At 40.8% G+C, this 125,066-nt stretch overlaps 1 protein-coding gene across 1 annotated transcript; it reads right to left on the bottom strand.

Annotated features, from left to right (window-relative positions):
* Window positions 1–3,800: 3,800 nt before the first annotated feature.
* Window positions 3,801–58,477, bottom strand: LOC126419132 (protein odr-4 homolog). The gene is made up of 9 exons (XM_050086239.1): window positions 58,278–58,477; window positions 58,034–58,201; window positions 48,743–48,948; window positions 33,575–33,752; window positions 22,711–22,887; window positions 19,665–19,784; window positions 16,274–16,364; window positions 11,421–11,603; window positions 3,801–4,070 (listed from the first exon to the last, which is right to left on the bottom strand). The coding sequence occupies exons 1-9, from the start codon at window positions 58,371–58,373 to the stop codon at window positions 3,862–3,864; spliced, it is 1,428 nt and encodes a 475-aa protein (XP_049942196.1). The 5' UTR covers window positions 58,374–58,477; the 3' UTR covers window positions 3,801–3,861.
* Between the last annotated feature and the right edge of the window lie 66,589 nt (window positions 58,478–125,066).

The following is a 125,066-nucleotide window of genomic DNA, read 5'->3' as shown; positions in this document are numbered from 1 at the left end:
CTTACTCTTTCGCCATTTCTGAACAAAAACAGTCTTAGTTACAAAATTATTAATGTAAATGACGCATTTCACCCTTTTTGGGGGATCATCAGATTGTCCCCAAGAAAAAGAAACCAGTCAGTTAGATTCAAATGAAGGAAAAGGTCATGGTCCTGTCTTGCACAGCTACACAGACAACGTGAACTAAAATACGTGACCCATCGGTCATAAAACCATGTGCAATGTATAATAGCCACCAAGGAAACTGGACGTATAATCCATCTGTCATGGAACACCTAAACCATGAAGTGGACTTGGTGAAGGGAGAGAAATAGCTGAGAAAGTACAAATATGTACTTCACGCAATTTAGGAAATTCACCCCCCCCCCTCACACACACCCACACACACGCGCGCGCGCACACACACGCACACAGAGCAATTGTTGCCTGGATGGTTTAGGTCATATTCACACAGAATTAATGCTTCGAGCAACTGAGATACTCTGCAACCAAGAGACCCGGCACGTATAATTAGGTGGAATTGTTCACACAGGGATACTACATTGGTTGTGTCCCATGTAGCCGCAACTTGGATACTATGTGACCCGACATGCTAGTTACTGAGTCTCCCAGTTGCATTCCTATTACTGAGTTGCACAACTTGCGAACAAATGTTTAATTTGAAATTCGTAGGAGAAGTGGAGAAATATCTGGAACTATAAAATTGCAAATTTGAAAGCGTATTGAAAGAAGGTGACAAAGCATGGCACGAAGTAACCAAGGAGGTTAATCTATCATAAGTTCATTATCAGTAATTAAAATATTTAACATAAAATAAATACTCCCTACACACTATGCTTTAAGATACATTTTATTGAAAAACTAAGCAATTTATAAGCACCCACCATACAATAAATGTAATAAATATGTAACAAAACTTTAATTACTTATTAATACATAAATAGAAACATACAGAAACTCATAATTTTTGCTGAAATGCACATCTCGCACCAAAAAAGATTGTAGAGAAAGATAATTGTAGTAGATCCTGATTATTGTTGATACAGTACTTCCACTGCGATTGAAGGAAGCACTAGGTGTCAGAAAATAGTTGGCTAAATAACTCCTTACTTCATTAGCAGTAGAATGGGGACGCAGTGCAATGTCTTTCCTTGGCTGTACTCTGACTGTTGGCATTTTGGAGTTGTTCACCGCAATTGTATTGGATACCTTCATGTTTTCGAATGAAAATATGTAGTATGCACGGCACACCACTCTTTCTGTAGTTCGAGAACGAATAGGACTGATCAGGACTTGGAACTTCTGTGTCAGCATTCCCCCAGATTTTCTCCCTCTGCTTAATCTATGATAGTAAATTCTCTTCACATTATGAAGTATTCTTTGTGGGTACGGTCGCATCAAGTAGAGTGATAAAGGAAACACTTCATCTACAAAGTTATAAGGGAAATCATATTCATTTTCATTATCTAGTTATCTCAAAGGCAATGCAAGTTTAATCTTAAATTTGTAATCCACTGTTTGATTGCTGAAGCATGAAATATTCCTCCATCACTATTTCTACCTGCATAATCAGTTTAAATGATGATAAATAAGCCATCAGCCTCTCTGCATGCCAACAATACTATGGAGTGATTCTGTTTAGTTGGTTGAGCCTGTCCCAGGTAATTTTTCAATGCGGATATGTTTCCCGTGCAAATGCTCCCAAGTAATTAGGCAACTGGTAACCTACAATTTATATTATTCTCAGTGTAATGATGAACCCACAACTTTCTCACTCTTCTCCTTCTGTACCAGTGGTAATAATAATACTGTATTATAATATCATCATCACTAATAGTCACTAGACATTTTACTACTAGGGCCACACAATACAAAAATGCACACTGTATGTCCTTTGCCCACAGCCAATGAAACTGATTTAATTTTCTATTCACACTGCAAGTGACTTCGCAGTACAGTTGGTTTGCAGCTATGAGCGAGTTTTCGATTACTACCACAGGTCCCAAGCAAAGTGCAGGAGAATATCTCCAATAGCATAATACTGCTCCCACTAGCCTTCATCCATGGCACGCTGCATGTTTCGAGCCACCATTCACCTGGATGATGGCGTTTGTGATGACCAGCAACATAGTGAAGCAAAAATGCGATTCGCCTGAAGAGCCGACATTTCCATTGATCGATGGTTGAATCTCAATGGTTCCATGCACAGTGGAATCATAGTAGATGATGATGATGGGTCAACATGTGAACACATAGGGGTGGTCTGCTTCAGAGCTCCATGTTCAACAATTTACAATGAATGGTGTGCTCCGAAACACTTGTGCGTGTACCGGCATGGTGCTCTTTCAGCTGAGATGCCACATATCACATTATATCCTGCCTTATAGAGAAAACAACCCTCTGAACCCCACATTCTGTGAAGAGTTGCGGGCATCCAACCATTGGTAGTTTCACTGTCCTACCTTTTTCCATAGATGTTCACAAAAGAAGTACATGAACATTCAACCTGCTTCATCATTTTTGACATACTCCTTCACAGCTTTGTGTAATAATAATCTGCCCTTTGTCAAAGTCGCATGGATTTTCCAATCTGCAACCCATATCTTTGCTAGGGTGATCCCTCGTCTGCGTTTGCTCCACTTACATACTTTTTTTTACCACATCACGTGCCTCAATGCAACCAGGTGGCATCCAACATCGCAGTGGGCAGAAGCCATAATGTTTTGGCTTATCAGTGTATGCTACAAGACAAGTAGCAGTTGAAGCTGTACGAACTAGCTGACTCAATACGCATATAAGAAGAAAGAGTAACATACTGTATATTTCACATGAATAATTAACTATGAGTCAACTAAGACTGTAAAAAGATATCAGTGATGTACCTCATGTGGAAACAGATATATGGTCAGTAATAATTGTCTCTGAATGGCCCTTTTTTCACTTTGTCATATCTTATATGGGGACATTCTTTTCATATTAGTAACAGTTAAAAAGTAAAGAAAAAAAACTGTCTAGATCATGTGCACAGCTTGTCGTATAGAGCACTGCAACCTTCTTTTTAGCAGGCTCATGTCTGAGTCTTCTCTGTCACGAACAACATTAAAGAATGTGTTATCAGGGAATGGTTCATAAACAATACAAGAAATGCAAACACTGATATTCCAAGGTACAGGATAACAATAACAGTAAAGTTAGTGCCCTTAAATTTTTTTGATGTTTCCTTTCCTTCTAAAAAAATCAGATAAAATTCTGACTGGATGATCAAAAATCCATGTTACAATAGAAGAGTTCTGTGATAGGGCCAGTGTTGATATCAGTATTTAAGATAATAGTTGTAAGATACTTACACTATACAAGTAAATTAACATTTTAGTACATTGATTGCAATTCTAACTTTATCACTGAGGAAGCCTGTTCTACTGTGTGTGGTCAATTGCAAAAAAAAATCTGAATCATATTAAACAAAGAGGGGAGGGAAGGGAATGTGAAGGTACAATGTTGAATGGCTCAGTACGTATTTTTTTTTTTCTCTTTCTTTTTTTTTCTTCCATTAGCATACGGCTGGATTGTTTATTCTGTCTAGTAAGAAACTCACCCAATTTTTCAGTTTATTCCCTGAATAGTCATGAACACACAGGAGAAATTTCAAAAAGACAATAGAAGTTTTGAGTCATTCCCTGGAAAATTTATGGATGGCACAGAAATATTTATCTGAGATTGGTGTTCCACATCTTGCCTGGACTGTACAAAGGAGAAGGAATTTGAGTAGCTACACTTAAATAAGAAATAGCCACAATGAATACTGGAAAGGTATAACAAACTTTATTAGTCAGTTTCTACAAATATATCTTCAGACTTTTCTTATGTTCTGTCAAACCATCCAGTCAGCTGTGCAGTCACAGATAGAATTAAAACAACTGCTGCTACAATTAGTCCAGCAAGAAGAACGTTTGTCTGCTGTTGGTGTTGTTGTGAAGATGAAGCCTTTCCTCGATTTTTGGATAAAGGTGCTGATGAGGCCACATCTGAAGATTCTCGCTCCACTTCTGGGGGACAGAAATCCTCTGGATCTAAACACATACATAAGGTTTGCAGTTATTTGATTCAACTGTTGACCTATATATAATTTATAGAACATTTTACTTGAGAGATACTATAGGCCATGGTATTAATACAAATTTCTCATGCACATAATCAGTGACTTAAGAGATAGGAAGGTACTAACTGCACCAGCTCAGGTGAGAGCATTTATGATTTTTATATATATATATATAAACAAAGATGATGTGACTTACCAAACAAAAGTGCTGGCAGGTCAATAGACACACAAACAAACAAACACGAACATACACACAAAATTCAAGCTTTCGCAACAAACGGTTGCTTCATCAGGAAAGAGGGAAGGAGAGGGAAAGACGAAAGGATGTGGGTTTTAAGGGAGAGGGTAAGGAGTCATTCCAATCCCGGGAGCAGAAAGACTTACCTTAGGGGGAAAAAAAGGACAGGTATACACTCGCACGCACACACACACATATCCATCCGCACATACACAGACACAAGCAAATGTCTGCTTGTGTCTGTGTATGTGCGGATGGATACGTGTGTGTGTGTGTGTGTGTGTGTGTGTGTGTGTGTGTGTGTGTGTGTGTGCGCGCGCGCGCGCGCGCGCGTGCGCGCGAGTGAGTGTATACCTGTCCTTTTTCCCCCTCTAAGGTAAGTCTTTCCGCTCTCGGGATTGGAATGACTCCTTACCCTCTCCCTTAAAACCCACATCCTTTCGTCTTTCCCTCTCCTTCCCTCTTTCCTGATGAGGCAACAGTTTGTTGCGAAAGCTTGAATTTCATGTGTATGTTTGTGTGTCTATCGACCTGCCAGCACTTTCGTTCGGTAAGTCACATCATCTGTGTTTTTATATATATATATTTTTTTTTTTTTCAAAAAGTGCTTAGCACCCAATGCAAGTTGGTCTATCAGTTATTTATAGTTGGTCTATCAGTTATTTATATGATTTTGAAATGCATCGCTGTTGGTTTTTGAATACGTGCATAGTGTACATGATGTCTCTTGTCAGGTGAATCCCCCGATGCATCTAGAAATAAAAACCTTTCCCGCAGACAAAATGGAACGGGGCTACATGAGCTGTGCCGAATAAACCCGCACGGGCAAATGCCAATTGCTGCTTATGTGATTTATTGGGTGTGCAAATGATGAGCATTGTTATAATTATTAGCAAAATCCATAGAATCGGACTACCAGAGTGGAAATAAATTACTAACACTAATAACAGGTAAGAAAGGTTATGCACCAATCTTTTCCGTCTATCCATGAAAATTAAATTTTGACCATTTTATTTGCCAGGTTGCTACACCACTAAGGGCCAGGTGTACAGTCCACAGTTAGCAGCCACTTCAGTTTTATTCTCTGAACAGCACGGGAAACACCTTGTATGGACACACAGTAACGCCCAACCAAAGAATAAATGCTGGATAACTAAACTGGTGATTCTGGCAGTGTTAACTTATTTTCTGAAGTTAACCAGAGAATAAGTTTTGACAAAGGCAGCTGTAGTTACAGAGTTAGTGATGGACATAATTGTTTGCTAGAATGAGGAAGGAGAAGAAATGGGGACATCACACAAATTATATAGAAGAATATGATTATTCCAAAGTTTACTAAAAATTTCATACTATACTATTTTTCAGCCTCGTGCTCAAGAAACTTGAGTGTCTGAATGAAATGTGAAACTATTTCCTAACATAAAACATCTTGCTTATAGTAGACCTAATGCGCATTTCATATTTGTACTTTGTGAATTATATTCTGTGGTGTTATTTATATAAATGAAGTAGATAAAAATGACAATTTGTGCCTAAACAATCTCGTTTATTTGGCGTGTGTTACAACTACTGAAATGCTTATTTCATTTTATTCACCAGACAGTGACAATATAGATGTCATATCTAGAAACCACACCAGCTTGGGTTCTATCTGTATTTTCCAGTATTAGACAAAGACATTTGTTTTTTTCGTCTAGCAAAATGTCTGACAAACTTTGATGAGCTAATAGATTCTTTCACAGAGAGGAAAGCTGTAGTAAGATTAGAGAGAGAGAAAAAAAAAAAAAATGCTGCAGCCTAAGGACTGAAGAAATGCGTACTGTCTTGCTTGTCTCTTGTCTTTATGGTTTCTATATATGAGAGAAACTTATTAGCTAAGAACAGGCAATAAAGAGTGCAAATTTCTGAAGAGTTCTTATTCTCTGATTGCAAATAACCCCACCCAGTATTAATTATGAGTCTTTTTTTAAAGGGTGGTTGGATGTCACACTGGCTGACTGGGAGCAGGAAAGGCACTACATTTTACTCTCCACTGTCACGAATATAGTGTTTGAATTCCACAGAGCAAAATACAGTGATGCTTTGTGAAAAGCTGTGGCGCTGCACTTTGGCACACTAAGACCAAATAACATGCCTTGCATTTCCTCAAATATATATCGAACTCTTCAGAAAGAGAGATGCTACCGAATGAACATATTTTTCAAAAATTAATTTTTTAAATCTTGTTTCTTCATTTTTCATTCTGAAAACCCTTTACAAGGATTTGTCTCAAAGTCCTCAAAACATTCCTTTATATTTGTCTCGAGAATGGACTTTTCTGTTGGCAGGGAGTGAATATTGATGGTGAGATTACCTCCTAGCAATCATTTCACATTTATCTGTCACAGCTGGAGAGTCTATCTTGAAATAGAAGTCCGAAATAACAAGTGCTCTCCATCTTCCATTACTGTGTCAAAGATATTTTCAAGAATTCCCATACTTTTTTGTGTTCAAGTAAACATTTTATATTTAGCAAAACACCTTAAACAGAATATACAGTTTCAAAGAAGTCTTTTTAAAGTGAACAAATGTGTGTACCATCTTATGGTTTCTCATTATTCGTAATACAGTAAAACTTACTCAATTCAGCATCTGTATAATTCAGAAATCTGCCCAAACCATACAGGTATTTAAGTCCTGACGTATGCAGTGCACTTTTATATGCTGATTGTTTGTGTAAAGCGGAACATGCCTAACATGGAAACGGAAAGCAAATCTTAAAACATACTTAATAATTGACTGTATAATATGGAAAAGAGCATATACAGTCCTACTGTATTACAGTTCATTAGTTATTCATGACTCTACAAGGATGTTACTGTTAATACACTGCTACGCAGCACAAAATCAAGAAAAGAGGTCCAGCGCGGTGCTGCTGGTGTGGATCTAAAACTGCGCCTCTCTGTGCAACAATGAATAAGTTAACCTCAGTGTTGGTACAGTACAGCAAATGAAATGGTTCGTTCATCAGCACTGTTTATCAGCTTTCTCGTTTCCCTCATTACTGACACATGCCGGCACACATAGGAACACCGTTGCACATCTACCAATGCACTGCTCCATCATGCACAGTGAAAGAGGTGGGTATCGTTCCACTAAACTGGTTTTACCCAGCAAGGTCATTACTTCCTGCCAGTTACAATTGACTAGTAGCACTTTGAGAGATACAGTAACATGTCAAACAAATGGTATGTGTTGTTAATACTTAACGAAAAGAGTAATGTAATCGAGCCTAATAAGAAAGACAAACACACTGTGTGCAAAATTGTTGCATTGTAAATGTGGTAAAACACAAATTTATAAGATGATAAGATTTGGGATGAATGGATGAAAGGGAATGGTCAGAAAGGCGGAGAAGACCGGAAATGAAGAAATAAAAGAAATAGTGTGGGAATGGTTTGTAAGTGCACGGGCAAAAAACTTACCTTTATCTGGACCCATGTTGCAGAGTGAAGCTCTGACAGTCCCTAAAGATCTTGGAATTTTGGTATTTAAGGCATCCACAGGATGCTGGACAGTTTCAAAGCTAGGCACAACATCATGTGGAATGAAGTGTGTGGGGAAGCTAAGGATGTGCAGGAAAGTGTAGTAACAGAATAGAAGACAATACTGTCCAACTTTATTGTGAATTATGACCTGAAAGACATGTTCAGTGCTGATGAAACGGGACTCTTATCGCACGTTACCTTCAAAATCACTAACACGAGGTGAAAAGTGCACCGGTGGAAAAATGTCCAAGGAAACAACCACTGTAGTGCTGTGTGTAAAGGCAAAAAAACCACATTGTTTCACAAACAAGACACCAGTAAGCTTCCTGACACATGGCGAAGCAATAAAAAGGCATGGATGGTGAATGGTCTTATGGAAGAATGGCTGGACTCTCAATGACAAAATGAAAAAAAGGAAATCGCAAAGTTCTCCTTTTCCTAGACAATGTAACTTGCCACCTGAAAGTAACATTATCAAATGTTAAATTGACTTGGTTCCCTCCAGATTCAACCAACCTCACACACCCACAGACTGGGGGGTTATTTACACCTTTAAGTGTCATTATAGACGATTACGGATGCAATCTCTTATTATTAGTGTTGAAGAAGCTGAAAGTGTGTTTGCTCTTGCATGGTCAGTTTCTGTCCTGGATGCACTATACTGGATAGGCTTGACAGTAAAGGAAATAACACCTGAAACTGACACGAAATGCTTCAGTAAAGCAGGGTTTGAAAATGCGAAACATTGCATCTAGTGTAGACGATTATATTTGAAGTAATGTCTTTCCAACAACTCACTCCACTTTCACTTCAGCAACAGATTTAATAGAAATCTGCAACACAGAGAGGATAAGGAAGAAGAAGATGAGCAAAATGATGTCCCTAGAAAAATTAATATGCCTGAAGAAGCCATTGCATGCATTAACAATGTTATGCAATTTGCAGCACACACAAATTGTCAACTTGTTGGAACTATTTTATGGTGCAAAAAGTTGCATAGAAAAAAACAATTTTGAACAGGAAATTAAAACGAGTTTCCCTCCTTGATATGTGGCAAAAACAGTGAAATGTAAAGCAAATAACCATGGGAATAATATGTATGTACAAACAATAATAAATGAATTTAAAGTTAAGAGTAAAAATATAGAAATGCCGTGTTATTTATCAGTTAGAGTAATAGTCTAGTGTTCTATTGTCCAATATACAGTAAATGAACATCTACTGTGCTGGAGTGAAGGTATGTAAATACAGTGTATGCATAATTAAAATATTTCTCTGTACTTTTGCGAATGATAACTGACAAATTTTACGTAGCCCAGTGAGTTTTGTGTAATCTAGAAACTTGTCCAATTTGGAAAATTATTTTAGTTCCAGATGATTCCTTTTTGAGCAAGTTTACTTTATCTCCTTTCTTGTTTGGGAAGTGGATTATGGATGAGATCCAATCACATAGTGAGTTCTGTTTTACAGATGTTCTGAGCAATTTCAATTAGTACGCTTTGTATTCAGTTAATATATATGTTCTACAATTGTAAGAAAATCTGATTACTTCCACTGTAGGCAGCACTGAACCTTTGTCGAACTCAAGAGAGTGAGTGTGTGTGTGTGCGCGTGTGTGTGTGTGTGTGTGTGTGTGTGTGTGTGTGTGTGTGTGTGTGGTTTTTTTTTTAAAAAAAGGTATCCTGTTAGTAGAGAATATTTTCCCCTTCTAAACAATTTTATTCCGATTCTCTTCAGCAAGAGGAACCTTGGGCCAAGGGCACTTTATGAGATTCTGTATAACTTCTAATAGTTGCTTTGATGAAAGCTTTTTACAAGCTAAGTTCTTATGTCTGTTGTTTGATCCCTCAGATTATTCTGACTACACCAAGAACTTTACCCAATTTTTGTCAGTTTTATGGAAGTCTATCTCTCCGATGCTATCTACTCTGAACTATTGTGCACTAACAGTCTAAGTCCAACATGAGTGCTTCCTTCCTATGAGAGATATCAGTTAATTGGTTGTTTTAATTATGATATTCTTCAGTTGGCACCATTTATTATTTCAGTATTTTCTTACTTTTTATAAGACATTCTGTGTCAAATTTAATTGTGTAGAGGGTCCTAAGAAGGATCATTTTAATTTCCAAGGAATTATTGTTCAGTCTACCTGTAACTATCAGGTATGGGTAGGGAGGTATCCATGCTTTCGGTTTCCTAAAAAGGTGCTTAAAAACAGTGAACTTTATGACTAAGCCAAAACTTCTATACAGTTCCTCCAATCTTCTGTGATAGAGGTTTGCACAAACATCAAAAAGCTGCCAAGGAATTAGTAACCTTAAAGCTGTTCAAAATGGCAATTGCCAGTATTCAGGGGGAATCTTTCAGATATGTTGTTACAAAAAATTACGACCTTTATGTATTCAGTTATAGAAAAGGAACAGCAGTTGACTAAGATTTTCACAAGCAGTCAACAAAGAAATGAAATTTGTCTGATCAAATCTCCAAATAATGTAATTAACAATATATCTAAAATGACATAGGATTCCAAACTCACAAGAATTTTTCACGAGAAGCTTGATACTCTAGTAGAACCATAATTACCTTTTTTTAAACATTTGAACTATATAAATCAATGGAAAACCTTGGACAGAATACAATTATGTATAATGGTAGATTATTACTCATCACATAGGAAAGGCATTGAGAATTAGACATGCACATAAAATGTTGAGCTTTTGGACAAAACTCACTTCAGAATATACACACTAAACAGTTGGTACACACTGCAGCTATGATTAAGGGATCTTAAATACAGTGGGTGATAGCTACATGAGAGTGTGGAGAGGTCAAGAAAGACAGTGCAAATGTGCTGAGTGCATTGGAAAATTTCAGTCTTGGAGGCCCTGTTTCAGGTCTACTACAGTTTTTGACTACTGCAGTCTCACCGACCTTCATGAGTCACTGCAAAAGAGGTGTTCTTGAGTAATAAAGACTGTATGGGATAGACTTCTTTTCATGTATAATGTTCCTGTCGTTGTTGAAATTGTAGTACTGTTGAAGTAAATTTTACGTGAACTGATTTCTAAGGAACATTCAGTGAAGTGAAGGTAGGCATCTAGTACGGTGGCTCACTGAGGAACAAAGATCAGGATAGGGAGTTTTCATCCTATGACCACATCAGAAGGATTTTGTCAATGAATCTTCATTAGGTCAGGGGCTTAAGATTCCGTGTGGCCCTCAACAGGGTGGCACAGGACAGTGCCATCAGAGGACCACTCCAGTGCGACAGATTCATTTTTTACCAAATACTATGTCCTCATACATAACTGTCTCATTGCATGTTAGTTCGTAACATGTCATCAAGAATGAGATTGTAAATTTGAAATAAATAATGCATTGGTAGGAAGAGTTTGATAGCAGTAAGACCATTGAGGTACCACACAAGGTAGGTGTGTGTTGAGAGACTATTGTTAGCAGTTTTTACATAATTCAATATTCAATAGGTAGGACCATGATGAAGTAATCAGCTCATTCAGAAAGATTGCCACTTATTTTAAGCAAAGGAATAAATTACCTGCTTGAAGTTCCAAATCCTTCTGAACATCATCCTCACTCATATCAAGATCTAGCAGCTCCTGAAGTGATACAAGAGCCTCACTAGGACCTTCACCAGGGAATAAATAGTCAGAAAGTGCCACTCGACAATGAGGTAACGGCACTAATACTCTTCGTGGAGGCTCATGTAAGGTGACTCTTTCTGTAAACAATGGGAAAGTAAACCTGTAGATGGAACTATAACATGCTCACTGATGCTATGATATCTAAGATGATATGTTTTACAAGCAACAAAAAGTCTTTCCTTCTCATCCCGTGCAGTAAGTCTCCACTGACCAGCGGTTCTGGGTGACTTCCTTGAAATCTACCCTTTTCCTATGCCTCTGCCTCTTCAATCCTTTTCCTTACCCCTCTTCCTTCCCCTTCAACCCTTCTGCCTGAAGGAGGAGCAACTGGCTCCAGAAGCTTGCCTGTTACAACCGTCTTCTGTGTGTGTTCTGGCACAGCTTGGCGAGTAGATTTTTTATCTTTCCAGTTAAATTATTTTGTCAAATTCGGGTAGGAAACATACAGATCAAATACACCAAGATAACAGGTATCACAAAAATATTTGAAACATTTCTATATAAATGACTTTGGTTTCAAAGCTAAATTACTTTGCCTCAACTAGCTACACAATGACTAATCATTGTCAGGCATTTGACATCCATTATAAAATTAAGTCCTCCTCTAGGATTTTAAGGGATTGTTTGTTATCTTTGGCTTCATGCTCCTGCATATTTTCTAATTTCATCTGCCCACCTCCTATTACATCATTGTCTGAGCCTTTGCATATCTTTCCAAATCCAACAGAAAAACTTCCTTTGTCCATCTATCACCCAACCAGGCTACTACATCCCAAGGTTGACATAATTTTCATTATAATTATGTCTTCAACTCCAGTCAGTTCCCTGATCCTCTTGTTTCTTTTCATGTTTCTCAGAACTTGCCAGGATCCATCTCTCCACTGCTGCTGAACAATCCTCAGCTTTTGAATGGCTTTCACATGAACATTTCTGATATCACTGCTGTAACCCACAATAACACACAATGAGTTATTGTGAACTTTCACTTTATGACCCATCAGAAGCTTTTAGTGTACCAAAAGCACTATCTACACTCCTGGAAATGGAAAAAAGAACACATTGACACCGGTGTGTCAGACCCACCATACTTGCTCCGGACACTGCGAGAGGGCTGTACAAGCAATGATCACACGCACGGCACAGCGGACACACCAGGAACCGCGATGTTGGCCGTCGAATGGCGCTAGCTGCGCAGCATTTGTGCACCGCCGCCGTCAGTGTCAGCCAGTTTGCCGTGGCATACGGAGCTCCATCGCAGTCTTTAACACTGGTAGCATGCCGCGACAGCGTGGACGTGAACCGTATGTGCAGTTGACGGACTTTGAGCGAGGGCGTATAGTGGGCATGCGGGAGGCCGGGTGGACGTACCGCCGAATTGCTCAACACGTGGGGCGTGAGGTCTCCACAGTACATCGATGTTGTCGCCAGTGGTCGGCGGAAGGTGCACGTGCCCGTCGACCTGGGACCGGACCGCAGCGACGCACGGATGCACGCCAAGACCGTAGGATCCTACGCAGTGCCGTAGGGGACCTCACCGCCTCTTCCCAGCAAATTAGGGACACTGTTGCTCCTGGGGTATCGGCGAGGACCATTCGCAACCATCTCCATGAAGCTGGGCTACGGTCCCGCACACCGTTAGGCCGTCTTCCGCTCACGCCCCAACATCGTGCAGCCCACCTCCAGTGGTGTCGCGACAGGCGTGAATGGAGGGACGAATGGAGACGTGTCGTCTTCAGCGATGAGAGTCGCTTCTGCCTTGGTGCCAATGATGGTCGTATGCGTGTTTGGCGCCGTGCAGGTTAGCGCCACAATCAGGACTGCATACGACCGAGGCACACAGGGCCAACACCCGGCATCATGGTGTGGGGAGCGATCTCCTACACTGGCCGTACACCACTGGTGATCGTCGAGGGGACACTGAATAGTGCACGGTACATCCAAACCGTCATCGAACCCATCGTTCTACCATTCCTAGACCGGCACGGGAACTTGCTGTTCCAACAGGACAATGCACGTCCGCATGTATCCCGTGCCACCCAACGTGCTCTAGAAGGTGTAAGTCAACTACCCTGGCCAGCAAGATCTCCGGATCTGTCCCCCATTGAGCATGTTTGGGACTGGATGAAGCGTCATCTCACGCGGTCTGCACGTCCAGCACGAACGCTGGTCCAACTGAGGCGCCAGGTGGAAATGGCATGGCAAGCCGTTCCACAGGACTACATCCAGCATCTCTACGATCGTCTCCATGGGAGAATAGCAGCCTGCATTGCTGCGAAAGATGGATATACACTGTACTAGTGCCGACATTGTGCATGCTCTGTTGCCTGTGTCTATGTGCCTGTGGTTCTGTCAGTGTGATCATGTGATGTATCTTACCCCAGGAATGTGTCAATAAAGTTTCCCCTTCCTGGGACAATGAATTCACGGTGTTCTTATTTCAATTTCCAGGAGTGTATTTTTACTGTTGCTTGCAGAGGCCCTAATTACGAAGTTTTGTTAGTACATTTGTAACTTCATTGCTAATGTGTAGTTTTTGTTTTTTTTTGTTTTTTTTTTACTGTTATTGCAATTCATTTTTAGGCCTAACTTCAGACCAGCTCTTTAGTAAGCAGTGCTTTCTATATGTTTATTTACACTAGTAGCAAACAGTAAAATGTCATCAACAAATCAAAGGTTGTTGGAAACATGTTACATTAAGTCACTGCCAAGTTTCTTAAGAACAGTTACTACACATTTCACTGAAATTTAGTCGAACACTTTCCAAAGAATCTATGAATGTATTACAAATAGAGTTCACACAAATTGCTTCAGTTTATAATTTTGTTTACTAGTTGCAAATGTTACACTGAGCTATACCCACTTCTAAAGAAAGTTCACTGCTTTGCCTTGGTAAGCATTACTTTTTCAGTACGCAAGAGAGGAAGTTAATTGGCCTATGGTTGTTTCTTTTTTTTTTTTTTTTTTTTTTTGCCTTGTCTATCTCGTTACAAATTTTTTCTGGATTCTTCAGACATTCTGCAAATAATTTTGCAATTGCCTTTCATTTTACTTTGCTTCTAGATTTACCCTCTGCTTTCTTCATAAGCATAGTCTGGCAGTACTTCCAAAATATCATTTTTATTATTAACTATCTGTGCTTCTTGGACTATACAAAACTTAAGGAAATTTATGATATTTATCTAACTTGTTATTTTTCCAAATAAAAGAGTCTCTGCTGTAATGTTTATCAAATAACATATTCTGCACTCTTAAGACATTATCAAATTAATTCAAAAAGGCAGAATTAAAAGCTATGGCAACCATCAATGTACGAGTAAATATATGTAACATATTATGAATATGCAGACAGAAACTTTACTGAATTATTACACAATTGTAGAACCATCAATGCAAACAGTTACTTCCTTAAAATATTCATGAGCATGCGTATGGAGTGACTAAGGGCAACAACCATATAAAATTAGTTGTGCATAAGGCAGACGCCAGACTGATATTCATTGGAAGAATCCTCAGGAAATGTTGTCTTTCAACAAATCATGTCTCTTAAAAAACAATCAATTGACCAATAGGATCCAAAGAACACAAACTTTCATTACAGGTTCATTTAGTAAGCACGAAGTGCCATGGAGGTGCTCAGCCAACTCCAGGGGTAAATACTGCAAGAGGTGTTCTGTATTACGGTGTGGTCTACTGTTAAAAGTTATGAAAGTGTACATTGCTTGACAAGTCAACCAGCTTACTGCTTCATCCAACGTGTATCTTGTGAAAAGAATCCAACGTGTATCTTGTGAAAAGAATCCAACGTGTATCTTGTGAAAAGAATCCAACGTGTATCTTGTGAAAAGAGCATGGAGATAAAATTAGATTTGAGCCTATATGGAGAGTTACCAGCAACTATTCTTCCCACTAGCCATATGTGAATGGAACAAAGACAGGAGGAAGTGACACAAAGTATCCCCTGCCACACATCAAAAGGTGGCTTGTGGAGTATAAGTGTAGATGTAAATCATCATCTCACCAGCTGTACATTGCATGCCTTGCATTTGCACCTGCCAACTCTCCCTCCCACGTTCCTATCCTGCACACCTGCTGCCTCCGAAACTGCTAGCCCCTCATCCCCAACCTCCCCTCTGTATTCCCACCTTCCCCCCCTTCTATCCACCCCATCTGATAACCTCCATCCCAGTCAACCTTCTGAACTGCAGTTCCAACATTGTTTCCAGTCAGCACAATGTAGGTGCCTAGGTGTGTGTGTGTGTGTGTGTGTGTGTGTGTGTGTGTGTGTGTGTGTGTGTGTGTGTGTGTGTGTGTGCGGTGATTGGGGGGTGGGGGGGTGGGGGTGGGGGGTGGGGGGGAGAGAGCAGGAGCAGGCATGAGCACCACTCTATCTAATCAAAAGATTTATTTGAAAAGGTAGTGAAGTTTTGATTCTTTTCGTGAATGCGTTGATGTCTCAACACTTCTGCTGTTTGGTGAGTGGTATCCTTTACTTTTTAATTATTTACATTCTGCCAAAACTTTCCTCACTACATTTGTGAGGAGTATATTCCAATCAACAGTGAAATGCTATAAAAAGACTGGATTAGTCCTCCACTGTTTGTTAAGTCCTTGTTCTTGCCTATTCTCTCCCCCATTTACCCGGGTTGTGTTATTTCAATCCTTTAATACAATCATTTTTTACTCGCTCCTCTATTTTGCATGTATTCATACAAGTCATTGCTGGAGATATCTAACAAACATGTTATACCTTCAGGAGACCCTTGCTCCTCTTCTATTAGGCTGTCCCAATGCAGTTCAAGTCTAGCAGCCAGTGACCGTATTATATCTTCTTTAAGTGCCTAGAAGTATTAAAATCAAAATCAACATTTGTTCATTCATTTAGATATGTACCATATTTTAAAAATTTCAAATTCTATGTGACGTGGAGCTATGCTGGATAACAAAGACTTATCTTCATCATAAATACACAAATATTACAAAAAGCACTTTCAAGCAATTTACAAAGTTTTTCCAGGGTGGTAGATAGTTGTGGTATAGACAGCGTAATTCAGATTACTACTCAACTCCTAACAAAGACAACTAGGTTAGTTGCCAAAATATAGCACATAATAATCAACTCAACCATACATTAAAAAATGCTTTCAGCCAGTTCCATTGTAAACTACATATTTCGTCTGAACACAGAACAATGCAGAACTCACTTTTTACAATTCTAGTACTGCGGCGAAAAGCATTTTACGATGACACCCCGCATATGCATCTCAACATCATGAGTGCTGTTCAAAACCAAAGGTATGATACAACATTGTGGGTATAACTGAAGTATGTTCAAAAGAAATCAACGAATGTCCCAGTGTTTCATGAACTGGGGATTCCCCGTTTCCAGAAAGAGCCAGTTTTTATCCAAGTTGAAGCACTTCCCTTTCAGATGTGGTGTTTTTTTTTTTTTATGAACCAAACACATGGAATTTGTAGATTGGCACGTCCAGGCTGTAGAGCTGATGCTCAAGCCACTCTCACTTCAACTTGGCCATTACACTGTGATCAGCCCATGCTGTCTGCTCTTGATGGACTAGCATAGACTATGGAGTGACTCACAGTTCACACCACTGTTAATCATTTTTCCGTGCTCAAGGAATTCGATGAGTAACAGACCTCTGACATCAAAAAAGATGGTAAGCATCACCTTGCATGATGAGGGCACAGCCTGGATTTTTAGTGGGAGATGATGATGCTACATTCGTGTCTCTATGTTATCCCAAAGCTGCATATGCAAATTTCAAATGGTTTAGTTGTTACATTTTTTATCTTTTCATTTGGATATTCCTTAAATATACACAGACAGCCTGAATATTACCTGATATATGTTTAAACGTGCTGAAATTCATTGCACCAGTTTAAAGTGGAAATGAACTCAGCACAAAAATGAAGTCAATTCTCTGTAAATATTGCCTGGTGTCCATATAATACGAAGCCTTAAATATGAGAAATTTAATGTCTAATATACATAGCAGTTTTAATTAAGCAATGTGACTACTAAAAACTGCTGCTATGACAATAATGATTCCATTATATTATTATCTTCAAATCCAAGTGATGGAAAACAGTGACAGATTTCTCTTTCCTCTCACTATGCCTAGTTGTTATTTGGCTTATGTAACATCTAGCATATAATGGCTTATGAGTCTTTAGATCATTACTAACACACTCAACTGATATTTATTGCATTTATAAAATGAAAATACACTGAAAAAACATAACTTGTCACAAAAAAAACAATGATTTAAAATGCTGAATGATTTACAAGGAGTCAAATTACCGTTTCTGAGCCTGTGAAGATATTTTATAAATGCTTCATAATGATAATAATGATGTAAGTAATTGTAGAAAGTAGTAAGTAAATAAAGTGTTATCACCTTTATTAGAAGATTTCTGAACTCGCATGACCTACATTGAACAGAATTTCATTTTCAGGAAGCTGCAGATGTTTTTAGTCACTTATTTAAAATTCAATATCTGTCACAAATGTTATTGATCACAACATGATGTAATGCTAGAAATAAGGAATGTAGTGACACAGCATGTGTTCAAAATTTTTGGTTGTCAGAAATAACAGCAAAAGCACATTTTGTGCTTTGATTGCTACAAGACCAAGCAGCAGCAGCAAATTCACCACTCATTGCATTGTACGTAGTACATCACTGCATTATAATCTAATACAGTAAAATTCTTCTTTTAAACTTTTCATGGGACTTTGAGAAAATGGTATAAATTGTGGGAAAATGTAAATAGTGCCAAATTTTCCAAGCATATAATACATTTTACATTTCATGAGCACACCAATAGTTTATACTTTTTGATTAATAAAGCCAGAATTATAGTTTCTTCAATTTCTTCTACTGCATTTTTTCTATCAACAGCAAATATTTAGCATCATCACAAAATCTGGAAATATGTTACAAACATACATACATAAAGTCAACCTGTAGACAATAAGTGTATTTAACTTCAAAATATAAAAGTTGCTACATTGTATGTTAAAAAGGATATTTTGAAAAAAAAAAAAATATATATATATATATATATATGAAATACATGATAGCAGTTGGTAATGGGTGATGGTTTGCATAAAAAATGGTGGATACAATGACAGAATTACATTCTATAAGTTGTATTTATATTGTGTAACCTTTGCTATATGAAATAAAGGATAACATTTGGCGATTTGGCATAATAGGGTGGACCCAGTAATAGAATTACGTTCTATATATATTTTTTTTTCTTTCCTTTTTTTGAGGGTGGGGTGGGGGTGGCTGATATTCATTCCCAACACTTCAAAAATCATTACAAACTCTGGGAACTGGTGGTGGGGGCAGGAGGTGGGGAAGGGAGAAGCATATACTGTAGAGCACTTGATGATGTCTCCCTGAAGATCAAACTTAATATATTAAAATCTCCACATAGTATGTACTTTTTTAACCTTATGTGTCACATCTGGGACAGTTGGGAGGAGGGCAGAATATTATATGAAAGAAGTGCTACCACAGCTCTTGTTTATTGTTGACAACTCTTGTTTATTGTTGACAAGTTTTGTACTGATTGGGCTAATTCTGAAGTTGCAGCCCAGTCCCACTACACACAGTAAAGGTATTCTAAGGTTGGCAGTGTTCAGAGACAAAATTCTAGCGTCACCGACTGTTCCAACTTCTACCGATTTACAACTATGGAGACCACAACTCAAAAAGTTTTCTGTGGGATGTCTGGAAACACTACATGAAGGACAATGCCTTGCAAACTTAAATTACATTTCAATTACATGTTTCTGTTTTATTTTTTGTTTCTGTTTTATTTTTTGTTTCTCTCCTTTAATATTGTTTCATTAGGTGTCATTGTGGGAAATTTATAATTATGATAATGCAAAAGTGTCTGCAAATTAACACTTTGAAGGGACCAATAAAAAGTGTCAACAAAAATGAGAAAAATGTTAAGTCCAGGAATGTAAACACCAGGTTATACTGAAGTATAATCACAATACAATTTCACTTTTGACACTGGTGAAGATTTATTAACAGCATCTTTTGATAGGAATTCAATGCACCACAACAAAGTTAAAAGGTATGAAAAACTGTCCTACCAACCTGTACTGCATCGCCAACTGTAGCCTTCTCATTAACAAAAACACGACTTGCCAAGGTACCGTAAACTTCCATACTGGCTCCACATGGTAAAAGTTGCATTTCTTCTTCATCACCAGTTCCCTGTAATGATAGAATAAAGAAATTCAGGAGTAGTAAAATTACCAAACTTTGTACAGTATAAGCCTGTCACTGTACTCAATTCAAAGTTAGTCTTTCTTCAGTCTGGGTCAAAAGCACGTACTGTCTCATAGCCTACTGTTCTCACAAAACATCAAGGAGTCTGCTAAACTCAAGTGTCCCATAAAGTGGACACTCATCAACTGTGTCTTCTAGTCTTTTTACATGGGGGACTACAGATATTCTATATGTTATACCAAAGGCATCTTTGTGCCCTCAATGGCACAAAGCTACTGGTAGAATTTTCTTCTGCTCCAGGATCCAATGGGATTACATCTGTGATTTAAATTTAATATGATATAATATCAAGATATAAACCAGCCACTTTGATACTTCCAGTCTCTTTCTTTGTGCCATTGCAGTTTCTATAGATGTGGAAGTTTCACATTGCACCCATCAACATCCATGCAAATGAAAGATATAGGACTATGTAAACATGAAAGGATACCTATGTGATTAAATTCAAAAGAAGAATTATTAAGCTTAATAACATTTAGAATTGATTTACAATTTTTTTTTTCTCTCAAGGAGAACACTGGTTTGCACTTCTTGTACATTGGAATTTCCTCCCTGCTAGTAAACCTTTAGTATGGTGCTCATTCATATATTTACCAGTATTATCCCTCACTTCACAGAACAGCATTTGACAAATCTTTTGGCATTTAATTACATCATCCTTTCTGCACATGAGTAGTGGAAGGCAGGAAGTACGTTTAAACTATGAAGCGGTACCAAATAGTAATGAGAAATCTTTTCACACTTAACAAGGGGCCAAGTGGTGGGGGCTATCCCTATAACTATATCTACTATTCACTGATCTGAATCTTAATGAACTGTTCACTAAACTTCCATAAAAAAAAATCATTTGTTGTTACACAAATTTTTATAAGACTCAAAAAGACAACGAGAAAATCTAACTTACAAAAGTGGATAATCCACCATGAATTTCTTTCCCAAGGTGTAACAGTCAACTGTAATATCAGTTCCAACAGCTAAAATGACTGCACCGTCCACTGTAGAAGAAAATTATCCTGCATTATAGTGATCAGAAGATTGGCTCTTCTACCACAAAAATACTCCTGGTCGCACAGCAATAAGCTCAGGTAGTTTTTTGTCAAACGCAGAATGACAATAATTATACTGCACATAACTCATTGGGTCCGATCCCTTTTGAATTTTTTTCCCAATTCCTAGAATGAAGAGAGGCTTTAGGGTAAGCGTATTTATTATCTACAGGCAAAATAAAATTGCCTGAAACATGAAAGAGCATTTATTAAAACAGGAACTCTGACGTAACTTATGCTTTTCGATGGAAGACAGTTGGTAGTTTTTTCGTAACAGATCAGCCAGCTAGAGAATACGAGGGTCACTCCAAAAGAAATAAACACTTTTTTTTAATCCATCTTTTATTCTACATGTTTGAATGTTTTACAATGGGTAGATACTTCCTTTAGGAACAACATTTTCATTTCTTCACAAAATTTCCATCCCTCTCAACTGCATTACCCCATCTTGGAACCAGCACCTGTATACCCCAAAGAGATGATAGTCACATGGATCCAGGTCAGGACTGTAAGGCGGGTGTTTCAGTGTTGTCCATCTCAGTTTTGTGATCGCTTCCATGGTTTTTTGACTGACATGTGGCCGTGCATTGTTGTGCAACAGCAGAACATCCTGCGTTTGCTGATGTGGTCGAACATGACTCAGTCAAGTTTGAAGTTTCTTCAGTGTCATCACATATGCATCAGAATTTATGGTGGTTCCACTTGGCGTGATGTCCACAAGCAAGAGTCCTTTGGAATCGAAAAACACCATAGCCATAACTTTTCCAGCAGAAGGTGTGGTTTTGAATTTTTTTTTTCTTTCTTGGGTGAACTTGCATGATGCCACTCCACTGATTGCCTCTTTGTCTCTGGTGAAAAATGATGGAGCCATGTTTCATCATCATGTCACAATCCTTCCAAGAAATTCATCTCCACCATTCTCGTACCATCCCAAAAGTTCGCTGCATACCATTTTTCTTGTTTCTTTGTGCACCACTGTCAACATCCTGGGAACCCACCTGGCACAAACCTTTTTTAATGCCAATATTTTCAGTATTCTGCAAACACTTCCTTCCCCTATCCCAACGTAGCATGACAATTTGTTCACTGTGATGCGTCTGTCAGCAGTCACCAATTCGTTGACTCTCTGCACATTGTTTGGAGTGTGTGTGTGCAGTACGAGGCATGCGGCTGCGAGGACAATCCTCAATATTGCCGTGCCTGCTTTCATCACGTAACCTGCTCGCCCACCGACTAACTGTACTGCGATCGACAGCAGCATCTCCATGCACCTTTTTCAACCTCTTGTGGATGTTTTCCAGTGTCTCGTTTTCATAGCACAGGAATTCTATGACAGCACATTGCTTCTGATGAATGTTAAGTGTAGCAGCCATCTTTAAGGCATGCTGTGACGGCGCCACTCTCAGGAACAGGATGAACTAAGTTTGAAAACAAGCGGGAAGGATGTATCTACACACTGTAAAACTTTCACACATGCAGAATGAAAACTGTATTTTTAAAAAAGTTGTGTGCATTTTTTTGGAGTGACCCTCATACATCATTATCACCACTACAGCAACAGTAAAAAGTTCTCATCACTTTTGGGTGCCCCTAATATTACAGAAATGCTGGATAAGTTCTCTAAATTGTTCTCTCTTCTGCCCTCCCCCCTCCCCCTCCCACCACACACACAAATGAGAGTGAGCTAGAGAAAGTAGAGACAGACTTCCACCATCATCAACCCACAGGAAAGAGATCAGTTCTTAGTATTACCTCATTCATAACAAAAATCTGGAAATTTACCAATCTGACATATGGAAACTTACCAATTTGCATGGTTGATACAAAACTGCAGACAGTGTCAATGGTTCTTTCTTTCCTTTTGCCTTGTGGCCTGTGCCAGTCCAGTCCACAGCTTCAATACCATCAGACAGATCTGGTGCCTGACCTTCTATGATGCAGGCTGAGGCCTGAACAGATTCTTCCACGGTTTGTAAAATTTCCTGCAAAAATATTAAACAATAATTTGATTAAACAATGGAAAATCCAGGATGGAATAATTTGACTGTCATTTCTACTTCAATAACACAGTTTCTCAGGGTTACCCAATACAACATAAGAATTAACAAAATAATTTTAATTCAAGAAATTACATGTTGGTTGGTGGGTGGTAATATGAGAATGAACAGTGAGGTCATCAATCCCTCATTCATGGACTAGTCCATCTAGATTTAGTGACATCTGACATCAGTCAGAAATATGATTGATTCGTGATAGTATAAGGTAGTGGTAAAACAGTGGTACTGAAAGCAACATTGATGCCAGAGATGAGAAATAAATGCATGAGACATGAAACTATATGGGTCAGGTGTGTGTGCGTGTGTGTGTGTGTGTGTGTGTGTGTGTGTGTGTGTGTGCGCGTGCGTGTGCGTGTACGTGTGCGTGCGCGCAGACTAGGGAGCAGGCAAGGGCCCCAAGGGTTCACCTATAGTGAGAGGCACCTCCCCATCTCAATCCCCATTGACCCAATGCAGGAGTAAGACAGTAATGGAGTAAATAATTCCTTCTCATTAGGTGGAAAGGAGGTGCTTAACATTTGCATGTGGCTGCTGCAATCTTAAGGTGACTGTGGGAAATAGGAATGTGCAGCAGATGCAATATTATGCCACAACAGTTACGATTATTTCCTGCTGTGACTGCTAGATGACAGTAGCAGCGTCATTGTAAGTATTCATTTTTGAAACGTGATATTGTCACTTGCTTCATAGGCATTAGCTGACATGGAAGTTCTCTCTGTTAGGTGCATTTTATTTGCTCTTATGTTAATTTTTTGTTCAGAATATAGGGTGAAGATGAGAAGTGTTCAGAGTAAATTATTTATGAAGTCCTTGAGGAGTCTACAGATAATGAAAATGAAGTATCTGATGAAAATTCATTTTACAATTTATCTGAAAAAAGTGATAGGCTACTATATTTAAAACTGAACTGCTGCATATGTTTAATGTATTACTTTCACAGATTGTGTGTTATCACTGATTCTTCTATAGGAACATTACAAAAGGAACTCAAGCATACTTCAGCTTTTACACTTATGCCTATTCAAAGTAGGAAAAAGGCATAAAAATGACGAATTTTAGGCATAACTGCATACACAGACCTTTGTTGATTGAAACAGAATGGAGCAGTTGATGAATTAAGCGAACCTTCAAATTTGTTCTTTTTATTTCTTCGACAGTGCACTAATAACAGACATGAATGGACAAAAGAATCATTATATAATGCAAAACCTTTGAAGGTGAAATAAGATCATGCCTATTACTAGGTTCAAACAATGGAAAACTGTAACAGCAGCAGACGTGTAAGAAAAATATCCTTGCTATTTTGCTGCATATAGCATTAAGTGAGAGTCCTGACCTGAAGAATCACCTTGTCAGTTGTAATTTTTGCCCTGGTTTTTTGTCAAAGGACAGATTTACAAACATATTATCCAAGTTTCAGTTGAAAAACACCGGCAAAAATGAAAGGTTAACAAGGATTTGATGCACTTTTTAAAGTTACACCTCTCTTCAATACACAGAAAAATTCCAAAATATTTATTACACAAAAGAAGCTGTAACAGTCTAAGGAAGCTGACCCTTCTGGTACAAGCATCATGTTACCTGCTGCTCGGCAGTCAATGGAGAGCTTTCCTCAAGAATTAGGAAAAGTGGCTCAACTGTCAGAAAAATACTTCCATCATCATGTAACCATTGCAGATGGGAAAAGGGGACGAATATGTGTGGTATGCTGAGAAAAGAAGAAAAAAAACAGGGAAGGCAGGTGGAAAGGACACCTCATATGAGTGCGGCAAAGTCCATGTATATTCATTGTTTCAAGTTTATCACACCATACTCCATTATGAAGCTAAGTTTTATTTTTATGATGTGTTCTGTGTGCGTATTTGTTTGTGATGTACGTGGCTAATTAAATTTAAGGAGAAATATCACGTGTTTGCTTACGTATTTGAATACTAGGGCACTTTTTCAATTTTTTCTGCAATAAATGTTACTAAATTGAAGCTTCATCTGTGTAATCAGTTTCAGCACTAGGAATGCCAAAATGAGTGTGTGTGAAGTTGAAAATCCAATAACATAATGTTTTGAAATTACAACTACTGATTTCTACTCACATGACAACCACCAGAGAGGGGTGGAGGGGGGGGGGGGGGAGGACCAATTTAAGCCGGTCTGCAAATAATGGCATGTACCTATGAGACAAGCTCCATTAGCATAGCAGTAGGTCCAACTACAGTGAAAGAAAATGTGAGAGCTAACAGGTTGATTAGAGTGTAGGCACACTCTAGCGTGTCCTGGGCAGAGCATGTCATGCAGGCATCCCACCCCTAATCTGATACAGCCAAATTGTTAACTACAGCAATAGAAAAAACCTATTCAACAGTTCTTTCATCATTGGCTAGTATCAAGGAAAAGGAATCTTAAAGGTCTGCTTCACCAGAGTGCTTTACCAAAGGGAGTCCTAAAATAGTACAATACACAGCAGCAGAAAAAAAATAGCTAACTGCATTGAAAGCAATTAAAAACTTAGTAAAAGATAGATTATAATAGAAACTGTCAGAGGAGGTAGTGTCGAGGATGCAGAATGCATTACAGAAGAATGGCACGTAGCTGTGGTCTCCTTGATAGAGCACAGTTTATTAAAGAAGGCAGCAGTCCACCAGATGTTCCAACTCCAAATGAGTAGAGGTCTTATTTGCACCTGCAAATCCACACCTAGGATTGACAAAGTGAATATTGGGCGAGTAATCGCTTCTTTAGCCAAATGAGCTGTCGCTCGATGCCCACATGAGTGAAGACCCTGGTAGTATGATTAAGGTAACAGAGAGGCGCTCTATTGTTCCTGATCTATATTAATGACATAGGATACAATCTGAGTAGCCATCTTAGATTGTTTGCAGATGATGCTGTCATTTACCGTCTTGTGAAGTCATCAGATGATCAAAATGACTTGAAAAATGGTTTAGATAAGATATCTGTATGGTGCGAAAAGTGGCAATTGACCATGAATAAGGAAAAGTGTGAAGTTATTCACATGAGTACTAAAAGAAATCAAATAAATTTCGATTACGCGATAAGTCACACAAATCTGAAGGCTGTAAATTCAACTAAATACTTAGGGATTACAATTACAAATAACCTAAATTGGAATGATCACATAGATAATATTGTGGGTAGAGCAAACCAAAGACTGTGATTCATTGGCAGAACACTTAGAAGGTGCAACAGGCCTACTAAAGAGCCTGCTTACACAATGCTTGTCCGCCCTATTCTGGAGTATTGCTGTGTGGTGTGGGATCCGCATCAGGTGGGACTGACGGATGACATCGAAAAAATTCAAAGAAGGGCAGCTCCTTTTGTATTATTGTGAAATAGGGGGGATAGTGCCACAGACATGATACGTGAATTGGATTGGCAATCATTAAAACAAAGGCGTTTTTCATTGCGATGTGATCTTCTTATGAAATTTCAATAACCAGTTTTCTCCTCTGATTGTGGAAACATTCTGTTGGCACCCACCTACATAGGGAGAAATGATCATCATGATAAAATAAGAGAAATCAGGGCTCACACAGAAAAATTTAAGTGCACGTTTTCCCCGCGTGCTGTTCGAGAGTGGAACGGTAGAGAGACAGCTTGAAGGTGGTTCACTGAACCCTCTGCCAGGCACTTTATTGTGAATAGCAGAGTAATGATGTAGATTGTGAGTAAGAGGTATCAGAGGACGACAAGAGTAACATCAATCAGTTCAGGGGGGAAGGGGGGGGGGGGGGACAAACTTCTGGTGTTTGAAATAAATTGGTCCTAATTTATGGTCAGGATACTAACCAGGAAGGAGTGTACAGAAACACACAGGGAGCACACTATTATGGTCCCAGAAAAGGGACTTGATGCACATTCCAACTGGGACATGCATCCAAGTTCGGGGGAGCTGGTATCAAGTTGTGTCTGTGTGCCTAAGGAAGTAGGCCATTCTGGTCCCAGACAAGAAAATAATTCCCAGACATCCCTGCGCGCCTTGAAGTCACATTGAGGACTGTGGTGGCTGTGCATAGAGCAAAACACATAAATGCTATTACTGAGATCAACACCTTCAGAAAATCTCTTAGGTCATATTTACAGCATCACTGCTTTCACTCCATTGAAGAACATTTAAATTTATGAAGTGTGTTATATAAATACTTATACATAAGTGTATTTATTGTAACCTTAAATATGTATGTCTAGAAACGACTGTCAGCTGTATATTTATAACTTGACTTGTCCCATGTCTTATGCATAAGCTGCTTTGTAGACAACAGGACCAATAAATAAAACAACAACAACAACAACAACAAGGCATGGGCTCTAGTAATGTCTGAAGTAGTGCTGGAGGGAATTTACACCATAAATCCTGCAGGGCTGTCCATAAACGCACATGAGTACGATGGGGTGGAGATCTCTTCTGAACAGCATGTTGCAAGGCACCCCAGATATGCTCAATAATTTTCTTGTCTAGAAAGTTTGCTGGCCAGCAGAAATGTTCTTGGAGCCACTCTGTAGCAATTCTGGATGTGTGGGGTGTCACATTGTCCTGCTGGAATTGCTCAAGTCCATCAGAATGCACAATGGACATGAATGGATATAGGTGATCAGACAGAATGCTTACGTATATGCCACCTGTCTACATTTATCAGCGGTCCCATATCACTCCAACTTCACACACCCCACATGTCGGGTCCATATATTCATGAATACCCGTACACGTCCATCTGCTTGGCACAATTAGGAACGATACTCATCCGACCAGGCAACATGTTTCCAGCCATCAACAGTCCAATTTCAGTGTTGACGGGTCCAGGTGAGGCGTAAAGCTTTGTGTTGTGCAGTCATCAAGGGTACACAAGGGGGCCTTTGGCTCCAAAAACCCATATCAATGATGTTTTGTTGAATGGCTTTCACATTGACATTTGTTGATGGCTCAGCATTGAAAAAGCCTGCACTTCTGTCACGTTGAGTGATTCTCTTCACTCATCGTTGGTCCTGTTCTTGCAGGATCTTTTTCCGGCCGCAGAAATGTCGGAGATTTGATGTTTTACTGGGTTCCTGATATTCGCGGTACACCTGTGAAATGGCTGTACGGCAAAATCCCCACTTCATTACTTCCTCGAAGATGCTGTGACCCATTGCTCGTGCACCAACTATAATACAAAGTTCAGACTCACTTAACTCTTGATAACCTGCCATTGTAGCAGCAGTAACCAATCTAACAACTGCGCCAGATACTTGTTGTCTTACACGTATACACACATTGCCGACCCCAGTGCCATATTCTGCCTTTTTACAAAGCTCAGTATTTGAACATGCATGCCAATACCAGTTTCTTTGGTGCTTCAGTGTCTTTAACTTACTCTGAACTATTATTATTATTATTATTATTATTATTATTATTTCTTTCTTGTCTCAGACGTTATGTCTGGTTAAAAATGGAAGGTGACGGAGACCTTGATCAAGTGTGACTTCCTTTACGGTATATGTTACATTGCATTTAGGAACTTTCGGGTAATTGAACAAGTGTCAATAATTACAGATTTCTGTAGTTGTATATATAAGTTTGGATGTAGCTGTATTGCATTGATGTACTGGTGGATATTGTGTGATATGACTCCTGTAGTTGATAGGATAATTGGTATAATGTCAACTATATCCTGATGCCACATGTCCTTGACTTCCTCAGCCAGTTGGATGAATTTTTCAATTTTTTCTCCTGCTTTCTTTTGTATATTTGTTGTATTGGGTATGGATATTTCGATTAGTTGTGTTAATTTCTTCTTTTTATTGGTGAGTATGATGTCAGGTTTGTTATGTGGTGTTGTTTTATCTGTTACAATGGTTCTGTTCCAGTATAATTTGTATTGATTGTTCTCCAGTACATTTTGTGGTGCATACTTGTATGTGGGAACATGTTGTTTTATAAGTTTATGTTGTAAGGCAAGCTGTTGATGTATTATTTTTGCTACATTGTCATGTCTTCTGGGGTATTCTGTATTTGCTAGTATTGTACATCCGCTTGTGATGTGATCTACTGTTTCTATTTGTTGTTTGCAAAGTCTGCATTTATCTGTTGTGGTATTGGGATCTTTAATAATATGCTTGCTGTAATATCTGGTGTTTATTGTTTGATCTTGTACTGCAATCATGAATCCTTCCGTCTCACTGTATATATTGCCTTTTCTTAGCCATGTGTTGGATGCGTCTTGATCGATGTGTGGCTGTGTTAGATGATACGGGTGCTTGCCATGTAGTGTTTTCTTTTTCCAATTTACTTTCTTCGTATCTGTTGATGTTATGTGATCTAAAGGGTTGTAGAAGTGGTTATGAAATTGCAGTGGTGTAGCCGATGTATTTATATGAGTGATTGCTTTGTGTATTTTGCTAGTTTCTGCTCGTTCTATAAAGAAGTTTCTTAAATTGCCTACCTGTCCATTATGTAGGTTTTTTTTATGTCGATAAATCCCCTTCCTCCTTCCTTTCTGCTTAATGTGAATCTTTCAGTTGCTGAATGTATGTGATGTATTCTATATTTGTGGCATTGTGATCGTGTAAGTGTATTGAGTGCTTCTAGGCTTGTGTTACTCCATTTCACTACTCCAAATGAGTAGGTCAATATTGATATAGCATAAGTATTTATAGCTTTTGTCTTGTTTCTTGCTGTCAATTCTGTTTTCAGTATTTTTGTTAGTCTTTGTCTGTATTTTTCTTTTAGTTCTTCTTTAATATTTGGATTATCTATTCCTATTTTTTGTCTGTATCCTAGATATTTATAGGCATCTGTTTTTTCCATTGCTTCTATGCAGTCGCTGTGGTTATCCAATATGTAATCTTGTTTAGTGTGTTTTCCCTTGACTATGCTATTTTTCTTACATTTGTCTGTTCCAAAAGCCATATTTATATCATTGCTGAATACTTCTGTTATCTTTAGTAATTGGTTGAGTTGTTGCTGCCAGTAGTTTTAGATCATCCATGTATAGCAGATGTGTGATTTTGTGTGGGTATGTTCCAGTAATATTGTATCCATAATTTGTATTATTTAGCACGTTGGATAGTGGGTTCAGAGCAAGGCAGAACCAGAAAGGACTTAATGAGTCTCCTTGGTATATTCCACACTTAATCTGTATTGGCTGTGATGTGATGTTATTTGAATTTGTTTGGATATTAAGTGTGGTTTTCCAATTTTTCATTACTATGTTTAGGAACTGTATCAATTTAGGATCTACTTTGTATATTTCCAATATTTGTAGTAACCATGAGTGGGGTACACTATCAAAAGCTATTTGGTAATCAATGTATGCATAGTGTAGCGACCTTTGTTTAGTTTTAGCTTGATTTGTCACCTCTGCATCTATTATCAGTTGCTCTTTACATCCTCGTGCTCCTTTGCAACAGCCATTTTGTTCTTCATTTATAATTTTGTTCTGTATTGTATGTGTCATTAATTTCTATGTAATGACTGAAGTTAATATTTTGTATATTGTTGGTAGGCATGTTATGGGGCAATATTTTGCTGGGTTTGCTGTGTCTGCTTGGTCTTTAGGTTTCAGATAAGTTATTCCATGTGTAAGTGTATCAGGGAATGTGTGTAGGTCTGCAATGTAACTGTTAAATAATTTATATCTAAAAACAAAGATGATGTGACTTACCAAACGAAAGTGCTGGCACGTCGATAGACACACAAACAAACACAAACATACACACAAAATTCTAGCTTTCGCAACCAACGGTTGCCTCGTCAGGAAAGAGGGAAGGAGAGGGAAAGATGAAAGGATTTGGGTTTTAAGGGAGAGGGTAAGGAGTCATTCCAATCCCGGGAGCGGAAAGACTTACCTTAGGGGGAAAAAAGGACAGGTATACACTCGCGCGCGCACACACACACACATATATATCCATTCACACATATACAGACACAAGCAGACATATACAGAGGCAAAGAGTTTGGGCAGAGATGTCAGTCGAGGCGGAAGTGCAGAGGCAAAGATGTTGAATGACAGGTGAGGTATGAGTGGCGGCAACTTGAAATTAGTGGAGATTGAGGCCTGGTGGATAATGGGAAGAGAGGATATATTGAAGAGCAAGTTCCCATCTCCGGAGTTCGGATAGGTTGGTGTTAGTGGGAAGTATCCAGATAACCCGGACGGTGTAACACTGTGCCAAGATGTGCTGGCCATGCACCAAGGCATGTTTAGCCACAGGGTGATCCTCATTACCAACAAACACTGTCTGCCTGTGTCCATTCATGCGAATGGACAGTTTGTTGCTGGTAATTCCCACATAGAATGCGTCACAGTGTAGGCAGGTCAGTTGGTAGATCACATGGGTGCTTTCACACGTGGCTCTGCCTTTGATCGTGTACACCTTCCGGGTTACAGGACTGGAGTAAGTGGTGGTGGGACAGGTTTTACACTGGGGGCGGTTACAAGGGTAGGAGCCAGAGGGTAGGGAAGGTGGTTTGGGGATTTCATAGGGATGAACTAAGAGGTTACGAAGGTTAGGTGGACGGCGGAAAGACACTCTTGGTGGAGTGGGGAAGATTTCATGAAGGATGGAATAATTTAGTTAGATGTGAATGTGTTGAGGTGAATTTCTTTAGCCAGAAATTTGCTATTTTATCTTTTCCAGGGGCTTTCCAATTGTGAGTAGAATTAATTGCTTGGGTGACTTCATATTGCAAAATTATCACTTCAGGCATTTGTGGTATCATCTTGTGTGTATCTGTTTCTGCTTGTATCCACCGTGCATGCCTGTTATGTTGTACTGGGTTTGACCATATGTTGCTCCAGAAGTGTTCCATGTCTTATGTTTGGTGGATTGTCTATTTTAACGTGTGTGTTATCTATTGTCTGGTAAAATTTCTTTTGGCTTGTGTTGAATGTCTGGTTTTGTTTCCTTCTATTTTCACTTTTTTTGTATCTTCTAAGTCGTTTGGCCAATGCTTGTAATTTCTGCTTCTTTTCATCTAATTGCTCTATCACTTCTTGTTCTGAGATTTTACCTAACCTTTTTCGTTTTTTTTTCTGACATTTCATTTCTTATAAATTGTGTTAGCTGTCCGATGTCTTTTCTCAGTTTTTCTATTCTGATCTGTAGCCTGTGTTGCCATGCTGGTTTTGTGGGTTTCTTCTGTGTGTTGGTTGGTTCTGATCTCTGCCTAGTGTGTATATTTAGTGTAGTGAGTGCTCCTGTAGTTGTAACTCTTCCATAGTTGTGTTTTCATTTATTTTGTTGTGTATGATTGTGTTGATAGTTTTTATTGTTGTTTCGACTTGTGGGTTATTTGGCGGTCTATGCAAGAATGGTCTAATGTCTGTATTTGTGTCTTTATGTTCTATATATGTCAGCTGAAATTTTTCTTCTATATCTAACATGTGTGTCACTTCGTGTTCTATTTGTGCTTGTTCTGGTGGCTGTCTTAAGATTTTGTTTTCCTCTGACTGTTTAATTGATGCGTGTTGTTCTTTGTTTGTTTTCTCTGGGATGTTTGAGTCTATTACTGTATTTTCTTCTTCTTCTGATTGCACATTATTTTGTTCCAGTATTTGTTGTACTTGTTGTTTGATGTTTTCTAATTCTGACTGGGGTATCCTGTTATTTTTTATTACTACACGGATCTGGTCAGCTAGTTGTTGTTCTGTTAAAAATTTTAATTCGGGGTATCTGATAATAAATGTTGTGTATACTTGTCATCTGTATCCAGCTGTGTTGGTTCCTAGGTTTGTTGCTTGGTAATAACAGAACATGAGGTGTCGATTAACTTCATCTGACCATCTCATCCTCTGTCTGTTTTCCTTCTAGGGTGGTTGCAGGAAGCATATCTTGCAAAACACCTCTATTTGGATTTAAATCATTTTCCAGTTGGCTAGCAGTGTCGTTACCATTGTGGGCGGGCATAGGGTTCAAGCGTCGTCCCCGACCATGACAGCGCTTGTCCGAGGCTTCTTTTGTTCTGTCCTGAACCAACTAATCACACTAAAAGGGGGGTTAGCCCTATTAGTGGTTTGTTCTTTTTGTCGCCTTTTACGACTGGCAGAACGTACCAGAGGCCTATTCTTTTCCCGGGCCTCAACGGGAATTATTATTATTATTATTATTATTATTATTATTATTATTATTATTATTATTATTATTATTCCATGTTCCTGCCTGTAACATTATTTTCATTCTTTGTTGCTGAACATGACATTTTTTGAAGTCTACATCTGAAACTCAATTTAAAGGTGATCCTGCCATAACCCTTTTTTTTTCCTTTGCTAACAGAACCTTTTTCTTTTTTTCCTCTTCAAATCTTTAATCAAATTTTTATCATCCATTTTTGATGGATTTTCAGATATTGAGAAAATGCTGTTTGACTGTCTAAATTTTTAAGCAAATTTGGAGATACATGTAAGCTTCATTATAGATCACTTACCAGCAGAATTATTTATATCATCTTACAGTGGGTACAGGCTAGACTGAAAGCTTGTAGCCATAAACCAGAGGAACAAGAATGGTATTAAAAACACAGGTGAAAATGGTAACATATAATTTTTGCATCTTAGAAAGTAAAATTGAAGTTTTGCAACTAGCAAATCTAAAAAACATAGAATACCATCAAAATACAAACCTGCAATGATTTTTTGATAGGTTGTGCAACTTTGCCTTCAGTGACTGGGAAAAACTGATCTAACTCATACTGGCATTCAATTTGGTGCCATCTAGCAGGTGCTGTTTGAAATTTCCAGTCTACTGAAGTGCCAGAAGATGGTGTGGTGCTGTCGGCACTAAACAGTCGGCATGTATGCCTGAGGATGGGAAAGATCAAAATAGCTACATTTTTATGTGTAACAAAATACACATGCACACGAAATACTGAATATGAATATGAACTGTTACAGTCTTAGGTTTCATTTCTATTACTGTCACACCCTGATTGAATATTAACAGCTAAGAATGCTCCAAATGTTTCATAAAAACAGTACACTTCTGAGATTATTATTCACAATAATAAAAATGTGTGCATAACCCTAAATTCCAGATGTCTTTGAGATTAATCATCAAGCAAATGTAGGGAAGTGTGACAGAACATAGTTTGAACTGAATATGTTTGAAATGTTTGTAATTATTGTGTCCTAATCAAATAAGGTAAATACACAGTATCTTTAAATAAGAAGTGACATTGTATGTTCAGTAACACTGGCTGTACAGTGAGTTGTCAACTCACTCTTTACATTATTTTTATTCCCAGTATTTTCCATCATCATATTAAAATGACTATGTGGCTCCCTTCATCAAATTACCTAGTGCCTTCTGCCCTTTGCTGCTGTCCTGCATTCTGTCTTATTCTCTATCCCATCTGTATTTTCTCTCCTTGCCTTTCTTTACATATATGTATTATCTCTCACTAGCAGAATTACACTGAACCTTTTGGCACCCTGTAGCATCAGTAATAGCCACCACCTGCACAGCACAGTGTCAGGTGCCTATTTTACAGGACCTCAGTTAAATGTCATTTTATTACTAAACTGAACCCCCATGAACCATGGACCTTGCCGTTGGTGGGGAGGCTTGCGTGCCTCAGCGATACAGATAGCCGTACCGTAGGTGCAACCACAACGGAGGGGTATCTGTTGAGAGGCCAGACAAACGTGTGGTTCCTGAAGAGGGGCAGCAGCCTTTTCAGTAGTTGCAAGGGCAACAGTCTGGATGATTGACTGATCTGGCCTTGTAACAATAACCAAAACGGCCTTGCTGTGCTGGTACTGCGAACGGCTGAAAGCAAGGGGAAACTACAGCCGTAATTTTTCCCGAGGGCATGCAGCTTTACTGTATGATATCATGATGATGGCGTCCTCTTGGGTAAAATATTCCGGAGGTAAAATAGTCCCCCATTCGGATCTCCGGGCGGGGACTACTCAAGAGGATGTCGTTATCAGGAGAAAGAAAACTGGCGTTCTACGGATCGGAGCGTGGAATGTCAGATCCCTTAATCGGGCAGGTAGGTTAGAAAATTTAAAAAGGGAAATGGATAGGTTGAAGTTAGATATAGTGGGAATTAGTGAAGTTCGGTGGCAGGAGGAACAAGACTTCTGGTCAGGTGACTACAGGGTTATAAACACAAAATCAAATAGGGGTAATGCAGGAGTAGGTTTAATAATGAATAGGAAAATAGGAATGCAGGTAAGCTACTACAAACAGCATAGTGAACGCATTATTGTGGCCAAGATAGATACGAAGCCCACGCCTACTACAGTAGTACAAGTTTATATGCCAACTAGCTCTGCAGATGACGAAGAAATTGAAGAAATGTATGATGAAATAAAAGAAATTATTCAGATTGTGGAGGGAGACGAAAATTTAACAGTCATGGGTGACTGGAATTCGACAGTAGGAAATGGGAGAGAAGGAAACATAGTAGGTGAATATGGATTGGGGGACAGAAATGAAAGAGGAAGCCGCCTGGTCGAATTTTGCACAGAGCACAACATAATCATAACTAACACTTGGTTTAAGAATCATGAAAGAAGGTTGTATACATGGAAGAACCCTGGAGATACTAAAAGGTATCAGATAGATTATATAATGGTAAGACAGAGATTTAGGAACCAGGTTTTAAATTGTAAGACATTTCCAGGGGCAGATGTGGACTCTGACCACAATCTATTGGTTGTAACCTGTAGATTAAAACTGAAGAAACTACAAAAAGGTGGGAATTTAAGGAGATGGGACCTGGATAAACTAGAAGAACCAGAGGTTGTACAGAGATTCAGGGAGAGCATAAGGGAGCAATTGACAGGGATGGGGGAAATAAATACAGTAGAAGAAGAATGGGTAGCTTTGAGGGATGAAGTAGTGAAGGCAGCAGAGGATCAAGTAGGTAAAAAGACGAGGGCTAGTAGAAATCCTTGGGTAACAGAAGAAATATTGAATTTACTTGATGAAAGGAGAAAATATAAAAATGCAGTAAGTGAAACAGGCAAAAAGGAATACAAACGTCTCAAAAATGAGATCGACAGGAAGTGCAAAATGGCTAAGCAGGGATGGCTAGAGGACAAATGTAAGGATGTAGAGGCCTATCTCACTAGGGGTAAGATAGATACCGCCTATAGGAAAATTAAAGAGACCTTTGGAGATAAGAGAACGACTTGTATGAATATCAAGAGCTCAGATGGAAACCCAGTTGTAAGCAAAGAAGGGAAAGCAGAAAGGTGGAAGGAGTATATAGAGGGTCTATACAAGGGCGATGTACTTGAGGACAATATTATGGAAATGGAAGAGGATGTAGATGAAGATGAAATGGGAGATATGATACTGCGTGAAGAGTTTGACAGAGCACTGAAAGACCTGAGTCGAAACAAGGCCCCCGGAGTAGACAATATTCCATTGGAACTACTGACGGCCGTGGGAGAGCCAGTCCTGACAAAACTCTACCATCTGGTGAGCAAGATGTATGAAACAGGTGAAATAACCTCGGACTTCAAGAAGAATATAATAATTTAAATCCCAAAGAAAGCAGGTGTTGACAGATGTGAAAATTACCGAACTATCAGCTTAATAAGTCACAGCTGCAAAATACTAACACGAATTCTTTACAGACGAATGGAAAAAGTAGTAGAAGCCAACCTCGGGGAAGATCAGTTTGGATTCCGTAGAAACACTGGAACACGTGAGGCAATACTGACCTTACGACTTATCTTAGAAGAAAGATTAAGGAAAGGCAAACCTACGTTTCTAGCATTTGTAGACTTGGAGAAAGCTTTTGACAATGTTGACTGGAATACTCTCTTTCAAATTCTAAAGGTGGCAGGGGTAAAATACAGGGAGCGAAAGGCTATTTACAATTTGTACAGAAACCAGATGGCAGTTATAAGAGTCGAGGGACATGAAAGGGAAGCAGTGGTTGGGAAGGGAGTAAGACAGGGTTGTAGCCTCTCCCCGATGTTGTTCAATCTGTATATTGAGCAAGCAGTAAAGGAAACAAAAGAAAAATTCGGAGTAGGTATTAAAATTCATGGAGAAGAAATAAAAACTTTGAGGTTCGCCGATGACATTGTAATTCTGTCAGAGACAGCAAAGGACTTGGAAGAGCAGTTGAATGGAATGGACAGTGTCTTGAAAGGAGGATATAAGATGAACATCAACAAAAGCAAAACAAGGATAATGGAATGTAGTCTAATTAAGTCGGGTGATGCTGAGGGAATTAGATTAGGAAATGAGACACTTAAAGTACTAAAGGAGTTCTGCTATTTGGGGAGCAAAATAACTGATGATGGTCGAAGTAGAGAGGATATAAAATGTAGGCTGGCAATGGCAAGGAAAGCGTTTCTGAAGAAGAGAAATTTGTTAACATCCAGTATTGATTTAAGTGTCAGGAAGTCATTTCTGAAAGTATTCGTATGGAGTGTAGCCATGTATGGAAGTGAAACATGGACGATAAATAGTTTGGACAAGAAGAGAATAGAAGCTTTCGAAATGTGGTGCTACAGAAGAATGCTGAAGATTAGATGGGTAGATCACATAACTAATGAGGAAGTATTGAATAGGATTGGGGAGAAGAGAAGTTTGTGGCACAACTTGACAAGAAGAAGGGATCGGTTGGTAGGACATGTTCTGAGGCATCAAGGGATCACCAATTTAGTACTGGAGGGCAGCGTGGAGGGTAAAAATCGTAGAGGGAGACCAAGAGATGAATACACTAAGCAGATTCAGAAGGATGTAGGTTGCAATAGGTACTGGGAGATGAAAAAGCTTGCACAGGATAGAGTAGCATGGAGAGCTGCATCAAACCAGTCTCAGGACTGAAGACCACAACAACAACATTACTAAACTGCTTCCTTTTATCCTTTAACCTGTCCAGCTCTAACACACATTGTTCTCATAATTATCCACATTCTACATATGACTAGATTAATATGGCCAACCAAGCATTGTTTTCTTTGCATATGCTAGTCAAAGATATGCAACATAATATTCTCTTTCTACCGAACTATCTTACAGCTCACAGTATAAATTCTTTTTGCAGCATCATATCTCAATCCCCTGAAATAGTTCTCCAGTGAACTATATACAGTCATTTCATATGTTTTCATATTTCCTATCCTTATTTCACATTTTTCATTTTACCACCAGTATCAACTACCCAGTGTCATTTACTTCATGTCTATGGCTACATAACATTCCTAAGGAACCGTTCTGCATTTACTCATGTCAACTCAACAAATAGTCAAACACACTACTACAAAAATATCCATGCACATGCATCCCTTAATTACATCTCTTCCTTCTCAAGTTACTATTAATATGCAACCCAGTTTCCTACAACTTATTCCTCAAATTGAAATCCTTGATCTCCAATAACTGCAAAAGCATTCCAAACACCATTTCCAGAAGTCATCCAATCGACTGGCTTTCTTTTCCCACTTCTGAATATCACTGGCCCCAGGAACCCTTCCCCTCTAAAAACTGTGCCAGATACTTTTGGCACGACATCCTGCCTTGTTGAACTTTTCTACTGCTGCAGTCCCCAGTCTCCAGAATTTCACAAAAACCAGAACCTGAACATGTCCAGTACATCTATCAACCTATCTAACAAGAAGTTCAATCACATACAGAAGTTTCAGTATATTCCAGAGTTCTCTATTTCAGCATTACACATGAATCTAGTCATGTGCACTGGTCAAAGTTTGCTCTCATTCATCTGATAACTAGAGGGAACACTTTTGCTATAATACCTCTGAAACGTTGCCTCTCCCAATTCATAGCAGGTTTGAACCATAACCCTTCCCCCTCCACCATTCAGCCACTCTCTTGTTACTTTCCAGGAACTCCTTGTCTCCAACCTTCCCTAGGTTTATTCACAAGACCACAAGTGTATTACAGTGGTAAGATAAGCCATAATTTTAAAACATATTAATTTGATCATGCTCACTGGACACATAGGCACCAGCACCTTTGTGAATATTGGACAGAAGGTACAGGGTGACAATCTCTAACAGTATGACAAAAATAAAAGTTAGTTACATCCATGGCATGGCCATGTGCACCCATATGAAATCATCAAATGACATGCCACTTGTGGCCAATCCAGAGAAACGTCCCTAACCACACCAGGTAGTTAACTACCAGGAGGTTTAAGTTCATTCGTATCTTCACAATATGGAGCCAGGACCAAAATCCTATAATCATTCCTCAACAGGCCTCGGAGTGAGAAACATCGTTCCCTCCATTTCAGTATGGCATGCTTCCACCCTATCTACAAAGCATTTGGTCCATCCTAATGTCATGTCTACCCCTAATCCCTTGGTGCATGGACCATAACCCCGTAACATATCCAGGTGCAAGAAATATGTACAACAACTCAGCATATCAAAGGCATATATTATCCTAAGTGAGACAGGGCCATCTGCGAAAGAAGTTACCTTATGCTCAATCGGCACTTTTGCACAGCCTTTTCTGTGGACTGGACTGCCAAGTAACTGTCCACCTAAACAAATAGCCAAGACCAAACTGTGGCTAAGAGCAGAGATGATTATTCAATGACGTAACATTATGATGGGCACAAGATTCTCTACTTCACTGGCTGCTTCACAATGTAAGTCATGTATAGCCCCCCCCCCCCCCCCCCCTACAATGCCAGACTGTCCAATTCATATAGATGAGAACTGTCCTTACAACATATTCTTTGATCTCTTAATCCTCCTGGTCCCAACACCCACTAGCCCCTACCTGTCACTTATTTCCACCTCTGTCCCCACACTTTCCACTTCTCTCCATTAACCTACACTGCCCATCCAAAAAGTTCTGAGACTGATTTTATCCCTGACATATAAGTGAAATTAGCATATTAACTATGGTGGCAGCTTGAACTAACAATTGTAATGAATGGATGTGCATTCAACCACTCCATTCTGAGCAGGTAGTGTTAAGTAGCAAATGTTCAGCTGTTGTGTGTTGAAGTTTTAGCAGTACAAACCTACCACAAAATGTTGAAATGCAGAAATTCATGAAGGGTCAATGGTTTGATGACATAATTGACATCCAAACCACTGAGACACAAGAGTTGAACAGCAGCCCAAAGAAGGAATTTTCTTACAGTTTCACATGGTTCAGAAAGTTCTATGCAAAAGGGGGGAGACTTTGTGGTACTCCTGAAACATTAAAATCATCAAATTAACTTTTCTCTACTTCTTATTAATCCAAACTCTGAACATTTTGGACTGGTTGAGTACACAAACGCTATTCTTTCTGTAGTCTCGCCCATCAACATTTCGTTGCGTACCACAGGCAGTTTCTCTGGCCTGTGATAGGATGGCTTCACCTGTGCCATGCCTACCCCACTGTGTTGCTTTCTTTCCCTCCCAGTTCTTACCCTTTTGTTCCCTCCTCCATTCTGTATCCCTTATTTTACTCTTGTTGCCCTCAGTTACTTCAACTGGATACCCAACGTCAGTTTGCTGGTATAGTGTAGCTGGCCAGGACAATTTAGTCGAGCAACCGTATGTTCTTATTAGTCCGTCAGCTCTGAGCAAAAACACAGTCCAAAAGCTTTGTGAATATTTCCATCTTGTTTATGTATTTATTGTCCCTCACATCTTGTGGTAGACATGTACAAACATATAGGACCTGATTTACAGTAATTGTATGGTGACTATTTAATACTGTTGGTATTATGTCTTATAAAAAAATGAAATACTGATGGTATTATGTCTTATAAAGAACGACTGTTAAATATTTCCAAATGCATAAGCTTACATGTATGATTGAATTAAAGATTGTCAAAAAGATAAACACACATGCTGTTCAGTGTCTCAATAATATGGCGATTGGATACACATACCCCTTCGACTACTTGACGTTCAAGAGAGAAACAATTGTGCAGGGTACTAATTACCCATATGCACAAAAAAAAATATTTTGGCACAAGTAATGCGCTCAGTTCAAATATGTTTAAAAACTGAAGTTTTGGCATTTAGGGGAAAAATACCTCACTTATTTTGCGGCTGTGGTAGATATAGTCTTGGGCCTAATTACACAAATTTAAAACTGTGTTATTAAAAAAAAAATTCAAGAGAAAATCTTTCGAAACCACGTAAAAATTAACTTTTTCTGTTATTTTATTTACCTACATCTGTTTACACACAAATCTGCATCAAAGTTGTGTGGTTTTGTTGCATTCCACAATTGCTTGGTTCCAGTTGAACTTTCAATAACAAAAGCTTACAAGCAATAAATATTGCTTCCTGATATGACAGACATCTTTGATCAATAAATTATTACTAGAATTCCAATACTGTTTCTTAACAGTTAAAGGTATTCCAGTTAATAAAACATGAGAAGATTTTTTTTTTTTATCTGATGGAATATATTTGTAATGGAAGAAATAGTTATCATATCTTTGAGATAATTACCAAATCATTTTCTGCAAATGGTAGCTCACTCACTATTTCCATTACTGAATGCCAAAGGGTACATGGACTTTAATAAATTTGGTACTTGGTCTAAGTTTATAAATAAGTAAGGAAGCATCTAAAAAAATAAACTGGCTCAACTAACTATAACAATTTTGAAAAGAAGAGAGAAAAAAACATTTTTCTGACCATCTTAAGTAATACAGCATGACCAATTTTGGGCTTCAAGTTTTCTGCTTATTATCATTTAATACTATCCAAGGTTTTTACATTCAAGCAACTCATCTTTCAGAAAGGAAGTCATCACTGCATAAAGGTGTGCAGCAAAAACACTTACTAAGCAGCAGGAAGATGGGTAGGCATCTGTAATTTGCTTGGTAGTCTAATAAAAAGAGTGTGTGCCATGATAGTAATCTGAGAAAACTGGATGTATGATTGCAAATAATCTAAAGCTTTTTAGATGTGCAGGTCCATATTTCATAAGGCATAAAAAAATTCATATAGGCTATGCATCCCTTTCTATGGCTCAGAAGAGTGTTTTATACTCTAGTGCAGAAGTTTATGACAACATGTAACCACCAGAAAGGAGACAAGAAATTTAAAATACCTAGATATCAAGAAAAAGTAAAAGAATACTGCATTAGCCCCTCCTCTTATAATGTTTCAAATATCTGTTCTGAGATATGTGAACTCTAATCTTTAATACAAACAGATCCTGACTACGCTGATATGCAAACTGCTGACAGCTGTCGGTGTAAAGTTACCTAAACACTTCGTTTAAAACATTAGATAAAACAGGTTGAGTAGAATAAGAGAAACAACAGTAGCTCATTTTCTCATAATATACACACAAAAATTTCCATAATTCATAGTGTGGTTACATTAGCGCTAATCATAATTCCTTATCAGTATATTACAGAAGTAGAATTCCCTGGCAGCTTCTGCCCCTTTAATGTACAGCTCGACTCATTCTACATCCCTGAATGCTCCCCATCTTGACGGGATTCATGAAAGACACTGTATGAATGAATAAAAAAAGTTTTCACAACAGAAATACTCAAACTGAAACTATCTTTCAAGCATGCACTGATCTAAATAATTCCACTGGTTTTCATAGATGACTGCCTTATACATATTTGAAATTAGAATTATGAAAATAATAAGTGTCAGCAAAACTGATTTATTTACGTGCTGAGAAGGATTCCATTCCTAAATTGACAAATTTTTTATTTACTGTTAATATTCTTAGTGTTTGAGGTGATATGAAACCAATTGCTACTCCTGGCAGTACAGCAATGGGATATTTCCTGCATTTAGTAGCATATAAATAAATCTGATTATATACACAACATAAAAATTTGACAGCTGACATGAGTAGTAGTTGTTTCTACAGTTAAATTAACAGCTGGGGCCAGGTTCATTGGTAGATATGAGATATATAAATCGGTTATCACAATTATGTTTTAGAGACAAACCAATTATGAATATTGCACTTGAACAGGTTTGCATATGATGGTCTCATGGCCATGCACAAATTTATTTGTAAATCTTTTAAATCTACATCTACACCCTGCATGCTACCTTACAGTGTGTGGCAGACGGCACATCTGATACCACTATCAGTTCCCCTCTAACATGAAGTAGTTACGGGTTAGCATATACATAGCATAGCATATAGCTGCATGTATGAATGAGGTGATAAATTTGGAGTCAGTAGTACAGCAGAATATTTAGTGTGTGACAGTGGTAGACCATGGTCTACAGGGTGTTCAGAAACAGTGCAAAAAGCTTGTAAGAGTGTTGGTGGTGAGGTTGTGCTGAGAAATAAATTATGCCTGAAAATTAATCATGGTAAAATGTATCCACCTGTTTGTCACTACAGGTTTTGCACGCTGCAGTATTGGAAATGCTACATGACAAAAACCTATGTCTGTATCACATAAAGAAAGTGTACAACTTAATGAAAGAGGACTATCTTTCTTGGAATCAGTATTCCCTGTGGCACTTAAAACAATGCATCGAAATTCCAAATTTCAAAAGGATAGTGTTGTGGGCAGATTAGGTATGTTTCACCAGAGAAAGGCCATTCAGCCCTCGAAACAGCCTCATTTCAAATGACAAAAATGCGCATAGCATATATGCGAAATCATATTAGCATAAAATAGGTGTGAACATTTGGGCAGATATAAGAGACTGTTTGTTGGGTACTGTCCTACTTCCTCCTCATTTCCATGGATAGATGTATTTAGCATTGCACAAAAACATCCTTCCACTGTATTTAGAAGACGTTCCTCTAGTAGTCTGTTAGGTAATGTGTACCAACATGATGGTACACCACTGTACTTCGCTGATGGGGTACAGGAGCATTTAGATGCATTGTATTCGCAGAGGCGGATTGGGAAATACGGTCCAGCCCCAGATTTTGCCCTTTTAGATTTTTATCTGTGTGGCCACATGCAGAGATTTGTCAAAGCGACACCAGCAGACATTGTAAAAGAGTGTCTTGTGAGAATAATTTAGGCTTTGATGAAACCAGGGAAACTTCTGAATTCAGAAAACTTGCAGATTTATTGACACAACAGTGCCATGTGTGCATTTGGGTTGGAGGAGAACACTAGCAGCTGTTGTGAATAGTTAGTTACTTTTCATTTTTGATTATTTTGTTGTTACATGAACGACTTGGGAAAATTGCTTCATGTTTTTTTTATTACATTTCTGAGTGTCTACTAACAAGGAGAGGTCCCCAGGGTTGGGATCTCTATTTTGAAAGCACCAGTATTTCGCATGATACATTAGTGCCTTAAGCATAATAGTACTGCCTAGATTGATGATAACTCATTGTTTATGCACAGAAGGTTGTGGGTATGAATCTCAACGGCTGCTTTAACTTTTTTTATTTTTAAATCATCATCAAAATTACTTTGATCACCATGTTTATTCAATTATGTTCTTAAATTTAATTTTTTATTTCTATTCCTTTGTCACATCATTGTAATCACAACATGCACTTTCTCATTTGTTCTCACATGATGGCTACTCAAACTTAGGGGTGGGGGGAGATGGGGGAGGGGAATATCTGAGAATTCCAGGTGTAAGGAGGAAGATGCTGTCAAGAGGCTCATGATAAAATAATGGTGAGTGGGGGGAAAGGGAAAGGGGCAGCATACAACATAATGACTTTACTTTCCTCTCAGCTAAGCTACTGTACCAGCCATAAGCTGTATTCTAACTTCAGTTTTTAAACATCAGTAATTTATGTGGAATAATACTCATAATTGTTTAAGTATTAATTATTTTAAAATTTGTGATTTATAATACATTATAAAATTCATTTTCAGTGTTAAGTTACAAATGCAGAATATCCTGACATTTTATGAAGTTCTTGAACTTCCCTGAGATTTCCCCAAATTTTCCTGATGAAATGTAATTCCCTGAGAATTCCAGATTTTCCAGAAGAATCACCGCCCTGTCTAAATGTTATTTACATTCTTTTTTCATTCATGATCTCTGTTCAAGTGATTTTGATTATTTTTATATATTGTCTATTTCATTTCAGCTGTTTTAACATCTTGTGTTTCTGTCCATTTTACTGCATTTATTATTTCTGTCCCTTATTGTGACTGAATTTAATTTATCTTATAATTCCATCTTCCCATTACCTCATCTGCATTATTTTTTCCATAGTACAACAAGAACTTATGTTTCAAATGTTTGACTGACAATTACCCTCTACACCTTTTAACAAAAACTAAAATTCTGATACTACTGCACAGTCTTTATAATTAAATTACTTCATATTTGGGTTTCTGACAAACTGCCAATTTCAAATTTTTCAATATTATGCACAAAGATACCAATAGGTGAAACAATCACAGGAAGAAAAATAGATGCATGAAATGTTAGTATCATGATTAACATTATGCTACAAGGAAGCAGAAATGAAAAACATTACATTTAAAGCAATTAACTGCCCACAAATAATGAACAAAAAACTTGAAATCATCTGACAAGATTTGAACCTACAACTTTCTGCATGTTAATGATATCCTTAACCACTACATTATGCCACCACTCTGTGCACTATTATAATAGCATTATTCTTACGGCACTAGGGTATCACATGAAATTCAGAATTGGTAACACATAAAATTATAAATAAAAAATTCAGATTTATTATTATTATTTATTTATTGTTGGCGAATTTTCCCTAAAAGGAAATCGTTAAGCTTATGACTTTGAAGGCTTGTTCTTCTTGTCCTTCCAGTACTCCTTCATTCTCTTGGAGAGGGCCTCTTTTCTCTCCTCAGACCATTCTTGTTTGGTCCGCTGTTTTAGTGCTTCTGACTTTACTTCCCAATTGTCTACGTGTTTTCGGAAGGTGCTTCTGTCTGTGGTGTTTGTGGTGCCAATTGCTTGTAGGTCTTTTCGGACTCCTTCCATCCAGGGTGTCGAGACTTTAAGTGTCTTGATGTGTTCTAGAATTTTCTTTGTGAGGCTTGTTTCAGGGAGTCTATCTAAATGTCCGTAGAATTTAAGGCGCCTTTTTCTCATATCGTTCTCGATGTTCGAATATGCTTCTACTGTTGAGTTCTTCTGTAGTCTGTAGCCATCTGGTGTGGGTCTTCCTCCTAAAATTTTCCTCATGATTTTGCGTTCTTCTTTTTTGATTTCTTCAATTTTGATTTTCCTGTTGAGTTATTATTATTTTCTTTTTTGTGATTACTCGCTAACAAAAGTCCATCGAATGCATAGAATGTGTCTCGAAACACTGCCTCTAGCAGGCTGCTTGAATTTGTGTGCAAAATGGCCTAATTGGCTAACTCCAATGCTAAATAATTCTGAAATGGCACAATGTATCAGTTTTTTTCCTTGACAATATTTCTCAGCACAACCTGCCCTGCAACACCCTCACAAACTTTTTCAGAGTATTTATGACTACCCTGTAAAGGCGACATCCACAGTGATCCACATACTAGTAACGTGGTGAAGGTTGCAAAAAGTGGTTTGTGAACTTGATGTGGGAAGGTAGCCCCTGCCCTCCCTTTCACTCACAAGCCCTCACCAGTCTCCCTCTTCCTATGTTCTATTTCCCCCTTCCAACCCTGGATCATTCTGCTGCTGCCCCTCCACCCCAACCCATGGTCACTAGCCCCTCAACATTTCCTCACCTTTCACCTGTAACCTATCCCACCCAACAACCCGTCTCGTCAGTCGAGTTGCAGCACCAAATCAATGTAGCCAAGGCCAAAAGAACATGTATGTATCTGAGTTGTCTGCAAAATAAGGTTCCCAAGAACCTGCACTTGCAAGCAACGCTGTTATGCAGGATCCAGCAAAACTGGCGTGTAGCTTGGTTCTGCCTCTCTCATTTCCCGCACTGGCGAGCTATCTGCAACACTAAGTCCTGGCTTGGCAGTCGTTTAAGATGGAAATCCCACTTGTGTCTCACACAAGATGTGAATTTTGCTCTGAGATTCATTTTTTGTGTGCAAAACAGATTGTGGTGGTAGACATTCATTCCCAACTGTGTGAAATCTTCGGAGAAACTTGTATGAGCATAAAAAATGTGGGCAAATGATATAGAGAATACAAAGATTGAAGTACAGATGTCCATGATGAACACTGTTCTCAACAGCCATGAGTTTTCGATGAAACAATTGTAAAAGTGGGAGAAGCAATACTGAGAGATTGAAGGGTGATGGTTCGGGAGTTCTGCAGGATTATCCCTGATATCAGCAAGATCAGAATTGACAAAATTTTGATGGATCATTTACGCTATGCCAAGGTTTGTGCAAAGGTGAGTCCTGAGAATAGTTCCGGAAGACCACAAACTGAAATGTGTGGAAGCAGCTCACAAATTTCTTCGGCCCACACAGCTGATGGCAAGGAATTCTGGAACTCTATTGTCACTGGAGACGAGACCTGGGTCTACTACACAACACCAGAAATGAAGCAACAATCCTGTCAGTGGAAACATCCAGTGTCGCCGAAGCAGCAGAAGTTTAAACAAACACCATCTGCCAGCAAAGTGATGGTGAGAATGCTTTGGGACAGGAAGTGATTATAATTCTGCAAATTCCTAACTGCCAGTAAAACAATCAATACAGATAATTACTGTGAAATATTTAAGAACCTTCGCTGCACCGTCTAAAACGAGAGGAATGGCATGTTCATGATGGGAGTGCATTTCCATCAGGACAACACTTGTCCACACATCGACTGTAACACAACCAATCTCATCAACAGATATGGATGGGATACTGTCACACACCTGCTCTACAGTCCAGACATAGCCCCAATTATTTCGATCTCTTCCTTGAACTGAAGAAACACCTGGGTGGGACACATTTCACAAGCAGAAAGGAGCTGAAAGAAGAGGTTTTAAGACTTCTTCATGGCACAGTGAGAGAGCTCTATGATGAAAGTATACAGAAGATGGTGCACTGCATGCATAAACGCATTGATCTCAAAAATAGGTAAATATCTAAGCTTTCCATACATGTATTATTTAATGCCAATCAACACATTTTTCATTGTGAAAAATAACCGTGAATCTTATTTTACAGACAACCCTCATATAGGGTGTTTGTATCCCACTCATTACTTTCTATCACCATATTAAAATTGTGATACGATTTGTAGGAACAGAAATCACATGCATTCTACGAAACAAATATATAGCTTGGTTAGATTGACGATAGGGCCACATTCACAATTTTAATCAAACTGTACACACACCAGTTAATTAAATCTGTACTATAGTAGGTTACAAAACCGAAAATAAATACAATTCTCCTTCGTGGGCAAGACAGAAAAGAGTGGAAAGTTCATCATTCTGTGTCAAATATGTCTAAAAACAAAGACGATGTGACTTACCAAACGAAAGCGCTGGCACGTCGATAGACACACAAACAAACACAAACATACACACAAAATTCAAGCTTTCGCAACAAACTGTTGCCTCATCAGGAAAGAGGGAAGGAGAGGGAAAGACGAAAGGAAGTGGGTTTTAAGGGAGAGGGTAAGGAGTCATTCCAATCCCGGGAGCGGAAAGACTTACCTTCGGGGGAAAAAAGGACGGGTATACACTCCCACACACACACACACACACACACACACACACACACACACACACACACACACACACACACACACATCTATCCACACATATACAGACACAAGCAGACATATTTAAAGACGGGAACACTCTCTTTACGGTTGTTCTCAAACAACTAAACTTTTGTTTTTACATGACAAATATCCACAAGAAAACTTATCCAGTCTCATTAAATTTCGGGAACAACAGAATTCTGAATCATTAATGTCGCAAAATCTCTTAACTAAGTTGTGCAAAAACATAATGAAGGCACTCAAGTCAGGAAACATACTTGTGTGTTTTGCTGTCAAAATGAAGTAATAACTTGTCAACTGAGCAGCCATCACCAAAAAGGAAATAATTAGTGGAAAGATGTTTTTTAATGCGGACCAAAACTTGCCGCAGCTGTTTCAGCCCTAATGAATCTGCAAAAACATCACCAGGGCCAACTGTAAAGACTCCCATAACGGAGAAACCACCTGGCAACATCCGAGTGACCTGTAAAACAGCAAACACATAAGTAAACAAGTTAAACACTATTTTCTTCAAATCTTCATTTAAGGCACTACAGTACATTAATACAAAACTTACTTTATGATATTATGAAACAATAAAATGGGTATGCTAATACTAACCTCCTCTCACTAATTTTTCGCTGCTTATTTGTGTGCCCTACATTACTGAACTTCCCATAGCTATCTTTCATGAAACCACTATTGCAACTACCTCTCTTCCTGCTGCACATCTATCACATCTCATATTAGCATAAAAAGGAACAATACACAATTCTGCCAGAACACACAACATAAAGAAAAATGTTAACCATTCCTTGTGTCAATGCACCATGCTTATTAGAGGCAGTCCCAAAGTCAGACATGTTAAAGAAAATTTTTTGGATACAAGTGCTGTAAGAATACAAAAATGTTAGCTGTTGGAGATTTGCACCCTTTTTTGCTTATTGTAGCATACCCCAACGTCCAGGTTACAATATACACCATATACAGGGTGATTTCAGGAGAAATGTCACATAATTTGTGACGTTGCTGTAATTGTGAAAATAAACCAAAAACGTCCTGTGAACATGTGCCTGAGTTTTGATCATTATGGATGTGGAGCAGGTTGAAGACTACGCACTTCCATGAATGACTGTGAAAACAAGTTGGAATATTACTTACTAAAATGCTGTGTAGGCACTATAGTGGACAGAATACTGGAGGGACAGATGACTGATCACTCCTACAAGAGGTGTTGGGATTCTCCAACAGATAGAAGCACTTGCACCAAGGCAACAACTGCATGCGTACCCAGTGTGCAATTGTGGGTTGACTCAGTGTGCAGTTGTGAGGCCGTGTGCGTGTTGTGCATGAGAGTTTAATTGAACAAGTCCATCATGTCCATGAATATCAACATGAAGCATATGTTCACCCATGGAGATGTATTGTTTGTTTACAGTAGTTATGGTAGTTATGCACATGTGGCTGTGACAGAACATGAGAGACATTTTCCTGACCAACAAACCCCCTGCGACAGAGAATTTCCCAGGGTTTTTTGAACATTACACAAATCCAAAATACTACCCAGTATACAAGTAACATCAGAATGTGAGGCTGTCGAGTCAGCTGAGGAAAAGGAAGACATTATTGCAATGGTACAACTCAGTCCCATCACCAATACACGGCACATAAGCAGTCAACTCGATATTCCACAACTGCAAGTGTGGTGAACTTTACATTCCGAGGGCTTGCACCCATTCCATGTGCAGCCCATGCAACATCTTTGTACATCCAGGTAATTCGGTAAGCAGACTATAATTTTGTGAAATGTTTGCTGTACACAGAGGTGTCATGCAACACACTTCATTTACAGATGAGGCTAAATTTGCATGCAATGGTATTAAAAACGCTGACAATTCTCATTCATGGGTGATGGAGAACTCTCTTGACACTAAGGAAACAAGATTCAAAGTTAGGCTGCCAGAGAACAACTGGTGTGGTATGATTGATAACCTGGTGGTAGGGCTTGTGTTCCTGACAAATCACAGGAAAGTCATAGCATACATACATTTGCTGAGACCTGTCTGCACTTCTGGAAGACATAACATTACAGCAACAATGGCAAGTGTACCTGCAATGTGATGGGTCACCAATTTAATGATCAGACATGTAGCCCAGTATCTGAATAACACACTTCCTCAACTGTGGATTGACCATGGCAGACCTATCAACTGGCTTGCCACATCATCCAACCTAACCCCATTACACTTCTGTTTCTCGGGCTAATTGAAGGGCAGGTGTACGCTACGAAGGTGGATACACATGAAGAACTTTTTGCTCGTATCACCAATGCTGTAGCCCACATTAAAGCCCTTTGAGATGATGTTTGGTGTGCTACACAACACACCTTGGACAAGTACATTGAGGTGGGTATGGGACTGTGGAGACCTTTTGAAGGATGGATCAGTCATCTGTCCCACCATTATTCTGTCCACCACAGCATCTACAAAGCATTTCACTAATATTCATCCATGGATGTGTGTCATTTTCAACCCACCCCAGTTCAGTAACAATCAAAAATTGGACACACATTGCTAGGACTTCTTTTAATATTTATTTCCACACATAGAATGACCTCACAAATTATCTGACGTACGTCCTGAATCACCCTGTATCAGAAACACTAAGCAGTAGCCAAGCACATAAACATGAACATTCCAGCTAAGCTTCCCTCTGCAGGGCAGGTGAGGTATATTCCATGTCTAAGTCACAATTTAACTGCTAATGTATACAACTATTCAGATCTCTCTCGAAGGGGGTAACCATTAATACTGTTATCAAAAGGCTGTTGTTTACCATTAAATGTGTTTCCTTCGCGAGAGCCATCACATGTTCAGGGAGATATCTTCAATTTATTTTTTGTGATATGTGCCAAAAGACCACACTCATGGTGTGGGAAATGATGACTGCTACATGCATAGTAATGGATGTTTTACTTCCATGCCAGGCCACGGTGTTACGTGTGAGGATCTGCTGTGGCTGCCGGTCGACTCATGGCAGACTACACATTAATGGAATATACACTGTCTAATAGCAGACTGACAGTAACTGTATTATAATTAAGGAGATAACAGCTATTTTTTTCCCCAAAGTAACACCTTCCTTACTAAAGCAGCCAATTAAATTGCGATGGTGTAAGAATACATAACATTAATCAGTGCAGTACTAGTTTACCATTACTACAGAAATACAGATAAATGTAGTTGCATGAGTAGACCCAAAAATAAAGTTTTTCAATTAATGTTAACACTAAATATACAAACATATGCTGAAAACTGACTCATTCAACATAATTTTGGTAAAAGAATCTATAATCTATGGAACACGCTACTAACTAACTATGCTGTCTGCCTTCATTAAACAATATCTTGACTCACGCTACAGCACTGAAAATTATCCAGCTTGATAGGATCTATGTAATATGATGAATGAATGATTGAATGACAAGAAAAGAGATTTCAGGAATTACTGTAACCAATCACTTTTTATTACGGTCATGAATAAATAAAAATTGAAGAAAAAATGGAAATTGGTTGCAGTAATTCCTGAAACCTTTAACAAGACAGTCACAGTGTTCCAAATCCAGAGCGGATAAAGGAAAAAAAAGATTTTAACTCTCATTACAAACAAAAAATTGTTTAGAATGTGATTTAATGTGACCAGCTAACAGTTCAATATTGAATTATTCAATTATATATAAAAACAAAGATGAGGTGACTTACCGAACAAAAGCGCTGGCAGGTCGATAGACACACAAACAAACACAAACATACACACAAAATTCAAGCTTTCGCAACAAACTGTTGCCTCATCAGGAAAGAGGGAAGGAGAGGGGAAGACGAAAGGAAGTGGGTTTTAAGGGAGAGGGTAAGGAGTCATTTCAATCCCGGGAGCGGAAAGACTTACCTTAGGGGGAAAAAAGGACAGGTATACACTCGCACACACGCACATATCCATCCACACATACCCCTAAGGTAAGTCTTTCCGCTCCCGGGATTGGAATGACTCCTTACCCTCTCCCTTAAAACCCACTTCCTTTCGTCTTCCCCTCTCCTTCCCTCTTTCCTGATGAGGCAACAGTTTGTTGCGAAAGCTTGAATTTTGTGTGTATGTTTGTGTTTGTTTGTGTGTCTATCGACCTGCCAGCGCTTTTGTACGGTAAGTCACCTCATCTTTGTTTTTATATATAATTTTTCCCACGTGGAATGTTTCCTTCCATTATATTGAATTATTCAATTAGTTTGACACAATATTTGGAATATGTGAAGCTTTTGATACTGCTTCACAAATTCTCACCAAACTGTCCCCTTTCTACCTAACCTATACTTTGGACTATGCTACAGATCAATCTGTCACCACAACCTATATTCTAAAAAATAGTATATAGACAAGGAAATAATAGCAGTGTCATGCTCTCCTTCTGTTAGCACATGCATGGTATCACATGGCACATCACCATTATGTTACAGAACAAAACACCCACTATTCATGGGTTTAGATGACTCTAATGTTGTGTCCCACACTATTTATAAGGGTGTGACAACAGCATTAAGAAAAATCAGTATTTCCAGCAGTGATTGCAGGTTGCTTCAATATAATGACACTGTAAAGGCAGCATGGCTCAGCTGATAACTTCCTTTATTCCCTAAAATATTGGGGTTATATTCTGATTTGCTACATTTGGTTAAAATAGTCCTCCATAAATTTGAACAGATGTAATTATGGCAAAATAGAAATTGTGTGTTGTGCCGGTGTGTTTGTACATGATGGGAATTATGTTTTACTTCCTTAACAGTGAATTTCTTCAAATGTCTTCCACATGTCAACAACAACAATAATAGTTGGACACATACAGGCTACAGTTAACACATTTTTTACAAACAGACTGACTCTGAATTGACTGATTGGAAAACCATCCTAAAAACTGTAGGGTCATTCCATATCAAATCACCCAATAAAAAATAAATTTTACACCCACCTCCTTAGATTTTCATGAAATTTGGCTCAAATGGTTCTAATACCATCCTGACAACACCTGCATTTTTTTTTTGCTGTATCTCTTACAGTTTTTTTTATAAATTTTTAAAGTTTTTATGTTTTGCATTTTCTGAACCTTCGGAAATGGTCAGTTTAATTTGTATTCAAAACTTTAAATTTGCTTATCTTAAAAACTCTTTTAGATAACATCATGAATTTTTCCAGCAAGTTTATTTATTATACATATTTGAAGATAAAAATGATGCTATTAAAATATATTAATATTTTCTATGAAAAAAATATATATATGTATTTTTTTTTCTTTTTTTTAAAGGATGTTTTGTTTTATAAGAATTGCAATATCTCGAGTCTCAGACCTGATAGAATGCTCAAATTTGTTTTAATTTACTCTTAAACATATAGGCTACTTGATAAAACAAAAATAATGATGGCTTTTTAACATGTTTATTAATTATAGTAGATTACATTAGAATTATGTACAAAGATAGTTTACTTACGGCACTTATGTATAACCCAACTGATTGCTTGAAACATTGAATTTTTTGAGTAATTTTGTCTTTTTAATAAACATTAATGCTGATTCAAACTGTTTTTCCACTTCATCCAAGAGCTTTCAGTTCTTTTGATACAGTCTTTTTTGAAGTAATACATTCTCCCAGTGCCGCTCGATTGAGGTGCGTCTACTACACAGACTATGTGCTCCAAAGGCACTATGCAGGAATCTTCTCTTTCAGGCCAATAAAATGATGCAGCGGGTCCTGAAGGATGTAGAAATAGAATTTCTGCATCTTCTTCATCATTGAATATTGTTTTTACCAGTCCAAAGTACCAGTTACCATCATAATTTGCAGCCACATAGCAATTTATGGATGGTTCAACACGAACCCAATCAGACGAAGAATGGAAAGAAAAGACTAAGGAGGGATTTACACTATCTGTAGTCCTTCTAATTTCAAGGTTGTTTGTTGGAAGTGGTTTGAAGTTATGAAAACTTCTAGTTCCAGGAATGGTTCAGGTTGCTGAAAAACGTTTTTCTAGTTTTAACCGTAGCAAATCAGCCTCTTTTTTGTCAATAAAGTGAAAATGAATGTTTTCAATATTTTTTTCACAAAACTTATACACATCGATTGCTGTCATTATTTGTTCTTTGTCTGAAAGCTGTAGACTGGCTTTCCTTAAAATTCTTTTAATAGTTCCTCCTAGGCCATCACAAATTAACTTCCCATGACTTGTTGCAAAAAAAGAGTGTTGGGCCTTCAAATTAAAGTCTCTCAAGTGTTCAGTCAAATTTTTAAAACTGTTTCTATTTTTGTACTGCCCAGCACAACCATCTGTAAAGTAGTGAACTGAGTCAATGTCAGTATGATGTAATGACAGCCACTTTGTAATTTCTTTTTGTACAAAGTTAACAAAACCAGTGTCATGTTCTTGGTCATCACTAATAAAACAGTGGTTGGAAACAAAAACATTGTTTTCCTCATTTCTTAGAAAAACTCAAACTAGGTGTAGAGTACAACCACCTCTATTCCAGTGGTAACTTTGGATCTCATTTTGTATAACAAAGGAATAATTTTCACTGAAATCCATCACAATAATTGCTGTTTTGGGTGGTGGGTCTTCTTTCGATCTTTTAAAGGCTGCTGATTGGGATTTTGCTATAAACGAGTGTGGGGTGAGCTTTTCCAATGACCTAACCAATAAAGAAATGTAGTCTTCAACACTGACAGACTGTTTGATCATTTCTGCCCTGTCTGTGTTAACCCACTGACTGATTACAATTTCTTCTTCTAAATCATAATCTTCACTTAGTTTTTCAGTTAAGCACTCTGTTAGTGCAGTATTTGCAGGACAGCTGTTGCAATGATGTAGCATGCAGTTTTGGTTTTCTGTGTTGCACACAAGCATCTTAATTAGGTCTTTATAAGATTCTTCAATTTTCACAGCATCCAGTAATAGTTTAACGTTCTGGTGGATACTGCATACACATGCAGTGTGTGTGCCTGCAGCACCAGCAAGGATACACCGTTTAGGTCTCAAGAAACAAAATTTTGAAAATCCTACTTCTACCTCAGGATTCTCCCATTTGAAAGAATAATAGAGTTCTCTCAAGTTACACAAAATGAGTCTTTTTGCATGTACACATTTTTTTGAACACTTACTTTGTCTTTTGTTCCAGGTAGCTCTCTGGAACTTTCATCCTTTTCATAAAAATCTGTTACAAGTCTTACTGTATTTTCAGAAAGAGTTTTACCTTTTTTTGGACCAGGAGTTTCCAAAATACCCTTTCAGATTTTAGCTTTCTAGCTTGTCACACCATGTACTCACTTACATTAAATTCTTTCATCACTTTATTTCGAGTCCAAGGATCTGGAGCCAAGGTCAGAATCTGGATTTTTCTAGACCCTCCCAACAGATGAAATCTTCTCTTTCATAAGAGAAATCATTACATCAAAATCCTTTGCTTTCTCAACCACACTTTTATCTTCTTCGTCATCATCAGAACTTGGTGCATCATATTTTAATGCTTTTGAAACCGCCTTTTTTGCAGTCTTTTCAATACTGCTAACCTTCCTTTTAAAATAAGACCCTTTACTTTGTTCTGACAAGCCATGAAGCTTTATCGGTGTTAAACCTAAATAATCAAGAGCAATGTTTGTTTGTACGAGGTATTCATTTCTGGATTCCAATGATTCTAATTCAACCATGACTTCATCATCTGTTTCACTTTCATTGACTTCAACTCTTAATTTTTCCTCACAAAAGTTACGGCATTTTGAGCAAAGCTTTTGTCCAGGTTTTATGCTAATATTTTTTGTCAGTAATTGTTTAGAAAGATCCAAGCCTATACTTCTCAACGATTTTTTGATGGGCTTTTTGTGTTTTTTTAGTGGGTCTACACATGTTGTTTGATACTTTTCAAAAACATTTAGAAAGTAGTGGCTGTGGTGTGAACATATATTCTTAAATTCACACAGATTAATTCCAGATCATAAGTGGATCAAATCTTTTTCTTCCTCACTCAATTCTGATACCGGTTGGGACTTTTTTGAAGGCGTGTAGGTTGTTTGGAAACAGTCAGATTTTTTAAATAACCCTACACTACAGGTTTGAATATCTGACATACTGATTTCACTTTTGGTCTGATTACTGTTCTGGTTACTTTTGTAGGATATTGGAAAAGAATCTCTGTAAACTAAGCAACAGTACTTACTGAGAGTTCGAATAAACTTAATGAAATACTATCCAAGCACTATTTAACACTGTAATAATTTTTTACTTCAAAACACAGGAGTAACAATACAAAATCCTAGTGTACATTGTTACTCCAAGAAGACAAAAACTTATTTTCGGTGTCTAAGTCACTTGGCATTTTTTATTTTTAAAATATAATTAATATTATTTTAAAAATTAGATAACTACTAAACAGGTTAAAAAGCCAACATAATTTTTCTTTTATCTAATAGCCTATACAATTAAGAGTATTTTAAAACAAATTTGAGCTTTCTATCAGGTCTGAGACCCTAGATATTGCAGTTTTTGTAAAACTAAACATCCGTTAGCTAAAAAAACAAAAATAAAAAACTTATAAATTTTTTTTCATTTGGAAGAATTTAATATGTCTTTATGGTAATTTTTTTAACTTTTAGATATAATACACAAACTTATTCCAAAATTTCATACTGATATCTTGAGTATTCTTTAATATACAAATTTTTTTAGTTGTGAGGACACGTTTAAGTTACAATTTCCGACTGCTGAAACAAAGCCAAATCTAAAAACTTTAAAAATTTATTAAAAAACTATAAGAGATAGAGCAAAAAAATTTTACAAGTGCTTTCAGGATGATAAAAGAAGTAATTGTACCAAGTTTCATCAAAATCTGGCATGGTTGGTGTCAAGGCCTGGGTGACTTGACATGGAATGACCCTGTAGCCTAAATAATAGTATACAGCTCTACACACATGGAGCAGAATGACAACACAAAATTAGACTCACAAACATCAATGTGGACTAGAATTTTTTTATTTATTGCAAGACAGTTACTGTTTTTAACATACAACCATCTCTAAAATCTACACCAATATATTTCACAAGCTAACGTTATGAAACATGTTTCAGCAAAAATGTAATAAGTTAACACGATTTTGTTTCACTTATGCTTACAAGCTCAATGAAATATGTAGTCATCAGAAAATTTACTAAGTGGAAGCCTGCTACTAAGTATTTATTATCACGAATAAGATGACTGTGTGTTTATGGAGCTCAATATGTTAATAACATATTAGTGCACATATTTAAGAACATTGTCTTTCTGAACCACTGCTCGTTGTTTTGTGAATAGTCTTAAAGGAAATTATCCATATAATAATAATGTTTTAAGCAACAGTGACAATGTTTCCAGACAAAGTACGCGAATTCTGTTAGTACCAAGTGTTCACCCATTTGTTAGTTGGTTCCTACAATATAATACCGTTGTCACATTGACATTTTGCCTACCCTATACGGCACACAGCTGCTTTGTTAGAACTTACATGTTTTGCGTGCTCTGCAATCCAATGTTCTTGGAGATCTTTAAATGATTTTATCACAACATGATCGCTCGGTCTCTTTCGTTCATCTTGCGTATCTTCAGTTTCATCCTTATTAGCAGGTCTTGGCGTTCTCGCCAGGTGTATCACATAATCTCGCTGTCCAGATGTCTACGGATAAACATAACCTATACTGCTCAAATATTAAATGTCAACAAACTACAAGCCAAATCTCATTCGCACACACCTGGCCAATAATTAAACCGACTTCATAACAATCTGGTTTGGCAAGTGCCTGAAGATTCGGCAAAATTCCTTCCTCGGCAAGTACTTGTCTTCCCATTCTGTAAGTTACCTATTTCGATGTCTGCATTATGTTTCAAATTGACATACGGATACGGCACTCCATACCTCGTGGCTACGTGGTCTTTGCCGCAGACAGCTTCATGTGCATCTGTGGCATTAATAGCAGCGATATAATAATTGCTGTTTGACAGAAACACAACTAGAACACAGTCTAACATAATTTTGTTAGACTGTGACTAGATGATGATGATGATGATGATGATTAGTGTTTAGACTGTGACTAGAATGCTATGCTGAATCTGGAGACCGCAAGAAGACATTGTGAATATTTGCCAACACCTAGAGACTACAAATATTTACGGCTTAAGAGAAGAATTCCTCAGTCGGATAATAATGTTTTCATTTATTTCTTTATTTTCATTTCCCTAATGAGGGATACGTTCACATCAACAATGTGACTGCACTTCAGCTACGTAAATGTTGTAAGGTCTGTGTAATTTAAACAAACATTAAAATACATTATATTATAAAATATATTATATTATAAAAACGGCGAACCTGACGTGCTAACGATGATTTTTCATTGCAACGTTGTGTCGTTAATACAATGCTGGATAACGAGTGAATCGCATAGAGATGACACTGCGGGTTTCAAGACCAACTGTGGTTAAACAGTTGGCTCAATGGTATCACGATGAAAGAAGTAGAAATGAAATATAGTATGGGAGCTGATGTTGGGGGCATGAGAGTAAAAAAATAAATTATCAGATGAGCGATGTGAGAGGGTAAAAGGCACGTTTGCACTGAGCTCAAAACATGTTCTGCAACATGTTCCCAGCTCAGTTTAATGCAGCTCTGTAGTACCGATGTTCGCCAACATGTTGCCACCATCTGTGTCGGGATAGTTCATCTGTTTTCCGTGTGGTTGGATTCTCTTTTTCTAAACTGGATAGAGAAAAAAAAGCAGTGTTCACGAACTTACCCCACTCTGCCAGCCTGTGGCTGGTGTGGACAAAAAACAAAATTCACGCAATTATTGCACTCCATCAGACTGAGGAGTGCCTATGGAACGTTAGAAGTTCCAATTACAAAAATACGAAGCTCAAGCGTGACTCTCGCAGAAAAATTGCTGGGGCACTTGGCACCGGCAGCAATGGTGTGGACAAAAAACGTGTCTAACATATCACAGGATAAACGTGAGAAAAGAAAAATAGAAGAAAGAAGGAAATTTGGAAGTGGGACCGACTCACTGTATGAAACTAAGATTTTTTTTCGATTATTTCCGGCTCCTGGGTTTTCAGGAATCAAATGAAACAAGGGCTACAGTGGACAAAGAGGTAAACAAAATTATGATTGCTTATGTTTTTTTGTATTCAGTACTATGCTACAATATTCAGCTGTAATTATTTTGCCTTGTGGGCTTACAAAGTAATCCGAGAATTTGTTACGTATTTCTTTATATGTGTTTGAAGTTCTCTGTGATTTATTTGGGAATCTTGTACCTGGCAGAACATACTTTCTTTTGCAACCATTCATATTCAATCACAGGCAACTAAAACAAGTAAGTTTGAGTTCAGTTTCGACAAAACATACCTGAAGAAGATGTGAAAGACGTTGTGAGTCCAGGTGTACCAGTAAGCGTGCCTCATCTTCCGCAAAAATTGTGGAAAACAAGGGTGAAAGAACTGGCCTTTTAACATAGCCGCAAAAATAACGCAGAATGCTCTGCAGCAAAGAAATCAACGACAACAGGGTTCATTAACCGACTTCAGGGGAGATATGTTGTCAACAAATTGCAAGAGCTGCCCCTACATTTATCTTTTTCCATACTTGTGACTATATGGTGTTCAGACAGGCATAGTTCATCTACTCTATCCTCAGTTTGTACATCTTGTGAGCAAACAAAAAGCTCATCTACTTCGTTTTTTAGCCCCCTGATATTCTGATGAAATATTACTAATATTATTTTCCACATTGCTTTTATGAGGAGCTTGTGATATACTAACATTATTTTTCACCGTACTTTTATGTCCGCCCCAGTAGCTGAGTGGTCAGCGTGACGGATTGCCGTCCTCTGGGCCCGGGTTCGATTCCCGGCTGGGTCGGAGATTTTCTCCGCTCAGGGACTGGGTGTTGTGTTGTGTTCATCATCATTTCATCCCCATCCGGCGTGCAGGTCGCCCAATGTGGCGCCGAATGTAATAAGACCTGCGATATGGCGGCCGGACCTGCCCCGCGAGGGGCCTCCCGGCCAATGACGCCAAACGCTCATTTCCATTTCCATACCGTACTTTTATGAAAATCTTGTTATATTTTAACACCTCTAGTACCTGCCTCTCTGAGCTACTCATTAGGCTTAATTTAATTCAATGCTGAAACATTGGACACTGATCTTAGTCTAAAAAAGACGTACCCCCATGAGTTTCATTGTCCCCCAATAAAGATTTTGCTGTTGTCCCAGCCAGTTTACCCTTCCCTTTGCTATTGCGTTGCAGATTATGCCTTGTGAAGTCCCACCTACCAGTAGTGTCAACAGGAACCAAACCTATGCTTTACAAAGTAGACACCCAAAGCAACTGATCTAGCTCCATACTGACCCTCCTGACAGTGCTGTTCAGTTGGGGTCAACCATACTGCGTCATAGGGTGGTGGGGTTTTGGGTTCCGCTGAATAGGTCAGGAGTACACTACACTCAGCTGGCGGCTACACGGGTAGCGGAGGCTGTGTGGCGTGGACTGGGCGCTTTTTTAGGTTAGAAGGCCTCGGGAAAGTACGGGGTGGGCTGCAATATCAAAGGATACATGGCAAATACAGGACGTGCTTGGATCAAGGAACAGTCGGAATTGTAGTTGTAAACTGTTGTAGTTGTGCTGGGAAAGTCCCTGAGCTACAAGCGCTAACAGAAAGCACAGAAGCTGAAATCGTTATAGGTACAGCAAGCTGGCTAAAGCCTGAAATAATTTCTGCAGAAATTTTTACGAAGTCTCAGACGGTGTTCAGGAAAGATAGATTAGGCAGAATTGGTGGTGGAGTGTTTGTGTCTGTCGTAGTGGTTTATCTTGTAGTGAAGTCGAAATAGATACTCCATGCGAATTGGTATGGGTGGAGGTTATACTTAACAGCCGAACTAAGTTAATAATTGGCTCCTTCTACCGACCCCAGACTCCGATGATATAGTTGCTGAACAGTTCAGAGAAAATTTGAGTCTCGTAACAAATAAATACCCCAAACATACGGTTATAGTTGGTGGGGACTTCAACCTTCCCTCGATATGTTGGCAAAAATACTTGTTCAAAACCGGTGGTAGGCAGAAAACATCTTCCAAGATTGTCCTAAATGCTTTCTTCGAAAATTATTTCGAGCAGTTAGTCCACGAACCCACGAGAATTGTAAATGGTTGCGAAAACACACTTGACCTCTTAGCCACAAACAATCCAGAGCTAATAGAGAGCATCATGACTGATACAGGGATTAGTGATCACAAGGTCGTTGTAGCTAGGCTCAATACCGTTTCTTCCAAATCCACCAGAAACAAACGCAAAATAATTTTATTTAAAAAAGCGGATAAAGTGTCACTAGAAGCCTTCCTAAGAGACAATCTCGATTCCTTCCGAACTGACTATGCAAATGTAGACGAAATGTGGCTCAAATTCAAAGATATAGTAACAACAGCAATTGAGGGATCCATACCTCATAAATTGGTAAGAGATGGAACTGATCCCCCATGGTACACAAAACAGGTCCAAACGCTGTTGCAGAGGCAACGGAAAAAGCATGTGAAGTTCAGAAGAACGCGAAATCCCGAAGATTGGCTAAAATTTACAGACGCGCGAAATTTGGCACAGACTTCAATGCGAGATGCCTTCAATAGGTTCCACAACGAAACATTGTCTCGAAATTTGGTGGAAAATCCGAAGAAATTCTGGTCGTATGTAAAGTACACAAGCGGCAAGACGCAGTCAATACCTTCACTGCGCAGTGCCGATGGTACTGTTACCGACGACTATGCCGCTAAAGCGGAGTTATTGAACGCAGTTTTCCGAAATTCCTTCACCAGGGAAGACGAATGGAATATTCCAGAATTTGAAACACGAACAGCTGCTAGCATGAGTTTCTTAGAAGTAGATACCTCAGGGGTTGCGAAGCAACTCAAATCGCTTGATACGGGCAAGTCTTCAGGTCCAGATTGTATACCGATTAGGTTCCTTTCAGATTACGCTGATACAATAGCTCCCTACTTAGCAATCATATACAACCGCTCGCTCACCGATAGATCTGTACCTACAGGTTGGAAAATTGCGCAGGTCGCACCAGTGTTTAAGAAGGGTAGTAGGAGTAATCCATCGAACTACAGACCTATATCATTGACGTCGGTTTGCAGTAGGGTTTTGGAGCATGTACTGTATTCAAAAATTATGAATCACCTCGAAGGGAATGATCTATTGATACGTAATCAGCATGGTTTCAGAAAACATCGCTCTTGTGCAACACAGTTAGCTCTTTATTTGCACGAAGTAATGGCCACTATCGACAGGGGATCTCAGGTTGATTCCGTATTTCTGGATTTCCGGAAAGCTTTTGACACCATTCCTCTCAAGCGACTTCTAATCAAGCTGTGAGCCTAAGGGTTATCGTCTCAGTTGTGCGACTGGATTCGTGATTTCCTGTCAGGAAGGTCGCAGTTCGTAGTAATAGACGGCAAATCATCAAGTAAAATTGAAGTGATATCAGGTGTTCCCCAGGGAAGCGTCCTAGGACGTCTGCTGTTCCTCATCTATATAAATGACCTGGGTGAGAATCTGAGCAGTTCTCTTAGGTTGTTCGCAGACGATGCTGTAATTTACCGTCTAGTAAGGTCATCCAAAGACCAGTATCAGTTGCAAAGCGATTTAGAAAAGATTGCTGTATGGTGTGCCAGGTGGCAGTTGAAGCTAAATAACGAAAAGTGTGAGGTTATCCACATGAGTTCCAAAAGAAATCCGTTGGAAATCGATTACTTGATAAATAGTACGATTGTCAAGGCTGTCAATTCCACTCAGTACCTGGGTGTTAAAATTACAAACAACTTCAGTTGGAAAGAACACATAGATAATATTGTGGGGAAGGCGAGCCAAAGGTTGCGTTTCATTGGCAGGACACTTAGAAGATGCAACAAGTCCACTAAAGAGACAGCTTACACTACACTCGTTCGTCCTCTGTTAGAATATTGCTGCGCAGTGTGGGATCCTTACCAGGTGGGATTGATGGAGGACGTTGAAAGGGTGCAAAAAAGGGCAGCTCGTTTTGTATTATCACATAATAGGGGAGAGAGTGTGAAAGATATGATACGCGAGTTGGGATGGAAGTCATTAAAGCAAAGACGTTTTTCGTCACGGCGAGATCTATTTACGAAATTTCAGTCACTAACTTTCTCTTCCGAATGCGAAAATATTTTGTTGAGCCCAAGCTACATAGGTAGGAATGATCATCAAAATAAAATAAGAGAAATCAGAGCTCGAACAGAAAGGTTTAGGTGTTCGTTTTTCCCATGCGCTGTTCGGGAGTGGAATGGTAGAGATATAGTATGATTGTGGTTCGATGAAACCTCTGCCAAGCACTTAAATGTGAATTGCAGAGTAGTCATGTAGATGTAGATGTAGAAAGCAGGAACAAAGCCAGCATTGGTATGGTTCGTTGTAGATGCCATTTTTCCCAGGTCACACAATTTTGTAGTCCTGATCCCTATCACTACATCTTCTACAATATGTTTTTGTCCACTAGCAAAGTCTTTGTCTTTTTCTTCGACTGTTTATTTCATTGAGTATTATTAACATGGCACTACATGTCATTAATTTTTCATCTTCACTTGTCATAACGTAGATCTTGATGGGAATACATAATGTGCAATGTTTGCTGCTAGTTCAGTGTAGCAGACAATGTGATTACATATGTACAAATGTTTTTTTGTTAAGTGGGGGTGGGTCATGAACAACGAATACATTGCCAATGTGGTGGTGTAGCAAGTTGCAAGCAGTGTTGCCAATAGAAACATGCCTTTAAGTTCAGCATAAACTGTAGGATGTGGCTGTATTTTTAATTGTGGAGAGTGGGATAGAGTATGGTGTGTGGGGTATGATGAAAGTGGAATTAAACAAGGATATGCAGTTGTATGGAGACTATATGAGAGTGTTTAAGGAGGATGTGGCAGCTGGATTCAGTTGAAAAGAATGGTTGTCCAGCCAGTGCAATATGTTTAGGGATAGTGATAAGAAAGTGGATAACATGCAATATCCAAAAATATCACTTATGTATTACATATTTATCTTCATTAAAGCTACAGAAAACTAGCATACAGCAAATAACATCGATCAGATACTTGTACAGTTCAGTCTACTGGAGCAAAAAGCTAACTACCAGTACAGGAGTAAATGGAACAGTCATAGTAAATGCAACAGTAATCAATCAAAGAAGTAGGGTATTTACCGTTAAAGTTCAGCGTGGTAGTGTGATCCTTGTACTGTATTGCAATTTGCAGTGCTATAACTCAAACCATTCTGGTATAATGAGTTTGCACTGTGTTTTAAACTGGGCTGGTCCTGATACGTTTATTTGCCTATGTGATTACCAGTGCATGTTGAATGAGATGGGATAAGAGGGGTTTGGTTGCATCAGATTGCTACTTGTGATGAGGCAGCTGTTTTGCTCCAACCAGGATGCAGGTTGATATTTCAGCTGTGGTGTTACAGGAAGTTGTTAGGACATAGTGGTATGGTGATAGACTGGATGGAATGATCACTTCACATTTTATGGGAGGAGTTTTTTAGCTCAAAGTATTGTTCTAAAATGCTGTGTTTCTTACATTCTCGATTATGTAAGGCATGGCTTACAGTTGCATGATTCTTTTGTACAAAATTTTCTACTGTGTTGACTGATCAGTGGAATGAAATATGTGATAGCAAGATGTTTCATGTGGTGCATGGTTTGGCACACACTATGAAGCTGACCATGATTATGCAGGTGTAGAGGAGCCTGCCCTATCCATGACATTTTTCAAATTAGGCTAATTGACAGCTTTGGGAGATCCAGTCCTGACAAAACTCTACCATCTGGTGAGCAAGATGTATGAGACAGGCAAAATACCCTCAGACTTCAAGAAGAATATAATAATTCCAATCCCAAAGAAAGCAGGTGTTGACAGATGTGAAAACTACCGAACTATCAGTTTAATAAGTCATAGCTGCAAAATACTAACGCGAATTCTTCACAGACGAATGGAAAAACTGGTAGAAGCCGACCTCAGGGAAGATCAGTTTGGATTCCATAGAAATATTGGAACATGTGAGGCAATACTGACCCTACGACTTATCTCAGAAGAAAGATTAAGGAAAGGCAAACCTATGTTTCTAGCATTTGTAGACTTAGAGAAAGCTTTTGACAATGTTGACTGGAATACTCTCTTTCAAACTCTAAAGGTGGCAGGGGTAAAATACAGGGAGCGAAAGGCTATTTACAATTTGTACAGAAATCAGATGGCAGTTACAAGAGTCGAGGGACATGAAAGGGAAGCAGTGGTTGGGAAGGGAGTGAGACAGGGTTGTAGCCTCTCCCTGATATTATTCAATCTCTATATTGAGTAAGCAGTGAAGGAATCAAAAGAAAAGTTCAGAGTAGGTATTAAAATCCCTGGAGAAAAAATAAAAACTTTGAGGTTCGCCGATGACATTGTAATTCTATCAGAGACAGCAAAGGACTTGGAAGAGCAGTTGAACGGAATGGATAGTGTCTTGAAAGGAGGATATAAGATGAACATCAACAAAAGCTAAACGAGGATAATGGAATGTAGTCGAATTAAGTCGGGTGATGCTGAGGAAATTAGATAAGGGAATGAGACACTTAAAGTAGTAAATGAGTTTTGCTATTTGGGGAGCAAAATAACTGATGATGGTCAAACCAGAGAGGATATAAAATGTAGACTGGCAATGGCAAGGAAAGCGTTTTTGAAGAAGAGAAATTTGTTAACATCGAGTATAGATTTAAGTGTCAGGAAGTCATTTCTGAAAGTATTTGTGTGGAGTGTAGTCATGTATGGAAGTGAAACATGGACGATAAATGTTTTGGACAAGAAGAGAATAGAAGCTTTCGAAATGTGGTGTTACAGAAGAATGCTGAAGATTAGATGGGTAGATCACATAACTAATCAGGAAGTATTAAATGGGATTGGGGAGAAGAGAAGTATGTGGCACAACTTGACTAGAAGAAGGGATTGGTTGGCAGGACATGTTCTGAGGCATCAAGGGATCACCAATTTAGTATTGGAGGGCAGCGTGGAGGTTAAAAATCGTAGAGGGAGACCAAGAGATGAATACAATAAGCAGATTCAGAAGGACGTAGGTTGCAGTAGGTACTGGGAGATGAAGAAGCTTGCACAGGATAGAGTAGCTTGGAGAGCTGCATCAAACCAGTCTCTGGACTGAAGACCACAACAACAACAACAACAATCCTAATTTTCAGCGAAGATAAAATTTATGTTGCAGTAGCTGATGCTGCTGTTGAGTAATACTGTTGAAGTGATGTTTGTAATAGAAATGCATCAAATACTGATTAAGTGTCAGCTACAACAGAAAAGCATATGAATTTGAATAAGATAACATAAAGAGTGGAAATGTGGCAGGTTAAGAGGGAAGAATGGTTGGGATAGACAATAGGGGTGAAGGTATATTTGGTGACAGGAGAAGAGTAGAGCTTCTGAATGATCATGTAAGCACTCTAAAATCAATTCTGGAAATTCAGTTCTTGCTCCCAGTATTCCACTTCCACAACTGATTCTTGCTCACACTTACAGGGTGACAATTATTAATCTATATGAAAAAACGTAAATTAGTTACAAACTATGGCGTGCATACACTTTATTCAACATGTAAACATCACTATAGATATTCATATTTGGGTTATGACATGTTCGATATGCCCACCATCATTGGAAATGATGTTGCGCAGAAGAATATCGAAATTATTCATGACCAATTGAAGTGTCGGAATATCAGTGTTGTCAATGATCTTCTGAGTGGCTATTTTCAGCTCAGCAGTTGTTTTAGGGTTATTTCTGTCCTTAATATAGCCCCACAAAAAGGAGTCGCACGTGTTCATAACTGGAGGATATGGCGGCCAATTGAGGCCCACGTCAGTGGCCTCTGGGTACCCCACAGACAAAATGCGGTCCCTAAAATGCTCCTCCAGGACATCAAACACTCTCTTGCTTTGACTGGGTCGAGCTCCGTTTTGCATGAACCACATATTGTCGAAATCAGGCTCACTTTGTATAATGGGGTTGAAATCATTTTCCAGAACCTTCACATGCACTTCAGTAGTCATTATGACATTAAGGAATATTACAATGATTATTCCGTGACTGGACATTGTGCACCTCACAGTCACCTGTTGAGGGTGAAGAGACTTCTTGATCGCGAAATGCGGATACTCAGCCCCCCAAATGCGCCAGTTTTCCTTATTGTCAAACCTATCCAAACGAAAGTGGCTGACAACAACAAGGCACATGCACATGCACATACTAATTTCAATCATCCCCTGCGGCTAACTGGGTAGATTTAATGTTCTAACGCAAACTGTTCAGAAGTTATGACGATTTTATTTCATATAGTTCAATAAATGTCACCCTGTAAATGTACAGCCGTTTTTGGGATGTGGTTGGGTTGCCAGGTTACGTCTTGTTCTAAAAAAAATTCGACTAATGTGGATGGAGTGACTTTTTATATAATGAAGGAGAAGCAAAAACATTAGATTGAGCATAAAGCTATCTATACCAACAATATCTTACTGAAGAGAAATAGCGATTGTGCCAGCTAAAACAGAAACTGGAACAGTTGTTTTCCAAAAGCCATATTTCACTGGACTAGCAAATCTGCTTCAAGATTAAAATGTACACAAGACAGATAAAAACAGTTGCCGAAATCCGTTTTTCGACTTCCAGGAGTTGTGTCGCATGTAAACGTAGTGACTGCATAATGTTGTGAGTTGCAAAGTCCAAGAAACTACTGTAGGTTCATGTCGAATTATATGCAAATTTTTTTCATCTTAGTGTTGTAGTGGGACTTTTTTTTATGAATGTAATATCAGTACATTCTGCAAAATTCGATGTTATTTACTCTTTCGTCTGATTAGAAAACAAGGACTGAAATAAGTATTTGGCTACTTATTTCCAAATATGTGGCGATTTCCGAGTATGTGGTTAGTCAGAACCCTAACAAGACAGCTTTAATTGCTACAAGTGAAACAAGTGAAACAAGGAGCAATGACATTCATATTCTTCCTTGTCTGAAATATTTGGCTATTTATTTCCTAGCTTGTGCAAAGATCATGACGAGGCCGGTAATTCATATGTTACAATCAACGGCACTTCCGGTTGGTATATTTCTGCTGCTAATGACATGTCAGAAAAATGGAGGATGGACAGAGACTGAAATCCCATAAAACTATCACGAAGTAAAAAACAAAGATTAAAATTTTATGGACATGTTCAAAGACTCCCAATAACGAGGCTTACACATAAGACAGAGGAAAAACATGCCATGGGCCCAACAAGTTAAGAAGGATATCAGGAGAGCTTATATAGGAAGCCACATGGAAGAGCAGGAAAACGAATCTAAAACCACTCCATGATTCAACAATGTGTGAAAATAATAGTGATAATAATGTAATAATAATAATAATGTGGTACTACACTAAACATTCCAGTTTATTATGAACATGTCTTTACTCAGATCAGTTGTCATTGTCAAATTTACAATCATAATGTAACTTACTTGATAAAAAGTAAAGAAAAACCCCAATGAGTGGTTTAGTGTCTTAGTTAAACATGTTTACTGTATTTGCCTATGTTTTAATAAAAGAAAAAATTCAAGAATTCACAGTAAATTGCTATTTTATGGTGTTTTGAAATAGTCTTCATCTGAGAAAAGAACTCTTTAAAACTCGTATTGTTACTGAATAACCTGAAAATAAATAATTTGCAAAGTAATCTGTGTTGATCAAACTTTATATTTTTGCAACAAGTCATCGGTGCAGGCCAAGTCAAAATGATCAAAACACAGTTTTAAAGAAGAATGACTAAATCCTGCATGTGCTAATAGAACAAATTTTTGTGTCAACTTGAGCCTTCGATACTGCCCATAAGTATTTGGTCTTGATATCGTAAGTGACATCATTCATTAACAAGTTGATGCTCCTAATTGTGCAGACATTAAACATATATTTGGTTGTCCTAGCAGATATCAAAAACAGTTATTTCAATTTACGTGAACTTTGAATTATTTATGAATAAGTTTTCCTTTCGGAAATAAAACCTCTGGCCATTGTGCTAGTTCTGCTGGCAGGTTGAATCATAGTTTCTATGTTATAGTGATACAACATTTTAATCCATTTTTGTATTTCCTTGTTTTATTATTCTGTTTTGTTGGCTTCTGATCCAACACTCAAGTTTTTGCAACATGGAACCTTCAGTAATGTTTAATATTTATATGTTGTGGCAGGAAATGGAAGTTCAGGAGTCGACTATTAAATATGTGTAAAGTTAGATGTAACCAGAGAATATTTTATATGCCTTGTATGTGGTGTCCATATGCATTTTAGGAAGGTATCGTCTGAGTGATCATCCAGCAGTTACATATGGAGCCGTTATCCTGATAATTTTTAGCACTCAGTCTGACATAGCAGCTGGTTTGAGAGATGGATGCCGTCTCCCTCTTGTAGTGATGGTAACATATTACTTTTATTATGAGTTCTCTGTAACATATATGCCATGCTCAAAACTAGTGCTTGTGAACGAAGGGTAATAGATTGGTTTTGTATGAAGGTATGAGTAATACGAATATGTCGTGCTTTGTTCACTTGTGGGGTGGCGGGTTGGTTATCATAATAATCATCGTGAGTCATTGGAGGAAATTGAAATTATAGTAAATATTGTTTGCCGTCTTTTACGAGGGCCTGGTAACTATTTCTGTGGTCAGCCAGAAAGCGATGGAGAACATACTGACCATAGTTCCCAGTCTGCAAGTCCACATTCTTGTCCAGGCCACTAAAATAAATAAATGTCTCTATTCTCTATTTGTTCAGAAGGATCAGGACTATGATTGTAAATGAATATTTCGAATTCTAATTGATACATGTATTTGGTAAAGTTCCACATGCACAACACTGTAATGTTCATTACGTTCATTCTGACAGTAAATCTCTCTATCATATACAGCATTGTCAGGAGTTCAGAGGCGACCCCTGCGTTAATTTCCTACTAAATTGTCTCGCCCTGACCACTGATAGTCAAAAGTAAATGGTCGCCACAAAAGTGGAAAATAATTGTCACCACTTTCCATGCGGATTTGTTAATATTACAGGCGGCACACTAACAGTTACTTTTACGAAATCTAAGCAGTCCAGGAAGGTGTACAGTCCTCGCGAGTTTACTTCCTATTATTACTGAAAATAATAAGAGTTTTGCAACAGCCTGTTTCTGACATCATCGGAGGCAGCGCGCACTCCGGCATTTGACTGACGCGGATCTTATGGTGGCTGGGTGTGAAGTGAAGCCTCGTCTTGCCTCTCGGTGGCTGGGTGTGAAGTGAAGCCTCGTCTTGCCTCTCAGGCTGTATTTATATATGTGGCACAGCAGACGGCCAAGGCAACACCTGCTGTCATCCATCTTATGCACACGGTAGCAGTCTCTAAATGACTGGTTTCTCAGACACACAATATTTAATTACAATGTTATGAATCAATTTAGAATTTTTACAATTTTTGCATACATGTAGGTAAGTTGGTTAAAATCACAGAAAAAGTTTTAGCTCACTTGAATAAAACTTTGCCTTCTAGAATTTTTAGAACTGAACTGACAGTAGAAAATGATCTCTTGACTACAAATTTAAGAGACCTTGTATTGGTTGTTATTAACATCAAAGTCCTAAAACTTGTTATAACTGTATTACTTAATAGGTCGCATCACGTGATGTAACCAAATCTTTCTAGCATTAATATACACACACACATCACAAAAAGTTTTGCACCATCCTAGTTCCCAGAACTCCTGAAGGTAGACGTTGACGTTGACTGTGGATATTGTACCACAGACACAGTCCCTTTGACTGTTCAGAGATGTCACTAAACCCACCTAAAGAAACAACCATGCAAGAGCAGCGCCTATTAGATGGAGGGAGTCCGACATCTGATCAGTTCCAGTCATTCTACCTGAAGGAGATACACGGCTCGTGTTGTCTGTAGTTCAACCATGCCTAGATGGTCAATACCGCCGTTCGATCGCGTCCGCATTGTTACTTTGCGTCTGGAAGGGCTCTCAACAAGGGAAGTGTCCAGGCATCTCGGAGTGAACCAAATCGATGTTGTTTGGACATGGAGGAGATACAGAGAGACAGGAACTGTTGATGACATGCCTTGCTCAGGCCGCCCAAGGGCTACTACTGCAGTGGATGACCGCTACGTACGGATTATGGCTTTGAGGACCCCTGACAGCAACGCCACCATGTTGAATAATGCTTTTCGTGCAACCACAGGACGTCTTGTTATGTGCAAAGCTATAAATTGTTGTAGCACGGAAATGTGGTTAGAGAGCATATAGATTCTGGTGTCATTGTAAAGTACGTGCTGAGCACTACTGGGAGCAAAGAAGAGACTATAAAAATAGTTTCCAAAATGTAGGTGAAAATCGGCATTAAATTGAAAATTACGAAATAATGAAATATGCCATCCCATATGACTCATAAATATGCTCGGAATTATGGTAAAAGCCAGTTGGAGGGAAGCTTGCATCGAAATGAATCCAAAAAGCCTAAAAAGTGCATCTCCGAGTGAACGTGAGAGCTATTGCAGCATCGGAAAGGAAATGAAAAAAAAAATGTAAAGTGATTACATAGCTGACCCATCAGGTGTACAGCAGGCAGTGACAGCCCAACTTGTGATCTATATATTCAGTAACGATTATACTACTTTATGTAACCATTTTGTTAATGAGATTGATAGTAAAATTACCTATTAATGTGAAACACTTGTTATGATTTTACCCTCACATTTTCCATCCTCGGTCTATCACTTTCGGCTTCACGACCTTCGCATGGAACTTCGCAATAGTACTCTGTATACACTGATGGCTCTGGGACTGACTGTGGGGTCGGGTGTGCCTTCGTCATTGGCACCCGTGACTTTCGATTTCGGCTTCTGGCACACTGCTCAGTATTTACAGCCGAGCTCTTCGGCCTGTATCAGGCCACGGAGTACATCTGGCGACACAGCCGATTCGATTGTGTCCTCTGCTCAGACTCACTCAGAGCCCTCCAAAGTCAATGTGTGCTGTACATCGCCCATCCTTTAGTGCAGTGGGTCCAGGAAAACTGTCACTTGCTCACTCTTGGTGGAGCCAGTGTGATGTTTCTGAGGGCTCCTAGTCATGTCAGTCTGCCAGGAAACGAGGCTGCTGACGCTGCTGCCAAGGCTGCAGTCCTTGTACCTCAGCCCGCGAGTACCTATATTCCCTCCAATGATCTTTGAGTCGCCGTCTGTCAGGAGGTGCTGTCCCTTTGGTATCGACAATGGTCCTCCCTTCACAGGAATAAGCTCCAGCTTATTAAGCCTCTCCCAGTGGCTTGGACGACCTCCTCTCGGCCCACCGGGAGGAAGTCGTTTTAACTAGGCTGCGTATTGGGCTCTGCCCTTTTAGCCATCATCATTTGCTAAGTGGCGCTAGTACACCAGTTTGTACACATTGTGCACAAGTTTTAACTGTCGGCCACTTCCTTACAGACTGCCCATTTTTTAACCATTAACATTCCCACTTTGGTTTGCCAACTGAGTTATCGACCGTTTTAGCAAATGATGCGTGGGCTGTCGACCGCGTTTTATTTTTTTATGGCGAAGGCCATTTAATTTTTAGTTTTGGACTTCTGTTTCAGCATGGTGTCTTTTTGTAGCCCTTTTTCCACGTGCCTGTTTTTTGCTGCCTTCTATTATGTCCATTGGGACTGTCGTATAGTCGTTGTTTAACTCCTCTCTGTCTTTGTGTTCTGTAGTTTTGACTTGGGAGCGTATGACCCCAGTTGGCTTTTGCGCCCTAAAGCAAAACAGAACCAAAACGGCTCTTTTTTTTTTTGGTGTTGAAATACTGTAACATTGGCAATACTATTTTTTTTAATGTGGCTCCATTTCACGCAGTTCTGGTGACCTTACGTGTTTTTTGATGATAATACTAGGTTATTACGATTAAACATGAAAGATAAATATTGATTGACTGTTTTGTTAGTATTGTTTGAGTTTCCCGCCAAGGTGCCATCTCAGAAAAAGGGGCATTGCTTGCGATGTCTTGATTTAGGGGTAATTGAGAAGGTGCATGTTTCGTGGTACCATCAGTAGGGCAATGATCTGCATAAGTGATGTGGTAAATGTAAACAAATGGGCCAGGTTTGCCATAGCCATACTACTGAAATGCGGTAAATTTATTAAATCTGGGGGGGGGGGGGGGGTTACGGGGGACGTCGTGTGGTAACAGAAAATGACGAATTGTATTTTGGTATGAATTAGTGTAGGAGGAATCATGATGCTGCAAGTCTTTGAATTTGGAGGGGGCTTTTGTTTAGTACGGGAATTCTTTGTATGTTGTATTTTGGATAGTGGAAAATAGTGCTAAGTGGGGTTTGGTTTCACTTTTTAAAATACAGGGTGGCGCACGAAATGTGTTACCATTTTGTTTTTGAATTTAAACTTTATTGTCAGTACAATCTGAAAGGAACATATACAGGGCTACTACAAATGATTGAAACGATTTCATAAATTCACTGTAGATCCATTCATTGACATATGGTCACGACACACTACAGATACGTAGAAAAACTCATAAAGTTTTGTTCGGCTGAAGCCGCACTTCAGGTTTCTGCCGCCAGAGCGCTCGAGAGCGCAGTGAGACAAAATGGCGACAGGAGCCGAGAAAGCGTATGTCGTGCTTGAAATGCACTCACATCAGTCAGTCATAACAGTGCAACGACACTTCAGGACGAAGTTCAACAAAGATCCACCAACTGCTAACTCCATTCGGCGATGGTATGCGCAGTTTAAAGCTTCTGGATGCCTCTGTAAGGGGAAATCAACGGGTCGGCCTGCAGTGAGCAAAGAAACGGTTGAATGCGTGCAGGCAAGTTTCACGCATAGCTCACGGAAGTCGATGAATAAACAAGCAGGGAGCTAAACGTACCACAGGATGGTGCTCCGCCGCACTTCCATCATGATGTTCGGCATTTCTTACACAGGAGATTGGAAAACCGATGGATCGGTCGTGGTGTAGATCATGATCAGCAATTCATGTCATGGCCTCCACGCTCTCCCGACTTAGCCCCATGCAATTTCTTTCTGTGGGGTTATGTGAAATATTCAGTGTTTAAACCTCCTCTACCAAGAAACGTGCCAGAACTGCGAGCTCGCATCAACAATGCTTTCGAACTCATTGATGGGGACATGCTGCGCCGAGTGTGGGAGGAACTTGATTATCGGCTTGATGTCTGCTGAATCACTAAAGGGGCACATATCGAACATTTTTGAATGCCTAAAAAAACTTTTTGAGTTTTTGTATGTGTGTGCAAAGCATTGTGAAAATATCTCAAATAATAAAGTTATCATAGAGCTGTGAAATCGCTTCAAACATTTGTAATAACCCTGTACTACAATGAAGAGCCGTCCATGGAGAATTGTTCTAACTCAGCACATGCTCAATATGTCCACCATTTCGTTTCCTAACTTCCTTCAAACGAACACTGAAGTTAGTGATTACCCTACGGCACATGTCTTCTGTAATTTCACTGCAAGCTTGAAGAATAAGTTTTCTGAGCTTCATTAAATCACATGGACGTTTCGGGAAAATTTTTTCCTTTAGGTACCCCAAAAGAAAAAGTCACATGGATTGAGGTCTGGACTATTGGGGGGCCAATCCTCGGAACATAATGTTGTCGTTCATGAAGCACTTGTGAGTTTTCAGTGGCCCAAAAGCGTACATTTTGTTTGTTAACCACACTGTCTAAATGAAATTGCGCCTCGTCTGAAAACCAAGCGTTATTGAGAGTTTCTTCCCTACCCTCCACCCACTGAGCAAACAGTAGTCTCTGCTGCTTGTGTTCTTCAGTGAGCTTCTGTGCACAGGTCATCTTGTATGGGTACATATGTAGGTCACTTTTATGAATGCGTTGAATGGAGCCTCTGGATATTCCCAGTTGCACTGCTGCCTTTCTACACGATTTCCCGGGACTTCTCTGTACAGCAACTCGTACCGCTTCAATATTCTCCGGCGAACAAACAAGCTTAGGCGGAGGTCGCTTCGCTTCCAATACTCTTCCTTCCTGTACAAATTTATCGTACAACATGTGGGTTGTCTTCTTGCAAGGAACCCATCGTGTGTTAAACTGTTGTCGAAAACGCCTCTGAGTCGCAACAAGGCTTTTTGTTTTATGGAAAAATAAAACAATTGCAGATCGTTGCTGTGTCGTCAGTCTTCCATTGTCAGCCATTGCTGCTTACTAGTCTCCTAGCGGCAGTATCGTGAATTACACGTCATTTCATAACTCATTTGTTTTTCCAAGCTCTGCTGGTAGTGCTGTAGAGATCCCAGCGAGATATCTAATGTGCGTCGTAAATTGTGAAAGAAACAATTGGTAACACATTTCGTGCAACACCCTGTATATTGCAAAAGGTTGGGTGATTATGTCAGATGGGTTGTTGGCTTCTTATAGGGTATTGGGCGTGAAGGGCTACAACTGCCTTGTTGTTAACATCAAACTGGAGTTGAGGGATATTTGGGGGGGGGGGGGGGGTAAATGCGTTATTCTGTCCTGCAGGTTCATCTTTAAAATGCTGTTGACAGAACAGGCTTCCTCAGGGTTCCCATATTTTTAGATGTTGATGCAGATGATAGGGACGATGTGTAATCCAATGATTGTTAGTTAAATGGAAGTGGCTGTTCATTTCTTTTTGGTGTGTGGTGAGGGGTAGACTTTGGCTCAGTTGGTTTCGTGCAATGCATTGATGTTTTATTTACATTTGTTTTTCTTGTTGTTTCAGTTTTTTAAATAGTGTTATTTTATTATATTGGACAGTTTTTCTTTATCATTTGACTTTATATCGGTTAATGAGTCTTTGCCTCTCTTCGATGGAAAAATTTGTGACTGATAAGTTGGATTTTTTGTTCTGTTACGGTATGTTTTTGCTCTGTAAGCTATAATTTTTAAATCTCTTAATTGGAGATGTTAGTATTGAGCATTTTTTAGTTATGTATGTTATATTTCTGTGATGTTTACATACATACATCAAAAAAAGTTTTGCATCACCTTGGTGCAGAGAGTTCTGGAACCTGTACAGTAAATTGGAATACAGATCAATGTAAACATCATTTCCGCCCTTTTTACTGCTCATGAAAAACACACGTTGCATGTTGTACCATCATACAGCGATACCTTCAGAGGTGGTGGTCCAGACTGCTGTACACACCGGTCCCTCTAATACCTAGTAGCACGTCCTCTTGCATGTTGTGACACGCTGTCCACAAGTTCATCAAGGCACTGTTGGTCCAGATTGACCCACTCCTCAATAGCAATTCGGCGTGGATTCCTCAGAGTGGTTGGTGGGTCACGTCGTCCATAAACAGCCCTTTTCAATCTATCCCAGCCATGTTCGATAGGGTTCATGTCTGGAGAACACGCTGGCCACTCTAGTCGAGCGATGTCGTTATCCTGAAGGAAGTCATTCACAAGATGTGCATGAAGGGGGCGCGAATTGTCGTCCATGAAAACGAATGCCTAGCCAATATTCCGCCGATATGGTTGCACTATCGGCCGCAGCATGGCATTCACGTGTCGTACAGCGTTATGGCGCCTTCCATGACCACCGGCGGCGTACGTCGGCCCCACATAATGCTACCCTAAAACAGCAGGGAACCTCCCTCCACCTTGCTGCACGCGCTGGACAGTTAGTCTAAGGCGTTCAGCAGACCGGGTTGCCTCCAAACACGTCTCCGACGATTGTCTGTTTGAAGGCATATGCGGCACTCATCAGTGAAGAGAACGTGATGCCAATCCTGGGCGGTGCATTCGACATGTTGTTGGGCCCATCTGTACTGTGATGCATAGTGTCGTGGTTTGTAAAGACATTGCTTTCCCCGAAAGTCGATAATATTTTTTTTTCTTTTGTGCATTACCTTGTCATAGTACGAACCAGACACCATTGTCGTGTGGAGACACTGTTAGAATTGCGTGAAAGTGGAACAAACCAAAATATTGAGTAAAAGAACAGTGCCGTGATTTGATCAAGAAACATTTATTATATCATCCAAACTGTCTTAAAGACGACGACGTAAATTGAACTGATGTTTAACGGACTGTTATAGTGATAAACACATGTGACTGTTTTTCTGTGGCAACTCGGTGAAAGAACTGTGCGAAGTATTGGCATTAACCGGCTATACATCGTAAATACCAAAGACGTTGCATAATTCCGACCTACCAGCACCGCGTGATTAATAAGCTTTTAATAATAAAACGCAACGCGCATAACAACGCACACATTATTATCACGCTAGTGCTGCCAGCTGATTCGACTACAACGGAGACGTGGTCCACCGCCGTAACTGGGTCTGCACGGACCACCGCTGACGTCATCGCACTGCCTGCAGCAACAGTTAAGACATTAAAAGAAAATTATTACGCTCTCTCTCATTTCAAAATTAAAGACAATTGCAGTTAAATTATCTGTTTTGAAAATACTGCCACAATATCAAGGTTCAATTTTGTTTAGTTGCAATAAATATTCTTTCCATTATTTCGTCTTGTTGACAGTGTTGAAAACCCGCCAAATTAAAATTCAATGAATAATTTTCTTTCAAAATTCTTCTCAGACATTTTGCTGCTCATCATAATTTTATTTTAATGTTTGTGTGTAACTTCTTTTGGAGGGAGTACATTTTTTTTTTTTTTGGGCAGTAAAATTAGCTACCATAAAATTACGTATATTACCAGCTGCTTGAAAACTGACCAATAGTATTTTGGCACCTATTTTCTCATTGGCTGTCAGCTTTAAAACAAAATTACGTATTTCGTGGGCATTTAGCAGATGCGTGATGTCTATGTAGGCCCCTACGATAATTTTTTTTTTTTTTTACTTTTGCGTCTTTACTGGAATTATATTGACTTTAATTGTTCATTTGGCCCCGTTAAAGTGATTTATCGCATCTACATAATAATTGTACTGAATTACCTAATTTATTTTTTTATTACGTAAACATTGGTATACCATATTTAGAATAAAATTGACGTCTTATTGGCCCCACATCAGATTCAGCACGTTCTGACAAAGACTATGCCAATTTTTTTTTTCGCCCATGACTAACAGGGGTAGTCAGATTCCTTGTATAGGTCATGTTTTATTATTTAAAAGTTGTTTTTTTTCAGAAGTAGGGAACCAGTTTCTTTACAGGTTGCAAATACGGACTTCCCAATGGACGTCGGGAGTGAAGTTGCGCATCATATAGACTGTTGCGCACAGTTTGAGTCGTAACACGACGTCCTGTGGCTATACGAAAAGCATTATTCATCATGGTGGCGTTGCTGTCAGGGTTTCTCCGAGCCATAATCCGTACACAGCGGTCATTTACTGCAGTAGTAGCCCTTGGGCGGCCTGAGCGAGGCATGTTATCGACAGTTTCTGTCTCTCTGTATCTCCTCCATGTCCGAACAACATCGCTTTGGTTAACTCACAAGGGAACCTCCTCATCGCACTCACCTCAGATTTAGTTACAAGTTGGCACAGTGGATAGGCCTTGAAAAACTGAACACAGATCAATCGAGAAAACAGGAAGAAGTTGTGTGGAACTATGAAAAAATAAGCAAAATATACAAACTGAGTAGTCCATTAGCAAGATATGCAACATCAAAGAGAATGTGAGCTCAGGAGCGCCGTGGTCCCGTGGCTAGCGTGAGCAGCTGCGGAAGGAGAGGTCCTTGGTTCAAGTCTTCCTTCGGCTGAAAAGTTTAATTTTTTATTTCCAGACAATTATTATCTGTCCGTCCGTCCATCCGATGTGAGGTAACTGCGCTTAGCGTGTATCCACAAGAAAACCTAAATCGGGCAAGGTAGAAGAATCTTTTTACCCATTCGCCAAGTGTACAACTTAGGTGGGTCGACAACATATTCCTGCCATGTGACGCACATGCCGTCACCAGTGTCGTATAGAATATATCAGACGTGTTTTCCTGTGGAGGAATCGGTTGACCTATGACCTTGCTATCAAATGTTTTCGGTTCCCATTGGAGAGGCACGTCCTTTCGTCTACTAATCGTACGGTTTTGCGGTGTGGTCGCAAAACACAGACACTAAACTTATTACAGTGAACAGAGACGTCAATGAACGAACGGACAGATCATAACTTTGCGAAAATAAACAGAGTAAACTTTTCACTCGAGGGAAAGCTCGAACCAAGGACCTCTCGTTCCGCAGCTGCTCACGCTAACCACGGGACCACTGCGCTCCTGAGCTCGCACTATCCTTGATGTTGCTTATCTTGCGCATGGACTACTCAGTTTGTATATTTTGCTAATTTTTTCGTAGTTCCACACAACTTCTTCCTGTTTTCTCGATTGATCTGTGTTCAGTTTTTCATGGCCTATCCACTGTGCCAACTTATAACTAAATCTGAGGGGGGTGCGATGGGGAGGTTCCCTTCTCAGAGATGCTTGGACACTTCCCTTGTTGAGAGCTCTTCCTGGCACAAAGAAACATAGCGGACGCGATAGAACGGCGGTATTGACCGTCTAGGCTTGGTTCAACTACAGACAATACGAGTCGTGTACCTTCTTCCTATTGGAATGACTGGAACTGATCGGCTGTCGGGCACCCTCCGTCTAATAGGCGCTGCTCATGCATGGTTGTTTACATCTTTGAACGGGTTTAGTGATATCTGTGAACTGTCAAAGGGATTGTGTCTGTGAAACAATATCCACAGTCAACGTCTATCTTCAGGAGTTCTGAGAACTGGGGTGATGCAAACTTCTTTTGATGTGTGTACTATGTCAAATTCTTGAGAAAGTTATACCAAGTGTCATTAATTTAGGAGATTTTGATTTTTTGTACTGTGTTTTCATTCGTGCTATATAGATTATGTGATGTTTTCAACACAATGTTTCGTTAGTTATGGCGTTTTTTGACTATCTGTATTTGCATCGCCTTTTGGGTGCTTTCATTGGTATCGCTTTTTGTCTTTCTGAAGTGCTATATGTTGTGTTGGCAGAAGAGCCAACACCGTGTTACTAATGGAGGCCGAAATTCACGCGTTTTAGCTCACGCAGGCTGACGTGAGGAGAGAAGGACTATACTGGCGTGAGGTCTGGAACATGACAAGGAATTAGAATTCAGAAAGCGGACGTAATTACTTTGATACTTAACTTTAATCCATTAATGATGAACGTTGCTCTTGAGGATACATGATTCACAATGTTATCTGTTCAGAATACTTATAGTAACTGAATATGGCGTATTGCTAGGTCGTAGCAAATGACGTAGCTGAAGGCTATGCTAAACTGTTGTCTCTGCAAATGAGAGCGTATGTAGACAGTGAACCATCGCTAGCAAAGTCGGCTGTACAACTGGGGCGAGTGCTAGGGAGTCTCGACTAGACCTGACGTGTGGCGGCGCTCGGTCTGCAATCACTGATAGTGGCGACACGCGGGTCCGACGTATACTAACGGACCGCGGCCGATTTAAAGGCCACCGCCTAGCAGGTGTGGTGTCTGGCGGTGACACCACACTATAGGTTTCTGGATTTCTCTGCCGGTGTGGGTCTTGTTAAGATGTGCTGATAAGTTATGTGACGTTTTTGGGGTCTAGTGAAGCAGGGGATACAACCCGTCGGCTTTGACCAATGATGTTAGAATTGGCCAGAAAGCTTTTATTACACAGATGAAAGAGCTAATAAGACTGTTCAGAAACAAGGGAATGCGACGGACGAAAAATATAGTTGACATATATCAAGGCAAGCAGTATTTTCACGTTAAGGATATCGCGTGTTTGTATCGTGTTATTTCTGTGGAAAATGAAGGGGAAAAATGGATGGAAATATTGGTAGCATAGAATACCTCACGTCACATATATATGTGTTGTATCTTGAACCTCATTCGAACTGTATTGGTTAACTGCAGTATGGAATACAAGTTTAGCGTACGGCGATTTCTTCGTTTTCGTTAGCATTAATATCCTGTTGTTCAGTTGAACTATAGAGGTCAACTGAAGCATGGGATACAAATTTTACATGTGTTGTTTTTTCGCCTCTGCTACCACTAATAGTCTGTTCCTACGTAGATAGTAGTACCGCCGATGGCAGAAGGAGCTACGTACCTAATATTTGTATCCCATATTTCCGTTGACCTATATACACTCCTGGAAATTGAAATAAGAACACCGTGAATTCATTGTCCCAGGAAGGGGAAACTTTGTTGACACATTCCTGGGGTCAGATACATCACATGATCACACTGACAGAACCACAGGCACATAGACACAGGCAACAGAGCATGCACAATGTCGGCACTAGTACAGTGTATATCCACCTTTCGCAGCAATGCAGGCTGCTATTCTCCCATGGAGACGATCGTAGAGATGCTGGATGTAGTCCTGTGGAACGGCTTGCCATGCCATTTCCACCTGGAGCCTCAGTTGGACCAGCGTTCGTGCTGGACGTGCAGACCGCGTGAGACGACGCTTCATCCAGTCCCAAACATGCTCAATGGGGGACAGATCCGGAGATCTTGCTGGCCAGGGTAGTTGACTTACACCTTCTAGAGCACGTTGGGTGGCACGGGATACATGCGGACGTGCATTGTCCTGTTGGAACAGCAAGTTCCCTTGCCGGTCTAGGAATGGTAGAACGATGGGTTCGATGACGGTTTGGATGTACCGTGCACTATTCAGTGTCCCCTCGACGATCACCAGTGGTGTACGGCCAGTGTAGGAGATCGCTCCCCACACCATGATGCCCGATGTTGGCCTTGTGTGCCTCGGTCGTATGCAGTCCTGATTGTGGCGCTCACCTGCACGGCGCCAAACACTCATACGACCATCATTGGCACCAAGGCAGAAGCGACTCTCATCGCTGAAGACGACACGTCTCCATTCGTCCCTCCATTCACGCCTGTCGCGACACCACTGGACGCGGGCTGCACGATGTTGGGGCGTGAGCGGAAGACGGTCTAACGGTGTGCGGGACCGTAGCCCAGCTTCATGGAGACGGTTGCGAATGGTCCTCGCCGATACCCCAGGAGCAACAGTGTCCCTAATTTGCTGGGAAGTGGCGGTGCGGTCCCCTACGGCACTGCGTAGGATCCTACGGTCTTGGCGTGCATCCGTGCGTCGCTGCGGTCCGGTCCCAGGTCGACGGGCACGTGCACCTTCCGCCGACCACTGGCGACAACATCGATGTACTGTGGAGACCTCACGCCCCACGTGTTGAGCAATTCGGCGGTACGTCCACCCGGCCTCCCGCATGCCCACTATACGCCCTCGCTCAAAGTCCGTCAACTGCACATACGGTTCACGTCCATGCTGTCGCGGCATGCTACCAGTGTTAAAGACTGCGATGGAGCTCCGTATGCCACGGCAAACTGGCTGACACTGACGGCGGCGGTGCTCAAATGCTGTGCAGCTAGCGCCATTCGACGGCCAACACCGCGGTTCCTGGTGTGTCCGCTGTGCCGTGCGTGTGATCATTGCTTGTACAGCCCTCTCGCAGTGTCCGGAGCAAGTATGGTGGGTCTGACACACCGGTGTCAATGTGTTCTTTTTTCCATTTCCAGGAGTGTATATGTTACACTGCTAACGAAAACGTGGAAATGAACGTACGTTACATTTGCAACCTGTACCTCAGTTGAACTATGGGAAGAGGCAATGAGACGACACATACACAATTTGTACCCTGTAATTCACTATGGGGTACAGTTTTTTTTTCCTCATCTTCGATGCTAATGGTATCAGGTGAAAGTTATAGTTTTGGTCACAGCGGTGACAACAGTATCCCATTCTTTAGTTGAGGTATATAGCTATACACAACAATTCTATCTTGCTCTCCAGTTGACATACATAACTAAGACTCGTCGATGTTACATATGTCGTTCTTTTCGAGTAGGTAACGTCAGTGTAAAGGTCAGCTGATGGACGGGATACAAATTTTAGTTGTGTCGGGCGTTTCGTCTTTAATATTGCTAGTACAGATGCGAAAAAATCATACTAATACTATTGCTGAGAAAGGAAAGAAGAACGACAAATGCGAAATTTGTATTATGTACTGGAGTACACGAAAACATACGTAATGACGTAATACAACAATGAAATACGTAAAAATAGACAAATGCAGTAAAAGAAAAAAAAATGGAAAACGGAACTTACCACACGGAGCTACTTAAAAGAACCGAAGCTCGGCTCGCCTAGAAAGACGTCAACAAAAATCACATACCCACATACACAACAAGCAAAACATTTCGAAAACAAACACACACACTGACACACACACACGCAGACGCACCATTCACCCCCACCCCCATCCTAATGTAAAATTAGCTAACATATTTCGGACGGTAAATTTGCCCATCACGTTTAACAAAACCTTTAAGGGGATACGGAATCACCTATCCCCGCAATGTTAATATATGCCTACTATAGGGAACATTTTCTCACAAACTACTGGAGACAGAGAGGTAAAAATTTTACTGTATGTGCATTCATATGTTACAACAATACTGAAACAACAGTTTATTGTCAAAGTATTTTCTTACAGAGATATTGTACATTTATTTTTAAGTAAATTTTTTCCATCGCTTTTTACTAGACTATCACCCCTAAGTCTTTTGTAAATCAAGTAATTAAAAAATCGTTGTTTCAGTATGTAATAGGGACCTATGTCACTACGTCATAAAAATTTCAGACTTCTAGGTTGACCAGTACCTGAGATAATGTTCCTAGATGAAGTAAAAAGTAAACTTACGGCAAACGGAGAAAGAAGATTAAAACATTCCTGATCCGTAGCTAATACCCCCTTCACAGTCTTCATAATCATCTTCAAGTCTTCTTTTGGCACCCCTCTGCACCTGTCTTGCTTTTTTCACTAATGTCTTGATTATATTATCAGCATGCCTTAGTCTGTGCTGATCTAAAAAGAACATAGCACGTACCGTACGGGAACCAACACACATACCCAACTTTTGAAGGACCTGGCATTTAGTTATATTTCCAAGATTGAAGGTTGCCACAGCATCATACACACCAAAATGTAGTGTATTAATTCCGACAAACACTGTTTTTGGGAGACGATGCCATATCACACTATTCAAGCACTCGTTGGGGTTCTGCGTTTTTCCGTGAAGACATTTCATCAGAAGACTTCTGTCAGCCAGATCTCTGAAAATGGGCTTTATTTCTGCCATGATGGCTGATGGTAGACTGTGGTGGTGAATGTATTTCTCTCCTGTTGTTAGTCCCCTATTGTATTTACACCAGCTGTTTTCACCTTTGGGGCACAAACTATGTTGTGGATGCTCATACGTGGATGCGGTGTGGAAATATAAAGCCCATACAGCTCTCCTCATTTCTTCAAGATTGCCTGTATTTTGCCTGATTGCAAGGCCATAGCAGTTCTGAATGTGGTCTATTATGGAATCAGTCAATCTTCCTCTGCCATCCAAGGTTTTCCCATCATCTAGTTTTTTCCCTTTCATAACTGATTTTAACCTTCTCAGCCTGGCACCCATTCTCTTCTGCACATGTCCTATACATTCAAGTTTGCTTATATTTACACTGTTCCCATATGGTTTGCTTTCCAAAACTTCTTTGAATGCTTTAGAGTCACCATCTCCCAGATATTTGACATAGCGAACATTATACCACTGTGAAGAGCGATGAAAAATTTTCTTCACCCCAGCAACCTCCATGCCACCACTACTACCATAATAATTAGCAATACAGTCATCACTGTGTTCATTTTTCAGCCTGCCTGTGCACCTACAGTATTTAGACATTATTGCAACATCAATAACCTTGCCAGTATCAACACTAGTTGCTGTTACAACACCATTGTTGGAGGTGTGGCCCCTTTTCTGCCACGTGCCATCAAACGCCACTGTGAGGTCACGACTGCCGTCATTTTCTTCCACTGCTTCTTCCACAGCAACCTGCATTGACTTCTGTGCTACATCTTCAACTGCAGATCCTAGTACATAATTGTAAGCTTCAAACTTTGAAGGTGCACTTGGAAGATTTAGAACACCACATAGCATATCACCAGCTGCTTTGCCCTTACCAATTGCTCGCAATCCATAAACTAACCTAATATTTACACTATAAAGTTCAGTTTTCTTGTATCCATTATTTACAGTTACTGAAACCGAACTTGGAAACTTACAGCTGTATTTACAAACACTGCATATTAAATTAAACTGGGCAGCCAGGCCAACATGGGATTCTACTTTCAGAGAAACGTTTCCATGACATTTTTTGCAGCACAAACTGTTTTCAAGAGCTTCACACAATATATTCGTATCAATGAGTTCAAAAACTTCATTCCCTCTATCAAGTAAATTATATTTCTCTTCCAAATCTCTTAGTTTTTTATGAGAAGCACTGTTTTCATTTGGTGTAAGTTCGTTCGGCAAATCAGTAATAAGTGGATTCACATTTTCCAACAGTGATGATGATGAACTGCTTTGCTTTGCTAATGAATCATTATTTCTTTTCTTTTGCCAGTTCACACGCTTTTTAAATACTTTTGCATTAGCTCTAGGCATTTTCACTGCGAAAAATGAAGCACTAAATACGAAATAACTCAACAACAACTACTTTCTTATATCACACTGTTTACAAAACAGTCCCGCCACAAAGTCAAAGAGTAACTTGAGGAAACCAGAGAGAAACATTTTCGGGCAACTAGTGTATAAATAGACGCTGGAAACCGGGATATTTGAATTCATGTCACTTTAAAGGTACTGCCAAAAAGTTCATGGTCAGCCACGAGAGACGTGTATAACTAAATCGCAATACCCGATCTCACAAATATATAAAAATAAAATAGTTATAATTGTAGTAGAGCTATGTATGATACGTCATTTTAAAGAGGAAACATGGCAGAATATAATACGCCAATAAAAAAAATTCGATTTTTTAACCCAAAATCCGATTCTGTATCCCCTTAAACGGGCAATATGTTTGGGGAATACTACGCCTCCATGAATATTCGTCTAAGTGACTTTGAAGTGTGGAAATCCGGCGTTTCCCGTTCCCTACAAGAGATTTCACAGCTGACCAATAACCCTCTATGCTATTTGTGGAACTGATGACCTCGACGTTGAGCGCCCATAATCCCCCCCCCCCCCCCCTATTTGTGGAAGCCCCTGTGGATAATGATCTGAACTCAATATTGTGATTAACTACGAGATGCTGATAACCCCTTTCCCCTAAATGCCTATATGAAGAAAAACCATCTGAAATTACAGTGGAACCCTCTGCAATGTGATCTTCAATTAAGCTGACCAAAACTTTCTTCCTTCGATTGGGTACTACTTTAAACACTACATCGTCACACTCTTGACTGAAACTACAACCCCCCGAACCCATAATCGTACCGGAGGTTCCCTCCTGTTGTACTTCCTTTTGCCAAAATGCGACTTGTCATTTTCGACCAAAACACCCCCCCCCCCCCCCCTCATGGCTCCCTATATGTCATGTTTTTTCTACAGACTTCCCCGCAAAAGGAGTAGGCCTACCAATCCACAACTGTACGCTTACTCACACGACATTCATGGACACACAGTCAGCCAGTCAAACACCGTCAGTACGTGATTTTCATAATGTCTCTCAAGGCAGGCTTAGATTTTTCGAACCACGTCCCTCGTCTAATGGACCGCCACAACCGATCTTTGCTTCAGAGCCATACGAATAAGTCGTGAGTACGGCGACGATATACACTTGTGAGGCGCATATGTTCGCCGCACTCACGACATCGAACATACTCGACAACGAGACCACACATTTGTAAAAAACAAATCGTGGCCAGCATGTCTATGCCCACAGCCTCTCTCAAATCATCCATGTTCATCGGAACAGATAAATCCATACCTACAAACGAAATTGAGATACTAAAAATTGTTCTAAAATAAGAAACTAATATCCCAAATTACCTCAATTTCACTAAGAATGAAATTAAGTACTGAATGAATTGCAAACAACCAATTATTTAAATAAATGCACACGAAGAATATTTTGAGCAATATGTAGCGATCTCTTTTAAAATCACATTCAATTATTTTAATGTACAATGATAGCGCTTACCCGGAACACAGAACTGTTTTATTGTCTATGGGTGAAAGTGAAGACATTATTATCTGAGTGATGTATGACGTCATTGGTCAAACGCGGCGGGTTGTATCCTCTGCTTCACTAGACCCCGTTTTTGATACAGCGATTCGTTAGCTCTCGCAATGTTTGGCAATTGTATTAATATCGCCTTTCTGCTTTATGTACTGTTATTGGATTTTGACCCTCTCTGATGGTATCTTCCTTTTAGTTTCATTAGTTCTCGCGACTTTTGGTATCGCCTTTGGCTTTCTGTATTCCTATCTGTTTTTGGGTTTCTGTTTTTGTATCGGCGTTTCAAACTCAGCTACACAGATAAAGTGATGTTTCTGATACTAATTGTAGTTGGTTTTGGCTATTTTTGTGTTTTTTCATCTTTGAAACAAACCATTGTCTCATGTTTCTCTGGTTGCTTCTTTTCGTATAGCCGGTCGCGGTGGTCTCGCGGTTCTAGGCGCGCAGTCCGGAACCGTGTGACTGCTACGGTCGCAGGTTCGAATCCTGCCTCGGGCATGGATGTGTGTGATGTCCTTAGGTTAGTTAGGTTTAAGTAGTTCTAAGTTCTAGGGGACTGATGACCACAGCTGTTAAGACCCATAGTGCTCAGAGCCATTTGAACCATTTGAACCATCTTTTCGTATATTTTATTGTTACCCTGATATTACGGTTGTTATTTTAGATTTTAGTTTGGCTCCCTCCGAAAGCCCCCATTTTCCGGCGCTTGTCCCGTTAGCCGCAATATTTATTATTACGAATTTGTATGATTCTGCATTTGGTGTTGATATTTTCGTAGCATGTTTCCATGTACGCGAAGGAACCTGCCCCCCTTCTTGCAGCGGTGTACCGTAGGTCTCTAGAAGAGCGTAGCGTTCCAAAGGATTGGAAAAGGGCACAGGTCATCCCCGTTTCAAGAAGGGACGTCGAACAGATGTGCAGAACTATAGACCTATATCTCTAACGTCGATCAGTTGTAGAATTTTGGAACACATATTATGTTCGAGTACAATGACTTTCCTGGAGACTAGAAATCTACTTTGTAGGAATCAGCATGGGTTTCGGAAAAGACGATTGTGTGAAACCCAGCTTGCGCTATTCGTCCACGAGACTCAGAGGGCCATAGACACGGGTTCCCGGGTAGATGCCGTGTTTCTTGACTTCCGCAAGGCGTTCGATACAGTTCCCCACAGTCGTTTAATGAACAAAGTAAGAGCATATGGACTATCAGACCAATTGTGTGATTGGATTGAAGAGTTCCTAGATAAAAGAACGCAGCATGTCATTCTCAATGGAGAGAAGTCTTCCGAAGTAAGAGTGTTTTCAGGTGTGTCGCACAGGAGTGTCGTAGGACCGTTGCTATTCACAATATACATAAATGACCTCGGAAGTTCACTGAGGCTTTTTGCGGATGATGCTGTGGTATATCGAGAGGTTGTAACAATGGAAAATTTTACTGAAACGCAGGAGGATCTGCAACGAATTGACGCATGGTGCAGGGAATGGCAATTGAATAGACAAGTGTAACGTGCTGCGAATACATAGAAAGAAAGATCCTTTATCCTTTAGCTACAATATAGCAGGTCAGCAACTGGAAGCAGTAGACATTAGGAGTGATTTAAAATGGAATGAACACATAAAGTTGATCGTCGGTAAAGCGGATGTCAGATTGAGATACATTGAAAGAATCCTAAGGAAATGCAATCCGAAAACAAAGAAGGTTACAGTACACTTGTTCGCCCACAGCTTGAATATTGCTCACCAGTGTGGGATCCGTACCAGATAGGGTTGATAGAAGAGATAGAGAAGATCCAACGGAGAGCAGCGCGCTTCGTTACAGGTTCATGTAGTAATCGCGAAAGCGTTACGGAGATGATAGATAGGTTCCAGTGAAAGACTCTGCAGGAGAGACGCTCAGTAGCTCGGTACTGGCTTTTGTTAAAGTTTCGAGAGCATACCTTCACCGAGGAATGAAGCAGTATATTGCTCCCTCCTACGTATGTCTCGCGAAGAGACCATGAGGATAAAATCAGAGAGATTAGAGCCCACACAGAGGCATACCGACAATCTTTCTTTCCACGAACAATACGAGACTGGAATAGAAGGGAGAACCGATAGAGGTACTCAAAGTACCCTCCGCCACACACCGTCAGGTGGCTTCCGGAGTATGGATGTACATGTGGATGTAGAATGTAAATAGGCGTGGCACTCCACTGCCTGTCACTGGATTCGAACGTGGGTTCTCCGCTGGGCGTGAGCAGGAGGATCGTGGGAGCGTGTCCACGGATGGCTCCTGATGACAGACTAACAACGCTGGTCAGCTGCAATGCATTGGTTGGTGGCCCTCTGGGCGGGGTTTGCTACCGCTCGTAATATTCTCAGCGGCGAGTGGAAGGTGACTGGCAGACGATCACACGAGCGCCCGCTGCTGCGACTGAAGCTGAACTGACCTAACTGGAATCCGCTGTCTCAGCAGCGGTGCTACCGTCTTGCCGGGTCATACTGCCGCGGCTGGAATCGCTCGCTGTGGGCCTCTGTTGCGACCGTGGCTGAGGAGTGAGGTGGCGGCCGCAGTGGGACACATGGATGTAGAATAAGGGGAGATGGCGCTACAGACTTGCGCTGTACGTTGTTTTGAAGCCAGTGGGCGGGGCCTGCCGCCATCTTGGATCCCCCAAAACATTAGCAGACGAGTGTTTACAATTGCTTCTTGTTCGTTATTTATGTCGTGTGCACGTGATATTTGTTTTATATAGTAAATGTTACTCGGTTTTAGCGAACAACACAGCATAAGGAACGCAACTTCAAACGTTTTTCTGGTCTTAAATGCGTATTCGATACAGTAATACGTAAAAATATTACGCTTCTTGCCTCAGTACTGTAATTCCTTTTTGTTTATACACTTAGAATAACCGAGAAGAGACGTATGTGCTATGAAAAGCGTGCTTTTGTAATCCATTTCTATTCACTTTCATTGTGTTTGTGTCGATAATTGATAAAGCCAGAACTCCAAAAGCAATGATTGATAGTTTAGAGGCACCGATTTGTATTCGTTGCATTTTCAAGTCAAATGCAAATTTTAAATGTTCACGTTTGCAAGAAACTTACCTTATTTCCTTTGGTGTGCCATAGATGTATGCAAGGATGATATAAACAAGCCAGCTGTCATGTCAACAAAGTGAAAAATACGTTAAATTACGAAGGAACAGAACTGAATTTAAGATTGTCAGGCCCATTGCAATTTCCACATCTGCTTTCTTTTTAAATTGTACCTTCCAAATGATATTCAGCGTGGTAAAGAACAGAAATTTACAGGGTAATACGACAATACAGTGATTAATGTAATGATCTAAGCCTGGACTTCGATAGGGAACTTTGCTTTAACAAATATGTAACCATTTAAGTACTTATAATTTAACCACTGTAACAGGTGTTCCACACATTTTACTGAAGATTTAATTAACTACATGTAGTTACATTAGTTTTATATTAAATTATTGCATTTTAAAACATTAGTCCCCATTTCCAGGATATTTCTTGCCAGGACTTTTCAGTTACTACAGAATAACCACACAGTGAAAACCAAGTGTAATGCTCACTTCCAGACAGCTCTTCGCCTTGGATTGATAGAAATCTAAAGTTAAATCACAGAAATAAAACCATACTGTAAAACTTAACACTGCATCAGAATTTCAAGTATATATAAGAAAATAGCGCTTAAATAAGTTCACTTACGAATGAAATGTGATTTGTTTAAACTTTAGACTACAATCAGAACGATTAGTACACCCGCGAGCGACGCAAGCCCGACATTTTTTTATCAAAACACTTCACGACTACACGGAATCAAACCACCAGAAGCGAATGTTTTGGGGTAGCTAACATGGCGGACCTTCTCTTGGGTCGGCTTCAAGTTTGCGACGTCATGACAACTCCTCTTATTTTTACCTCCATGGTGGGACAGGTTCGTGCCCTGTCTGAGAGTCCATCTCTGGCGGCGGCTGTCTGGCGTCGGCAGCCCAGGGTCCACGGCTCTGGCCCGTCATGGTGTTCGTTCAGTCAGCATACCGGGCCAAGGCGACAGTGCTTTACCACAACACACCGCAGGCGACAACTCCCATTACAGGCAGCTGCTCGCTGACGGCTTCTGACGTACCATACTACTGAACTGCACAACAGAATGTGAAACACATATGACTTCTGGCTCCCAGTATCCCTTCATATTTTAACTAACTTCATTACTGTAAAACTCCTACCTTTATCTAACTTAATTGCTCTAATCATTCGACCCTCTACATTCCGCCCTTCTACGGAAAGAATGCGTCCCGCACTGTACCTCTTTATCTATTTACACTTGACTCTATTTACATGGATTTGAACTCCCTACAATACTGCTACCACAGGGTGTTACAAAAAGGTACGGCCAAACTTTCAGGAAACATTCCTCACACACAAATAAAGAAAAGATGTTATGTAGACATGTGTCCGGAAACGCTTACTTTCCATGTTAGAGCTCATTTTATTACTTCTCTTCAAATCACATTACTCATGGAATGGAAACACACAACAACAGAACGGACCAGCGTGACTTCAAACACTTTGTTACAGGAAATGTTCAAAATGTCCTCCGTTAGCGAGGATACATGCATCCACCCTCCGTCGCATGGAATCCCTGATGCGCTGATGCAGCCGTGGAGAATGGCGTATTGTATCACAGCCGTCCACAATACGAGCACGAAGAGTCTCTACATTTGGTACCGGGGTTGCGTAGACAAGAGCTTTCAAATGCCCCCATAAATGAAAGTCAAGAGGGTTGAGGTCAGGAGAGCGTGGAGGCCATGGAATTGGTCCGCCTCTACCAATCCATCGGTCACCGAATCTGTTGTTGAGAAGCGTACGAACACTTCGACTGAAATGTGCAGGAGCTCCATCGTGCATGAACCACATGTTGTGTCGTACTTGTAAAGGCACATGTTGTAGCAGCACAGGTAGAGTATCCCGTATGAAAACGTGATAACGTGCTCCATTGAGCGTAGGTGGAAGAACATGGGGCCCAAACTAAAATGAGCTCTAACATGGAAATTAAGCGTTTCCGGACACATGTCCACATAACATCTTTTCTTTATTTGTGTGTGAGGAATGTTTCCTGAAAGTTTGGCCGTACCTTATTGTAACACCCTGTATATTTACACGGTTCACTTCCTTTGAAACTATATATTATGGCTTGTCACCACAGTTCTCCCTGCTATACACCATTGTTCATTATGGTCCTTGTGCACACTTGGTCTTTGTCTTCATGATTGTTCACTCATTACACTGCCTTGTCAGGGGGGGAGGGCTGTTCTGGTCGGTTTAAAGTCATAGGTTGGATATTGCTAGAGGTGGAATTTGGGCAACTCTTCTCCTGAACAAGAAATGTATGACTCCGATCACCACAAGGAATAGACAAGTGGCAGATGTTGATGAACCAATGACTACCGGTTGCTGCTGCTGCTGCTTACTTCTGTAGCTTTTCACATGCTCTAAGAGATGTTCCATGTAATATGACCATGTTGCGTGGCGATCATCTGATCCAGAGAATGAGCAGGTAGGCCCGCTCGTCAATCGTACAGTTAAGACACGAAAGGTGTTCTGGGGGCAAAACCAAGGAATGTAGGTCAGGTACATAAATTAAGGCATGGACCGTACTGGTGGTCATGGTTCATGTTATCATAGGTGGTAAGCAGAAAGTGGGTCCAGACATCTCACGACGAGTTCCACTGACCCTGAAGAACCAACCTTTGTGTGCCATCTAACTTGCCCTCTTAGTAACATGTACAAATAACGACTGCTGGCTCTGCCACTGAATATAACCAGTGCTGGCCTCCCCACTGGAAGCTTTGCCTCTTCTCCGACAATACTTCCTTAAGGCCTTCCGTGACTCCCTTCTCGGAATGAAACAGTGTGAACTCACAAGACTTTAGCAATGTATGCACTAACTACAACAGGTAGATGATAACCAGTCCAGTGTGACAGCATAACAACTCTTGTGTAGACATTAATGCACGATTTTGATTGTCTGTTACCACTAGTACGATGTCCTGCACCTGTAGCCGGATGTACTTCCGCAAGATTCGCATGCTACTGGATATGCGTGTACCGCATAGCGCTTCAAATAGCAGTGTCTACAAGTCAATGGTATTTTTACGGTAACTTTCAGGTGAGTCCCTCTCTGCTGGGCTGTAACAGCAGCCAAGCGGTAGTACACAGCCAAGTACTCCTCATTTGCTGGTTTAGTAAGTTCCAAAGGCGCTGTCACAACAGTTGGCTCTGAGCACTATGGGACTTAACATCTGAGGTCATCAGTCCCCTAGAACTTAGAACTACTTAAACATAACTAACCTAAGGACATCATACACATCCATGCCCGGAGCAGGTTTCGAACCTGCGACCGTAGCGGTCGCGCGGTTCCAGACTGAAGCGCCTAGAACCGCTCGGTCACGACAGTCTGGATTTATTTCGAACACGTCAGCAATCGCCCCATTGGTAGTAGAACCGGTGTAAGGTGTCCGTGCATGGTGTGCAACAGTGCTTCCTGCAGCTCCGTGGCCGGCCGCGGTGGCCGTGCGGTTCTAGGCACTTCAGCCCGGACTGATGGCCTCAGATGTTGAGTCCCATAGTGCTCAGAGCCATTTGAACCATTTTTTTGCAGCTCCGCACCTTCAATATGAACATCCGCCAAGCTGTCAGTAAGATTGCGTAGTAATGCGGCAATCATTAGCTGTGCATCAATAATGTCCAAGTGATTACAAATAACACACAATTCCCGATTGGTGATTTTGGCAGATGACCTAATACGCGACATTAAAGTAGCGGCCAACTCACGAAGCTGCAGAGTGTTGTTCAGCACATCGCTTTCCAAACTAGTGAGCTGGGTTGCGTGCAAATTCATTGCCTCCTGGTTGCTTTCTGCGTCCTTCCGAACTTTCTATAATGCTTTATTGAGCACTTGCTATGTACCTACATGTTTGGTATGACGTTGATACTACATCAGAATATTTTATGATCTGAAGATGGCAGTAGCCGAAACCGGTGATAGTGAAGTGTAAAAGTTTGTGTGATCAAGACGGACCTGTCAAATAAAGTGCCAAAATATGATCACGGACGCATTTTCCGTCTGCCTTCAATTGATATTACTGATGTTAACTATGTCATCTGGATCAGCTGTACCAAAAACTGTGTTTAGGATCCTACAAACCAACGTCCAACCATCCTCTTTTCCGTCTAACCTGCGGAATCAACTCAGTAGTCTGTTGTAGTTGCACCTGTAGCTTTGTGAACTCTGACTGTAACAGACGATACTCTTCTTGTGTATCATTATATCCTTACTGATTACTCATCATTCTGCGTAATTTTCTCAAATGTTTCTTCCAGTCTCTGAATCTCGTACCCGAGTGCTGAAATGCTGCAATTTACCTTTAACGTCTACTGGCGACCCGATATAATCACGCCCGTCTGCTAGGAAAACACGATACCTCCCGACACAGAACGTACCTGAACTGCTTCAGCCAAACACCCGTAGTATATTAGGCCTAACACGATAAGATTCCATGCACCATCACTCCTCCATGGACCGAATGTGCTCCTGGATGCTGCTTCAGTCTTCTCCTGCCCTGGGTTAGGAATGTGCATCTTGCGGGAAAGAAAATCCTAATGTCAGTCCCGCATCCCTGCTCTAGGTCTTATTGCATACTGATGGTTCGCCATATTATCCTGTTTCCATCTCTTTGCTTTTTCCTTTCTCTCCTCCCCCCCCCCCCCCCCCCCTCACCCTTTCTATGGAAACTGGTGTCACATGAGATAAATTGTCAATATCCCCCTTAAACAGCTGAATGTGGCTTATGTGGACTATAGAAAGGTGGGTTGGGAACTGAAATTTAATGTTAACCAGCAACATCATCTCTATTACCTGTAAGAGCCTTTATACTGCGACACAAACTTCTTCGTTTTCCTCTTCGGCACATAAAGGTTCGCTAACCTAGCCCATTGACTCACATGGTACTTAGATAACAGTGCTTTTACAATATGTACACTTTGCTGTTTCTCTAAAGCCTTCTTATTCATTTTTTGTACTTGACTCCAGATAAGTTTCACTCTCTTAACGAAATTCTTCACTGGCGAGATGTCTTATTTCGCCGGGGCTTTGCAAAACTCAAAGCGCGACGGTATCTTGAGCCCAAAAATTACTTCATACGGGGATAACCCTGTGCTCTGGTGAACTTTCAAGTTGTATACAGTGACAACGTAGGCACTAGGATATCCCAATTGTTATGCTGGGATTTCGTCTAAAAACTCAACATTTTTGCAGTTGTTCTGTTGACTCGTTCCACGCGATCGTTAGCTTGATGATGCCGAGCACTCGCTCGTAATTTCTTAATGCCCAACAACCCAGTAGCTGCTGCATTACTTCTGACATATAATTTATGCCTATGATTATGTTTTCAGGTGTCCCAAACCGAAGTATTCACTGTCTGACTAGTGCCTGAGCCACTAATGTGGCTTGCTGGTCTGGTAAAGCTATCATGGAAACGTAAGGAGAAAAATTGTGTATAATGGTTAATATGTAACGATTCACTGCTGGTGTTTGTACTAGGGGTCCTATGATGTCCAACCCTACCATTTGGAAATGTTTATCTGTTTCTGGTAACCCCTGTAGTTTAATTTTCTGCCGGCTAGGTTCCGCTCTTTGAGCACATGGAACACAACTTTTCACGTAACGATCTACGCCGTGCTTACACGCCATCCAACAATTCTGCACTACCCTTCTCTCCATTGTTCCTTAACCCGAATGTCCTACCAAAATCGAGTAATGCTTTCCCTCAACGCTTCATCTCATCAAGCTCTGTGGTACCACTAACCCTGGCCCATTTCGTTTCATTCGATACAGTACTCCCGTTGTTTAGCAAACTGCTGACAGACCAAGTCAGCAGTTTGTGCTGTCCTTCATTCACTTACGTCAATGCCTGTGCATTCCATAGTGAGTACCTTATGGTTGAATCTGTCTGTGTTAGCGTCCGACCTTCCCGGCCAATGTACTATCTCGTAATGGAACTTGCTTAAATGCATGGCTCATCTCGTCAATCTACTCGTTGGATTTTTAAAGCCACTTAAGCACTGCCTGATCACTCACCACTTTAAATCGTTTACCATACATGTAACAACGAAAGTACCCAGTTCCAAAAATTACTGCAAGCATTTCCTTCTCCATAGTGGAATAATTTTGTTCAGATTTATTGAGCTACTGTGAAGGGTGCTCCTGTCCATCTACTTTTTTACTCAAAATAACTTCTAGCGCAAAATCGCTCGAATGATAAGAAAGAATAAACAGGTTTTGAAAATCCGGATAGACCAAAACGGCACTAGAAGTCAATAGATCTTTTAACTCTGGAACGCAGCCTCACACTCTACTATCCGATGAAACTTCACTGCTTTCTGTAACAATTGCGTGAGAGGTCTTCAATTTCTGGAAATTTTGGAACAAACCTTCGGTAAAAATTCACGAGTCCCAAACAAGATTGTTGGTCCTTTGCCTTGGTGGGTGTCGGAAAGTTTTTAACGGCCTCAACTAGCTTTGGATCGGTACGAATTCCATCCTGCCATATAGTGTGACCCAAATGCCGAACTTCTTGTAACACAATTTGGGTTTTAATCCACGCAAAACACTGTCTAACACACACTGAAAGGCTGCAAGCTAGTTTTTAAGTCCAATAGGCATGCACCGAAACTGACCAGTCGGCGTTCAGAATGTAGTTCGGTCGATATACTGGCGTCACTTCCAACTGGTGGTAACCACCACGCAAATCCAGGGGTGAGAAGTACACACACTGACCCAAGTTGTCCAATGTCTCTGTTATATTAGGCGTGGGCTATCCGACACCGTTTTCTTGTTGAGGAACCAGTAGTCACAACAAAACGATATGCTTTGCCACAATCTGGTGAGCGGTCGCTTACAATTACAATGGGAGCAGATCAGGGACGCCATTTCTAAGTTGCTGATCTATAAAATCTTCCACAATCGGCTGTAAATGCCTTGGAACTCGATACAGTCATTTTTAGATCGGTGCTTCACTTCCAGTTGGAATTTAATGCTGAGCAAGTAGTGTTGCGGGTAATGGACCCGATGGACTAAATAAGTCTATGTATTCACTCAACAGTTTTTCCACTAATGCTCCAGTGGTTAAAGATGTGCTACCTTACTCCTTAGTGCTAAGGAACCGACAAACCCTTCTGGCATCGTCTAACTTGCTGTGAAATCACGGTCTAGTTCATCGTCATCGAACACGTTTAAATTTGCAACCAGGGTACCCTGCGACAAGTTTACTACCTTGAGGCCAGGTATATCGATGGTGACAGGCATCTCATGCTGTCTATCTCCCGAACATCGGCTACGCTGTGTCGTATAAAACAACTAACTACATCTATTACTTCGACATCCGCGAAATGTTCAACGACACACAACGAGTTCACTGGCAGGTCTGTACCTACTTCAGTCCACACTACCTCTCCTTTATCTTTCGGCATGCGATCCCGCGAATCGACCTTAAGGAATGCTGTACACAGTTTAATTGGTTTCCCTGACCATGGAGCGGACCTTGCGACAGTGAAGGTATCGCGGCTGTAGAGCGTAGATAAAACAAAGTTCCCTCCAGTTCTACTGTATGCTGTTCCAGGTTAATTAAGACATGATGTGCAACTAGGAAATCGAGTTCGAGAATAACGCCGTACCTATCGCTAACTACGGGAAGAACTTCTGCATCCACTTTGAAGTTAAAAATGTGTTAAATCTTATGGGATTTAACTGCTAAGGTCATCAGTTCCTAAACTTACACACTACTTAACCTAAATTATCCTAAGGACAAACACACACACCCATGCCCGAGGGAGGACTCGAACCTCCGCCGGGATCAGCCGCACACTCCAGGACTGCAGCGCCTAAGACCACTTTTTTTTTTTTTTTTTTTTTTCTAGTGAACCGCTGCAGGAGCAGGACGACGGGTAGGGCAGGGGTCGACACCCGAAGCCTGGCCATCCCGCCGCCACGCCCAAGCAACGTGTTCGAGTTCGAGGATCGAAGGATCAGGAAGAGGATGGAGTGGGTTTGTCGATGTTGTTCCTTTTATTTATTTATTTCTTTAATTTTTATAACATTTTTTTTGTATTATAGATTTATTTTTGTTTCATTACAAAGAAAGGTCCTACAACTGCCGTAGCCGAGCGTCCGAGTCGTCTTCTCGTCTGTTGGGAGGGGTTCCCCCCTATTCCGTCCGTAGAGGATCAATATGCTCCAGGATTCTTCTTCATTTCCAGCGTCTCATACCCGGAACGCCCCAGTGAGCAGGAGGATCCGCAAATAATGAACCTAAATAATTTGCGAAACGGGTTCTGTACTTCGGGTGGCGGCTGAAAGCTGCATGTGTCGTCATCAATAGGGACCAAACGTCGAGTGTGCCTTTGGAAGCATCGCAAAATATGTAGTAAACGGCCATGCCTTTTAGCCAGTTAACGGCGTTCGTTCTGGTTGATGGAAAGTATACGACGTCGGGGCGCAATACGTCATCAGGGGAGATAGACTCCGGCAATCGCCGCAAGAGCAATGCCAGCATGCGCTGCGTCAGTAGCCAGCACTCGCTGGTCGCGGCACACGTCAGACGGTGTGCATCCGAGTCAGCGACTGAGCATGTCGGACACAAGGGGTCGTCCGTCAGATGTATGGAATGTAACCTCTGACGAGTAGCGAACTTCTCATTCACAACTACGTACCACAATGAACGCACCGTCGTAGGTAGAAAAGGCGTGTGTACCGCTCGCCACACCGTGTTCCAGGCAACTTCAGGGTGTCTGTGGGTGACCGTATTTACAGGTTGCCGCTGCTGATAGAGGCGATAATAGTCTTTTGTGCTGGGCTTCCGTGTCGTCGGAAGTTCTGAACGTAAGTAGCTGAAGTCAATAAAGAAGTCTCTGATGTGGGTGAGTGCCGGTGAAATGTGTCCTACAGAAACCGGCGGATGCAGAGAGTGTGGTGCCACTTCCGCTATCAGGGAGCCCGTCAGAGTGGCGTGGGCAGAGGTCCACGTGCGACGCATAGTGTTGAGATAAAGCGATCGCGCACGGTTATATACGTGAATTAAACCGATACCGCCCGCCCGCTGCGGCAGTGTCAGGGTGGCGTATCGGACTTTAAAAACCAGGCCGGTGCTTACGAAATGTCCATATGCTGCTTGAAATCTGTCGGCCATCGTAGCTGTCAAGGGAAGGATATGCGCAAAATAGTTCAGTTTTGAGACAAGATAGGTGTTGACATAACGTGTTCTGAGGAGCATATCCAAGCGACGCAGTTTGTTGTCCTGCAGCAGAGCACGTGTCTGGTGTAGGAGCCGGCGGTACGTAGCCGCTGCCGTGCGGCGGACATTGCTATAGAATTGCACTCCTAAACACTTGAGTACGGGCACCTTGTCAAAGGGCACCGCCGTTGTGTGGGAAATCCCCCCTCCGACATCCATGTATTTTGTCTTCTTCACGTTGATGACGCTCCCAGCGACCTCCCCGTACTGTCGTAGCCACTGTAGCGCCATATGCATTTCATCCACTGATCTGGCCAGGAACACCACGTCATCGGCGAATGCACCACAACAAAAGGTCACGTCCCGCAAGGAGATACCAGTTAATCGCTGCCGTAGACCATGTAAAGCTGGTTCAAGTGCTGCAGCAAATAATATGCCCGACAGGGGGCACCCTTGTCGCACTGACCGTCCAACAACAATGTGACCAGACTGATAACCGTTGACCATCATGCGGGAGCGCGCTCCGTGGACCAGTCGAAGGACCACCTGTGCAGACTCCGGAGAGAGGCCCATGCGATGCAAAACTGCGCGTAAGAAGCCGTGATCGACGCGGTCGAATGCGTGGTCAAAATCTACGGCGACAAGGGCGCCTCGTATTTTGCAGGCCGCCGTCAAAGCAATTACGTCGCGGTATGCTCCTAACGCCGTATGAATGTTGCTGACACCACCTAAACATGTCTGATCGGTGTGGATGGCTTTCCCGATAGCGGTGTGGAGACGCGCGTGGAGGATACGGGCGAAGATCTTGTAGTCGTTGTTGAGGAGTGTGAGTGGGCGAAAATCCTGCCACCTACAACCACCATTCGGTTTCGGAACTGGGATCAAGATGCCTTCTGTGAATTCTGTGGGGACAGTGAAATCAGGGCGGATCAGGTCTTGAAACATTTGGAGCCACTTGTCACCCATAAGGTGGTAAAAAGTGCGGTAGAATTCCAGGGGTAAACCGTCCGGTCCAGGCGACTTGTTCGGTGCACCGCGTGCCAAGGCTGATGTCAGCTCGTCGGGTGTAATGGGCAACAGCAGACTATCATCGGGTGCCACGTCCCGAGGGGCGGGAAAATCGTGCAACAGCCCGTCATAATCACGTACATTTCGCGGATCTTCCATGTACAAGGTCCCATAGTGTCTGGCGAACGTGTGCGCGATGTCCGTTTGTGTCACTGCGCGCCCGCCGTCCTCCGTGTTTACCGCCGTAATGAGCTGACGTTTGCGGTGGCGCCTCTCGCGCACAATGTGATACACTGACGCTGTTTCGTTGGGGATACAGTCTTGCACTCGCGCACGGATGCGGACACCGTCTAGCTGCTCTGTCCTGATGCGAAGTAGACGAGCTTTGATGCGTTGTACGGACATCTGACGTTCGGGAGACGGCGGTTGCGTCGCCAGCTCACGTAACGCTGTATAGTAAAATTCCGATGTTGCCCTTTGCCAGTTCGATCTATCACGCCCGTAGGCCATCAAGGTCTTTCGGAGGGTAGGTTTGACACATCCCAGCCACCACAGCAACGTGGAAGCATACATAGGCAGGCGCCTGATACATCGACGCCACGTGTCAGTGACTGCTCGCCGACACGCTTCCTCGCGAAGGAGGGAGACGTTCAGCGTCCACGGGCCCCTGCTGCGTCTTGTGAGTTGTCGGGGCAAGGTGACAGTGCAGATGTACGCGAGATGGTCCGTGAAGGCCGTCGGCCAGAGTTCTGCATCACGGGTTGCTGTGCGGAGGGCACGCGAGACGTATATCCGGTCCAGACGACTGGCAGAATGGCTGGTAAAGTGCGTATATCCACTCTGGGTCCCATGATGCAAGAGCCATGTGTCGTGGAGCGCGAGGTCACGTATCAATGCTTGTAGAGCGGGGCATGGGATGTAATGCGGTATCTGGTCCTCGGGCCGCAGAACACTGTTAAAATCGCCGCCCACTATGTAATGGTCCATATTTCCTTGCAAAAGTGGGGCCAACTCCTCCGAATAGAAGACATGCCTGTCACCACGGTGCGAATTACCGGAGGGAGCGTAGACGTTAATGAGGCGCACTGCGCCAAGTGTGAGTGCGATGCCTCGCCCGTTCGGCAAGTACGTCGCGTCCGTCGCGTCTATGCCATCTCGGAGAAGTATGGCCGTTCCTCCTGCGCCATCACCTACGGGTAGGTTGTACGTGGTGTAGCCATATAGGTCTAAACACAGCTCGGGACGGACCTCCTGGAGAAGGGCAATGTCCAAGTCTGCCGCTCTGATCATGTCGTGTAACATGCGGGTCTTGACAGTGGAGTGGACACCATTTACGTTGACTGTTCCCACACGGTATGACTGAGACATATCAAGTGGCGGAGGCAGTGTGCCGGTGCAATCCCACAGTGATTTCACACATCACACACCACACAGCCATCCACCTGCATGCTGTGCATTACTGTGCCGTAGAAGTACCTGACTGGCAGAGCCCTCCGGGCTCATTGTCAGCCATGGGCTCTGGTGGAGATATCGATGTTTGCTGTGCATCATCTGCCTCCATATCGTCTGCCCAATCACCAAGAGACGATTGTGATGTCATTGGGGGCTGGACGCTTTCACAGGAGCCCACATTTTGGGAGTCGACGCAGTGCGCCTCGTTTTCTGGGCCACCAGATTTAGGAGAGGGTTCCTTGTCTTCAGGCACCTTCTGGTGAATGATGCCACTGGAGTCCGTTGCAATTGTGGGCGAGTCAACGAAGTCGATGTCTTCCGCCGGCTTCACATTCCTGTCCTGTTCGTCAGCTGACAATCGCCTCTTCTTGTGTCGCTTGGGTGATTTTTGCTTTCGGGTCCGAGATTCGACATCCACTGGAGGGCGGGGCTCGACACAGTCTCGGTCGCTAGGAACCCCTGTGTCTGATCCCGACAGTGACGGTGGCTGGTCGTCCACGACGCTGCGGTGGGCGGAGGCTGTAGGAACCTCCGCACCGTTGGGCTGCGGCGTCGTCGACGGCGCTGACTCTCCAACGGAGCTGGCAGCGGCTTGAGGAGGTAGCAGGTTTTGATCATCCATCACATCATGTCGTGCCGCCTCCACATATGTTAGCGGGAGAGAGGTCATAGTGGATCGTTGGGGAAGTTCATTGCGGGGCACCTGAACGAGGCGGCGCTGCAGACACTCAGTTCTAACATGGCCCTCCTGGCCGCAGCCCGAGCAGGTCCTCGGTTGTCCATCATATATAACAATTGCGCGGCAGCCACCAACGAAAACATACGATGGAACGTGCTTCTTAAGTTCTATGCGCACTTGTCGTACCCCGTTAAGGACAGGGTACGTTTCGAATGTGTTCCATTTCTCCTCTGTGTGGCTCAGAACTGTGCCGTATGGCCGCAGCGCATCAACGACTAGGTTGGCAGGGACTTCGAACGGTAGTTCAAAGATGCGCACGGTACGCACCCCCAGACCAGCATGGTCAACTCCTACCACGCTCACGTTACCGTCTGCGTGACAGAAGCGAAAGCCGTTTGCAGATCGTTGGAGTAATCTGTCGCAGGCCGCTTCGTCAATCAGTTTGAGGTACACTGTGCTGGTTACAATAGACAGATGAATTCCTATCAGTTCTTGTGGTTCGATGTGCATGATGTCTCGTAGAAACCGTTCAATTTCATGGGCCTTCGGTCTCGTGTACGATGCGTTGAACGTTAGTTTGATTGTAGCTTTTCGATATGAGAACGCCATGTCGGGTCGGTACAGGTACTATACGGCAAGACAACGACGCGACCGCGCGCTAGCGGGTAAACAACAACACCTGCGGAGCACTGCCCGGCGCGCCGAGCCCGTCCGCACGTTAACACGGCTGAAAGCCGACTGCCACTCGGCTAATCCCGCGCTGCTTTTGAAGTTAACCTCCCCCACTCGGAACTCCAGCACTCCACACCCGAGTGAATTTACACGCCCTCCACCTACGCCATTTATCATCCAGCGTGGCCCACTTGACCTATTTGCTCCAAATACTCGCTTACTTGCAACCGATACCTGAGAATCAGTATCCAACAACATTATACATAATTTGTCCACCACATATCCGGTCAGAAAAAAGTCTGCCACTTCTGCTTTCTTACATGCACTAACTCGGAGCGTGGCACAGTAGACACCCCGCCTCTTGCGCCGTTTAATTGTTGCCCATAAGATTTGCCCTTTGATTTAAACTTCCGTTGTTGCTGATTTCTGTCACAGCATTGCCGATCCGAGTGACCAAATTTCTTACAATACTTGCAACGTTGCTCTTGCAATCTCTTTGTACAGTGCTCCTTCGTCCACACCGAAAACAGTTTATGTCCATACTAAATAAACACTGTCGAACATTCACGTGACCTAGCCAATGACTCAATTTCCTCTAATGATAATGCAATATCCATTGCTTCACTCAAATACTTAAGAAATTCCAAACGAACCTTTCTTGACATTTGCGGTTATAAACCCCTCAAAAATGCGATAAAAGCCCTCCGGTCTTCATTCCACAAAATTACCCAGTTAACTCTATCATCAGCCGTGAGCTTATAGGCACCTACATTGATTTTACGAACACGGTCGGCGAAACTTTAAATCGATTTACCCTGCTTACAAAAAGCCGTAGTGAATTGTGTTCGCGACAATATCTTTCCACGTTCTTCTTCCGATATCCCTCTATTAACCTCTCCTGAAAATCCTGAAATATTTCAGCCTATCTCAGAATCTCAATACACATAACGTGTGCTCTAGCATCTTCCCTTAACTTCAGTTTAGCAATACACAATAAATGCTCCTTACACCGTCCTCCCAATTTGGCGACTGTAGCCAAATTGTCGAAAAAGATAAAAACATCTTCTCCCTGTTTCCCTGAAAACGGGGTAACCAATCCTGCAGGAGTGCCATCCAGGGTGGGTGGGTTGGGGTGCCACTTTTCCCTCTCGGCAGCTCTGAGCTCAGTTACCTCTATTTGCAATTTATCTAGTGATTCTTAAGCTGCTCAATAACCTTAGCCTCTGAAAGTTCCTGCGCCATGACTACAATTTAATCAAGAGAAAAGTATACGCAAAGAATACAAAAATGATCCAGGCGAAAGACAGGAAAAGGGACAACCCAACAGGCTCGAAACCAAAATAACTGAAATCGACACTTACGACCTTTTCTGTGTGGCACATCATTGCTGTAGGTGCTCCATACTGTATATGCCACGAGGTCCGTCCTCCATGTCGCTCAGCAGTCTTCCTGACACCCCTGAAAACACATGGGAGTCCACTGTCCGTCGCCGGATTCGAATGTGATTTCTCCGCTGCGGGTGAGCAAGAGGATGGTGTGTGTGTGTCCACAGATGGCTCCTGATGACAGAATAACAACCTTTATGGATCAACTGCAATACATTTGTTGTTGGCACCCTTGGCGAGGTTTGCTTCTGCTCATAATATTGTTGGTGATGACAAAGGTGGCTGGCGGAGGCTCACACATGCTCCCACTGCTACGTCTACAGACGTTAAAGTAACCTCTGGCGTGCCACAGGGGAGTGTTATGGGACCATTGCTTTTCACACTATATATAAATGACCTAGTAGATAGTGTCGGAAGTTCCATGCGGCTTTTCGCAGATGATGCTGTAGTATACAGAGAAGTTGCAGCATTAGAAAATTGCAGCGAAATGCAGGAAGATCTCCAGCGGATAAGCACTTGGTGCAGGGAGTGGCAACTGACCCTTAACATAGACAAATGTAATGTATTGCGAATACATAGAAAGAAGGATCCTTTATCGTATGATTATATGATAGCGGAACAAACACTGGTAGCAGTTACTTCTGTAAAATATCTGGGAGTATGCGTACGCAACGATTTGAAGTGGAATGATCATATAAAATTAATTGTTGGTAAGGCTGGTGCCAGGTTGAGATTCATTGGGAGAGTCCTTAGAAAATGTAGTTCATCAACAAAGGAGGTGGCTTACAAAACACTCGTTCGGCCTATACTTGAGTATTGCTCATCAGTGTGGGATCCGTAACAGGTCGGGTTGACAGAGGAGATAGAGAAGATCCAAAGAAGAGGGGCGCGTTTCGTCACAGGGCTATTTGGTAAACGTTACGGAGATGTTTAGCAAAGTCAAGTGGCAGACTCTTCAAGAGAGGCGCTCTGCATCGCGGTGTAGATTGCTGTCCAGGTTTCGAGAGGGTGTGTTTCTGGATGAGGTATCGAATATATTGCTTCCCCCTACTTATACCTCCCGAGGAGATCACGAATGTAAAATTAGAGAGACTCGAGCGCGCACGGAGGCTTTCCGGCAGTCGTTCTTCCCGCGAACCATACGCGAGAGGAACAGGAAAGGGAGGTAATGACAGTGGCACGTAAAGTGCCTTCCGCCACACACCGTTGGGTGGGTTGCGGAGTATAAATGTAGTTTTAGACTGAGGATGCGCTGGCATAATACGGCCTTACTAGATCATACCGTGTGGCTGGAAGCAGGCGCTGCTGGACTCTGCTGTCAGCTCGGATGTGGGATGGGGTGGGGAGGGGGGGGAGGGGGGGGGGCGTGGCGGGGGCGGCCGTGGAACACGTCGGCGTCCTTATTTATTAATCATCAGTCTTCTGACTGGTTTGATGTGGCCCGCCACGAATACCTCTACTGTGCCTACCTCTTCATCTCAAAGCAGCACTTGCAACCTACATGCTCAGTTATTTGTTGGATGTATTTCTATCTCTATCTTCCTCTACAGTTAGTGTTTTCCACATATTCCTTTCCTCTCCGATTCTGCGCAGAACCTCCTCATTCTTTACCTTATAAGTCCAACTAATTTTCAACATTCGTCTGTAGCACCACATCTCAAATGCTTCGATTCTCTTCTGTTCAGGTTTCCCCACAGTCAGTGTTTCGCTACCATACAATGCTGTGCTTCAAACGCACGTTCTCAGAAATTTCTTTCTCAAGTTATGGCCTATGTTTGATACCAGTAGACTTCTCTTGGTCAAGAATGCCCTTTTTGCCGATGCTATTCTGCTTATGATGTCCTATTTGCTGCGTCCGTCACTGATTATTTTGCTGCCTAGGCAGTAGAAGAATTCCTTAACTTCATCTACTTCGTGACTATCAATCCTGATGTAAAGTTTCTCGCTGTTCTCACTTCTGCTACTTCTCATTACTTTCGTTTTTCTTCGATTTACTCTCAGTGCATATTCTGTATTCATTAGACAGCTCATTCCATACGGCAGATCCTGTAAATCTTCCTCATTTTCTCTGAAGACAGCAATGACATCAGCGAATCGTATCATTGATACCCTTTCACCTTGAATTTTAATCACACTCCTAACCTTTCCTTTTATTTCCATCATTGTTTCTTCGATATACAGATTGAACAATGCGGGTGTAAGACTACATCCCTGTCTTAATCCCTTTTCAATCGGGGCACTTCTTTCTTTGCCGTCCACTCTTATTATTCCCTCTTGGCTCTTGTACATATGTATATTACCAGTCTGTTCCTATAGCTTACCCCTGTTTTTCTCAGAATTTCGAACGTCTTGCACCATTTTACGGTGTCGAACGCTTTTTCCATGTCGACAAATCCTACGAAAGTGTCTTGATTTTTCTTCAGTCTTGCTTCCATTATCAACCGTGACGTCAGAATTGCTTGCCTGGTGCCTTTACCTTTCCTAAAGCCAAACTGATCGTCATCTAACACATCCTCAATTTTCTTTTCGACTCTTCTGTATATTATTCTTGTCAGCAACTTGAATGCATGAGCTGTTAAACTGGTCGTGCGATAATTATTGCACTTGTCAGCTCTTGCAGTCTTTGGAACTGTGTGGATAGTATTTTTCCGAAAGCCAGATGGTCTGTCGCTAGACTCACACATTCCACACATTAACCTGAATATTGGTTTTGTTGCCACTTCCGCCAATGATTTTAGAAATTCTGATGGAATGTTATCCGTCCCGTCTGCCTTGTTTGATCTTAATTCCTCCAAAGCTCTTTTAAATTCTAATTCTAATATGACTTTCCAGCTATCCGCTCTCTCCTCGGCATTTAACAGGCTGTGACTACCATACTGCCTGCTCCCAGCGTCTGACGATAGTGTCGGTGATGATTATAGCGGCAGCGTCACTCCGGCGCCTCCTAGGCGACGACCTGCATTGCTATGACGACTATTACGGCAACTGCGATGACGATGACGAACGTGAACCGGTGTCGGCGCTGAGTGACACCGTCTCTGTGTACCGCCGACGCCTCACGTCGGTCGGTGATGAGGAACTGGCTGCCGAGCCGGTAATATGGCTTTCTGTTATTGATGTTCACAGTTCTTCCTCCCCAGTATGTCGATGGAATATTCTGGTATTGCTCGGCAGGCATAAATGACTCTATTGCTACTCTCAATGTTGACACTGGCGTGTGACGAGCTGCTTCTTCTCACGTCCTCCGCTGCTCGGTGACACAGTGTTCTCCTGTGTGTTGCTTAACTCAGCGTTCCCCCGACCCACTTACGTCACGGTACCATACCACTGAGCTGCGAAGCAGAATGTAACACACATAAGACCTCTGGCTCCCAATATTCCTTCACATTTTAACTAACTCCCTTACTGTGAAACTACTATCTTTACCAAACTTAATCGCTCTAATCATTAGACCCTCTCCAGTAACGTTATTGGTCGTTATTTTGGAATCATATTTGTGTATCATCTTGGAACTTGTAATGATGTTATTAGTCAAAGCTGGGGTTGCCATCCGTCCCGATACATCGGGACCGTCACCGTTATGAGCCTTCTTGTACCGACATCCCGACAAGGCCTAATTGTGAGTTAACGAGCATTGCGCTTTCATTTAAATACAGGGTGGTCCATTGGTAGTGACAGGGCTGAATATCTCACGAAATAAGCATCAAACGAAAAAACTACAAAGAACAAAACTCGTCTAGCTTGAAGGGGGAAACCAGATGGCGCTATGGTTGGCCCGATAGATGGCACTGCTATAGGTCAAACGGATATCAACTGCGTTTTTTTTTTTTTAAGTAGGAACTCCCATTTTTTATTACATATTCGTGTAGTACGTAAAGAAATATGAATGTTTTAGTTGGGCCACTTTTTTCGCTTTTTGATAGATGGCGCTGTAATAGTCACAAACGCATAAGTACGTGGTATCACGTAACATTCCGCCAGTGTGGACGGTATTTGTTTTGTGATACATTACCCGTGTTAAAATGGACCGTTTACCAATTGCGGAAAAGTTCGATATCGTGTTGATGGATGACTATTGTGATCAAAATGCCCAACGGGCGTGTGCTGTGTATGCTGCTCGGTAACCTGGACGACATCATCCAAGTGTCCGGACCGTTCGGCGGATAGTTACGTTATTTAAGGAAACAGGAAGTGTTCAGCCACATGTGAAACGTCAGCCACGACCTGCAACAAATGATGATGCCCAAGTAGGTGTTTCAGCTGCTGTCGCGGCTAATCCACACATCAGTAGCAGACAAATTGCGCGAGAATCGGGAATCTCGAAAACGTCGGTGTTGAGAATGCTACATCAACATCGATTGCACCTGTACTATATTTCTATATACCAGGAATTGCATGCCACTAGGCACAAGAGAAATTACGGGAAGATGACAGATTTTTTGCACGCGTTCTATTTAGCGACGAAGCGTCATTCACCAACGGCGGTAACGTAAACCGGCATTATGTGCACTATTGGGCAACGGAAAATCCACGATGGCTGCGACAAGTGGAATATCAGCGACATTGGCGGGTTAATGTATGGTGCGGTATCATGGGAGGAAGGATAATTGACCCCCATTTTATCGATAGCAATCTAAATGGTGCAATGTATCCTAATTTCCTACAAGATGTTTCACTGCATGACAGAATGGCGATGTACTTCCGACATGATGGATGTCCGGCACATAGCTCGCGTGCGGTTGAAGCGGTATTGAATAGCATGTTTCATGACAGGTGGAGTGGTCGTCGAAGCCCGCACGTTCACCGGATCTGACGTCCCCGGATTTCTTTCTGTGGGGAAAGTTGAAGGATATTTGCTATCGTGATCCACCGACAACGCCTGACAATATGCGTCAGCGCATTGTCAATGCATGTGCGAACATTATGGAAGGCGAACTACTCGCTGTTGAGAGGAATGTCGTTACACGTATTGCCAAATGCATTGAGGTTGACGGACATGATTTTGAGCATTTATTGCATTAACGTGGCATTTACAGGTAATCACGCTGTAACAGCATGCGTTCTCAAAAATGATAAGTTCACAAAGGTACAAGTATCACATTGGAACAACCGAAATAAAATGTTCAAACGTATCTACGTAATGTATTTTAATTTAAAAAAACCTACCTGTTACCAACTGTTCGTCTAAAATTGTGAGCTATATGTTTGTGACTATTACAGCGCCATCTATCACAAAGTGAAAAAAGTGGTCCAACTAAAACATTCATATTTCTTTACGTACTACACGAATATGTAATGAAAATGGGCGTTCCTATTTTTAAAAAACGCAGTTGATATCCGTTTGACCTATGGCAGCTCCATCTAGCGGGCCAACCATAGCGCCATCTGGTTTCCCCCTTCAAGCTAGACAAGTTTCGTTCTTTGTAGTTTTTTCGTTTGACTCTTATTTCGTGAGATATTTGGCCCGGTCACGATCAATGGACCACCCTGTATATGGCCGAAAGAGTCAGCCTATAGGAATTGTGAAACGAACCCTGTCGCCCAGGACCACGTGCCACAAAGGGCGCAGATTCACCACAAGATGGGGAAACTCGCAGGCGCCTATTGTCTATTGAGGCCTAAGCCTTGTAGTGTGCGAGTGAGACCGACGAGAACCTACGTCATAGGGAAAACCAGCAGAAGCCATGTGTGGCCTAGGGGACGTTGCACTGTTAATATGGTGGACCTAAGATCGGCCATAAAGGGAAACATTTATGAAAACTATTTAATTCTGTAGTAGCGCAGGAAATGAAGCCACAGTAAATTTAATCTACCATCCTTCATAAAATTTCATGGTGATCTCAATAAAACTTGATTACTGATCATATCTATAATAGTTTAGGATTTACTGTTAAAGTGAAATTAACAAGTTTTGTAACAAAGACCTGAATGCTAAAATCTGAACGCTTTGGTCGACCTTAAGTATCGACATTTCATATAGAAGCGCATCATTAAAATGACAAACGTTATAAATATCAGCTCTGTAACTTTTTTTTAACATATAGTAAATTTAAATTATCAGTATTTATAGTTAAGCATCAGATCATCATTTCCTCCACACAAAACACATTGAACGATGACAGCGTGCCACCTTATTGAATAATTAGGTAATAGAATATTTATTGTAAAATTTAGTGCATAATAGTTACTTTTGTTCTTTATTTATTTATCAGAAAGCACATTGGTGCAAGGCTACTGGCCGTGACATTCAAAGCTAAGAAGGAAATTGTATTGGTTTTATGTAAAAGAATTTAACGTTTATTATGTAATGGATATTATTGTAACTTTATTTAGAACGTGAAAGTGGTCAAGCTTTGATTATTTAAATGTGTGAAACTGTAAAATAATGTAGAATAAGCTGTAGCCAATCAGATGGACTCCTTCAGGAAAGGGAACTGCCCTAGTCAGTTGAGCGAAGATATTCGGCGCGCTGGAAACCCGGCCGGGGACGGGTGCTAGTGGAGACGTGAAAGTGAACAGTTCGGCTGGCGACAGCAAAGGGTACAGTTGCGATTGAGACGCGAAAGCGGAAAGTCGGTCTTTAGGCATCTAGGAAGTGAAACGACAGAAAATTTCCCGTTTTGTGGTATCGCGAGTCTTAGCCTCTGAGCGGTGAGCAGCCTCGCCCCTGGTGTGAACTAACTTTTCGCGTAGATAACTTGTATTTCGTGATGAGATTGTGAATAATTGAACTGTGTCAAATGGATATGCGCTCGGGTGTAACAGTAACTCTAAATACGACCACTTTCAATATTAGTTTACTTTCTGAATAAACATTATTCTAACCAAGTCGCAACTGTGTGGCCTACATCTTTTATGGGTCGTTAATTTAGTTCCCGATATTATTATTACTATTATTATATGTTATTCTCACTTTGGTTTTCGCAAATTTGCCATCAGCCAGACAATTTAAGTCTAATTTAGGTCGTGTAATGCGACACGTGAGATTCAACCCCTAGACGAGTTTGAGCCAAGAATTTCGACGAAGAGGAACCGCATGTGAGCCCGAACATCTTTGGGATGTTAGCTCTCATAATTTTGTTCCGATTTCGCAAAATACGAACTGGGCTCAAGTACTGAAGTAACGCCATCTGTTAGCGCAGCCTCAATTACTTTTATTTATGTCAACAAGCTAATGTTGATAAAGTCATCTCACAGATGGCGTGGCATGTTGTGTATCCTGTATTGACGATGCAAACAGCTTCCAGATCTAGCGCCATCGTTCGAGAAAATACCAGACTTCTCCAGTAATACGGAGGCTGGAACTGTGTAAGCAGCGCCACGCCGAAAAATCAGGTAGTTCCCATTTGTATAGCGATCTGATAAGACAATTGTTTCTAAAGATAAAACAAACAATGAATGCAAGTTAGTAATGTTTGAATTGTTTGCTGCGGGTATATAGGGTGTGAAGTCTATAGTGACTCGTACTTCGATGACTAAAGTGTTATTGTCGACTATTTACCGTCTAATAAACTTAACTTATCATAGCTTACGAAAATCCCACAGGATGGTAAGAGGAAGTGTCAATTTTCGGATGATTACACAGAAGAGTGGTCTTTTGTCAAGAAAGGACGTATGGATCAGAAAGCATGTGTGACATTTATAGCTGTTTCATCTCAGTAAATCACAGAGGTGAGGCATCACATTTCTACGAAGAGCTATACAAATAGGTCCGCGGTAGCATCGACATCAAAGTCTGTTGCTACATTTATGATTAAAGAAGATGCCTAGTACGAATTGCTCGTTGCTGCTGCAGAACTAACATCAGCTTATAAAGCTGTCAAGCATCATCAATTCTTCAGTTGTCTTGAATGTTCCGTAAACCTGAATGCCGCAATGTATCCTGACTCCAGAGTAGCCGCAAAGCAATCCACAGACAGGAACAAAGCTACAGCGATTGTTAAAAATATCCTCGCAACACACTCCGTGACCGAACGCATGAAAAGAGTTGCAAGAAGTTTCATTTAACGGCATAGGCGCCGACGCATCTCATCACAAGGCTGAAAAGACGTTTCCTTTAGTTGTCCAATACTTTACTGAAACTGACGGAATCCAACAAAAGCTGCTGAAGTTTGAGAATAACGAAACATTGGAGAGAATTGCAAAATTTTATCCAGACACTTTAAGAGAACTGCAAATTCCACTAGATAAATTAATCGCTTTTTTGGAGAAAATACCAACACCAACTTCGGACGGCTTCATCGACGCGACCAGCGGAATGTGTTTCACTAAACTAAAGGAGAAGTAGGAAAAACTGTAGAAGGAATCGGATGCCCTGCTCATATTCTCCACAATACTATAGCAAGCACTGCTGGAGTTTTAACTGTCGACATTGAAATAATCGTCAAGAAAATATTTAATTATTTTGCAATATTTACTGTAAGGACAGAGGAGTTGAACGATTTCTGCTTATACGTTGATGTCAATCATCAGACACCTATTTGACTCAAAAACAAGATGGCTGTCGTTAATGCCCGCAGCTGAGAGAATTCTTAAGCTTTGGATTCCGTTAAAACAATTTTTTTGATGCCGAAGACAGCCCATCTAAGATAATTTCAGATTTTTTCAGTAGTCCTGTCAGTGAAGTTTACTTCGTGTTTCTGCAGGCAGACTTGGATCTGTTTGGAAAAAAAATATATATATATAAAAGGCGTGGCGAAGAATAAAGTCTCGAATACTGAAATAAGAAATATATTAATTGACACTCAAAGATGTCTGAATGTGAGCAAGACTGCCAATTTCATAGGGTATGCAAATCAAGATGAATTTGAGCAAATTAAAGAATGAGAACCCTAACCAAGAAATTATTAATTTCATTGCGAAATGTGAGGAAGAGGCAATGGTTTTCTGTACCATAGCATTTGATTACTAAAAAAAATGAGCTATTTCTATTAATAAATATCACATATTTTTTTGCATGACGATACCTGAAGCCCCTGATTGGGTGATGATTGAAAATATTATTATATACCTGACTAAAAATGGTGCCAAGATTTCAGGTGACAATTGTTTTCGGGAATATATGAATCTGAAGAACTTTTTAGAAACTAAGTGTGACTCGGAAGAATGGAAGTATAAACACTCCTTGGAAAAAACATGGATTTACCTTCTTAAGGAAACCGAAATTCATTACTGCAAATGCCATCTGCTAAAATTATGCGAATATTTATTTTCTATTCCTGAACACAACGCCACTGTGGAAAGAGTATTTTCGCTGGCGTCGGCCCAGTGGACTGATGAAAAAAATCGACTGCTGCCAGGGACTGTGGAATCAACTTTACATTGCCAGTTTATCTACAAGCTGACTATTCAGGAGTTTTATGAATAAATAAATAAAAAGGAAAAAGACTTGCTGAAAAAGACTAAAGCTTCAGAAGAATGTGGTGTACCAACTACTTTTGCTGCAATAAGTTCCATGTAATTGTCTACAAAATAAAAAGTGATTATTATATAAACAAATTTTTTACTTCATTTCTACTCCCTCATCCCAGAGGGTCCCAACGAGGTCCCAGCTAGATATGGGAACCCTAGTCAAAGCCGACGGATGATACCGAAGGTTCTAGTTTACTGTAAACTGCTATTCCACGGTATTTTGAAATACCCTTGATTTTTATAAAGAACTCTTTGAAATTCGTCCAGTTACTGAATAGTTTGTACCCTATGAATAAATCGTTCATAAATGAAACTTTATTGGTCGAACTTAATACTTTTGCAACATATTATGAACCAAGACATGTCAGAATGAACAAAACACTGTTTTAAAGGAGTATGACAAGACCCAATTCATACTCATTGAAGAAATTTTGTTCTTGAAACAAGTCGTACATTGCTGGGCACTTTCCACAACAAATTCGATACCAGTTATGATTATAAAAGGGATATTGATAAATCTGAAAGACCTAAAGACTGGGCAAAATGGAAATGGCTGTCATCTCTATGATGCTTCGTTCGTATGGACTCGAAGACATTATTAACAGTACACGTAAACATGTGTTTACACAGGAACCGACAAAACGAAAGGTAGCGTAGGCAGATCCGCAAAAGGATGACATGAAAGCAGCTGATCTCATAGCATGTGCACTAAGTAAACGAGTTGCTGAATTTCTGTTAACGTGCATTTATGCTAAAGAAGTATAGGACAAACTGTGTGCGCGAACTGAACATGCCAGCACAAAACGTGTAAATAGGCCAATAGAAGCCTTTTTTCGGTCCAGGCGCGACGAAACTGAAGATACTTGTACACGTGTATCTAAGCTGCAAAAATCGTTTGTGGATCTAAATGACGAATTAACGAAACATGAAGAGTGTAAGTTGTTCGGAAGAGTATTAACTCGTCGAATCTTATCTACGCTGAGAAATGTTTACGATAATTTTGAAGATCTTTCGGACACAACACCACTGAAAAACAAGAGCTGGAATTTAACTTTGTATGGATGTTTCTGTAGCATTACGTTCAATATTTTCTAAATTATTCAAGACATTGTTAATTTCAGCCTAAATATAGTACACATCATTAGGTATAAGTTAGGATATATGGATTTCAACACCAAAAATGATACTGATGTTCTAGATTTCGAGGGAAGTAATTTGTTGTTAAATGGTACAGTGATGACAGAAAGCTTCAACTGAGGTATTTCAGCTACTTCAATAGGCTATTTCTAAAAAATGTCCAAAATTAATTTGTATAGTGTTTTCACATCCGGTTTGGTGGAATTAACTCATGGGAACTATCCAACAAAGACTACCGTCTAACTCCAAATGAAATGTGGTTCTGATTATTACTAACATAAGCAAACTTAGGTAAAAGTTCTAAAAACGAAACCAAAAGTGTAAACTTGGACGACATGACTACGACTCAAAGAGTAAATAAATGTAAAATGATTGGTATGAAAAGGAACAGCAAAATTCGAAGAAATTTTGTGTTATAATAACGTTACGTTATATCAGAACCAGCTTTTAAAATCTGATAATCCAGATTATGGAACGTAAGACCTTTTAGTAAAAAGGCATCAGTCACATATTGATCGAAAACGAGCTGTCGACCTTTTAATGTTGGGAGCAGGAGATTCATGAAAATTATATAGAATTATGGACATGTAGGTTAAGGGACGACTTAAGATATATATGATTAATTAATTTTTCTTTTGTTCTCACGCAGTGTTCCTCCTGGGCCATGTTAGCCCTTTAGTAGGTAGCACTGCTGGCTGCTGATGCGGAGATACCACGATCCATTCCCAATGACTGAACAGATTTTCTGTAGGGATAAGGTTTTAAATTCAGTTCACTCAGGCTCGTGATGAGGTCTTCACATTCTCGGAATCTTCACCATATGTTGGGATGCCACCAGTGTCTATGGTCGATACGCTTAGGGGCTGTTAAGTGGTGTAGTAACACTCATTGCGGCTGAGGCGTCGGCGGTTTTGCCAGATAATAATAGTTTTCGTAAATGTGTGAGCGTGTTCCTATTAATTTAGTAAATAGCCATTATTAAATACTTAAATGATATTTTATTTCTTTGTTGGTGAAGATTATGGTGTGACCTTAGCAAGCATGTCTTCGTTGAGTCAAGGTGTTGCTGGTTACGATATTGAATGACACCGAAATATCAGCGATTTTTAGAGGGAGACGCTGGGATGGTGTGGATGAAAAAATGTTAAACATTTTATGTCCACGCTCTTAGTCAATATATATATGCATATTCATAGTTTTACTGTTTTCAGTTATTTTAGGTAAAGCACTGCATGACAGTGAGGTACTGAATCACGTGGGGGTACAAGAAGACAGCAAAGATGAAGAACATTTATTGGTCTGATTTTGGGAGATCTGTCGTAGAAAATAAGGATATTTTTGGTACAAGATCTGACTTTCCTGACTTTACTAAAGTTCAGGTTTTTTTGAGTATTTAATACAGAATTAATACAGATTAATAAACCATTCATTAAACTATCCGAGGCTGTACACAGTAGTACCTATAGAGGAGAAAGAATTAATAATTATGTTCCACAAGAAATTCAACTCCAATGCTGGCTATTGCAGGCAGGTTCATTCTAATACTGATTAACTTAACATTATTACGACCGGTGCAAATCAGTGTGGTAAGCAATGAGAATATGAATCTCTTATTCGAACACTAGATTCAGCTGTACTGTTATTCAACGATGTTGAGATGGGCATGAGAGAACGTACTGGCCTGATCTCTTCCTATTACAGCGCATTTCAATAAATTGTGAAGTCTCCTTTGTATGGCCCATACAGTCCTGCTGAAGTGTATGTTTTGTGACTAAGAACACAAAAGAATTTTTTTTCTTATGAAGTTTCACCCACCACGACGAGAAAAATACGATTTTATTAAATTTTTTAATTACAATACAAAGTTTATTGAATATTCCGTCGGCACTTGAAGGAACATAGACATATTGAAAACTTGAATATACAGTACTAATGTTCCACGGTAATATTTATTTAATAGTTCGTTATGAACCGGCCTTCGTCTTCCTCGGCACTAAACGGATAATCCACACAACTTCAGTGAAAGACAGTTTTACAAAGATACTTGACATTTTACGAGTATGTCGATACAATAAAAAACAGGCATAATCTAGTGCCAAAAATCTTATAATATATTGAAAGTGTGAAGTGTAGGAATGTATAAGCCAAATAAGTTGTACAAGAACGTGATGGTACACACTACTATGTTATATGGACAAACTAGTTAAGGTGACAACAGACCGTGAAAAGGGTTGCCGGGGTATAAGGGAGAAAGAAGTCTATGAAATGCGGGTGTGGAACAATTGTAACAAGTGTATTATCTAATGACGAGAGAAGTATTAACTAGCTCGTGCTACTTTAGTAAGGATGAGTAATGGGACTATGGTTGGTCATTATGTACCAGGTCAGGGTTCTTTGACCGATGTTTATTAACGTCTAGAATTTCGTGTACTGTTAGTTTTCTGCTTTTAGTTCCACTAAGGAAAAATTCACATTTAATATCATAGGAAAGCATTCGTTCAGAGCATGTTCGAGAAAGGCGAGATCTTACTGTTTCGTAGCCCTACCTGATTGCAGGGTAAATCACCTAAAACTCGTTCCGCAAATATTACGGAAATGGAAAGTGCTGTCGATGTGCGGTTTTCACAGAATGGATTGGTAGTCAGGGGCTCGTAGTGTTATTCTGCAAGAACTGTAATAATACTTAGAAAGTGTATTTTTGTGCAAAGATACACCTGAATGAGATTTTCACTCTGCAGTGGAGTGCGCGCTGATATGAAACTTCCTGGCAGATTAAAACTGTGTGCCGGACCGAGACTCGAACTCGGGACCTTTGCCTTTCGCGGGCAAGTGCTCTACCAACTGAGCTAGCCAAGAACGACTCACGCCCCGTCCTCACAGCTTTACTTCCGCCAGTACCTCGTCTCCTACTTTCCAAACTTCACAGACGCTCTCCTGGGAACCTTTCAGGTTCAGAATTAGTTATTTATTTCCACGAGTTACAATCAGTACCTTGCCTAGATCTAAGAGGGCATGGTCCAGAAATAAAACTAAAACAGCCTGAATAGGCGTAGTCACATTTTAAAAATGCGCTACATAAGTTTGGTGTTGATTTAATACTTATGTACCTCATTTTTAAAATGTGACTACGCCTGTTCAGGCTGTTTTAGTTTTTATTTCTAGACCATGCCCTCTTAGACAAATTATATATTCAGGTATATCTTCTGAAGAAGGCTCAATTATTTGGGCTGAAACCTAGGTAAAGGTTGGTTTCATTGCCGCAATCGAGGCTGATAGTTTTTTTATATATTAAAACATTACTATACGTTTTTCTTGCGTCCGCAGTGCCAGAGTTTCAAAATTGGAACCAATTTTTTTGCAGCGTAAATCTGTTCCGCACCGATGTAGTAGAATATCTTTCAAGTTTCGCTGTCTTACGATAATTTACAGCACACACTGGACTTCTGTGAGTAGCTGCACTTTAATTATAATGACTCAGTATATCCCTGGTTCCTCACTTCATACTGGTTCTTGAAACTAAGTAAGCAGGCTTTCGCGGCGTAGTTGGCAACCTATATTGCAGTGCTTCTTTAGGTATTTTAGCACTTCGGTGGCGCTCTGCCGTGAGTCAGACGAACCTGTGATCATTCGTGTTGCCCTTCTTTGTACACTACTGGCCATTAAAATTGCTACACCACGAAGATGACGTGATACAGACGCGAAATTTAACCGACAGGAAGAAGATGCTGTGATATGCAAATGATTAGCTTTTCAGAGCATTCATACAAGGTTGGCGCCGGTGGCGACACCTACAACGTGCTGACATGAGGAAAGTTTCCAACCGATTTCTCATACACAAACAGCAGTTGACCGGCGTTGCCTGGTGAAAAGTTGTTGTGATGCCTCGTGTAAGGAGGAGAAATGCGTACCATCACGTTTCCGACTTTAATAAAGGTCGGATTGTAGCCTGTCGCGATTGCGGTTTATCGTATCGCGACATTGTTGCTCGCGTTGGCCGAGATCCAATAACCGTTAGCAGGATATGGAATCGGTGGGTTCAGGAGGGTAATACGGAACGCCGTGCTGGATCCCAACGGCCTCATATCACTAGCAGTCGAGATGACAGGCATCTTATCCGCAGGGCTGTAAAGGATAGTGCAGTCGCGTCTCGATCCCTGAGTCAACAGATATGGACGTTTGCAAGACAACAACCATCTGCACGATCAAAAGTTCGACGACGTTTGCAGTAGCATGGACTATCAGCTCGGAGACCATGGCTGCGGTTACCCTTGACGCTGCATCACAGACGGGAGCGCCCGTGATGGTGTACTCAACGACGAACCGTCGTGCACGAATGGCAAAACGTCAGTTTTTCGGATGAATCCAGACACTGTTTACAGCATCATGATGGTCGCCACTGTGTTTGGCAACATCGCGGTGAACGCACATTGGAAGCGTGTATTCGTCATCGCCATACTGGCATATCACCCGGCGGGATGGTATGGGGTGCCATTGGTTACACGTCTCGGTCACCTCTTGTTCGCATTGACGGCGCTTTGAACAGTGGACGTTACATTTCAGATGTGTTACGACCCGTGGTTCTACCCTTCATTCGGTCCCTGCGAAACCCTACATTTCAGCAGGATAATGCACGACCGCATGTTGCAGGTCCTGTACGGGCCTTTCTGGATACAGAAAATGTTCGACTGCTGCCCTGGCCAGCACATTCTCCAGGTCTCTCACCAATTGAAAACGTCTAGTCAGTGGTGGCCGAGCATCTGGCTCGTCGCAATACGCCAGTCACTACTCTTGATGAATTGTGGTATCGTGTTGAAGCTGCATGGACAACTGTACCTGTACACGCCATCCAAGCTCTGTTTGACTCAATGCCCAGGCGTATCAACGCCGTTATTACGGCCAGAGGTGGTTGTTCTGAGTACTTATTTCTCAGTATCTATGCACCCAAATTGCGTGAAAATGTAATCACATGTAAATTCTAGTATAATATATTTGTCCAATGAATACCCTTTTATCATCTGCATTTCTTCTTGGTGTAGCAATTATAATGACCAGTAGTGTATATGTTCCATATAGACCACAAGGCGTATTTAGTGTGGGTCCCACACATCTGAGTGTGCCTCTGGAGCATAGTGGTCAGTGTTCCTGGCTGCTGGGGATTCGTTTTTTGGTACTGTTAAGGATTTTTCATCGATGGGAGGGTTGAAATGGGGTGCACTCAGCCTTGTGATGCCAACTGAGCAGCTTCATGAATGAGAAGCAGCGGCTCCAATGCCAAAGAAGCCGACAACGGTAGAGAAAGCGCTGTGCTAATCCCAACCCTTTATACTGCATCCAGTGACGTCACTGGCAGAGGTTCAAGTGCACTCTCGGGCATTATGTGTGTATGTTGTTCTTAGCATAGGTTAGTTTAAGTTAGTTTAAGCAGTGTGTAAGTGCAGGGACCGATGGCCTAAGCGGTTTGGTTCCTTAGGAATTCATACACTTTTGAACATTTTTTGAAAATCTGATGTTCTGTTGTCAAAAACGTTCTGCATAAAACATATAGTTGACGCCTTTGTCTCGGTGGTTATGCTTATGTACACATATTGGATTTAATTTTAAGGTCCCCTGGTGACTGTTCACGCAGATCAAAACAGATTGCAAATATCTTTGACGAGTAAAATTTTGTGCACATAATTTATTATCTCCAAATTGGGAAACTTTTTGTATGTTAGTGGACTTATTATGCTTTCCATAGTTGATAAGCTAATCTACAGTAATTACACTGATAATTTATAAAAAATACATTGGAGTGCAGTAATTGCAGTTAACAACAAATGCAATAGGTGTGCTAGCTGCAGAAATGTAAACAGAACACATTAAAATCACTTTTTTTCAACATTCTTATATTTTTATTGTGGCTACTGTTCACAAGAGTTAGGTCTACTTAATAATTTATTCTGAACAAGTTAACGATTGTCCATGACACAGTAAGGTTAAAAAACAAAATAATAATATCTCAATACGTTAATTAATATCACAGTGTCATTTTACAAGCTGTTACCTGTTACTTTGAGAAATGGAACAATGACAGGCAGACATTTATTGGCATGCTGTGGCTAATGTCTTCATTAGAGAGCGCAAAGACGAGACGAGAGTGCTTACACGGGATAGCAGGCAGGCAACCGCAATTCTCAGCGTGTCTGCACCCCAGAGGGAACAGTTCAGGTGTTAGTAGCGATGGCTCAGATGTTGATTTCCAAACTCTTGAGCGACTTTCCATCAAAAGGTGAAGTGGTTCAGATTAGTCTTCTCGCCGTAGTGTGCAAGAGTAATAGTCACCTCTGTCCCCAGGTAGTTTGCAAAATTCGCACTGTCTATGTTAAGTTTGATTGTCCAGTTCAGCTTAGTCACCCCACTAATCGAATCATTTGTAGTAGCTTTCATTGTTCTTGTGTAGCTTCTTCCTTTACTGTATTAAAAAAGTACCTTTGTCAAACGTACGTATTTCGTTTAGAAACATTTCTATGTTATACTTAGTTTGCGAGTATTTCCCGTGATCTGCAATTCCCGTGAGTTGTACAGTCATAAATCTTGTCCTCTGTCTCGTTCGTTGTTCGGTTCTGTCTTCTGTCGCTGACTCACCGACCAGACGATGGGAGACTGTCGTCCCCCCCCTCCCCCCCTCCCCCCCACACACACCCGACCGTCATCAGTACAACAGCTCAGTGTGGCGTCAACGTACTATGGGATGCTTCCTCTCTGGTCTTCCAACCTGTGTCATTCAGATTTTTACAATATCGTGGTTGCTCGGAAACACACAGTTCGAAAATGGGCAGTTGCAGCTCCAGAAACAGATCGCATTCTCACTACTACAGTGGTTAGATCAGAACCATAAATGAAGTGGCGAGACCGATGTTCCACTAACCTTAAAAGTAAGGAAAACCACTGTGTAGGTGGTACAAGCAGATACGAGAGACAGTAGCAGCCTGGGGCTAAGAGTGATGGTTCCAAGTGGCTGGAACGAGGGCTGTCGCATCTTCACTTGGCTGGCGAATCTGCGAAGCTGTCTGTCCTGTATTCGACTGTACTGCTGAAGGCGGGACACAAGCTTCGCGGTCCGCGCCGCTTCGCGCCTAACTCCTTCAGCTGTCACGAATACCGCCACTATACTGATCCCGTACAGGAAAAGGTCTAAAATGAATGGCACGAGCACTTTAGCGCTACTACTCGAGAAGGAGACTAGTACAAAACACGCTATAGCAGCCAGGTACACGTAGTTCACAATGCACATGACGATCACCACATCGTGTGTCGAAACTGCGAGGTCCACCAGATCGCACATGTCACTGTGTTTCTTTCTCAGCTGCAGCAGCTTTCGGCTGCTGTCGTCCCGCATCAGAGGAATCGTGCTACTGCTAGGCCATCTGCACTCACGTACTCTCATGGCTGACAGCTGGATATTCACGTAGTTAAACCCATGTCCAGACATCATTACAATACTTATAAATCGGAAAAGCACTACAATTACTGTGAAATCATTGTAAATCGCAAACATTCCCAATGGATATGGAATATATTTCTCTTCTGATGCACTGCACCATATTATTGTACCTACCGCTGACGAAAGCAGACAAAATAGCAGAAAAATTTTCAGTATATGTTCAGTCTTGTCGGTCTGGAAACCATTGTTCATGAAGGAAACCTCGTGATACAAAGCTATTCCTAACATTTTTTCAAACCTCCGCTTGTTAGCAAACAGATCTAGTGAGACTGCAGTTCCGTTTGCAACGGCATAAAAGAAAAGTGTATAGAAATTAGATGAGAAAAGAACCGAAAAGGCAACAGATGCTTTACTAGTCGTGGTAAGTAAGCACGTAAAAAGAACGATAAATGGTAACACTGCACATACTGCAGACTGCACTGTATAAACAGGAATCGATAGTAGACGACCTCTGACGACGTCAAGTTGGAATGGTATAAGACCAAAAATTCTGTTCAGCGAGTATGCGCTTCTCACGAATTTGTGTAGTCTGTGATTGTTCATGACTGTCCCTTACGTTTAACGTTAACCGCTTGGTGAGCAGATAGTATCACGCTCTAGATCACCTATTGGCCACTCGCGTGTATAGCGCAGACGAACCAACTTACATCCGTCAACAAGTATTTAATAATTGCTCTTAATTCTTGGGTTCACACGAAATAATTCGAAACACAGTAGCAGAACGCCCCTCTCGTAGACGAGCCGTCAGAAGTACTGCCTTCAGTACAGCTCAATGACTACGTCCCACTAATTAATATAGATTCGCTTATCGCCTTCATCCACTTCCTGGACGTCTGCGACTGTGAAAAGATAATTAGTTTGATGTGTTATCGATCAGCTTTCACTCGCAACGTGGCCAAGATTGCCACAGCTCGACAGCACTCTGGTGAAGTGCGAGGAGTATGCAGTTCGTAAGATGATGGAATAAATTGTCACACGAGAATGTCTATATCTGAAGAATGTAAATGAAAAAAGTTCTAAGTGCTAAAGCTCACGTTGGCCACAATAATAAAAAAGCAATATACGGAGTATGGCCATGTATGGAAGTGAAACGTGGACGATAAATAGTTTGGGCAAGAAGAGAATAGAAGCTTTCGAAATGTGGTGCTACAGAAGAATGCTGAAGATTAGATGGGTATCTCATAGCTAATGAGGAGGTATTGAATATAATTAGGGAGAAGAGAAATTTGTGGCACACCTTGTCTAGAAGAAGGAATCGGTTGGCAGGACATGCCCTGAGAAATCAAGGGATCACCAATTTAGTGTTGGAGGGCAGCTTGGAGGGTAAAAATCGTCGAGGGAGACAAAGAGATGAATACACCAAGGAGATTCAAAAGGATGTAGGTTGCAGTAGGTACTGGGAGATATTGAAGCTTGCACAGGATAGAGTAGCATGGACAGCTGCATCAAACCAGTCTCTGGACTGAAGACCACAACACATATACGATGCATGCTAGAAAGTAAAGATACCGAATTCTTTATATGAAAACCAACATTACTAACATTCTGCGTCTTTATTCTTCATGTCTACATATTTATTTCTCAACTTAGTCACCCTGGCGGTGAACAAATTTCTCCGAACGAAAGCCCAATTTATTGACAAAGCCACTGTAGAATGTCGAGCCACAACTCAACCTCTACTTGCAGCGCTTCATCACTATCAAAGTGAAGTACTCGAAAGTGTTCTTTCAGTTTTGGAAACAAATGAAAATCGAATGGGGCCAACTCGGGACTGTATGGA

This window comes from Schistocerca serialis, chromosome 9 (genome assembly GCF_023864345.2).
Source record: "Schistocerca serialis cubense isolate TAMUIC-IGC-003099 chromosome 9, iqSchSeri2.2, whole genome shotgun sequence".
Lineage (NCBI taxonomy): Eukaryota > Metazoa > Arthropoda > Insecta > Orthoptera > Acrididae > Schistocerca > Schistocerca serialis.
This window is presented reverse-complemented; position numbering and strand designations above follow the sequence as displayed.

Excerpts from the sequence above, each read along its gene's own strand:
- LOC126419132 (XM_050086239.1), bottom strand. The coding sequence starts at position 58,373 with ATGGGAAGACAAGTACTTGCCGAGGAAGGAATTTTGCCGAATCTTCAG. Across the intron at positions 48,949-58,033 it reads TTGCAGAGCACGCAAAACAT|GTCACTCGGATGTTGCCAGG; the intron begins GTAAGTTCTAAC and ends GCTGTTTTACAG. Across the intron at positions 16,365-19,664 it reads CAGTTGGCGATGCAGTACAG|GCACTTAAAGAAGATATAAT; the intron begins GTTGGTAGGACA and ends TAATACTTCTAG.